The sequence below is a fragment of the Lemur catta genome, chromosome 2 (assembly GCF_020740605.2).
Source record: "Lemur catta isolate mLemCat1 chromosome 2, mLemCat1.pri, whole genome shotgun sequence".
NCBI lineage: Eukaryota > Metazoa > Chordata > Mammalia > Primates > Lemuridae > Lemur > Lemur catta.
In genome coordinates, this window is record NC_059129.1 from 134,202,126 (window position 1) to 134,328,142 (window position 126,017).

Here is a 126,017-nt window from a genome sequence, read left to right on the forward strand (position 1 = left end):
TCCCAGCACCTCATGCTTATGTGCCAACTAATCCACCTAACAATTTATTTCAAATATTTATTGAGTGCCTGCTATGTTCATATAATAAATACTACATTCAAGAGTACGAGAGGAAAGAATGCAAGCCACTAGGTTGCTATGGAAGTCTTCATCTTTTGAGAAATACTGATGGCGAACGCACCGCTCCATGCCACCATGTCTCATTCAGCGTCGCTGGGGAGAGGTGGCCTGGATGGGTGAGCCCCAGCAGCAGGCCCTCAGAGGAGGACAGGCACATTTCCGGTAACAGCCTCATTTCCTCCAGGTCCCCAGGGAAGGGGGGCGGCCAGCACTGCCGATGGCACTGGTGACATCACTTGTTCCGGAGCATGGGGAGCGCGGGGCCGCCTGGCCCACCTCATCCGTCGCCTGGCTGAATTAACCTCTCGGTTCCCTGCTCCTGCCACGTGAGGTGCCCAAATATGGTCACAGTCCGGAGGGGCCAAGAAGCGCTTGCCTTTCTCCCGCTGGAGGGGAGGAGGGAGGAACAGATGTTTAGAGTCAAACACAATCTGAAGGAAAGCAAGTGGGCATCGGGTTCGCTCCTGGGCGAGCTGGAAGTCAGCGATCGGAGAAGCCCCCGCCTTGGGTTATCCGTCATTTAATAGCCCCCAGCTAAGCCAGTGGCCCCGGGAGGCTTTTTGCTCCCCCTCTCTCTCGCGGTCCCCTCACCTTCTGCAGCCCCGGGTCATCCCCGTGGCTCTTGTGCCCTTTTGGGGACGGGAGGGCAGCCTGGGGGCCGGGTGGGCTGCTGCTGGACGCGGGCTGGCGAGGCGCGGCCGGGCCCCGGCAGCCCGGGGGGAGATGCTGCTGCAAGGCGTGTCTGGCTGCGCTCATGTGACGAGGCGAGGGAAAGCCGGGGGAGGGGGCGGAGGCTCAGAGGTGGCTTTTTTTTTTTCCTCTCCTTTTCTTTTAAGGAGTTTGCCGCGAGCGCGTCTCCTTCATTCGCAGGCTGGGCGCGTTCGCGGGAGGACGGCGACGGAGGCAGGCGCTCTTGGGACCTCGCGGGCGCGCGTCGTCTCGCTCTTGCCGGCGTCCCTGCGATTTGGGGAAGGCGCGAGGCGGCGGCCGGGCGCGGGAGGAGCGCGGAGGAGCCATGGGCGCCGGGAGCTCCACGGAGCAGCAGAGCCCGGAGCAGCCTCAGGCGGGGAGCGCCACGCCGGCCGAGCCCGAGCCCAGCGGCGGCGGCCCCTCGGCGGAGGCGGCGCCGGACACGCCCGGGGACCCCGCCGTCGCCGCCGCGGACCCCGCCAGCAAGGTACGGGCGCGCCGGGCCACCTGCGCCGGGGAGGCGGGGGCGCCGGGTCCCTCCAACATCCACCCGCGAGAACTTCCCCGTCGGTCCAGCCCATCTGCAAACTCAGAAGCGCGAACCCCTCTTTCGGGGTCTTTTGCGCCGGGCCGGGGCCGTGGCCGCGGTGAGCGCGGCGGGGGGCTTGCATCTTTGTCGCGGGTCTCCAGGGGAGGCGACTGCGCCATCCGCAGTAATAAAACCCGCCCCTGCCCACCGCTGCTGAGCCTTTCTCCACACTCTTCCGGTGGGAGCGATCCCGCCCCAGGCGGATGGGCTGGGGGGTGGGGACCGTGGAGAACTGACCACGGCTGGGCATCCGGAGCTCCGAAGCGGGCCCCCGCATCCGAGATGCGGAAAGTCAGCTGTGGGGCCGGCGGCCCGGCCGCCCCCGGGTTCCCCGCAGCGCGCTGCCCTTGACTCCCGCTGCGCCGGAGCGAGCGGGTCTGGTACCCAGTCCTGCTGCGGCTGTGGCTCCGGCAGACACCGCCTTCCCGATGCGGAGAAGGCTCGGGGTGTAGCTCGCTCGGAGCCAGGGAAAACCTGGGCAGGCGCTGCATTTCCAAAAGGAATGACAGGTTTCGCAAACAAGCCAGCGCCCTCCCTCTCCGCGCAGCTTTTGGCTGCGGACTCAGTTGGCTAAACACGCACTGGAGTAGCTAGAAGTTCTCGAAGGATGCGGTCCGAGCGTAAGCGAGCATTCCCTGTACGCTTTTCTAGGGAGGCAGTGCTGAAACTACCAGAATACTGCATTGTGTAGTCTCCAGTCTTCAAGGCTGGAATATTTTTTTCTGGACCACTGCAGCCACCAAGGTTGTGGTTTATTCCGATCGTTGTATTTTACATCTCTTTTCCAGCATGTGTATTCATTAGCAAGGCTTTGAGCTACGTATTTTGGAATATCCTTATAAAAAGATGTGGATAACCATACTTAAAAAAACACCGATGTGTCGAATTTGATGATACAGAATATGTGGGGACCGTTAAGAGCTATCTCAAGAGATGTCGATGTTTACAATGTGGGGGAAAAATGGGATCTAGAACTATGACCTCATTGCATTGACCTCCTTAGCTGTCCTAGTCTAGTTTGGGCTTAGAGACTGCTCTTGATAACATAGTTTTCACCTCCAGTCTAACTCATAACTGCTTGTAAAGTCCATGGCCCCTAGATACTAATGAGTGCCAACTGTGCCATTACCATATAGGTTTTCTAAGGGGTGCCTAATCTTCAGGCCCAAGGAATGTACTAACCTTTTGAGGTCCACGTCACATTTTAACGCTTATTGTACATTACGTTTTGTTGCCAACTGCTGTCAAAGTGCTCCATAACCACTGTTTAGAGTCTAGTGATGAAAGTAATTTTAAGGCATAATAGCTAAAAACTTGCAGTTAGGGGACTTCTTTCCCTTGGCTTTTATACTCCTTCAGGTCTTATTAACTGTTGACACTGAAATATGGGACTTACTCCCTTTCCAATAAACTGGAATTTGTTTATTTTAAAATAGTGCTTCCATTCTCTTCTCTTTTTCCATAACTGCATTCTTCTCTTTCCTAGTCACCACCACCTTAGAACAGCCCAACAACCTTTTAAAAAAAAATTACTTAAATGTCATCCATAATATCATTGAGCTTGTTGGCATACTGCCCAGTTATCAATTTGGAGACAAATCAATACACGTACATGTATCCTTGGAATATATGTAGTTTTCATATTAACTTGCAAAATTTATTACTCAGATTCTGAACCCCTGAGTCTTTTCTGAAGGACTCCCAAATTAAGAATGACTCAGCACACATAACTCTGGCCTCCCCTCCTCTTATTATGCTCCAATTCCTGACCTCCCTGTAATCTCATCTGCCACTCTAGGCTCCCGTGGTACCATGGACCCTTTGTGGGTTTAGTGGCTTGACTAATAGTGTTCCCCTGGCTGTTCTGAATGCTCCACAAGGGCAGGGGACACGCCTGGTGTTGCTTACAAACGGTGTTCCTCCAGTGTGGCATGCTGCTTGGCACATAAATCGCCTCTCAGTAAACACTTGTGGAGAGAAGGAAGGGATGATACTTGCTCTTTGGTTTTGATTGGAGACTCTCAGGTTGGGGAATGCCTTGGCCTGTCTACTTTTTCTACAGTTTAACCTTTGTCTCATTATTATGATCAGTCTCATGTATCAGATTATGACTAAGTCAAGTCAGTCTGTTTGGTTATTAATAGATTAAATGAATAGTTTGGCAAAATACTCAGATTTGGGGGCTTTGGTTTCTGTTTCTCTAGAAATAGAGTGGCTTGTTAGCATTACAATTTCAAATTGCCTTTAATCTCAAATAGACAAATTTAATAATGCAAGTGGCTCAAATGAGACCACTCTGAGTTACAAATGAGATATGTTGAGTTAGTTATAAATTATATCTTGAACTCTCTTGATGGGTCTGTGGACATTTAGGCTAATACATCATTTTTTCCTCCTTGGATAGAATGCTGACCATTAATTAAAGGTTATTAGATTTTTTCTAATATCATACGCATACTGTCTATTTAGCAATTCACCTTACTTTCCTTTTTTCTGCTACTTTTCACTATCCCTTAATTCACTGAGCAAGTGCCCATATCTCAAAAGACATTGTGCTAATTGAAGTATTGCCTCTGTTAGGTGAAATGGAGAGTTAAACAAGCTTTTGATTACTCAAGCTTGACGTTTAGATGCACTGAGGCACAAATCTTGGTTCTGTGACAGATGGAAGAAGTCTTCTAGTCAATTTTTTATAACCTTTGTATGTAAATTCTGGGAGGAAATGACTGGATCAGTTATTTGCCAGGTTTAACTTTGAGACATGGCCATTTTGGTCACTTTGGCCACTGCAGGGTACAAGAAGATTAGATCTGAAGGCAGGAGGTTAGTTAAGTAAAGGTCTCACATTATTTCTCAATTGTTTGTTGTTGTTTTTGTCTGTTTTTGTTTTTAAGACTAGTCAAATGCAGCAGTGAGAAGGGGGGAAGACCAGAACAAGGACTTCCATCTGTAACTTTGAGATAACTCACTACCTTCGGACCAGCCAACTGTCTGTCTTTGAAAATTTGTCTTTGAAAGAGTATTTTCATTCAGGTGGCAATAGAGGGTGGGATGACGAATGACCGTCCTACCGTCTCTGGCAAATCCTGATTTCAGGAGCCAAGCTCCAGGCTAAGTCTGGACAATCGTCATCCTCCTGAATTAGCCTTTCTATATTGTCTGCTTATTCAGTGATTTCCAGCTGGAAGTGGAACTGTGGTTAGCTGCAACGGGGTGAGGCCACTGCCCCTGGCAGGTGGGGAGATGCGGACTCTTGTCAGTCCCTCAAGCTGTGGTGTTCTGCTTTGTTACAAGAGCTGTGAATCACTAAAACATAAAGATGTACTTGAATAAAAGAATCCGTTGTCTGATTGGTAAATTTAAGCATGTGCTTGACTCTCGTGCATTAAAACAGACGATTGAGGTGGCCAGCTGCATTTCACGATTCCTCGACCTTAGCAACCTTAGCCAACCTAAGGTCATGCTTCCTCCTACGTGCTCCTGTTTGCAGAATGGGAGTAGAGATGAAGATGGCCTTAATATGGCTACGTCACCAGTTTTACACTACAGGGACCAGAATTTAAGGTGATTAGAAGAGAATAGTAGTTTGTCAATAGAGTGGTATTGCTGTGTGTGTGTGGCTACTTGGTGCTACTTTCTGATTAGAACACATGCCAAAAATTGGGATGTGGGTGTGAGGATGGTTCTTTAGGATAGATATCCTGTGGGGATTGCAGGGCCTTCTCTGGAGTCCATTACTAGCTTTTAGGCTAGTGGATGCGAGAGATCAGTGGAGATTTCCACTCAAAATACTTCCCTTTGTAAGGAGCAGGCTTCCAGTGTGTATCCTCTTTGGGCTGACTGATCTCTGTGCCTTTATAACTTAAAACTGATGCTATAAGATTGTTCTAGTTTGGTATTTTATAGGATAATTAACAAAATGGAAATAAAATGTTGTGTTTTAAAAGATCCTGTGATATTGGTTCTTTCTCAGCTTTAATACGTATTCAGTGCTTAGAGAACGCCAGCGCAAGAAAAATCAAGTTAAATGGTGCTTATCTTTGGCCTGTATAATTTTATATACAGTAGTCATTCATGAAGTGAGAAATTAGGATTTATAAGACTAAGCATTCTGAGAAAAATATAGTCAGTACCTTTTTCTCTTGAACAAACAAAACTAAATTTCCTTAAACTTAATTCTTAGTTCTGTTATAATCTAGCAAAAATTATAATTTAGAATACATTTTAGTTTAAAATAATACAGTGGGAAAACATGAAAAAAGCTGGGGGAAGGGAGAAGCATTATATTGTATAAATGTGTAGCTTATTGCCAATAAATTATTGAAAAATCTATAATTAAAATCATTTGACTTGTCTATTTAGATCTTGGTCCATTTTCCTGCAAATTAGAGGATGAAAGAATGGAATTTTGTATCTATAATCACCCTTTTGTTTCCTACTCATTAGTACATCTAATAGAAATGTTGGGGTGAAGATAATAATTTGTAATAGATTTCAATTGTGCATAACTTCATATTTCTCATTATGAATAATTAAGTTTACCCATTTGAAATTGATTGTACATCTGATATCATCAGTCTTGAATCATAAAGGCTTTATAAAGGCCAAAAGCATTTGTTTACTCTTACTAAAATGATTTTTATTAATATTAAAAGTCATTGCATAACAGCATTCATTTTATTGTTTATTTCAAAAAATTTTAATGATTGGGAATTTAAATTTGTAAGTAGCGTAATATTTTCTACAAATTTAAGTATTAAATAGTTTAAAACCAATGTTGATGGTTTCTTGCATATTCCTTCAAAAACTTTATGCACATGAAAGTAGAAATAAGAATAGCACCATTTTTCTTTTTCCTTTTAATGAATGAATAGAATCATATCACATGTATTGGGCAACTTTAGGTTTTGGACATCTTTTTATATCAAGACATAAATATCTACCTCCATTCTTATTAATTAGGCTGCATTTAGGGGTTGAAGCACCAGAATGAGCTAACCAATCCCTTGTGTTTATATTTAAATTTTCCTAGTGTTTTGCTATAATAAATCAATGCAGGGAACATCATAGTTCAGATATCTTTCTGTGTGTGCAGATATATTCCTAGGACAGATTTCTAGAAGTGTAATTGCTGAGTCAAAGGATTTATGTGCATTTAAAGTTTTGATAGCTCTTGCTAAATTGACTTTGCATTCCCCCTGTGTGGTGATGTGCACCTCTCTTGTCATGCCTTGCTTCTGTGGCTGTCAGAGTTTCTGACATCTGCCAGGTTGCTAGGTGAAGAATTGCACCTCAGTTTCCCTGACATGCTTTTAAGTATGAGCACCTTGTAGTGTTTGTTGGCCATATGTCTTCTATGTGCCTCCTGATCGCGAACTGGTCTGGCTTTCAGAGCATGAAAGGCTATGGTTTGTCTTACTATTAATTAATTTTTAAGGATTTTTAGCCCCCGGAAATTACTCAGATCAGGAAAAAGCAAGTTCAAGAGTAAAAATGCAGCTGAGGCAGAGCAGTTCTATTCTTCTTTGCTCCTTTTCCTTTCCAAATTAGTAAACTGTCTTTAATTTTATTTGCTTGGACAATGACCTATTTGTTTAGCTATCACTTTAAAAGCTTCTCTTCTGGGAACAATCTAAAATCATCTAATTGCCAGAAATTTCTTTACGCTTCTGATCCATGAAATGTTGGGATCAGGGATTGGGGACAGTAGAAATCCACCTCCTGGGAAAACAATAGGCTGAAGGCCCTTCCCAGGATCCTTTCACAGTTTTACAGCAGCCTGGCTGTATTAACCAGAATCTGTGGGTTTTCCGAGAAAAACGAAGGTGTTCAAAACTAGAACTGGAAACTAGAGTCTTTCCCAGACGCTGTTAGGCTTCTCTTAATACAAGTATTCATTCAAGTTCAAAGGGTTTTGTCTTCCCTGATTTTTCTGTGATGTTTTTTAAAAGGGGGGAAGCCCTGTGGTTTCATTTTCCCTAATCTTAATCCCAGTTTTACTAACATGTCAGTTTCATGTTTGATTTGAAAATGAGAAAATTTAAGAAGGGAAGAATACTATAGCGCATTGGCTGATTTTCTGTTTGTCGTATGCAGACATTGCAAATTGTGGGGGTATCAAGGGATTAAGGTTTTCTTGGTTCCCAAACCTGGTGGTGCAATTGAATCACCAACAGAGCTTTTTAAAGACACCCCTGGATCCCCTTCTAGATGTATTGAATCCCTAGGCAATCCTACAGTCTGGGATTTCATAGTCTTGAAATGCTTGTCAGGTGTTCTGATGTGCCTGGTGTGGGCACCATGGCCTTAAGGGAGGGCCAGGGAGAGGTAGCCCAGGCCTAGGTGACACTAGGTGACGGCGTGCACAGATTCACTGAGGTTGGATCTTGTGTGGGTGGGATGCAGGACACATTTGGAGGAGAAAATAAAGAAAAATAGTTCTTCTGCATGCTTTCATTCCTTTTTTCTACTGCCTTAAAAACAAGTGTGTTGCTAATGGAGGCTTTTTAAAATAGACTGTGCTCTCCAGGGTAAATAGGTGTTCAATCAAATGTGACTATCCTCATGGAGCTAGAAGGAGCTGCTTTCCGGCGTTCACTCTTTCCTTTCCGTCTGATTGCCTCTTAAAACCTCTTCCCTCATTTATTTGTCAATTTAAAACTTCCCTTGTGCTGGGTAAGTAAACAGTAGCTGAGAGCTTAGTGTATGGCATTTGGCTGGTCCAAAAATCTACAAAGAAATCTTAAAATCTAACCAAGACATTAAAGATCAAAATAGGGTTCTGGCTTTCTTGGCCACTTATTTGCTATTCGATCTTCATTCCATAAACATTTGTTTACTAGCTTCTGTAGTCTAGGAACTATAGTAGGAACTGGGGAAACAAATTTGGTCCTGAAAAAGCTAAAGTCTCCTTTTCATATATGTGGGTCTTTAATCCACTAGAAATTGATTATTTTATGCCGTGAAGAGATCTAAATTCTTTTTCCATCTCATAGTTATGTATTGCTCCAGTACCATTTTCTTAAAAGGTAAGCACAAAAATAAGGTTTATTGAGGAGAGAAAGATAGGATTATAGGGCAAGAGGATGATATAGCTTAACAGAGCATGATACATACGCCACAAGAAAGGGCACAAAAAGGCACCAGTACCATTGATTAAATAGTACTTGCTGTTAAAACTCAAGTTTGCAAGTATGCATAAATATGTTTGCTGATTTCTTTTTAAAAATATTTTTCATAAGACTCCATTGAAGTATTTTTAAAAATATTTAAAAAAAATTATTTATTTATTTATTTAGAGACAGGATCTCACTCTGTTGCCCAGGCTGGAGTACAATGGCAGGATCATAGTTCATTGTAACCTCGACCTACTGGGCTCAAGTGATCCTCCCACCTCAGCCTCCCAAGTAGCTGGGACTACAGGCACACAACACCACATATGGCTAATGAAAAAAAAATTTTTTTGTAGGGATGAGGCCTCCCTATGTTGCTCCGGCTAGTCTCAAACTCCTGGCCTCAAGTGATCCTCCTACCATGGCCTCCCAAAGTGCTGGGATTGTAGGCATAAGCCACCAAGCCTAGCCTATTGATTTCTTTGTACTTTAAAAAATATCCTGTGTTTATTTTTACAATAAATCAAAAGCATTAAGGGAGTGGCTAAAAATCTAGTGGCATAAAATCTGGTCAGTTATAATAGCATACCCATGTTTAAAATAGTTTTATATTCTCCATCTCAGGTGTTACTTTGGCCTCTCTCATAGTTATGGTGAATTCAGACATACATAAATATAAAAAAGTGGGAAGCAGCAATTGTCTTCTAAACTTAATTTGTTTTTTGGTGTGTAATAATATGCATTAAAAATAGATATTTCCTGGCTGTTTTATGATTGTCTCAAAAAAATTAAGAAAGGTATTTCCTAACCACTTACCATATGAAAGGCACTGGCCTAGATGCTTTGTGAGCTAAGAAATAAAACACATAGCCTTACCCTTGAGCACCTCGTATTCAAGGTGAGGTAAGTCCTCTCTGGATGAAATATTCAATAACCAAGATTCAAATAAGTTTGATAGATAATAGAAGAATTGCCATTAGCTATCTATTCAATGAATTGTCCAGATAACTGCTGTAAAAAGAAAAGAACATTTTGGGAAGTGTTCTAGGCAGATACAAGGCCATTAGTCAGGAGGCCAGAAAGTGCAAGGCATATTAAGGGCTGAAGGTTTTTAAGGGAACAATGGAAAGAGGATGATAAATGAAGTTGCAGCCTGACCGGCTGGTCAGCATAAGAGCTGCAGAGGCAGTAGAGAGCCACTGAAGGTTTCGATGAACAAAGCAAAGATGCCAAAGTGCCACGTGCGTGGATGACGAACTCCTAGAGGACCCTCCTGCTTAACGTACAGAGAACACCCACAGCAGGTGGTGGGAAGTGAGTCTGGAAAGGGTGACTTGGAGAGATTGTGTGGGCAAACATTTTCACAATATGATGACGTATCAGATATTAGCAGGGACAGTGAGATTTGGCACAGGGCACAGGCTTGGCATGTGGGGTTAATCAGAAGTAACGAGATTGCAGGATTTGGAAGATAGAGCACCTCGGTTTCTCTAGTAGTCAGACAAGAATGTCTGCCTTATGATGCTGGTTTCACTTGTCTACTGCGTGTGACAAACTATGCCAAACCCCGACAGTTTACACCAAGGGTATCTTTAGACAGAAAATATCACCTGATAGTAACAACTTGGTACTTTTAAAGAAAAGAGGAGTTTGCAGCAGATTCTCTAGGTCATGACACAGGACGTTCTGGAGCTCAATAACATTTTTTCTTTTCTTTTCTTTTTTTTCTTGAGATGAGTTCTCACTCTATTGCCCAGGCTAAAGTGCAGTGGCATCATCATAGCTCTCTGCAACCTCAGGCTCTGGGGCTCAAGCGATCCTCCTGGCTCACTCTTCAGAGTATCTGGGACTACAGGTGTGCATCACAACACCTGGCTAATTTTTTTTTTTTTTTTTGTAGAGACAGGGTCTCCCTATGTTGCCCAGGCTGGTCTTGAACTCCTGGCCTCAAGGGATCCTCCCACCATGGCCTCGCAAAGTGCTGGGATTACAGGTGTGAGCCACTGCACCCGGCCCATTTTTCTAATAGTGGTCTGCATCAGAACAGAGACCTTGGGCACTGGGGGCTTGAAGAGTGGTGGGCATGGGAGGCTCAGAGGAAGGTTAAATATCTTAGGATGAGAGATGATAACACTGAAGGTCCCAGTGGTGGCTATGGAGAAGGATGGATGGAACCAAGAGTGAGTATCATAGGAGAGAAGACTGGATAAAACAGACGCCACTGGTTTGAACAAGTGTCAGAACGTTGTGTCTTCATGCAACAGTGACCGTTCTACCCTAGCACATCTGAGTCCACCTAAAAACGAAAGACCCTGATAGTGGACTGCCTTTTCTTCCATTTGTAAGCAAAGAAACTAGGTTGCTTGGGGGATTGCTTATCTTTACTTCTTCTGAGGAAGACATTTCTTCTGTGTAATTTTTCCGTCTCCAGTGTCTGCCCTTTGGTGTGTCATTTATGGTTTGGTATTTTTCTTTGTATCTGAGCACATGATTTCTTATTGAATTAAGCCATTACTGGCTCTGGGTTTTGCCTGCCACGATGATGAATTTCTGTCTTCACTCCCTGATATTGACCACTGCAATTTAAGACATGCTTCATTGTGTTCTTGATAGTTTCCTTTACTCTATAAAGTATATTTTGTTATGATACATAAAACAAGATTGTTTATGTATTTTCTGATTCTTAACCTTTTTACATTTTCCGTTGTTGGTGATAATTTTTCACTAAGTTATAACAAACTGCTTGAAGAATACATCTTAAAAACTTTTGTTTGGCCGGGCGCGGTGGCTCATGCCTGTAATCCTAGCAATCTGCGAGGCTGAGGCAGGAGGATACCTTGAGGTCAGGAGTTCAAGACCAGCCTGAGCAAGAGTGAGACCCCGTCTCTACTAAATATAGAAAAATTAGCCGGGTGTGGTGGCACATGCCTGTAGTCCCAGCTACTCGGGAGACTGAGGCAGGAGGATTGCTTGAGCCCAGGAGTTTGAGGTTGCTGTGAGCTAGGCTGACACCACAGCACTCGCCGGGGTCAAAAGAATGAGACTCCGTCTCAAAAAAAAAAAAACAAAACAAGAAATTTTGGTTTGGAATTATCCTTCACTTGGGTACATATGCAAAACAGTCTTACTCAACACCAAGAACACTGAATTCTGTTCAATCTTAGATGTGGTTGAAAGGTTTTAGTCTGAAACCATCGGTTCTTGGTGCTCTCATGGCCGAAGAATGACCAGAACACGCCAAAGTTAGGCAAGCATGAAAATGGGGTTTATTGAGGAGAGAAAGATAGGATTATAGGGGAAGAACAAGATACAGGTTTACAGAGCGTGGTACATGCACCCCAGATGATGACCAGAACCAGTGTCGCAGCAAAAGGAGAGCCAAAGGAAGGGTGCAAAAAGGGGTTGGCTGTGGTCTGCGTCTTATTTTATAGTGCCGGGATAGGGACCTCCCTCATGGTTCAGAGATCACCATGGAACCACTTTGATTGGACAGTTGGGAGTCATAGGACCTGAGCCTTAACTACTGTGGGTTCTAGGTCACTTTCTGGACTTTATGGTACCCATGCTGCTTGGCCTGTGGGCTAGAGTCCTCTGCATTCTTTTGCAGCTGGCGCACCAAGTTCTGATTGGCAGATCTGTAGGGTATTCCCTCCTCCCCCAGGTATGGAGAATTAGCGTGGGGCAGGACCAAGATGGGGGCAATAGCACCCACTTTTGTCCCTAGGAGATCAGGAATCTCGTGCTATCTACCTAACATGGACTGTCTACTTTGAATTTACAATTGATACGCACTGTAGTTCAACCTAGGTGTGTAGGGAGGAATAGGATTATAATCTACAGGAGATTGCTAAGAATTAACCAGTCTTTCTATGATGATTTTTTTTCTTAATTATTTCAGAAATGACATGTGTAACCATTATTTAGACATGAGTTCCTGACTTCTATATTGTTAATCTAAATATTTAAATGGAAAATTTTACTCTTGTTCTGCTCTGTTTTATATGAAATAAATTATTGAAAAGCAGTGAAACATGTCAGCACTAAAGTTTACTAAATCATTCCTGACTACTACAATCTTTTCTCCAGTCCTGACAAAAGCTAGGGTATAAAATTTAAACAAAAATCAGTTGACTGTAATGGGGGCAAAAACCCAGTTGATTTTTTTTTTTGGTAAAACCTTTAGGAGTTAGTTTACTTTGAATTCAGTATGGTGGCAGTTTTAGATCAGTCCTTGTTTTGTTTATCATATAGAAAACTTGTTTTGCTTTGATTAAAACGAAGATCAGTTTATTCTTTTGATATTAATTAAAGACCCACGGAGGTCTTCTGAATTCTTAAGTTTTTTTTTGTCCTAAATGGAGAATCTGTGGTGATTGAAGAGACTTTACAATTTTATCTCAAATTGCAACAATGACAGAGATTTCAAGTCACTTCTGGAACTGTGCCTGATAAACAATCCTTCCATGACAAGGAGGAATGCAAAGAATGCTTAAGTATTCAGGGAAGTAGGTCATGGTTTAAAGTATTAACATTTGTCAGAGAAAGTTTCTCAAGCAGTCCCTGTGATCCTCAGAACCCAGCTTGTTCCTTACACAGAGCGCTTTAGTCGTAGGCAGGTTAGGGGGCTGAGTTTACTTCTCAGCCTCCCGGAGGGCTGGACTGCAAGTCACTGGTTCATCACCACCTGCACCCTCAACACCAAAAATGAAGTTAGGGCTATAGGCTAGTGACTAGAAATAGGGTAGATATGATTGATAAAATGCACTTTCTGTATTGTGTGGTCTTGGAATAAAAATTATTTAAAGAGTAAATATGCAAGTTATAATAGACAGTTGATGTGTAAACATAATTGGGAAGAGAAGGAAAATCAGAGAGTTCCTTTTACACGAACTTGGGATCTTTCTTTGCTGCCACTGTTAAACACTGCATGGGACCCAGCTCAGGCCTTGTATAACAACTTGTGTACCCTCAGTCATTAGTGGACTTAACAAGCCCATGTACTGTGCAGAGTAATTGTACCGTATTTTGTCCTGCATTTTAGCTAAGTGCCAGATAAGAAGCACAAACATGACAGAACTCAAAGGCTAAAGAGATTGCACATAGTGGGTACCGGAAAAGTGCATGGAGGAATTCATGGTGACTTTAAAGAATGGATATACATGAGAGAAGGAACCACTAAAATAATGAGGCAGGAAAGAACCTGAGCATTAAGCGAAACATTGAGTGAAAAATAGTCTAGGAAAAGTTGGGTTAAAGCTCAGTAGATTTTTTTTTTTTTAACCTGCAGGACTTTTCAGAACCCTTAATATGTTAATATTATTAATTATGCATCTCTAAAAGGGGAAATGAATATGCCTTTTTGCCCTAATACAGTTGGAAAGGCTGGCCTAGGGAAGAGAGCACAATTAAAATAGTAATTGAGAAGCCTAGAGAGGTATTTTATGGCTCTGCTGTGGAGAACTTAGAATACTAGAGTGCGACTTCTGCATTTATTGTGATTGGCAATGTGAAGCCAATAATTAATGGTTGGGATATAGGTGGAGACTCCAAGCCTGACTTTATATGCTAAATCTGGGACTGAGAATAATTCTAAACTATTAAAGAAAAATTTCTCTTTTTTGTGGGGGAGGAATGGTGGATTTTCATTTTGCTCATATTAAAATGATTGTATTTCATATATATCTAACTTTTAAATTAACCAAATATAGAGAGATTCTTATTCTTTGGTTAAAATGAAAAAAATGTGGGATATGTCACAAATTTTAAATGCACATTTTTGGGAAATGCCTCAGATTATCCTGAGATGAAACATGTTATATTTTTTATCTCCTAAACTTAGATCTAGACTTGCTGATATTTTAGGGGTGGGTGGGGAAAAAAAGAAGTAGAAAATTGAGGCAATAAGGATAATTAAAATTTTTTGGATTGAATACATTTTATAATAGATTAATTTCATTGTTTAAATAATCCTGATAATTTGCATCAGATTTAGTTTTTATTTTCAGTCTGCAGTAATAACTGTTTACAGACTCAATTTTTATGGCACTTAATGGCCTGTAGAGCCAACCGTCCTAGGGCAAGCCACATTATGCCTTCAAACGCTCCTTAACCGTATTTTCTGGGGCCAGAGACAATTGGACTACTGTGGAGTTAAAAGCTGTAAATTATTGTTTTTCTCAAACCCTCTCCAACTCCTGCAGTGAATACTGGAGGAATTGTAACTGTGTGTGAACTTGAACGAAGATGGGGGAAGGTCTAGCAGAGCCTTCTGAATGGAGTTGCAAATTCTTCCTCTGGCAAAGGGGAGTAAAGGGAAATGTCACCCGTTTGTGGCTTTTTATGGTCATGAAGAGGGAAAAATCCCCAAAGCTTTGATTCCTTTGCTCTGAGCTGACCAGCTGGCTTTTTTCAGCTTGGGATAAGAACTTGAGAAGGACACTGATTTATTTTTTCCTTGAGTCCAAGCACTGGCCGTCTCATAGTTGATCACTAGAAAAGCAAATAACTGGATTTTGGGATCGTAACTAAACCGAGCTTAAGTTGTTCCCTTGTAAAGCCTAAAAATCAATGTAGGGCTGTTCTTGTAAGATTACTTTTGGCCATAGGAGCAAGAACAACTCAATCTACTGATTATTGCTCCTTAATGAATATCTCCTAAACTGTGTTTATTTTTAAAAGTAATATATGTGTTTGATATGCCCACTTATTGATCCTTTTCTTCACTGTAACATCCTGTGCTGATTCTCACACAAAGCATTAATCAACTTGATGTGAGTGAAAAAGATGGGATGGGAGGGGATTGTTTTGTGTGTTCCACCCATGTCTGAGGGCTCCTAACATAGCTGTTTTACTGTGTATTTTTGTGTTGATGACAAGATTGAAACCTGTAGAAAATGAACTAATAAATGCATGAAACTTAAGGGTCAGGTGTGTATGGGAATAAAAAAATATAGTCTCTTCTCTCATTGACTTGTCAATTTACTAACTTTTGTTGGGTTTGAATATCTATTAGGTATCAGGCCGTTTTGAGGGCACTTATATGCTTTTCCCTGTCTTACCAACAGCTTATAACTTCCGTGAGATAACTGGTATCATCCCCATTTTATAAATGAGCCAATTAAGTGAAAAATTAACTAGGAAGTGGAACTTGTGATTCATGAGCTCTTGAATTCAATACTAGAGGTCTCACCCCTGTTTGGTCAACTCCCAGTCTTGAGTCTGGCGAGTATGAGACCACTGCAGTGTGAAACGGGCCCTCATTCCTGACTACCATGCTGAATAGAAGGTGTGACTCATGTTATTAATTTCTGGGATGTCAGGCAGCTCCTAAGGTCCCGATGCACTCTGCCTTTCTAGGTATTTCAGGATGTGTTACTAGATCTGCGGTCATGGAAATGGTGAGTGATAATTTTTATTCACCAGCCCCTTGTCTCAGACGCTGTCTTCACTCTTCCCATTTCATCATGGTCATGGCCTGGAAGTGGCTGATTCCAGGTTGTGAGAGCTCTTTGGGTTTTGAGACAGGTCACACGAATACCGCACATTTTTCTGTTTGATTGGGTATTGGTGAACAGCAGGCCCCTACAATCACCAGGCTCATACACAATCACCGTCTTCTCCCTTCTCATTTTGTTCCTCACTCCTGACCTCCCAGCTCAACATCCAGCCTGCTGTTCCCTGTTGAACCCCATTCCATTTTAAACACATTTCTTCCTTCAGGATCCTTCTCTAGCTGATTTATCAGCCTGGATCAAGGCATTGTCTTTGGGGAATATTGTACTCTCCCAGGGGTTTAACTCTCAATTAGTTTCAGTCCCACATACACATCTATGTATTGGACAAATTTACCCCAAGAATCACATTTCTTTCTGTCCCCTTTCCCCACCCTCTTCCCCCTATAAAAAAGAGCTCTCTTTTGTTGTTACCATCTTGCAGAATGGTATCACTCTCTCACTCTGGCCAAGTTAGAGACTTGGAGCTCACTCTTCCTTGCATTTGCCGTTATCCAGCCGATATATGACATCCTATTGGTTCTAGTTCTGCATCCTGACATCATTTCCTCTTTTCCCAAATTTAATCAGCCTGTGCAGTATACTGCAGCATTAGTCTTCAAACCATCTTCGTGTGGCGAGCCATTGTTCTCTGCGTGTGATTGCTTTATAGATGTGAATGGTTAGAAAGTGGAGGCACCCTGGAACCCTGTGACCTGAGAGACCCTCTGCTTGCAGTTGTGTATGTTCCTTGAGAGTTTTCCCTCTTGTCCTGCAGCCCTGCACCTAGACATTCCCTTTTCCCCGCCCCAGTATGCATCTGGAGGATTGACAGAGAACACAAAAAAACAATGGTTTTTTAAGATACATTCTTGCTGGTCTGCTACGGGTTTTTCTTCCGTTCAATCAGTGTGTATGATAATAAAGTAAAGCTCTTTTTTAATGCCTTTGTTTATTTTAAATACTCTTCTGTGTGGTGCAGCATCCTGGCCTCAGATAAATGTCCACATAACTGCAGTCAGTTTTCCAACACTTTGGGTATCCTAAGATAAATGCAGACTACAGAATCCTGATCACGTCTGTGTCAAAATATAATCTATTCCATTGTCAGGCCAACTTTTATTCTGGGAATTCTGTCTGACACAGAAACATGGCCAATTGGCTAAAAGTTTAAACATTCGATTTATTGGCATTTCATTTTCAGCAGGCAGGTACCTGGCATGAATTAGCTAAAGTTTAGAAGATCTTTGTTTTCCTTCTTCCCTCACCTCCAAGAAGAAGAAAATTCCTAAAGCCTTTTATACTTTTTATCACTACAGCAGACACAGTACAGGGAGGATCTTGCCAAAGCCCTTGTTTAGCCAAGACTATTTCACCAAAGAACACCGTCTCACAAGGCCTGCCTGGCCCCTCCAGCGGTTCTTTTTTTAAAGCTAACAGAGACATTTCAAGTCTCCAGTGTTAATAAGTTCTCTGGGTCTTAATTCCCTTATTTCTGAATTTAAGCCCATTCTCTTTGCTTGCATATAAGAAGTAGTTGATTAGCTGAAGTTAAGTCAGCCTTTAGATTTCTTTCTTGTATGTGAAAAAATGTGTTTCTGAGACTTTTCTAGAAGCCTTTCTTCTGTTAAATTTAAATTTTCTCTATGACTTGAACTATGATTCTCTGAGCATCCGGGTGACTTAATGGCAAGAGAATTACCACTTCCTGAAAGCTTCGGGCTTTTTCTAACATTGAATTCCTTCTGGTCATATTTCTTCAGTCGTTTTTACTTTCTGTGCTCTCTTTAGAGATCTTACCCACCTCCTTGGCTTCATCTACTTGCTGTTGATTTTTTTTTTTTTTTTTTGCAATCCTCCCACCTTGGCCTCCCTGAGTGCTAGGATTACAGGCGTGAGCCATCGTGCCTGGCCTGACTCGCTGGTGAATTTTGACCCTCTCTGTCTCTTCCCCTGGGATAACTATGCCATTGTCTTAGCATACCCACCTCAAATTTATGCCTTCTGTTCTCATCCCTGTCAGTGTAGTCTCCAGTTTGGGGCAGGTGAGGAGGAGACCGTTCTGGGAAAAGCTAGTGGTGTGCAGAAGGAAAGGAATGAAAGAGAGGAAGGGAATGGAGAACTTGAGCTTGGCCGGGGACCCAACAGTCCTTAGTGTGCTGAGATAAAGGCGGGAACAGCATGTGGCCCTGGTGAGGTATTTTGAATGAACTGCCGACATTCCTTGAGGCCAGCCAAAGCCTGCTAGCTCCAAAATGGGGCATGTTGAAAGCATATTACTAGTTTTGCTTGAAGTGCTACTAACATCATAAGAGAATAAGATAAGATCTACATTTAATGTAAATTCAGAGGTGGTTCTTCTTTTGCCTATAAATTCTGCATCAAAATAGTATGATCTACAAATTCATGTTAGAGATACATTTTTAGGTAACATAAATATATCTAATATTTTTGGCTAAAAAAGTAAATGAATTTAGCTTCAGAAAATCTCATTTGTTTGGAAGGGATGCTGTAGATGGAAGCTTAAAGCTGTGGGAAAATAGAATTTGTCTAAAAGCTTTAGAGACAAAGTTAAATTTATACATGTAAATCAAGGCATTCTTATTTGTTATAGCTTTACTGAGATCTGATTTACATACCATTTAGTTTACCCATTTTTAGTAAATAAAACATTCTTAATTGAAAAATGTTACTTAACAACTGGAAGCAGATGGTATTTGTTAACTGGTTTGACTAAGGTTCTTATTGCTGCTTAAAACTTTTCCTTCGTAGGAATCCAACTGGCCCCTTCTAAAAACGGTTCGAAAATCAAAATATAGGAAGGGAACTGCTGTTGTTATTTGAACTTTAAATAATCACTGTAGGGATTTTGTGACCCAGTAAATCAGTTAGCTAAACTAATTTCAGTCCAGCAGATATTAAAATATAGTAGAAGAAAATAAACTTGAAAAAATATAGTAGAATAAAATAAACTTGAAATACAGTATTAAACCTTTAGGGAGAAAGGACCACTTAGTTTAAATTCAAGATTTTAAAATTGAAGAATAGGACTGGGTGCAGTGGCTCATGGCTGTAACCCCAGCACTTTGGGATGCTGAAGCAGGGGATGGCTTGAGCCCAGGAATTCAAGGCTGCTGTGAGCTATGATCACACCATTGCACTTCAGACTGGGCGACAGAGTGAGACTCTATCACAAAAACAAACAAACAACAACAAAAAAACCTCCAGGGATAATGGCAGGAACTTACAGTGTGACAGGTTCCATGGAAGGTATAGGATGTGGACAGCTGAGACAGTTCAAAGGTCCAGTGTTCAGGTTACCAGATTTTTCCATTGCCAGTAGGGAGATATTCTTCAGGCACCTGAACCTTTCCCATCATATCTTGCTGATGGAGGGAGCTTAAGTGGTGACCCTTCAGCCCTCGCCAGTGCTCTGATTCCTACACATGCTCATTGAGCATCTCCTTCCTGCCTGACAGGTGCCAACGCCCCCCACCTCCCACCCCTGTTATATCTTTTCCTTTCCTTCTAAGCCAGATCCAGGGACTCTCACATGGAACAAAGCAAGTAGCCATTATTAAGACAGTGTGACTATATGCTCTCAAATTTATGTGTTTAAAGCAAATAATACTTTGGTAGTTGTATAAAACTAGGTTGAGCATGTAAATCTGTAAATATCTTTTTTTTTTTTTTTTTGCTTACAGGGGAAGATATGACACCTAACCAAATACCTGTATTTTACAGAAACTTGCAATTTGGTGCAACATTTCCATTTTGTAACAGACTTTTTTTTTTTAAATTGTTTTTCTTTTTTTTAAATTATTTATTAATTAATTCATTTAAAGGCTGGTCAAGTGAAGCAGTGGGAGTGGAGAAGTAAATCATATTTCAAACCATTGTTTTAATATTGCAGAAGGAAAGCTGAAATTTGGAACAGATCACAGTTGAGTGTCATATAGATACTGTGTTAAGAATGCTGGAAGGAAGCTGTCCTTTCACTTCCCAAACGTGAAAAACATTTAATGGCAAATGATTAAATTTCATGGTCAAGGTGAAAGTTGTTCAATCTGAGGTCACATCTTTTTCATAAAAGTTTTCTATAGACATTTGAATATAGACAGGACTAATGGCTCTTAAGTTTTGGGATAGATCTTTTTGAAGACAGCTGTAACCCATCAGTAACTTCCCATTTAAGGATGGACGATAATCCCAAAGTGTCAGCTGTGTTTTCAAGATTTTTTCATGTTTAAGTTTTATGTATCCTTCCTAAAATTTTTATTTAGTGAATAATTTCTCTCAATAACACTTTAGACTCATTTGTTGTCCTATTAATTTGGTCTTTTCTTCCAAATGTAGTGGCAAAGGAGCTTATTTCTATTATAAGAACTTGCCAAGACATCTGGGGAGGATTTCATAATTAAAGAATGTATTTTATTTCCTTCAGGAATCAATACCACTTGAATCTGATTTGTCATGACATTTTAGTCTTGCTCAAGAAGCGTGATTGTCCTTCTTTGTGATTAATAGGAAATGAATACACTGGAGCAGATTTATTTACCCCGGGATGATATCTCTGGATCACTTTCCCTCTGAGCACTTTTCCCTGAAATAGTTTCCTAGTCTTAGTTGCCAGAAAAGTATTAATTGTTCTGGTTTTTGAAAATAACAGCTTTATTAAAGATATGATTCACTCACAGCCCTCCATTTAAAGTGTACAATACAGTGGTTTTTCTAGTGTGCTTACAAAGTTGTGTAACTGTCATGACAACCAATTTTAGAACATTTTCACCTCCTAAAGAAATCCCATAACCATTAGCAGGCACTTTCCATCCCCCCTCCCCAGTAACCACTATATTCTCTGTCTCTATATATTTGCCTATTCTGGACATTTCACATACATGGAATCATACAACATGTGGCCTTTCGTGTCTGGCTTCTTTCTTTTAGTGTAGTGTTGGCAGGAGTCATCCTTGCTGTGGCATATATCAGTACTTTATTTCTTTTTAATCGCTGAATAATATTCCATTGTATGGATGTACCCCACATTTTTTTCATCCATGCATCAGTTGGTAGACATTTGAGTTGTTTCCACTTTGGGCTTATTATGAATAATACTACTATGAACATTAGTGTACAGGTTTTTGTGTGAACATGTTTTCATTTCTCTTGGGTACTTATCTACGAGTGGAATTGCTGGGTTATATGTTAACTCTTCGTTTAACTTCTTGAGGAACTGCCAGACTCTTCCAAAGTAGCTGCACCATTTTACATTCCAACCACAATGTATGAGAGTTCCAATTTTTCCATGTCCTTGATAACATTTGTTCTCTTCCTTTTGGTTATAGACAGTGGGTGTGAAGTGGTATCTCGTTGTGGTTTTGATTTGCAGTTCCCTGATGTTGATCCATTTTGGTTTTAGTGAACAAAATGTCTGGTATTCTTATACCCCGAAGTAAAGCTAAAAATTAAAAATGACTTCTGAAATGATTGTGTGTACACCAAGCACCGTGATGGATCCAAGCGAACATTCTGCACCCTTAGCAATTAAAGTACATACTTTTCTGGCTTCTGAATAATGGTTCTCACAGTCCTGACTTAATATTTAGATAAGAAGTACTGTTTCTAGATCGAGGAGTTGCTCAAATAATGAAATGTTTCCATGGTGGGGAGGAGTGACAGTGAGGTTTTCTGTTGACTGAATACATTTGTTACCAAATGTACAGAAGCAGTTTCTTGTGTTGAAGTCACTAGTCAGTAACGTTTTGCCATCTTGGCTTTTTTTCTCTTATGTACATCCTTTTTTGTTGTTGCTGAACTCTTTTAGAGTGAATTTTAGACATCAGACACTTCAATCCTAGATAGTTCAGGGTTGTCTCCCAAGAATAAATTCCTATATTCTTTTCTTTAACCACAGTACTGTTATCACAACTGAGAAATTTAACACTTGCGTTATAATATCAGCTAATATAGAGTCCATATTCAAACTTCCCCAGTTATCCTTAAATATATTTTATACCTACTTAAAAAATTGGATCCAGGATATAATCAAAGTTCCCACATTGCATCTGTTTATTTCTCTTTTAGTTTCTTAAACTAGAATACTTCCCTGGCCTTCTTGTTTTCCATGGGATTTATTTTTATGAAGAGCCCAGGCCAGTTTTCTTGCGTAGTGGATTTGTCAAACTTATGATTAGATTCAGGCTGCACGAATACCACCTAGGTGATATTGAGTACTTAGTAACAACGCCCTATTGTCCATTATTGGTGATGCTGAGTTTGATCATTTGATTAAGGGCTGCCACCAGGTTGCTTCATTATGAAGGCATGCTTTTCCCTGCGGGGTGAAGTGATAGCTTGATACTGATGATTCTGTTGCCAATGTTTTAGCATCCAGTGATGATCCTTGCCTGAATCATTGCAAAATGGGGACTTTCTCATTGTTATTCTTTCTACATGTCTACATCTGGCGTGCTTCTGAATAGATGAGCTTTTCCTTTTTGTCTCATTTCTTCCTTTGTTTTCCCCTTACAGCTAAAAAATTTTTTTTCCAACAATAAGGTTATAAGCATATTCCAACTTTGTTTTTTTTTTTTTTTTGAGACAGTCTTGCTTTTCTTGCCCAGGCTAGAGTGCAGTGGCATCATCATAGCTCACTGCAACCTTGAACTCCTGGGCTCACGCAATCGATCTTCCTGCTTCACTCAGCCTCCTAAGTAGCTGGGTCCCTGGCTAATTTTTCCATTTTTAGTAGAGATGGGATTCTCGCTGTTGCTCAGAGCTGGTCTCGAACTCCTGAGCTCAAGCCATCCTCCCACCTCAGCCTCCCAGAGTGCTAGGATTACAGGTGTGAGCCACCACGCCCGGCCGATTAAAAAGTTAAAAAAAGAAGTTCCTATTTAGCACAATGATGATTACTTTTGTGTGTTCTTAGGAAAAAGGAATGTTTGTGATGTGGTGCCATTTCACAATGTAACAGGCAGTTTCTAACTTCAAAGGCACTGTAAAGAAACACCTGGGGTCACAGAAACTATAAAAATGAAAGTAAGAATTCTAAGTCAGACACACACAGGGAAGAAGGCTTTGTGAAGATGGAGGCAGAAATTGCATTTATTGCCACAAGTCAAGGAATAGCAAGGCCACCACAAGCTAGAAGAGGCAGAGAAGAATTCTTCTCTAGAGCTGTCTGAGGGATCATGACCCTGTCGACGTCTTGATTTCGGACTATGACAGAATACATTTCTGCTGTTTTAAACCAACAGTATGTGGTACTTTGTTACAGCAGCGCTAGAGAACTAACACAGTGGGGCGCCAGCGTCTACTGCAGCAGGACCCCTGGGTATCCCTAACACCTTTTTTGGGGGTCTACAAGGTTAGAGCTGTTTTCATAGTAATATTAAGGCATTATTTGCCTGTTTTACTGGGTTGACATTTGCACTAATGATACAAAGGCAATCAATGGTGGAGAAACTGCCAGCATCTAGTATATATTAAGATGGTGGTACCAAAATATATTCTCTGCCACATACTCACAGTAAAGAAAATTCTGGTTTCACATGGGAATGTTTTTAAAAAAAAAAAAAAAAAGATTTCTAAGCCAGCTTTCACAAACCTGTTTCATTATACTGTGGTCAAGTGGTGATTCTGATTGTATGACCCTAACCACCGTTCGTGGGCCCAAGTAAGGGTACTGAAATGGGCTTTTCCGCAGCTCTTTGCTTGCTGTATCTGGAAAACACATTTGAAAGGCGAGAGGTTTTGCATTCGAGAGATGCTGTGGCTGGGAGGTGTCCCTTGTGTTTAAAGGTTGAAGATTCCAAAGTTATTTGCTTTCAGGGTGTTAGCCCTCAGAGTAACAGATGCTTTAAGAATGTACTCTTTATGGGTAGAAAAGAGAAAAACCCTGGTGAATGGGTTTTTGAAAAACAAATCCATCCTCCAAGAAAGTGACAAACAAAACAGCCTGTCTGAGACCTTCCCTTAATCAGAAACTCCATCATAGGAGACAGCTCATTTCTAACGTTCATATTTTTTTGTAGAAGACATTTGGGTGAATCACTAACAGTCTTTTTCTATCAGAATACTTTATATATTTTGTGTTGATTTAGGAATTTAAACGTTAAAAATGAAAAATCCTATGCGATGGCACTATCACTGGAAGGAGTAAGGCTTTATGGGATTATTTTCCTGCCATCTGTTGTCACCAGGACCACCTGCATATCGTTTTCTTTCCATCAGATGTGTGACTTACCTGCCAAGTTGTGCATTTATATTTTCCGCTCTAGTGTGGGATTGCAGAAGGGCTGTTTTTATTATTTTTGTTGAATGTCTTTATTCTGATTAAATCAGTAGAATACCTCCTAGTCCTGGAAAATTGTTCTTATCATCTAGACATCTAGACTGGCTCTGTTTAATTGTGTAGTGTTTACCTTTGCAGGAAGAAAATAGCTGGTAAATAAAAGTTAGACTGAATATAATTATTAATCGATGACACCACTAACCATTTGTTTGCCTTGATCTAATAATTGTTGGTTGACAAATTGGTCAGACTAAAATTTTATGTGTAAACCTAATTTTGGTGTAGTGTTGAACCTAAAGTGACCTCGAAATACAATTTTCAGTGTAGAACAATAAATCTTGCATTAAAAAAAAATCTTTCCATGTTGCTGAACACCTTTTTAAAAAATCTCGAATAAAAATTAAACACAGTAAATCTAAAACCATGCAGAAGTTCATTTTAATAGCATGAGGTCGTGGCGGTTATGGTCATGGTTGCAAATGCTTGTTAGCAGAGGCAAGAATGAGCCGAAAACGTAGATTTCTTTCTCCAAGAATTCGTTTCATGTTTGAAAGCCATTAAGACATTTTCATAGGTGCCAATACATTCAATTTCATGTTTGTATTTTTTACTTAGGGCTTTAGTGGAACTGAGGCAGGAGGCTGATTAAACTAACATCACTTAGTCAGCAGTCCGGGCAGTAGAGGGGATGTGGTTTGCTCCAGAGCCAGCTCTGAACATGTCTGGCAGTCAGTGCAGTGCAATCTCCTGTTGGACAGAGCCTCCTCCAGCCTCGGGCACAAAGAAGGCAAAGCAGCTGGGAGTGGCTCCCGGAGTACAGTATACCGGGAGATCCAAGATTCGAAGAAACTTATTTTATTTATTTATTGTATATTTACTTGCCTTTTTCTCCCTGGGAAGTCACTGATGGTATTTTATCACAATCATGCTTTTATGAAAGATTTAGCTAGCCCATCGATGCCATGTCTCTTAATTGATTTATCTGTTTAATAAGAATACAAGGGGACATGTCCTTTCAAAGACTGTCCTTGATGGAATGGTATGAAAGGATTGAATTTTTCTTGGCGGTTTGAGGTGGAATTCTTCATGCATACATTTCCACCTGCAGATGATCAGTTGAAGCATTTTTAAATCAGACCTTGCTCTTGGTCATTCAGTTAACAAGAAAACAAACAAACCTGAAAACAAATACAGCAACCTGGACAATCTGGAAGATACAGAAGAAAATGAATGCGTCTTTTCCTCGAGATAATTATTTCTGCAGCTGTTTAAAGGTGGGTCCTATTCACTGGGGCTCCAGATTTCCATAGCAGCAGATGAAGATGTTGAGCAAATGTCTGAAAATGGTTCCTAATTGATGGGATTGCAAGATGTTTGTGGGTTATCAATGTTGCATAGACCGGAATGTTTCAGTAAGCAATCTGTGTGTTCCGGATTTAAAAGAATGCCTGGATTTTATCTTTTTTGGGCAGTGGAGTACTCCTAGGATAGCCACCCTCGCACAGATAAAACTTGGTTTCTGGATCTCCTCCCCTTTGAGAAGAGCGTTTTAAATACAAAATAGATGGAAAGGGAACTCAATAGCATATTGTTTCTAAACATCTAGATATTTCCAATGGGGGAACTTTGTAGAACTGAAATAATTTGAAACTATACCTGTTAAGTTCTTTTACCTCAAAATTTGATGCTTGGTAAATGATAAGACCCTCACTAAATATTTATTGAATGAGTTAACTATAGGTCTTTGTTAAAAGTAAACAGTACCCTTCACAAAATAAGCAGGTTTAAACCTGCAAGTAGACTGTTGCCTCCTATTTAACCATTTCTTTGGTATATTATATTGTGTTTTAACAGGGCTATTACGTCCTATTTTTTAAATTTAGTTTTCTCCTCTGTTCTTCTTGAACAAATATAAAAGGCTTTTTAAGTGCTAATAAAGAATAAAAGCAGGAGTAAATTTTAAGAGTAACGTGTGGATTTTGTAAGGATTTATTCTTCAACTTATTGATTCATCTGGTGCTGTTTTTCCTAATATTAAATAAAGCATTAATCACTGAAATATATAAGCCATGTGACGCCTTCCCTTCCCAGATCTTTAGGAAATAGCTAATAGGTGTGTGTGTGTGTGTTTATTTTTTTCTAGCAAGGAAGAAGCATTTCTCTTACTGCTGTTGAAGGGACATAATAGAATTTGTTTTCTCTTTCATATTTTACTTAAAATTTGCAATGATTGACTTCTATGTGAAGATAATCTTTGGGTCTATAGTATGTTAATGTGGATGGACTTACAATAAAGGAAAATCCAAGTGTAGCTTATTGTTATCAAAGAAAAATCATAGTGTCATAAATCTGGTTGGAGTCTTTTTTTCTGGAAAGGCCCTTTCTTGGAACACAATCGAATTGGAGAGCACTTTCAGTTTGCAATAATGATGTGCTGCAGTTAATAAAAGATAGTGTCTAGTTCATAACAGCCTAGAACAATGAGTTTAAAAATGTTCTTCATCAACACTTACCTCATTTTTTAAAATTCCTTGAATACATTTTTCAATAAGCAATTATAGTGGATTTGAAATTGAGAACAAACCGTAAGCGTCACCTCTATGTAAGACATTCATTCTTGTTCTAGTATTTTAAAAGGTTTATTTCCTGGTCTTATCAAATTGTTACCTTTTTTTGTTTGTTGTTAGAAAGTAGAGCTATAAAAGGAATTTGCCCACTATGGTTTCTTGGTATGTTTTCTGTTCCTAATAAAGTCTATGACTTGGGCAAGTAACATTCTTTCAGGGCTTGGTCCTCATTAGTATAATGAAGGGACTGTTCTAGGTGAGCTTGAGGAAGAACTCTTTAAGCTCCTTGTGTGTGTGTGTGTGTGTGTGTGTGTGTGTGTGAGATTAACTTAAGAGTGGTTCCTAGCGCTGTGTGGGAGGCCAGGGTAGGAGGATACTTGAGACCAGAAGTTTGAGACTAGCCTGAGCAACATAGCAAGACCCCATCTCTCTCTAAAAAAATAAAGGAATGATGAATTCATTTCATACAACTCTGCTTGATCTGAGAAAAAATGCATGCAGTTTGCAATATATATGCAAGAAGAAAATAGAAATATATGATAAAGGGCTGGGCTCGGTGGCTCATGCCTGTAACCCTAGCTCTTTGGGAGGCAGGCAGAGGTGGAAGGATAGCTTGAGGCCAGATGTTCAAGACCAGCCTGGGCAAACTAGTGAGACGCTGTGTCTACAAAAAAATAGAAAAATTAGCCAGGCATGGTGGTGTGCACTTGTAGTCCCAGATACTTGGGAGGCTGAGGTAGGAGGATTGCTTGAGCCTGGAGTTCGAGGCTGCATGCAGTGAACTGTGATTGCACCACTGCACTCCAGCCTGGGCAACAGAGTGAAAGCCTGTCTTTAGAAAAAATATATATCTATATATTTATATATAAATGTAACTTTTATATATAAAATGCAAATACACATATTAACTTGTAGTTTTGAAAATATTTCTGCAGGCCTAATTCCTGGGTGAAAAGTAATACCCCACCTTCCCACTCTTTTCTTTGTTTTTTGGAGGTGGAGTCTCACTCTCTCACCTTGGCTGAAGCGCAGTGGCATCATCATAGCTCACTGCAACCTCAAATTTCTGGGCTCAAGCAATCCTCCTGCTTCAGCCTCCCTGAGTAGCTGGGACTACAGGCTCGCACCACCACAACCAGCTAATTTTTCTATTTTTAGTGGAGATAGGGTCTCACTCTTGCTCAGGCTGGTCTCGAACTCCTGACCTTAAGCGGTCATCTTGGTTGGCCTCCCAGAGTGCTAGGATTACAGGCATGAGCCACTGCACCCGGCTTCCCACTCTTTTCTATCTGATAAATTTCTGACAAATTTACTTGTTAACCAAGAAATGATTTAAGTTTCAAAATATGCTGTATGCATTCACCTTCCAAAAGCTCTCGGCACACACTGTATATAAAATATGAAATGCTTCATGATCTGAGTGTCATCGTTGCATAGGGGCCATGCTAATCATCTCTGTATCATTCCAATTTTAGTATATGTACTGCCAAACCCAACACTTTTTTAAGAAAATTATAATATTAGATACTTTATAAAATATTCAGAACCCTCCACCCCTGTTTTGCCAATCCTATTTCATAAACATGGATTTTTACTGAGTTGCAGTTAGTTTGAAACATTCTTATTTTGCTTTTGCTTATAGAATGAACATTCCTTGTGTTTCCCTGTAATTTAAAATATATATTATAGTTAATGAGGCCATTTTTTTTCAGAGATAGGATCTCTCTCTGTTGCCCAAGCTGGAGTGCACTGGGGCGATCATAGCTTACTACAGCTTCAAAACTCCTGGGCTTAAGGGATCATCCTGCTTCAGTCTTTCTGAGTACCTGGGACTACAGGCTTGCACAACCACATCTGGCTAGTTTAGAAACATTTTTTGTAGAGTGGGGTCTTCCTATGTTGCCCAGGCTGGTCTCAAACTCCAAAGTGCTGGGATTATAGGCGTGAGCCACGGCCCCAGGCACCATTCTTTTCATGTGTTAGTGAACACACTGGCAGCTTATTTCCATTCTGCAGGAAGCAGCTTTGTTTCTGTGCCTTCCTCCTGCTATTTCCTTATGGTAAACATCCAGGCTTCTGGCAGAGTAGAAAGAGTGTGGCTTAGGCAAGATGTGGATTTGAATCCTCAGCTCTGCCACTGCCTTAGATAAGGAGCTTAACCTGTGAGCCTCCCTCTGCAAACTGGATAGAAGTTTGTTTGTTAAAGGACATGCTCTTACAAGTTGTGATAATGTTGATGCTACTGGCAACAGATGAGTGTTCATGTCACCACAACATCACTGATACTGGTAGTGTTTCCTCCTCTGACAGGTAAAGGCTGTTTTACGTTTGCTTTGTTTTTTGTGTTTCTTTAGTTTATTGGAACAGATAAACATAGTTCCATGTGTTGATTCACTGATTTCATGTGATGGACAGTATTTATGGCCAGCTTTGTCTACTGGGGTCTTACTTTGTGCTTTAAAACTTTAAACCTTTGCAAGCAGTCCCTCTGGTAGCACTTTTTCCCCCAAAACTCTTCAGTGAGTTGGGTAGCTGAAAACATCCTCCCTTGTAAATTCCCTACACAAAGGGGTTAGATTTTTAGGCAAAGTCCCCCATCCTAACTCAATCCATTGTGGTCTCGGGTTTGGGGCATTCTCCTTCCCTGTGGCTCCCTTCTTTTCTGCACGCACATTGTTTCTTTAACCAACACATAGTGTTTACTGCGCTTTGCAGGGGTTGTTTCAGGCACTTTACAATTATTAACTCGTGTAATCCTCCCAACAACATTACAAAGTAAGTACGGGTATCCCCATTTTACAGATGAGGAAACTGAGGCACAACGTGACTAGTGAAGTGGCTTGTGAAAGGTTGTACGGCTCCGGTAACTGGAGCTTAGATTTGAAGCCTAGTGGTCTGACTGCAGAAACTACATCTCTGTAGTCTTACTCTGTAGTGGAGCCTTCTAAGTTTTTCCCTTTAGGCCTTGGGTTGCTTGTAACCCGGACTTATTAATGGTTCTCATGCCTCTGCCATTTTGGGGGACCCAGGGCAAGAATATAAATGAAAATCCACATCCATAGCGTTTTATGAAATATTTAAAAACTATCCATCAAGCTAGCACACTGTTACAGGAAATGTTCTCTCCTGTGTTGACAGTGAAACCTTCTTAATGACCCCGAAGGCCAGGTCTGGATTTAGGATTCTTAGACCTTTGGGCTTTCCATGCTAGAATGTGTGACACAGGAGTGGCCGTCCTCTCCTCCCTCCCGTTCCCACTCCCCGCTGCTCCTGCACCTTGAGGGACCTCCAGCTCATGCATGGGGTTTTCCAGCCCACATGTCCAGGCTCTGTCCCTACCCTCCAACCTCCACCAACAGGACACCCTTTGGCTGCCATGTGGTCTGGGGGTGCTCGGGGAAGGAGCCTGCATCAACGGGGAATTCCACAGTCTTGGGTTCCCGGGACGGGTGGGATGTTAACTTCAGTTCAGGTAGGTTTGTCCTTTGGGTTGCTGTAGGGGAAGGACATGTCTGGAGGAGAACCAAAACGGGGCTCTCCAGAGTGCGGGGCGCCTGCCTGGGTCCATGGCGTTCCCTTCCAGAGGGGTGAGGCAGTTGCTTCTCCCCCGATTCCCGGGCCTGACCTGTTGACTTGATGAGCCTTTCCCTGCTGTCCACCTTGGGTTATTAGCTCCTGATCACTCTCAAGGTTCAGGCTGGTCAAACTTGAATTCGGTAATTATTTAAAGTGCATTCTGTGTGAAGTGCTGGATATGGAAGGGAGATGCCACCCCCACCGTCATGGAGTTTAGAGTTCCTGTCTTGGCTTAGGGCCTGCAAGCTTCCCACAGCATAGCCTGCACTCGTGTTAGAGAATTCCGAGATGACTGTAGAAGAACATTGAGGATTGTTTTCTGACTCATCAGCCCGAGATTGAGCCTTTTTGAAAGCGGGCAGTGGGCGAGCACAGGAAAGTGGAGGAGGCTGGGTTCCGTGTGACGACGGTGAGGAGTTATGCTCTGGGAACTAAAGGAGGCGGCATGACGGACTGAGATTTAAGGCAGAACCGAGCAGAGGCGCTCGGAGGCAGGGAGGCCAGCTCTTAGGATATTGCATTGACTCAGACATGCGATGTTGAAGCCTGAGCCGGGCAGAGATCAAGGACAGCACTGAAAACAGAAGAAATGATAGGACTTGATGGATCTTAGCGTGGGGATGACCACGATGCGGAAAAGCCCCAGATAATCCCCAGATTTCGAGGCTCTTGCAACTAGAATGTTACTCCTTGCTTGGAAAGATAGTCCTATCAAGAAAAGACACAGAAAATGGAAGAAAAGGCTAACAAAAGCAGTGCCTTGTTCTTTGTGATACCAATGGCTGACATGACATTGAGTGCTTACTGTGTGTGCGGCGCTGTCCTGTGACTTTGTACATGCAAACTTGCGAATCCCTGTCGTACCAAGGAGGGAGCAAGCGCATGCAGATAAAGGAACCATGCAAATAGGGCCTCTTTGCAACAGGCATTGTGGCTCAGAGAATGCCTGCGACTGGGAGAGACAGACAGAATTCATTATGAAGACAGAAAGGCCAGGGTTAAAAGCGAAGAACAGAGAGAAGGTTTTTTTCCTCGGAACTTAGAAGCTGTCACTGACATAACCAAGCCTCAGATCTGGGAGTCATTCTTTTTCCATTGGCAAGTCCTGCTGGCCTTATCTCCAAAATATATTTCAGGCTGACCCTTCCTGTCCCCAGGGGCCTCCTCCCTGGTTGTCTCTGTGCTGCGTTGATGCATTAGCAGTCGCTTCGCTCTGCAGCCAGAGTGGTGGTTTGGGGGGTTTTAGGGCTGTTTGTTTGATGACCAGTTTACATACAGCACAGCGGACTAGTCTTAAGCATGTAGCTCAGTGAATTCTTGCAAAGTGAACACATGCCTGCAGCCTCTCCCAGGGCGGTGGTGGAACCTGACCTGTGCCCCAGAAGCCTTCCTGTGCCTCCTTTCAGTTCCTGCTCCCCAGGAGGTCACTGCTGTTCTGATTTTTGTCAGCACAGATCAGCTTTGGACATCGTTCAACACCATTATTTGTGTGTCAGTCGCACCCTTACCGGCTCTCCCCGGCATCACCCCCGTATCTCACTCTCTGCCATTGCCTGACCTGGGATATAAAAAAAAAAAGAACACAGTCAACATCTTCCTTCTCTCTTTCCTGCCCTTGGTATTTTTTGCCTGTCAAGATCTAGCTTAGAACCCACTTCTTCGTGTACACCTTCTCTTACCCACATAGCTGACCGGATCCCTCGCGGTTAGTACTGCACACTACCACTTTCGACTTGATGTGTCCGGTTGGTGCTGACATTGGAACCCATCACAGAGATTAATCAAGTGTCCGATCACGCTTGGGGACCTAGGGTCAGAGTGGGAGCTTGTGAAAAATGATGAACGTTCAGAGGCTTTGGAGGGGGAACTTAGGAGGTCAGTAAAGAGAATGAAACACAGGACGCAGTGTGAGTGTGTACTGGTTTGGGCTGCAAGAGTTGGGAAGTGTATCTTTTAAGCCTAGCTAACGTGAAGAACATAATTGATAAAGCAACAGAGTGGGGAGTGTATTGGGACCAAGTAAGAGTAATGCTCTATCATAAAACTTACATATTAGAGCAAATATGTTGTCCCCTCACTCCCCAGAGGCAATAACTAGAAACAGTTTTATAGGATATCCTCTAACCTAATTGATATGGAAACTTTTCAATCTCAAAACTATTTGCTCATTATCATATAAATGGATACCAAATAATAATTTTCTGTCTTGGCAATGATTCACAGTATTGAGTTAGCCATTGGACTGCTTTTTCCTTGCCAGGAAGTACACATCGGAGAACTGCAGTTCATTTTTTGTGTGTGTCTTTCTTTCAAACCAGAGAGCTTATAATACTCAATGGAGAGTTTATGGAAAAGATGGAAAGATGATTTTTTTTTAGAAGAATAATGGGAAAGATTGAGACAAATGTGTCTTAAAACAAAGTTGTTTTTTGCAGAAACCTCCAGTTGTAATCTCTTGGGTTAGGAACAAAATCAATTTCATGCAAAAAGAAAAAAAGAGAGGGATTATATAAAGCAAACAAAAAATATTCAAAGTATTACAGTCTGTCATTTGGGTGAGTTGTGGAGAGAAAGGGAAATCATTTGTACAGGAGAAAGCCAAATATATTTTCCAGTTTCTAAGATAATTTCTGTACTTATGCTGTGAATTTAAAGCAAATCATTTCCTATAAGTCAGCATTTGGTCCCAAAAGAGCAAAGGCTTTCTGATCATCTATATCTATAATATGATCTTCTTCGGAGGTGATAATTTTTAAAAAGATTAGGGCAACAACAGTTTGGGGAGTGAGTCATTGATGGGATACTTGTTTAGGGCAGCCTTTTTCTCTGTAGAAGCCTTTTTCTCTACACTTGCTTTAGTAGTAGTATCAGGCTGATGGGGCTTTGTTCCTATTTCAAATGAAGTTGGCAGGAAGGCTGGCACCCATCTGCCCCGTCTCCTTACTGTACAAGTATTTTCTCCATTGCCTGCTTTCAAGGTTCAAAATCAATAGCAGCGTGGGGGAGGCATTTCCCAGAAGCTCACACTACTTCATGAGGAACTGCCACTCCCAGTGAGATGGGGCGTTGGCTTGCATTCCTAGAAAACAAAAAACAGAACAGAGAAGCTCTCCATTTCTAGACACTCAGATGTGAGTATTGGAGACGGTTACACTAGCGGTTAAAGCGTGTGCTTCTTGAAATCCCATAGTTTGCTTGTTGAACCAAGTAGTTAAGGAAGGAGCCATCTCCACTGAGGTGTCCGTTATTATTTATTTAAGCTCATGTGGACTAAACAAGCCACTTTCTACTCTTTGTCTATCCAGGTGTCAAAGCAAAGTAACGTGCCCCTCTTGACTGACTGAGAGTCCTGAATAGGATCTGAGACAGGAGAGTTCAGGTCTTGTGTTTTATAGAACAAAGCAATCAACCAAGAGCCAAAGAGACTGCTGTTGACTTGACCAAGGTCCCATAGTTGCTGGCAGAGACGGGGGTAAATATATTCTATTAGGTTAGAGAATCACAAGCACATTGTTTAAACCGACTTTTCAGGTGCTAAAGTAAATGAAGTGCTATTCTAAAGTGGATAGCATTATAATTTAGGATGGTAGAGAGCTTTTAAATATTTAATTCAGGTTTTCGCTGGGTTTGGGACGCATCTGACTTGCCCCTCACGCCTTCCACCCCTACCCCCCTTCCACCCCTACCACCCACTCCTTTTAGAAGTAAGAAATTACACTTTTGGAAGACAGTGAATTTCTCCCAAATTAATGTCTTCTGTCTCCTAAATCAGGAGAAGAGTCTTTGAGTGTGTTCCGCAGTATTACTGATGAGGCTAAAAATTAAAGTATTAATGGCATCACTAGACATTCTCTGTAATAGCTGGCAACTCTAAAAGCTATTTTGACAGCTATAACTTATGATTTATAAATTAGGTTAATGGATTCTTTTATAATGGAAAATGCACTTGTAAGAGGTCACTTATATTCAGGTCACAATTAAGTACCTCCCACCTTCTCTTAGGTTTGTGTTTTTCTGGGGGATTTTTGTTTTCACTAGACATTACAGGACATAGGTTTTTCTCTTCTTTTCTTTTTTAAATTTGCAACAAATCCCAAATAACCAGAATCTCTTACAATGTGCCATGAGACACAAACGGCAAGTCCACAGTCACTACCCCTCCCCAAACAGAACTCAAGCCACCCCTTGAGTGATTAAGAGATTAAGAGATTCAAGCTGATATTCTCCACCTTAATGCTGAGAGAAATGGTTATGCAGCTTCAAGGTTCTCTGTAAATTCATCATACTTGGCCAGACTGTGAATGCATTTTTAATTAGGTGCTGCTTTTTAGAGCATTTGCTTATGTATTAGTGAATATTCTGATCAGCCAGTATGTCTCAGAAGCAGAAATGTGAGGAAATAGATTTGGTAGCAAAAACCAATCAACTAACCAAAAAAGCAAAAAGCCAAAAACCCATCTTGTATTTGATGTAGTTTCCATAGTGCTTTGCCTCTTGTACGTTGTCTACTTCTTTAGCAACACTTTCTCTTTTTTCTCATGTAAAGTTAGGTCCTGATAAGGTTTGTGTATGTGCATTATAACTGCTTTATTGAGTAGCTTTAACAACCAGGCAAATAAGAAAGAAAAATGCCGGGCATGGTGGTTCACTCCAGTAATCCCAGTGCTTTGGGAGGTGGAAAGAGGAGGATTGCTTAAGGCCAGGAGTTTGAGACCAGCCTGGGCAACATAGCGAGACCCCATCTCTACAAATTTTTTTTTTTTTTAAATTAGCTGCACGTAGTGGTGTGCGCTTGCAGTCCCAGCTACGCAGGAGGCTGAGGTGGGAGGACCACTTGAGCCCAGGAGTTTGAGGCTGCAGTGAGCTATGAGATCACACCACTGCACTCCAGCCTGGGTGACAGAGTAAGTCCCTGTCTCTGAGAAATAAGAAGGAAAGAAAGGAAACCAGAGCTGCCATTTTTCTATCTAGGCATTGTCTCTCTTAGAATGGCTTGATTAATACAATCTAGGTCGGCCCGTTGGAGAAAGGAAGCACAGGGTGGTTAAATATACTGTGGCCAGGTTAATTCTGTAAGGGGAGGATAGTGAACCTTCTAAGATGTCACTTTCTCTCCCGAGGTTTTAGTAATAGGCTTGACTCTTAGCTCGCTCAAAGCAAAGGCTGAGAGATCCTTCACTTGCACATATTTCTGTTGTGGAACCTGGGTTGTGATTCTTTCCTTCTTGAGTAACACGATGGCTGGCATGGCTATGGCTGGTGTCAGTTTTGCTTTTTTTTGTTTTAATGCACCTTCATTTGTTCAGAAGGTAAGGCATTGGATGAGAAGAGGCATCTGAACAAGATGGTTTAAAAGCTTCCCATAGAGACTGAAGAAATGTACTGACCAGTACAAATCTGTTCTTAGAGTAGTCACCACTTCTTTATGGGAAACATTATTTTAGCACCAATAGGAGCACTGGGCAGTGTCTGGGCAGGCAACATACCATCTCTGCTGTGCACTCGATAGGAGGGCTGCCTGGAGCATTCCTCAGCCACTGTACTGGGGCATCAGTTGGACCCAGGACGAGCCACGTCCCAGGCTGGACTTGGCCAGACAGAGTGGAGAAGAAGGGCTTGCTCTTGTTGCATTTCTTCCTTCACATCCCTTACCCAACTCTGTGATCCCTTCTGCACTTGGGCATCCATGCTGTTCAGTGCTCCCAGAGGAGAATCTCAAGCAACAGTAACCCTGCAAAAGTAATATTACTCCCCATTTTACAGCTGATGAAAGTGAGGCTCAGAGGGTAAGAAATTTGCCAAATGCGTCACAGCTAATCAGTGTTAAAGCCAGGATTCCCTCCCTTTGGTCTACTTGCCGATCGTGCTCTTTCTACTTGCCGTACTAGGCTGTGCTGGACCCAGAGGAGCACGGTGGCATTATTGCCGGCTAATGGGTGCCAGCTAATGGGAGGGTTCTGCCGTTGCCTGCCTCTTATGGATCAGTGGACCTAGGCAAAGTCCTGCTTTCCTCCAGCCAGACCGACTGATAAACATTGGCTGTGCTCAAGCCACGGCAGGGCTGGCTTCACGTCACTTGTATTTTGGTATGCAGCAGGCCGTTTGAATTCCGTGCAGCACAAAGCTAAGCACACACGTCAGAGAAACCCATTTCAATTTATCATTTTAATTTTGCTATTAAAATTACCACCCACAAGCCCTAAATGGATTCTCTAAAATGGCATTTTCGAGCCCATTATGAGAGCTAAATGTTTAATGACTTTATTAAATAACCAACGCCACCATGTATAGGAAACTTTCTTTAGTTTTTTCACATATAAGGAGGCATTTCTCAGAGTCCCCTGGGATGACTTAACATAGCTCTCCCGAGCTGGCTGCCTCTTCCGCTTCCTTCTGTCCTGAACGCTGCAGCCAGGGGCCGTTCTGACAGTGGACCCTCTGCCTTGCAGGCTTCAGAAAGGAGCCCGTGAGGCAGACATTTCATCAGTTGAAAAGCAGTTTAGAATTTCAGCCTAGGAAGCAGTAGATGCTCTTTAGCAAACACAGCACGGCTCCTTGTGCATTAGCAATTTGCTGCTTTTTTACTCTGTATCTTGAATTTCTCAGTGATTGTGCTAGAAATATTTGGAGTCGAACATTATAGGATAGTAATTGTTGATTCCCGGCTAAATCACATTATGTTACACGGGCCGTCTTTGCAAATCAGGTGCATTGTATTGAAAATAAGACAAGCAATTTTGCTTGTTCATTTTCTTTTTTGTCAAATGGAGCATAGACTTAGAAATGAGGTTGCAAGGGGGTGATCAATAAATTTTCGCTAACTAGGTTTAAAAAAAAGTCAACAATCATTTTAAGTGATGTGGTTCAAAGGCAATAGAGCCACTAAATTTGCATAGACACGCGTGGTATGGTCCTCCCTCAGCCTCTGCTGGGAATTGGTTCCAGCCCACCCCTCCCCCCAAAATCCAAGGATGCCCAAGTCCTGCAGTTGGCCTTCTGTGTTCGAGGGTTCTGCATCCGATGATTCAGCCAATTGCAGATTGCAGTGATCTGAGGACTTGGAACCCGAGGATATGGAGGGCCAACTGTATTTAATTTTGACAATGGTCTCAATTATCCTCTTAATTAAATAGTAATATGTTGCCTATTTTGGGCAAGTTTGAAGTAAACTTCTGTTCCCATCTCCCTATATTGTAATATCAACATGGTGAAAAACCCACAAGAGGTGATGATCCATGCTGCCTTGGGCAGCTTAAAACAAGCAAACAAACAAAACAAAGAATCAATCCCTTCCCAGGATGGGAGAAGAACTTTTTATAAGAGATCCTCTGTGTCTTCCCCTTGCCCATTTCTGCCTTCTCTCCTATAAACAGGTGATGGTTGTCCAAAGTTTAGAAACTGTATTTTTCATATCCAAATTCCTCCATGATGAAGTTGCTGATACTCATGTCTTAAGGACACATCTTTGGTTAGAAGACATAATATTAACATCTAAAATTTTTTGAACTTTAAAATCTAAAGTTTTCTTGAGATGATGCTGGTTTTCTCCCTTGTCGAAATTATTTATCTCTCAGGCTAAGAAATGATTTGGTCTTTCTATGACACGCAGTGACTTTGGAAACATTTTGTATTACCGAATTTATAACAAGAAATGTGATGTAATTACTTTGCTACCAAACGAGGATCCCTTTGAGAGGAGCAGCCACTTGACGTGAGAGCAATTACTTGAATACTATGTGGTGTGTAGGAATTAAGTGGGAATTGGGATCTTGACTTCCACATCTGCTACAAATAAAACCTAGTGTGCGTTTGCTGGTGCAGGGCCTCAAAAGGAACCAGGCATGTGTATTGCCAGAACTGGCAGAAATGTTTCAGAACACCAAGTTGTGCTTTGAGGCTACTCATTTTCATTATTCTAACTCTTCACACTAACGTTTTGCTTATTTTGTACTAGGAATCTGTGGAGATGAAAATAGCAGTGCATTTGCCCTGGACAGCTTGTAGGTGCAACAGCTCAGGTCAGGGTGGGGAACTTGTCTTAGACATTCATGATGAAGGTCATGACACTAGCATATACAGCTCTGGGGGGTCTGTGTTCTGTGCTAACTTAACAAGATCTGGGACCCAAAGTCAAATAACTAATCATGAGAAGTTAGATACTTTTCTGTTAAACATGGAACTTCAACATTGCTTTGAAGTTTAAGGAGAGAGGGGAGTGGGCTTGTTCCCTGTCCTTAACGCAAGAATCTTTTGACTTGCTGGATTGTTTAGTCTCTTCCCCTGAGTGGACACCCCAGTACAACTGCGGTTCTCTCGAATAAGAAGAGCTACGGTAGATGGATTGCATCATGCATCCAGCACAAGGCAGTAGCGATGCACCTTTTTCTTGGTTTAAGGTAAGTTGGAGGAAGAAAGAATGCAATTCTTCAAGTTCAGCCCTTTGAGTTCTTTTCTGGTCCTAGGAGGCTGTGAGTAGTGGTTCTCAAGCAGGAATGTTATGACCACCACCTCAGGAGAGGTGACACATTTTGGTGGGGGCGAGGGACATGACCAGGGATGCCCCATGTCCTGTAACTACTGTGCCCAGTGTTCACACAGGGGAGGAGGCTGGTGGCGTCAGAGCTTTGGCCTGGGATTCACAGGTTTTCTTTCAGTTGGATTTATTGAGTCTCTCTGTCCTAAGTACGGATACTGACCTAAATGTTGTGGGGGCTGCAGACATTACGAGGTAGGCCTTTCACATAATGGATTTCTGGTGAACCGTTTCACGCAGCGAATTGCTGTTATTGGTAGGTGATGCTTTTTATTTCCCTCATCTCCAGCAGAGATCTTATAAATTCCCTTGGCCTGAAATCAGCATGGTTGATCTCCCACCTAACCAGATTTAGAGTGCTTTGTTTTCTTTTACATACTTTCCCAGAGAACTCCGGAGTTTTAATACTTTTAAAAACAACCATAACTTTTTAAAGTAGGGGGATATTTGACTGAGCTGTTGTGTGTTAAAACATACTGTATGTATCCCTGGTGTCTCTAGTTACAGAGGATGGTGATAGAGAGACTCACAAAGGGTTCTACGGGCAAATTATTTTAGAAAATGCTACAGTCTTTTCCTTCTTAGGGATTCAGAGTGCGCATTAGACTTTAAATTCGAAGTAAATCTGCTTAACTCTGTCCAGATCCGAGTTTCCCAAGCTGATTGTAGCACAGAACACTTCTGAGATGATGCCTGGTTTGCTGGCATTAATAAACCTGGTATACTGGTATTCTCAGATGCCAGTTTGAAAAATGCTGATCTTTGAGATTTAGAGGCCTAATTTGTAGATAACATTCCTAATACGATGAGTTCACCTGTTGTGGTCAAGTCTTTTGTAGTTCACATAAGCAACATGAGATACATTATTTTCCAAGACACTCAACAATCTGAATATTTGAATATTAATGTTCAATTGAATTGAAAGTTAATTTTGCATGCTAAAAGCAAACTGGCGATTTTAGCAGATCTCTCTTAGCATTCATTCTTATGTCCCACAATGAGTTTGAGTTCTTTTTCTTGAAACTATGTTAAGTAATATTCATGAATTTTGCTGAAAATGATAAGAAACAGAAGAATCTGGGATTTGTAGACTGTAGCCAAAGACTCTCTCTCTATCTGGTGTTTTTGCCCATCACCAGGTGGCACTTGTGGGACCACAAGTTCATGCACTGGACAGACACCGTTCTAGAAACCTTCCTTAAATAGTAAGCACTGCCATTTCAAAATTGACATAGAATTAATCTTTGCATTCTGAAAATTAGAATTTTTGCACTAGGGTTGAATTAAATTAATTGAACTAATGACAGCATAACACAGCTGCTCTAAGCCAATGAAGTATTTGAAATTGGATACATGGTGCTGTCTGGATAGTTTTCACTTGTGGCAGTGGGTGGGGTGGTGGTGTTGAAGCCCGGTGGCCTCTACGTCAAATCTCAGGAGGAAGGACCTGTGAGGTAAAACGGGAAAGCACACACCAGGTCCAGACAGCTGGACTGCGTGGTTTTCAGTGCGTGGAGGTGGAGAAGGAGCCACGGGGACTCTGGACAATGGTGACAAGATACCCACCTTTGAATTTCTCAGATTAACTCAGTCATGTCTAAAGTAATGTCACCGAGCTGTAAGGGGATTGTTTGGTTTGTTGGACTTGTTTTGCTGAATATATGAGTGGAAAGAAATATGAAATTAAAAACCACCAGTGGTTTTATTGAAAAATCAGACAGAGGCGTCGGGGCATCTGCATTTTAAAAGAGGTGGGACTTGCTGCCACCCTCAAGAGGGTCTGCCACCTCTTCCCCGACAAGAATTGGGATTGAGAGAACTCTAAAGGTCAGTTTCTCAGAGATAAATGCTTCTCTTTAGAGGTCACTAGAGTCACCCTGGCCTGGGATGCACGCTCTTCTCAGTTTCATGTGGTTAGAGAGAGCTTTTCACTCAGGGTTTTGATAATACCTCTGAAACTCGATCAGCAGTTCATTTTTTCTCTTGAAAAAATTTGCTTGTTAAAAGGCCTTCTCATATTTTTCTTTTGCAATTGCCTTAAATCTTTTTTAAATTCACGGAATATATACATTTGTGATTGCCTCAGCACTGCTTACTGAACGTCTTGAGCTAATTACAAATGACAGCATTACCAAGGGATGAAATTATTGAAAACATAGAAATTTTGAAATTTTATTGACCGTATTGAAGTTTAATTGATTTTATAGATTTTTTTGTTTGTTTGTTTGAGACAGAGTCTCGCTTTGTTGCCCGGGCTAGAGTGAGTGCCGTGGCGTCAGCCTAGTTCACAGCAACCTCAAACTCCTGGGCTTAAGCGATCCTCCTGCCTCAGCCTCCCGAGTAGCTGGGACTACAGGCATGCGCCACCATGCCCGGCTAATTTTTTTCTTTATATATAATTTTAGCTGTCCAGATCATTTCTTTCTATTTTTAGTAGAGAAAGGTCTCTCTCTTGCTCAGGCTGGTCTCGAACTCCTGACCTCGAGCGATCCACCCGAGTCAGCCTCCCAGAGTGTTAGGATTACAGGCATGAGCCACCGCGCCCAGCCAATTTCTAGAACTTTAAAAACACATTGGAAAAATCTGTGTGCCTGTGTTTAAATAAAAGGGGGCACGAAATTTTTTTTTTAACCATTGTATGGATTACTGTTTGGGCTATTTGCTTTGAATATACTGATTGGAGCTATAGTGATTGACTAGTATGAAATAAATCATCAGCTATAAAGATGGTCAATTTTTTAAGCTATGTTGGCGAATGGGCTCATTGATGCATACTACACAGCACTGGGTATGTGTGTGTGTGTATGTGTGTGTGGGTCATTCACAGATCCATTCCCACAGTAGGATGATTTGTCTTTGCAACCTGAGGATCTGAACCAACCAGGAACTCCAGGAGAAAAGGCTATTTTCTCTTCCTGTGACCAAGTCTGTTAATTCAAGGCCATAGCCATTTTACCCGTAGTGGTGCCCTGGGTCTAGAGCAGCAACCTCAGATGAATGTATGTGATCTAATATTAGTGAGATGTGTTCCATGTACAGAGCTGTGTCTAATTTTGTTGGATTCTGTTATCATCTCAAATCTAGGACTCAGATCTAATGCTGCCTTCTTTGAAACCCTCTTTAACACAAATATGAGGACAATTTTTTAAAGGTGACCTTAGTGTGATATTAGGGCTGGAACATACTGGTCTTGAACATATACCTTGATTTCATCCAGTGGACTCATAAAATGGCTGCTGAGTGCTTTTCAATTTGAAGACAGAACTTCTCCATATACTGTTTCATTTGGATCTCCAATAATCTGAAACCAGAGGTAATATTAGTCTCAATTTATAATTGGGGAAACGAGCTCAGCATGCTTTCTATGGTTAAAACAGGACAAAAGAAAAGTGGACTGTCAGGCAGCTCTCCTCCATTTAGACCTTTATATAAGCTACCTTGCCCCTTTTCTCCTACCCAGATCTAGAAAATTAGAAGGATTAGAAGTCTTGGCCATTTGCGGGTGTTCTTTTGAGTGCAGAGCATGAACAACACAGGCAAAAACTTCAGGAGCTTTCATGGTAGAGAGGAAAATGGACATGGAACAAATAATTCCCACTAGATCACAATTGTTGAGAACAAATGAATGGTATAACAAAAATAGCTAAAACTTATGTTAATAGTTGACTTATTAAGAACTGAATGTGTGCTGTGTGATGTCCCAAATATTCTTTGAGGTAGATAAAAATGAATGCCTAACTGCATTATACAGATAACAGGGAGAGTATGAGAGTCAAAAAATGTGCCCAGAGTCATGAAAGTAACTTCCTTAAGGTGGAAGCAAACGTATATAAAACAAACGTTTGTGAAATGGGTATATAATGCATAATACATGTGTTAAGATATCAGGAGACTCTAGTGGCCTGCTGTAGAACTGTGATATTCTTGGCTCTGTCTTGGTCAATATTTTTGATGAATGGCTTAGCTGAGGACATTAATATGCTAATCACATTTGGAGATGATAAGAACAGAGAAGTTAAAGCTCCAACAGTTTGGTTTGTTGGCTTAGATGATCTTAACAGATTTATGAACCCTGGAAAGCCAGGTTATTAACATGCTTGTAGCCTGAGAAGCTATGGGTTTTAGGGTTCAGTGTATTTTTGCTTTTATAATTATAAAGTGAGTAAAAACAAAACCATATCTCTTCTCCCAACCCCCTTCAACAATTCAACAACAATTCTTCAGAGGTAGCCAGTATTAAAGATTTGGTATATATTATGCCAGACTTTAAAAAGAAAATGCTTATACAAACCAACATTGACTCTCTTTCCCTCTCCTTCCCTTTTTGTCAGTAGGTTATTTTGGTTTGGTTTGGTTTTAAACACATAAAGGAATCAAACATTCTCAGCAACTTGCTTTTTTCTACTTAAACTGGGGACATCTTCCCACATGAGTGAGTCTAGATTTACCTTGTTGCTTTTGATGTTGTCTGTTGTATGGATGTCTCATCATTTAACTATTCCCCTCTACTGATAGACTCTTAGGATGTTTTGCTGTTATAAATTGTGTGTTGCACATCATTTCCTCTAACTACTTAAGTATGTGATGCCATATGCATGAGAACGGTGGTGTAGCCAAAGGGTGTGCACATTTAACATTTTTACACCTGTTTCCAAATTACTCTCCAAGGGAAATTGTTTACTGATTTATACTCTGATTTTTATTTTCTTCTGTTTGACATTTTTAAAGGTTTACTTTCAAAACACTTTCTATTAGAATGAAGGAAAAAAAAAACACATTGAAGAGTTTTCTTTACAAGTTTTGTCATGGGATTTAAAATTCCTTCCAGATAATCTTTTTTATTTTGATCATTTGTGCATGTGTCCTTGTTATACTGATTTTATAATTTAATTTCTGGTTCCTTCCTATTTATGACCACTTAACAGTTCTGCTTCTTGAGTTTTCCTGCTGTAGGTGGGATGAATTGTGTTGGTTGGAGCCTTGTCTACCCTGTGCACTACAGCAAAACTGGGCCACTTCCACCTGAGAGTATAGGTCTGGGAGTCTCACTTTGAACTGAAATTGGTTACTTTAGTAGGTTCTCCTCCTGTACCCCCAGCATCCTGACAGCTGTCAAGGGCTCATCTGTTTTGTTCACTATTTCACAAATTCACCAAAAAACTTGATACTCCTACTGGTTACTCGGAAAATGGGGTTCAAAGCAAGTCCTGAGCAGTCCTGGGGAGAAGAAAAGGGAACAGAGAAGTCTCGTAGTTTTTCTGCAATGCCTTGGCTATCACTTTGGCTATAATTAGTTGCTGTTCTTACAGAAATGAGAAAAAACACTGTTGTTGGAAGCATTTGAGATTTTTTTTTTTAAACTTGTTTAGTTGTAATGTGGTAATAACTTTACGGGAATAAACTCTGGCTGACCCATTCAAAGGATATAAGCTTGAAAACATTTAGGGTTTTGATTTGTTCAAAGAGGTGTTTATGTTTTCTGAACTACAAATTTAGTGGGGAAATAGGTTTTCCGGTGCTTACTATGTGTAAGTGTAAGGAGCATGTCTTTCAAGTCTAGTTCTCATCTCAAAAGAAATAACTGTCTTTGTGAGACCAAGAGGGATAGATAAAGCTATGGAAGCTTCACAGTGAAAACGTGGAATACAAATTTTCCTTCTCCTTTCTTGTTTGGAAACCTTAAATCCCAAAACTACTTTCTTCCATGAACTAGCTGGCCCTCAAATCCCACCTTTCTCCACCGTTTTCCATCCTGTGTGCCACTATATTGTGTCCTTCAGGGTCTGTCCTGGCAGAGCTTATCTGGATCAGTCCTGTCTTCTGTGGCCATTTGAGCTGCAGGGAAAAGAGAGACCTATTGAAGATGAGCAAGATGCATGTTTATCGATAAGGAAACACATCCCAAATATGTGAAACTATCAGGTTGTAACAGCACGCATTCCCTACTTTTGTTTTTTAAGAAGGTGAATGCTTATGTTCCTACATATATATATATATATATATATATATATATATATATACACACACACACACATATATATATATATACACACATAGATAGAAAGGACTTAAATGAATGTGGGTTAGATTTCTTACAACTTGAGGTGACTTTAACCTATTGATAACTCTTAGAAGTCCCTGAATTTTTTTTTTTTTTTTTGAGACAAGATCTTACTCTGTCACCTGGGCTAGAGTGCAGTGGCGCCATCATAGCTCACTGTGGCCTTGCACTCCCGGGCTCATGTGATCCTCCTGCCTCAGCCCCCTGAGTAGCTGGGTCTATAGGCATGTGCCACCACACCCAGCTAATTATTTAGATAGTTAGGGATGGGAGAAAAAGAAATAAAAACACTTGATTTAGGAAGAAAAAAGGTGTATTGTCTATCTACAGGAACACATTAGATTTGCAAAAGCATCTGTAAATGAAAGGACAATAGTGGAAATGTCTGCATATAACAATCTGACTGGGAATGAAGTCCCGTTTTTCTCTGGAGTGTTGGTCTGTCATGGGCTCTGAATGCTCACCCGAGACATCACCTGTGGGGTCAAAGCTTGGGTAAAATAGACTCAAAACTCAGCTTCAGTAATTTCACTGTCATAAATTGTCTACTACCAAAGTTAATTATGCATCAAATGCTTTTCTAAAGTAGTGACAGTTAGCCTGTGGCCACGGAAGCTGACTACCTCGTAATACTTACTATCACACTTAGGATAAAAGGAGGTCCAGCAGTTGACCTCAGTTTTTAATACTCCTTTTCTATCATCTCTTTATTCTGTGTCTGACGTTTCTAAAACAGTAGACGGAAGTTTGTGCCTGTGTCCTATAGAGCCTTCAGGTTTAGAGAGGCTCAGTTTGGCTCCAGCTAAAGATATCTTGGATTAGACAATTGACAAAGAATTATTTAAGAATTTTTTCAAGAATTATAGAAACTCTATAGAACTTGAAACTCTATCGAACTTCAGAGTTCTGGTTCTCAAACAAAGAGTACAATTGATCAAAGTTTATTGCATTGAAATTGAGATATGAGGATGGCATTTTCGTGTTCCCCATTTAGTTTGCCATATCATGGTATGTACGTCCACATTTTTTAGACTCATTGGGTTGCCCTGTAGCCCACTGTAATATATGATTCCTGCTTTCCTACTTGGCTCTTCTCCACATTGTTAATCAAATCTTAGTCTAACCTGTGCATGTAACCAGTGATATTTATTTAAAATCCTCTAACATTTTTGCTGATGGTCTTTTTGGAGACACTCTCCTCACCCCCTGCTTTTGTCTTTAGGTTTCATTTAAAATTCCTATCTTTCATATTTTGGTAAGAGAAGACTTTAAGTGGAAATGTAATCTGAGTATTCTGTTTAATAAATGGACTCAGCATGGGCATTTTGCAGCCAGCTCTTCCATCTGTAGTGTAAGTGAAGCACAGTGGTATTATTGCAGGAGGAAACTCATGCAGTTGAAGGACAGCCTTGCTGGGAGCAGAGGACAGCCAGGTGCAATCAATTTAGCACAACTCAAAGCTTCTGGATTGACTGTCTTGACCCACTGTCCCTTCAGGACTCTGATCTAAGTCATTGGTTTGGCCAGAGTCTTTGGTTGGCCCGTAGCAGGACGGACTGCTGTCAAATGGAGCGTGTCCCTTGAGATTCCTCTGTCGCAGGCAGGCCTGGTACTGTGGCATACTCTTTAAGTCATTTTATACTTGTGTGAAGTAACAGGTCCTTCAAAACATGGTGCTGAGGCTGGATGAGGCTGGGGAGGGGGGGAACCCAACACCTGGTACCTGTCTTTATACTGGGGGTCTTCAACAGTTCACAGCATTGTGGAAAAGCCCTGGAAGTAGCTGGTGGTAAGACCTGTCCTTGGGCCCTGGGGACCCCCATTGCTGAGCTGTGGGACGTGTGGCAAGACACTGGCCTGCCCCGCTGCAATCAGTGTCCTTACCTATAACATGGGAATAACAGCAGCTGCCTAAGTGGGTTTTGATATAAATGGGCAATGTGTGCAAACTACAAAACATTGTCAAAATCTTTAGGTTCCTAATAGTTGCGGCGCCATTTTTATTTGGTTTAAAACATTGAACTTATAGTCTCAGGATTAAAAAAATGACTAAGGGCATGACTACATGCCTGCTGTTTTTTGAAATTGATGACATTAATTGTGTAGGCCATCCTAGGGGGAGGATTGCAAATGACCACTTTAGTAATATTTTTAAGGAAAAAACAATAACTCCAATGTCTATGTTACATATCGCTGGGCTCTCGGCACCCTGGCCTTGCACCCCAGGCCCTCTGACTCGCACCCCTTTCCTCACACAGCCCCTGCCCGTGGAACTCAAGTCTCAGCTTTACCTTCACTTCCTCAGAGACCCCAGACACTCCAGCCCAGGTTTGGGGCTCTGTTCATTGTCATTTGCTCACTGTGTTCCTCCTTCATGACAGTTTCCACAGCGGTAGTTTAGTGATGGTTTGTTTAAATGTCTTCCTTCTAACCTGAGGAGAACGCATTGTCACTTGTGCGTGGCAGTCAAATAGCATAGTCTGTATCTAATCACAAGGAAACATTCTTCATTATTTTAAAGTAAAAAATGTTTCTTTAAAGTCTGCCTTCCATAGTAGTTTGTAAGCTCAAAGTGGTAGGGACTGCACCTGACTTATTCATTATTATACCTGAAATAGGCCTGGAAAGGTGAGTGTGTATATCCTACATGGTGTTTGGATATATGAATGAATGAGTGAATCACTGACTTGTGCGCACACGTACCCAGATACAAGGCCTTTTGTAAGGTAGTTGGATAATGCAGACGAATCCGAGACTTAGTATCCTGGCTGGGTGCTGTGTCGCGCACCTGTAATCCTAGCACTCTAGAAGGTCAAGATGGGAGGATCACTTGAGGTCAGGAATTCGAGACCAGCAAGAGCAAGATCCCACCTCTACTAAAAATAGAAAAATTAGCCAGCGCAGTGGTGCATGCTTGTAGTCCCAGCTACTTGGGAGGCTGAAGCAGGAGGAACCTTTGAGCCCAACACTTGGAGGTTGTAGTGAGCTATGATGACACCACTGCACTCTGGCTGGGACAATAGAGCAAGACTCTGTCTCAAAAAAAAAAATCTTAATATCTTTATTGTTATTGAACCTCTGTTTCTCTGTATTTTTCCTTTCAATGGTTTATATTGTGGAAGTTGTGGAAGTTGATGTATTATATCTAACTTGGTCGTGAGAACTGAAATTAAGTTTCCATGCTTTATTTTCCCTGTAGCTCCTCCAGAAGAACGGTCAGCTGTCCGCCGTCAATGGCTTACCTGAGCCAGGAGAGGTCAGCCTCCAGGAGGAAGCCCTGAATGGCCAGGAGGAAGAAGTCGTTGTCCTAGATGGTAAGCCACCCTTCTAGCCTCTGGGAAGGATACCAGGTGCTGGACGGCAAGTAGCTCTTGCAACAAATCTCACCAGAGAACTCACCAGAAAATATCCTGTCATATACTGCCTGGTAGTGGGTGATGTTAACAGCAAAACCAATCAGTTGGGTACAGAAGGAAGTATTTATCTGACCATTTGGGTAGACCCTTTACTTAGGTCTTGAAGTTATGTTTCTTCTTTCTTAGACATCCTTATCTAGAACTTAATAATAATTTTAAAATTATTATTGCTTTGTCTTAACTACTTGTCTGGTGTTGAATGTGAATTCTGTTTGGAAATACTGAAGTCATAGTTGCTTTAAAAGAGTATCTCTCTTCTGGTGTTGACTCTCTGATTAAAAAAAAAAAAATATCTCTCACTCTGGAGAAAAGCCTGCTAGACTTGAACAAATTTTTCTGATAGGTGCGTTGCAAGGTGCACACCTCCCTCTGTCTAACTACAATCGTTGCATTTTTACAGCTCTTGAGCCCAGAGCTCCTGGAGGGGTGGTTACTGGAGAGTGACTCTCACCACAGTATCAGCATTTGATTTTAGCCTCTCTGCGGTGGGGAACCATACTTTGGGGTCAGAATCGAGCATGGTGACCAGAAAATCTCTTGTGAAAAGTCAAAGGCTACATGTTGAAGAAGAATCTTTTGCTCTGAGTTCTTGTTTTACTGTTCCATGTAATCATAAATGAATGGATAATTAATACCACTTTCAAAGATGTATAAAATATAATGTGGCATACAGTAATTGGACTATCAGGTATGGTATGAATAAGAGAGACAAATGAAGGGGAAAGTTCTGTGACAGGAGATTGGACTGCCTGGGTTAGATGAGATTCTTTGAACATGTGGAACCTGTTTCTCTTCTTGTTCGATGCCCCCACAGAGCTACTTCAAGCAGGGAGCTGCTTTTGAAGTTGGTGGGGATACTGGTCTGTATATAGCACCACAGGCACAATAAAAGTTAGAAATATACACAGTCTCACAGAGTATTTGCATGACCTAATGTGAGAGTTTCAAATAATTTCCACCAAAATAATTGGCATGGACCCAACGCAAATTCCCAAGTCCAGTGCTTTGTCCTTCCCATGTTAACTTTTGAATTAAATCAAGCAACAGCAGTTTGTGAGCTTACTATGGCTGTCAGTAAAGTTAAGACAAGGCAACTTGGCAATTACCTAATGAATTTTGCAAGAGATGAGAGCTGTTCAGAGTTCAGGTGAAGTAATGGCTTGAGGTCAGAGGGGTGGGTGGAGTAAAATAGTGGGGTTGGGGGAGGTTGGATTCAGATATGACTAAATCCAACCAGCAAAAATGAGGAGAATTGTAACAGCCAACATTTCAAGTGCTTTTGCTATGGGGCCTGGAACTGTGCCTTTTGTGCCTTGTCACCTTGCATAGTTACAGTAACCCGTGAGATAGGTAATATTGTTCCCAAGATTCAAATCTAGATCAGCAGATTCCAAAGCATGACTTCCTAACTACTGTGCTGTCACTGCAGAGGGCGTGTCTAGAGGCTGGTTTGTTGGAACAGCGTAGTCCCAGCAAGGAGTTTTTATTGAAGGGTGTAGAATGACAGCCCAGAAAGGCAAACTGGGGCTGGATAATAGGGCTCTGAAAGCAGAGTGTAGTCTAGAAAGTATTTAGTGGACAATGTAAGATCAATGAAATATGCCCGCAAGGAAGTGCTAGGGCTGTGGTGGATCTTCTTATCTGACTTAGCTGATATGTAGGATGAATAAGAAGAGGGAGGGATGGGGCAGGGACACACATTAACAGATGCCTAAATTTCCATATAATCCCAAGTATCATGGAAATCCCTTTTAATCTAGTGGCATGTTTACTGGAGGTCTGTCTTCCTTTAGTCCAGATATGATTTCTTTTACATCTCAGCCATTGTGGGTAAGTAGGGTAAGTAAGCCCTGATTTTCATAGAAAGCAATCCTGTCCCCACCCTGTGTCTATTCCATTGTCTCCCAGGCTTCTGACCCTGGCCTTGGGGGTCTGAGCAAATACCAGATGCGTCATGCAGGGAGAGTGGTAATTAATATACTTTGTCCTTCAAAAGATCCTGAAAAGGCATTTTCCCCTAGAAAAGGGGGAGCTGGATTTTCTTCTGCATGGCCTTTGGCTTATTAGGGTCTCTAAGGCAACTTGGTAAAACTCGTTTTGTTTTTTTCTTTCTCTGTCTGCCAGGAAGACAATAATTAATAGCCTGGCAATGTAAATACAGATGGAATCTTCATGTTAAATTATTAAACAGTATTTTTTCATGCTTTGCTTTTGACATCAATGATAGCTTATGGTTGGATTTTATGGTTATTTCCAGAAATCAGAATTCTATGTGAAAATTTACTGTAATATAAATACAGACATAATTTAGTATGTAAACACGTAATTGTAGGATTTGGAGGATCTTGGTTTATTTATTTATTTATTTTATTTTTATTTATTTAAAGGGGCCTGGGGGGCTGGCTGCCTGGCAGGCTGGGCCGAGCGCCTGGGGCCAATTTCAGATTTAAAGCTTTTGAAAATTAGAACAACTTTGAAATATAAAAATGAAATTCAATCTTAGTATCTGATTTTTTTTCCCCAAGCAGTTGAGGAAAACTAATTACTAGATCAAAAAACTTAACACCTTATTTAGTTTGATAATAGCACATTTGGCTGTGAAATAAAGAGGCTACAGAACTCATTGCTATATACAGGTAATGAAGTGATTGTCTCAGGTCAGGCCTTAAATACATTTGAATTTATCATTTACAGGGCAGTTATTTCTGTTTACTTTTGAGATTTGCCTTTCTGCAGAATATATACAGCAAACGTGTGTATATTTGAAAGCATATGAAAACCATGTTTTTAGTTTTTGTTCACATACACTTTATACTATTTGCACACCCAGAGCTGAGGACATTTGCGCCTGCAGCAGTGGAGCAGCAAGTGGTTGGGAGTTCTGCCTTTGGCGTTGGCCACGGTGGGGCAACTGCTTTAAAAGTGTCAGCCAGTTGACCAGATGAACCAGGCTTTGTTACTCTCATCGGGGCAGGTTAGAGACACTGCTCCTGGTAAAAACACTACTGTTATACCTGCCTCAATCCTGGAGAACACTCCCTCGCCCTCAAGGAAAATAAAAATTCCAAACCCCCAAAATATTGTTGCTTAAAACAGAAATCTTTTGTCTTTCAGAGTAGTGGTCCCCAACCTTTTGGGTACCAGGGACCTGTTTCATGGAAGACAATTTTTCCGTGGACCTGGGGGTGGAGGTAGGGGGTGGTTTCAGGATGATTCAAGCGCATTAACATTTATTGTGCACTTTTTCTATTATTATTACATTGTCACTTGCCACTCACTGATAGGGTTTTGATATGAGTCTGCAAGCAACTGATTTATTATGGTCTCTGTGCAGTCAAACCTCTCTGCTAATGATAACCTGTATTTGCAGCCGCTGCCCAGCGCTAGCATCACTGCCTTAGCTCCACCTCAGATCATCAGGCGTTGGATTCTTATGGGGAGTTCATAACCTAGATCCCTCGCATGCGCCGTTTACAGTAGGGTTCGTGCTCCTATGAGAATCTGGCTGCCCTGGCTGATCTGACAGGAGGCAGAGCTCAGGTGGTGATGTGAGCGATGGGGAGTGGCTGTAAATACAGATGAAGCTTCCTTCTCTCATCCTCTGCTCATGCTCACCTCCTTCTGTGTGGCCCGCTTCCCAACAGGCCACGGAACAGTATCAGTCCTTGGCCTGGAGGTTGGGGACTGCAGTTTTATAGGGTGTATTTTTTATATTTCACAGGATTCCCCTTTCTACATCTGGATATTTTCCCCCAGATACAGTAACAAATGTGACACTATGGAGAATTTCCTATGGAGACTTTTCTCATGGTGCTTAATGTCACTGTCTTTGCTTTTATTAAATTTGCCGTTTGACCCCGCCAGCTCCTGGTGTATGGTTCCTTTGGGATGTGGAAGGGTCAGAGGTTACTGCCAAATAATCACAGCCCTCCCTGTGGGTCTCATTACCTTACGGAAAATCCATTCTGGAGTTAGAAGTGGTTCTTCCTCACTTTGAGCATTTAATAACTTTATCTGGAAAGTGGGTGCCCCAAAACTTGCTCCGGGTGTGTATAAAAGGTGCCCCACCCCAATACTTGTTTTTCACCAAGAAGCTGATTTCTCTACACAGAAGAAATGTTTTTATGATTTGATTCGTTTTCTATTTCAATTTGTGATGTAATTGGGATCTCGTTAGTATTTTCCTGAAGACATGCCTGTCGCCCACATCGCTACCCTCCATTTCTCCTTCATTTTTCTCCACATCAGCTGTTAATATCTGGCACTTGATGTCTGTCTCTTACCCACCTTTGCCGAAAGAGAGGAGTCATGAGGCAGAGATTTCGTGGGGGGCGTGGTGGGGGTGGAGGATGGCACGTGGGGAGGGGGGTTCTGTTGCGTTCATTGCCGAATCCTCTGAGTCCGGACCAGTAGCTGGAAGATGGTAAGTGTTCAACAAATATTTTAATAAATGAATACACAGTTTTAAGTGAGAATTCACAATATTACATTTTAATCATAGGGGTGTGGAGGATCTGTTAGTTTTTGACTTTATATCAACTCATTTCCTGCATGGTTAAATACCGCAGCTTTATAGATTTTTATCCAAGGCTCCCTTTCCTTTGCTGCACCAGCACTAACAAAGCCAGATCCTTTTCAGGACTGCACCATGCTGGGTTCTCACAGGTGCTTACTATTGGCTATCCAGGTGTTGCCTGGAAACGTGAAATCAGACCCCGACCCGCCTGTGATGAAGTGAGGGTTCCTAGGAATGCCATCAAATACGAGCGCTCAGCAGACAAAGAGAGGGGTCCCTTCACACGCACTTTGGTATTTCAGATACAATATTATTGCATGACATTTTCTCAAGCTGTATCCTGTTTTGTCATGTTTTGAAAACTGGAGGGAACACACACAAAACAGGCCTTGAACTTAGGTGAAAGTACTATGGTATGCAATTTCTGGGAACTGGTTTTAATTCATTCCCCTGCTCCGCAGCAATATGTTTAGTGTGGCTGCTCTGAAATTACTTATGTCATTGACAAATTTCTGGTGAACATATTCTACTGCTTTCATCCTTAAGCACAGATTTATTTTTTACTAATCAGCAGCCAAAGATGCTTTCCTCTGAACTATGTTCAAGTCTGACAGTGTAGTGAACTTTTATTTTTCCTTCTAACTTAAAAAAAAAAAATGGGGTGGGCGGAGGGTGAGAAAACAGGAGAGAAAGATTCCTATTCATCCTCCCTCTCCTTTGCAAATCACTAACACACAGCTAAGATTGTTTTAATCACTATTTTTCTGTGTGACTTTGATTTGAATGCATCTCTTTATCTCAGTGCAAGTCAATTTTCATCTGTAAAATGAGCATCCCACCTACGGCTGAAATTCTATGACTAATATCGACATTACTAGTTATATAGGTGCTCAAAACCAAGTAGTGGATTAGCTGTTGAAGGCATCCAAGCAACCTTGGGCAGGCAGGAATCTACTTGGTAGTTTTATTATGCCTTTTTGTAAAAATACTTTTATAGTTTTTCTTGTAATCTGATCTTAACAGCCATTTTCTAGATTTGAAGTTCTACTTTAATTGAACAAAAAGTTCAGGGGAGGAATTTTATTCAAGAATATCTCAAGACATAAATTAGCTATGAAAGAATAAGGCAAATACCTCCATAAATGTGGCCACCAGGTATCTTACCTCTCTCCTGTATATGTTCTGCTGAGTTACTGGAAGGTCAGGACTATGTAATACAGGTTGGCTGTAGCCCAGGATGGGTGAAAGATATTGGTAAATGCTGTAGCTACTTGCCCTATAGACTGTCAGTCACTGTTAGAGATCTTGTCTCCACGTCTCTGCATTTGAGGGTTTTCAAGTCCATCCTCAAATAGGGTGGATGTTCTGGTCCACTGAGGAGGAGCACAGACAAGTCGGCCTGTAGGTTTATCCACATAACACCCCAAGATTTAGGCCTTTCCCCTTGAAGGGACTGAGGTGGTCCTTGAGGAATGATTGTCTAATTGTGACTAAGCTACTAATGGACCATGCAATTATTTTAACCACTTTCTTAGTCCATTTGGGCTGCTGTAACAAAGTACTGTAGACCGGGTAATTTATAAACAACAGAAATTTATTTCTTACAGTTCTGGAGGCTGGGAAGACCAAGATCAAGGTGTTGGCAAGTGTGGTCTGAGACCTCTGTCCTTGGCTGGTGGATGGCTTTCTCTGTGTGTCCTCATATGGTCTTTCCTCTGTGTGTGCATCTCTGTGTCTGGGTGTGCAAATTTCCTCTTCTCGTTAGGGCCTTCTTTAATGGCCTCATTTTAATGTAAACACCTCTTCAAAGGCCCTGTTTCCTAAGTACCTCCATTCTGAGGTACTGGGGTTTAGGCCTTCAACATAGGAATTTGGGGGGACACAATTGCACCCGTAACACCACCTCCATGATTGACCAACTGGAAAGTCCAGATCTGGGACCGAGAAGCCTTAGAAGGGAACCGTGAGGCTGTCTGAACCAGGCGCCTGCCCCTGTGCAAGAGGTGCTTCTGCTGAAACACTTGAAGGTTTGGGGAGTTTTCTCCATAAAAGGAAGCCATTTATTCCAGTGGAGCTAAAATATGCCTCCCTCCAACTACTCTCCTGTGTTCTCGGTGCTGCCTTCTGGAACTACACAGAATAAACTCACCTCCTTTTCCCACAGGGCAGCCCTCTAAGTATTTGAAAACATTTATCATGTCTTTCCTTTAATCTTTTCTTCTCTAGGCAAAACATCTCCAGAGAAAATAACCTGTCTCACATTAAAAGAAAAACTCCAGGGCTTATATATATTTCAGATAGGAATGTGCTCGCTGGAACCTAGCCAAACATAACTGGGTTTGAATTTCAATATTCTCAATTTTTAAGTTTATTTCTCAAACTCTTTAAAACATGAGAACAACTTAGTTTGTTTTAAGCCAAGTATTATGTATTGAAAGAATTGATTGGAGGAGATGAATAATTTTTTTAATCTCTTGTGTTTTTTTTTTTTAGCGATAGTGTCTTGCTCTGTTGCCCAGGCTGGAGTGCAGTGGTGTGATCATAGCTCACTGTAGCTTCAAACTCCTGGGCTCAAGGGATCCTCCTGCCTCCTGAGTAGCTGGGTCTATAGGCACTTGCCACCATGCCCCACTAATATTTTAAAAATTTTCTTAGAAATGAGGCCTTGTTATGTTACCCAGGCTAGTCTTGAACTCCTGGCCATGATCAGTCCTTGCTCTTTGGTCCCCCAAAGTGCTGGGATTGTAGGCGAGAGCGACCCCACAAGGCCAAGAAGAATAACTGATACTGAAGTATGTGACTGATTGTGTAAATGAGTCCCCTTTATAAACTGAAGATGTTACTAATGAGCTAAAGCCAAATAGAGTGAAGAAAATATCAATATATGTTGATATAGATTTCTGACCCTGAAATTACCAGTCACCCTTTTGGTACTTCACTCAACACAATCATTAGCACACAGCTTTACACATGCAGTATATAGAGATTAAAGAGAATTCCCACTTTCCAAATAATTGTTAGTTGTAAATAAAGTGAAAGATTTATAATCTCCATCTGAATAGCCTCGTAGCAGAGCCAGGGTTTGTAGACCCTCGGCAATTAATGTCAAGCTCTGTGGCCTCACGTGTAACCTCAGTGTTACAGACTGAATGTCTGTGTCCCCAATATATTCATATGTGGAAATTCTCACCCCTAAGATGATGGTATTTGGAGGTAGAGCCTTTGGGAAGTAATTAGGTCATGGGGAGGAGGACTCCCTCCAGAACCCAAGCATACTGGCCTCCTGATCTCAGACTCCCAGCCTCCAGAACTGTGAGAAATAAATGTTAGTTGCTTATAAGCCACCCAGTCTATGGTATTTTATAGCAGCCTGAATGGAGTAAGACAATGAGCTTTTTATAAAAGTGCAATATTTTCCTCGTGCTTGTCAAAATCTTGGCCCTAAATATTCTCCTAGTGGAGTTAATTTCAGTTCAATATGTTCAAACACATTAGGATTCCACCAGTGTCATTTTGATAGATGTATTGCCCGTGGAATCTGATGCTCTTCTGATTTTTACTCTCTTGTGAATCTCACAAGGGAACAGTCCTTTTGGTTTTCAGTCTCATAAAGATTTTAGTAGGAAGAATATCTATGTGGAATCCATTTCCATTCAACGTACTGGGTTCTCATGAGCTCTTTCTAGAAACTCGTGTACTTCATTGCTGGGAAATTATTTTTTTTCCATTTCCCTTTTTCTTTGTTCTCTTTTTGAGATTACAGTCAACCCTCCGTATCTGTAGGTTCTGTATCTGTGGATTCAACCAACTTGGATTGAAAATACAGGCTAAATATCCCTAATCAAAAAAATCCAAAATCTAAAATGCCCCCAAATCTGAAACTTTTTGAGCGTTGACAGGATGCTTAAAGGAAGTACTTGTTGGATGCTCAACCGGTAAGCATAATGCGAATATTTCAAAATCTGAAAAAATTTGAAATCTGAAACACTTCTGGTCATTTAGGATGGGGAATACTCAACCTGTAATTGGGAAAAAAAATTTCACAAAATTCCAAAAGGCAAAACTTGGCATGGCATTTGCCTCACACCAAGTACTATGTTGAATCCATTCAAATGATGTGATGTGTAGGCATTGGATTAAGTTGATTACTTCCAGCATAACAAGATATTTCTCTTGTTTAGGGTGCATTCCTGAGAAACTGATGATAAAGAGACATTCTTGCCTTTACAGAATAAGATTTTTTTGCCCCCCCACTCCATGAGCCAATTTTTACCCTGTTGAGGGCAATATCACCCTCATTGAGAATGCATGACTTAAGGTAAGCATAATAGCTAATATTCTCCTTCTCGAATATACTCAGTGCTGCTAGTGTTAACCTTTATTTGCACCTCAGAATAACACTAGTACTGGTGGTTTTATTCTCCCATCAGTTGAAATCCTGAGGCTTATGTGCTTTGCCTTGGTCAAACAGCTAAGAGAAGAGCCAAATCTAGAAGCTAGTTTTTCAGACCTTGGAATCCTTTTTTAACTATACCAGAAACAAGAGGCGCATAGAATCTTAAGATGAATAGTGGATTTGAACCACATGGCACTCAGAAAAGAATTTGATTCCTCTTCCTATGAACCTGAATACATTTGTTAGTAGGGAAAGTTTTTTCTCATTTCATTATTTTTAAAGGATCACACTTTAATCTGTTTTCAGTTTGCTAATGGAGAATTCCAGTGATTGGAGAGTTTAAGATCATGATTTTTTTAAGACCATCTCACATTTTTGCTAGAAAATCAAAGGTATTGCTCTAAGCTTCGCCCCTTGAGTTCAGGACTTCCTAGGCAGTGCTGGAATGTTGTGGACAACCCATGGCTGTGTGGCCAATGTGCTTGACTTTCAGTCATAAAAGTAACTGAGGTTTGTTGTACATTTGCACAATGTAGAAAAATATTGAGACAGAAATTGCCTATAATTCCTCCACAGTTGATCTTTGTTATTTTTCTTTTCTGGGCTCTTTACATGTTGTATTTGCCACATATTCTACTGAAAAAGTGGATATACTATTTCCATACTATTTGGACACTTAGGTTCCTTAAATGTTATACATTTCAAGCAGTAAACATGTATCTTGTACATGAATCTATACTTCTCATTTGTTATGTTTCATAGAAATAGAATTGCCAAGTCAAAGAAATAAATGTATGTGCATTCAATAAGGGGAGAAATAATATTTATTTTATATCACTTTTATTGTTTGAATTCAGTTTTTAATGTTTATTTTCTCCTTGCTTTTTAAGTGGTTTTTAAATCCCCTCTTGGCATTTCTATTGTATCACAACAGTTCCTTTGAGGAACTATTCTTCGGATTATTTGTCTTGGATTTTGAATGGAAATAACCATATCTATACAAACATGTCCAATTCAACTGGACCATGAAATTCAATTAGCTGGTATTTGTCTGTGTTCATAGCATGGGGCAGAGACCTGAAAGTAAGCTGAGCCCAGGACAGCCTGCCCGTCCTGTATCTCACTTGCTGATGTCATTTAGATTCAGGGTCTCTTCTTGTTTTACAGTTACCCAGTATGATGCAGTTTTTTTTTTTTAAACTTTAAACTCTTTTATTTGATTTCATTTGTTATTTTTTCTTTCTTAGCTCCAGTGTGCAAAGAGCTTCAAGAGGGGCAGTTTTTAATTCAACTTTAAATTGTCTTGGAGCATTTTAAAGGAATAATAACGGCATAGATTCTCCCTTAGATCTGTCCTCTTTCAGGACGAAGAAGAGAGACCCTACTGGTTTTTGGTTTATTTTCCTCCAAGTGTAACGCCAGGTTGAAGAGAAAATGAGAGGGGAAGAGACCAGGGTTGGAGTTGATGTGTAAGTCTATTTTTCCAGTTCCCCGATTCTCATAATTGGGTTAAATACTTAAGGGTCCTTGGAGGAAGTTAATGAACCTAATATTGATGCTAATTCTGGTGTATTGGTCCCTGGCCCCTCCCTTTCAGGAAAGAGAAAAGAAAACAGTCATCTTCATTGCAGTCACTTGTCCTCTGGTTCTGGCCTCTAAGCTGCCAGCACGCAAGGCCCCTCCGGTTCTCTTCTAGGTCCCGCTTTGGGACACGTCACACTGTGGCTGCTGCTTCCATTTTTTAAGCCTCTCCACATTTGGCTTCTGATGCTGCCTTTTCCTCAACTGCCTCTAACCTGTGCCCAGTCTCAAGGTTCTTTTCCAGATGCCTCTTCCGTAGGGCTCTAGCCCTTTCTTATTTGATGGACATCGTTCCATTCAGTGACCTCACAGATTTGCATTGCATCTTCCAGCCATCGGGCGCTGGATCTTCTGACTCCTTCCTCACCTTGGTCACTTCTGCCTCCATCTGTCCCATTCCCTGAGAGTCTTCCTCCCTGTCATCACTGCCCAGGTGCGTTTTCTAAATCACAGTTCAAATTCGGTGCCACGACCTCCTGCCTCCCAACCTCCAGTGGCTCTGTGTAGTCTTCAGAACCAAAACTAAGTTCTTTTTTTTTTTTTGAGACAGAGTCTCGCTGTGTTGCCCGGCCTAGAGTGCCGTGGCATCAGCCTAGCTCACAGCAACCTCAAACTCCTGGGCTCAAGTGATCCTCCTGCCTCAGCCTCCGAGTAGCTGGGACTATAGGCATGCGCCACCACGCCCGGCTAATTTTTTCTAGTTGTCCAGCTAATTTCTACTTTTTTTTAGTAGAGATGGGGTCTCACTCTTGCTCAGGCTGGTCTCAAACTCCTGAGCTCAAACGATCCGCTCGCCTCGGCCTCCCAGAGTGCTAGGATTACAGGCGTGAGCCACCGCGCCAGCCCCTAAGTTCTTTTTTAAACAAACAAACCAACCAGCTTTATTGAGATATAATTCACATACCGTGCAGGTGAGCCATTTAAGTATGCAATTCAGAGGTTTTTAGTATATTTACAGAGTGGTCCAACCATCACCACAGTCAATCAGGAAACATTTTTTTTCTTTGCTAATCTTCTCTGTATTGTTCCAATTTTAGTATATGTGCTGCCGAAGCGAGCACTCAGGAAACATTTTTATCACCTCAGAAAGAAACCCTGTCTCTGTTAGCTGCCACTCCCTGTCTTCCCACCTGCCCAACCTAGATAACCATTCATCTACGTCATGTCTATAGATCTGCCTGTTCTGGACACTTCCTATAAATGGAATTAAAGTGTGTACCCTTTTGTGACTAGCTTCTTTCACTTAAACTTTTTTTCAGTATTCATTCATGTTATAGCATAATTTCAATTGTATAGCTAGGTATACCAAATTATATTTATCTCTGCATGAGGTGATAGACATTTGGGTGGCTTCCACTTTTGGTGAATATGAATAATGCTGCTATGAACATTCATGGACAAGTTTTTGTGGGCATGTATGTTTTCATTTCTCTTGGGTAGATATCTAAGAAAGTTGCTGAGTCATAAATGGGAAATCTTATGTTTAACATTTTGAGGCACTACCAGCCTGTTTCCAAAGCAGCTGTAACATTTTACATTCCAGTCAGCAATTTCTCCACTCCTGTTACTGTCTTTTTTTCCTTATTGTTTTTCTAACCAGACACATCAGCTTTATATTGTTATTTTTTTGATTATAGTCATCCTAGTGGGTGTGAGGTGGTTTTGATTTGCATTTCCCTAATGGCTAATGATGTTGGACATCTTTTCATGTGCTCATTGGCCATTTGTGTATTTTCTTTAGAGAAATGTTTACTCAGATTCTTTGCCAATTTTTTAAATTGGGTTATTTGTTACAACGTTATAAACATGTCATTTGAAACTCTTCATAGTATAATATTTCCAGTCTCATTTCCAGTTATGTCTCTGGCTTTCTCCCCCCTGGCCTCCCCAAGTAGGCTCTGCTCTATAAGGAACTCGCTTTTTAAAAAAAAATTTTTTTTATTTTTAATTATTATGGGTACTACATAATAGTTGTATATCTTTATAGCGTATGTGTGATGTTTGGGAACTCATTCTTGATTCCATAAATGTCCTGCTGTTCATGTCTTTGCTCATGCTGTTCCCTGCATGTGGAATGCCTTTCTATGTACCCCAGGTAGGGCTGTCCCCCCAGCTTTTCGGAGGATAGTTCAAGTGCTATCTCAGAAGTGAGCCAAACCAGGCCGGGCGCGGTGGCTCACGCCTGTAATCCTAGCCCCCTGGGAGGCCGAGGCGGGTGGATTGCTCGAGGTCAGGAGTTCGAGACCAGCCTGAGCAAGACCCCATCTCTACTGAAGATAGAAATAAATTATCTGGACAACTAAAAATATATATAGAAAAAATTAGCCGGGCATGGTGGCGCATGCCTGTAGTCCCAGCTACTCGGGAGGCTGAGGCAGTTGGATCGCTTAAGCCCAGGAGTTTGAGGTTGCTGTGAGCTAGGCTGATGCCACGGCACTCACTCTAGCCTGGGCAACAAAGTGAGACTCTGTCTCAAAAAAAAAAAAAAAAAAAAGAAGTGAGCCAAACCAGAGCATGCCCACCCCAGCTCTGGGCCTCCCCACCACCCATGACTGAGCTCCCTCGAGCCAGGGACAATCTCTCATTGTATCTTTGGGTATTTAGCATAATATTAATAAATATGAAGCAAGAATTTGGTAAATATTTGTTGAATGAACCATGCAGATTTGGGAAAACACTTTTTCTATTATCCACCTATTTATGATATGGTAAACATTTTCCTATAATTTTTGTTTTGGGGGTGGCGTCTTCCTCTAAAAATTCTGATTTCACAAAAACTAACAGAGAATGGAAGTGATCACAGAAGAAAGCTGCCTGCATTGTCCACTGACCTTATGTCTGAGCTTCACTCCTGCTTTATCCTGACTGATGACTTTTCTTTGTAAATTCAGACACACAGAGCTTACTGAGCAGCTGTGCCATGCACCCTGTCCTTGATCACTCTTAGAGGTAGAGATCAAAGGAGAACTGTCGGCCAAGAGAGTCCACAACTTGCCACATGATCTATTGCTCTGCCTGGTGATTTTAACTGCCTCCTTAAGAACATCAGATAGTATCTTCACCAATGCCATAGAAAGAAAAACAAGTTTTAAGTGCCAAAATTGAACAGCAAAACCAGTTACTTTTCTACATGTTGTTGTGGGTATTATTGCGTTTGTAAGTAGTGAAATTTTCTCCATGTCCTTTTGTTAGAATTTGGACTCACAGAAAGCAAAGGAGCTGGTTATAACAGTGGTGCAAGGTCAGCTTCAATGGGCTACTCATAAGCTGAGCATGGGGTTTCAAAGGTGGCACAAGATGATAGCCCTGTGCTGTCCCCAGCCTTTGGTGCTGAGAAATGATGCAGAACTGAGACCTCAGATCCCTGAGGACAGCTCTGGGGAAGGAGCTCCTTTGATGTAGCCGACTAGTGTAGCCTCCGGAGTGCTCTTTACCGTGAGCTGCACAGCCAGGACACTCCGGGGCTGGGATTGGGGGTATAGGTGTTGGGAGGACAGGAATGGCCAAGCTGCCCTGCCCCTTTAGCTCTGTAGACTGCAGAGGGACCATTAGTACCAGCAGCACTTCACACGCACCAGACTCTCCTTGTAATTGCAGCAATTGTGAACTAAAGTTGAGACTTTTCTCGGGAAGATGAAAGGTTAAGGAAGCTGCTAAGTGGCTTGGACTGGGAATCAGCTCCCAGGCAGTATCTCACCAAATCAGGACAAGGCCCCTCACTCCCTATGACTGCCAGCCTGGGTGTTTCCCGGAATACTAGACGGAAACTGGGTCTTTGGAGAGGCTGAGGATGAGTTTTGTAACAAGGTCTGGTTGCCAGCAAGGAAGCGGCCTTCACTTTCGCTCGCTGTGGGCCTGAGTGTGGTGCACAGCGCTCCCTGGTGGCCAGGAGGAGCAGCGCCGTGGGCCCTCCGCGCCCCCAAGCAGGAACGAAGGGGACCTTCAGGTCTGAAGGGAAGAGCGATAGCAAACGTTTCTTTTTGTTTGCTTAGGGGAAGAGCCGGTGCTAATGGGGTCAGACAGACAAGGCATGAAGTGATAAATAGAAAAAGGATGAAAAGATGGGAACATACCCAGGGGACCTAATGGACCTGCTCGGACAGAAAATTGGCATACTAAAAGTGTATTAAAATTGCAAGAACACACCGACGCATGTGTCACTCGTGTCTACATAAAGGACAAATCTGAAGGTACCATGAGAAAGAATTGAGGAATTCTAGGGCTGCCTGAAATTTCCCAAATTTTTAACGTAGGTTCTGATTTCCGCGTTGTGTGCCTGCATGTTAGCGATGGGATAGTGTCTATGTATTGGGATACGGCATAGTTGGATCTGAAAGGTTAGCTAACTTCTACCATTATTAAAAAAGGAAAGGACGTACTGGTCAAGTATTTCTGCTTTTTAAAGTTGTCTCGATCAAGTGCTGAAGACACAAAGTTCGCCTCGGAACAGCCCTTCTCAGGGAGTTCAGGAAACATCCTTGGGTCGGTGCAGCGTGTGCGTGTGTGTGTGCGTGTGTGTGTGTATGTGTGAGAAACAGGTGGCGAAAACATTAAATACCGGAGGTGCCAACAAGAGAACCGTGTTTTGCACCTCGCCAGCCTTTAAACCAGCGCGGGGATGCACAAGGCAGTGTTAAAGCCTGAAGGGAGTTTCGTATCTGCGCGGTGACGTCGTTTCAGTAAGTTTCAAAGCTGAGCTGCGGGAGTCGGTTGGAGCCGGAGCGCAGCGAGCGTCCACACCGGACGCTGACGACCGGTTTGCGCGGAGCCAGCTGACCGCTCGGAGACCCGCCGGGCGGGGGAGGTTCTCGCCGTCCGGAGGGGACACGTGACTCCCGGGGGCGCGCCAAGCCGGGAAGAGGTGCTCGCTGGGCTCCCGGCCCCCGGGCGCGGGAGGGCGGGGCCGGCTCGGGCTGGGGGGGGGGGGTCCCTCCTATAATTAGCCGGGGAGATGCGTCGCCGCGCGGCAGCGCCGAGGGCACCTCCAGTCTCTCCCCGACCCTGCGGGGGTGGCCTGGCGCTTAGTTCTTTCTGATCCCACCGAGACCGCGGGCTTGGCAGGAAGGGCGCCGGGGCTGCAGCCAGTTGCCAGAGGAGGGCGAGGACCGGCTGCGCCGGTTCTCTGCAGCTGTGTGGTTTGAAATATGCTGGGGACCATTACGATCACAGGTAAGGCACACGCCAGCTCGGTGGATGGCAGGCGCTGGGCGAGAAAAGCGCTTGCTTGCGCCTAATGTGCGTTTTGTGGGGAGCCTCCCAGGTCAGTGGCTGGGCATTTATTGGCATGGGTTCTTCCTCTGTGCTGACTTTTTGGTCAGAAGAGCATTAGTCTCTCTGTGGCCCAGCAGAAATTCAACAAACCCAGCGGTGCCTATGGAGACTTTAGATATACATAAATAATATATATATTTTTAAATATTTATATAGGTATATAAATTTTTTTTTTTTTTTTGAGACAGAGTCTCACTCTGTTGCCCGGGCTAGAGTGAGTGCTGTGGCGTCAGCCTAGCTCACAGCAACCTCAGACTCCTGGGCTTAAGCGATCCTCCTGCCTCAGCCTCCCGAGTAGCTGGGACTACAGGCATACGCCACCATGCCCGGCTAATTTTTTCTATATATATTTTTAGCTGTCCGTATAATTTCTTTCTAAGAGACGGGGTCTCGCTCTTGCTCAGGCTGGTCTCGAACTCCTGAGCTCCAACGATCCTCCTGCCTCGACGTCCCAGAGTGCTAGGATTACAGGCATGAGCCACCACGCCCGGCTTACGTATGTATATAAATATTTTTATGGGTTGTGGAACAACAGCAGCCGACTGCATAGAAACATGTCAGATTGGTGTGAATTTGAACACAGGTTGTGAACGTTTAATCTCTTGTAGTCATAAACAAAATAAATACCTCTTTTTGAAAAAGTACAAGTGTTTAGCATTTTGACTTGCTCATTAGGAACTTTCAATAAAGGTGCATGTGGTGGTTTAGGGAACTAAAATTTTAGCTCTGGCTTAAGTGGTAGTTTTAATAAAGCCATAGTTACTATAAAATTGTGGCTAGCAGGCAACACCATTTAGGCAATGAATAGTAAAAAATGTATGTTTCTTAAGCTTGCTTTCTAGGAATCTGGCCATGAGTATGAATTATAATATTTAATACCTACTTTTTGCAAATAAATGACACGCGTCAGACTTTTAGAATGCGCTTAACGGCTCCAGTAACTTGACATTTGATAATGTTATGCAATGGTACTGTGCCCTGACTGCTTAAAGCCCCTGGGTATTTTCTCTTCCTCTCTCCCTTTATCCCCTATCAAGAAAAGTAAACTCTGTTAATTTAGATTTATAAGAACAGCTCTTCTTTAAATATTTGAGATCACTGCTGCAAAGTCTACGTGTACTTTTTAAAAATTGCAACATAGAATTTCTAGGACTTAAAAATTTTCTCAGTGTAACTGCTTCTGCAAAGCCTTGTCCTCCTATGGAATTTTAAATGAATGTGAAAGTTTAGCAAAACTAAAAATATCTCTCACTTCCTATAGATTAGCTTGTTTACTTTCAGAGATTTCCTTAAAATTCCCTCCCCAAGTTGACTTGGCTAGCCTTTCTACTAATACCTAGCATGAAAATTTACATGATATATAAAAATTGTTAGTAAATAGACTGTAAAAATGAAAAAATTAAAAACATAAAATCCACCATTCCCCCCCCAGATCATTAATTTTTTTATGAATGAAATATGCAGATGCCCAACTATGACAAAGTCTGCCTGGGAGTGTGATTTTTGGGGAATTAAAGCTGGGGCGTGGTGCTTCCAAAATCATGACCTTTTCTGGGTAACTTTTGTGCAGTATGATTTTTATTACAGTCACTTATGATTAGTTTATCACATGCTGAGATTCTTATGGGAAAAGAAGGCAGTCCTTTAGTCCTTAGTAATTAAGGGTTAATAAACTTGGAGCACTTGAGAGGGGCTTTTAATGGTTCTTTCTGATAATCCCAATGGAATGATAAATGAATAAAAACACTTGGGAGGACTAATTTTTAAGGCAAACTCAAGTAATTGGCTCTATTGCTTCTGAATTTACTTTTCCTACAGTGTAGGTATGAGGATGTGGCAAAATTTTGCTCAAAAATTTTCCTGGTAATAAGAAAATGCACAAAAAATGTTGACTCCAAAAATATAACAGTAAATAAGCATTTTATAGTGGAAGAAGTAAAAAAATCAAAGGAAGTTTCAGCTGCCATGTTTTTCCTCTGCAAGTTATCCTGGTAAGAAAGGTTTATAATTATTGTCCTTTTAAAAGTTGGTCAGAATCTTGAAAAACAAGGACTTTTAGAATTGCTAGTAAGGATTAAATATTAAAAGTCTCTTGCTTTGGCGTTACTCATTTAAATAATTGTAGTCTTCTTTAGTACTATGTTATTCAAGGTGATGTGTGTTTAAATTTCACAATTAATTAACAGGACTGATGGCATTTTTTTTGGAACTACTTAGGAACAAGTTTTCATTTCTGAAAGTAGGGAAAAGCTGTCACTTAAACACTGAAATGAAGACAGCAGAACTTGAATTATGAAATGATTGGTTATTCACATTACATACTATGCCTATGCCATACTATTGCCATGTTACATACTATGGCCATTCTTTCCCCCTCATATCCTATTTGCAATAACTTAGCTTGGAAATTAGAAAATAAGTGATTTGACATGATGATGATGTCCCCCTTTCCCACCCATGAGTAGTGGCATGCAGCAAAAAAAAAAAACCAAACACAACTTTTTGAATTAGGCAAATATCTTTCCTATTTTCCCTAACGCATACACATTATTGAGATTGATAATATCTATACTTTGCAAACTGTAGAGTATCATTAGGGCATTTTTATCTCCAAACTGGGAAAGAAATAATCCTTTAACATTCATGTTAGTTCTGGATTTCTTATAGTGTGCTTCCCTATGCAAGTCATTTTTACAAGACTGAAAAAAAAAAAAAAAGTGGCCTGCACATAGCTGTTTCTAATCTGCTATAGAGGCAGATTCCTTGTCAAGAAACTTGCGAGACATGAAATTGATACCTTCACAACTGCTAGATTAATAAGTACCGCTTACTGAGTGCCGACGCTGTCAGGTGCTGCTCAGCACTTTGTGGATGTTATCATTTATTCCTCACAATAATCCTGGAGAAAGTGGTTGCTTAACACCCTTTTTAAGATGAAAGTAAGTTTCTTATGGTTTGGTAAATTACCGAAGGTTTCACAGCTAGTGAGAGCATAACTGTAGAGTACCTTGTAAAAGACCTCTTTCTGGTCGTGTAGAAGATGTTAATGTTTGTTTAGTGATGCTCACATTTTTACATGCCTGCCCAAATGTTTAAGTGATCATGAAACATCACTATGAAGACCAGGGGCAATGATGATGTTACCTGTTTGCTCCTGTTCAGGGTTTTGCTTCTCTGAGTTTGAATCCCAGCTAACTATCTCTGCTTGGAGGTTTTGTGGTTATTGAGCTTTAGAACAGGGGGAGTTGGGTGTGTAGGATATAAGGGATGGATTTAGAATGCAGAGAATTCCTGGAAAAGTTCCAGGACAATGCTACAAATCTTGGGGAAAAGTTAACTAGTTCCAGATGTCACCATAAGCCGTCCTGTTGTGCCTGGGGATGGAGAGCACTGGTTATACTAAACCTAAAAAAAGAATGTGTAATTTTTGCAATATTGCACTTCTTTTTCTCAGCCAAAAATGATGGTTGTGTTGCCGAAACACGATGGCGAAGTTTTGGATAAAAAGCATTACAACTTTGTAATATGTTATACAACATATTCCTTTAAAGTTATTTTTTTTTCCTTTTACGCCAGTAAAATAAAAGAAAACAAGTTAGACTTTCTTCTCTTAATCTCTAAGTATTTGGAAGAGTGAGAAGAGAAAGGTGATCTTGCAGCTTTGGGACACACTGATTGCTGTCACAGTGTGACAGCCTGGGGGCGGGGCGTTGGGTGGGGGGCAGAGTCTACCACCATAGCATTGCCCTCTTTGGAAACTTTGCAGGCAGGAATTATGGGTAGTTTTGCAAGGAAAACATATTTACATATACACATTATAGATTTCTTGTGATTGGTTTTATACATTGAGATTAACAGAATATTTATCAGGAGTGAAACATAGGTTAGTAGAAGATAACACTTCAGCAATTCTCAGCCAAAGTGGGATTTCTGTACACGAAATGATTTCACGTAATGGTTTCTTAATATCACTAAAGGTACAACTTTTCATATACTTTCAAATTTATTTGACTTTGTTAATATTCCATAGGGCTTTTTTTTTTTTTTTGAGACAGAGTCTCCCTTTGTTGCCCGGGCTAGATGAGTGCCGTGGCGTCAGCCTAGCTCACAGCAACCTCAAACTCCTGGGCTCAAGTGATCCTACTGCCTCAGCCTCCCGAGTAGCTGGGACTACAGGCATGTGCCACCATGCCCGGCTCATTTTTTTAATATATATATTTTAGTTGGCCAGATAATTTTTCTATTTTTTTTTTTTTTAGTAGAGACGGGGTCTCGCTCTTGCTCAGGCTGGTCTCGAACTCCTGAGCTCCAGCAATCCACCCACCTCGGCCTCCCAGAGTGCTAGGATTACAGGCGTGAGCCACCACGCCCAGCCTTTTTTTTTTTTTTTTTTTACCTTGCAAGGTCTTGTTATGACAGAGCTGTTTAAAACATTAAAAAACACACAGATTGTTATTAAGGATGTGTTATAATTTTTTTAAATAATGTAGTAACTGAGGATAGTTTATACTCTTAAAAATATGGTAAGAGGTGTTCATTCCAGGAAGTATGTTTTTTCATTTCACTTTCCACACTTACTATTCAAGGCTACCTTTCATTCGTCTTAGAAAAACATAAAACAAAAAGCTTACACAGTCTTTATCATTCCTTCCTGAATGTTACAGCACCAGTGGCTTCATCCGTGTCCAGCCTTTGTCCTTATTGCATCTTGTATACTATGTGTCCATGCTAAAGATCCCTCCTTCTGGGGTGTATGCAGAGAATTAAGTGAGTGCGAGCTCTTCCTATAGCATTTTTAAAACTATCTTTTCTTTTCCAATTAATGTTTTCAACATATTGGCACGCTCTCACACAAGCATGTGATTAATGTTTCCATCCAGAAAAAAAGGGAGTAGAAGAAATACTTGGTTTCTGTAGTAATGTTCTTTTGAGAAGCAAGACACACATGATGTTGTTTTCACTAATGGTTCATGTGGAAAACCTGTCGACACAAGACGTGCGCTGCCAAGACTGTGTTTAGGGTGGTGTAGATGGGGGTGTGGGCTGCAGGGAGGATTATACTCTTTTCCTGCCCTTGTGTCTCTAGAGTGGGAGGAGCCCAGTGACTGGCAGGACAGTATGAAGATGGAAGTGCCTGCCAGTTTGGCCTCCAGAGGCCTCTCCAGTGGACACACCGACCATCCCCTTTCTAATACTTTGGTCGTCTTTGATAACAGTGAAATCATGGAGTTGTTTCGAGCTGAACCTCACTTGGTATCAATGAATGCATAAATGAGTAAGTGAGCACTGTGTTTGGACTTTGTGGATGTTTGAGAGATACGTTGGGTTTGTAGCAATATTTTTTTAAAAATGGTTTGTAATTCAGGTGCACATGAGCAATAATTATACATTTTGTGAGAAAGGCCCACTCTGAAACCAGTTGTTTCTGTGGAAGGAGTTTTTGGGTATCAAGAAAGTACACTCCCATACCAGTGATGCTTCCAGGATTGATTTTTGATTTTCCTTTTCCTAGCCAATCGGACAAATCTAAGGCAGATAAAAATTATCATTCATGTGTTAAAAATGATAGCAGAGGAGGTTTTGAAGTTGTAAATTAAAAGTAAGCTTACTACTGGAAGGCCACGATGAAGCGTAGTGGTGAATGGATTCTACTCTGCCAGGTCTGATCAGGTGAGGACTCTGCTGTCTTTCCTGGAAGCCCTCTCTGTTATTTTTGGAGGCCTCTTGTCAATCACCTGCTCCCTGCTGGTTTGATCCTCTCCTCCCTGGCACCCCCACATCTTTCAGGCTGCTTTTTTTTTTTTTAATGCATTTAACAGCCTCTTTGCTCAGTAAACTATGATCTGTAACTCATTCAGAACCAGCATGCAGGGAGCAAGTAAAAAATCTCCTTTAAAGGTTTCTGCTAATCACAAACTAGGTAGGAATGGTGATGGTCTCCTCTGGGGATTGCCACTTCCAGCCAGAGCCTGGGACGTGAGTGATTTTGGTGGACTGTGTACAGTGGGCTGGGTGAAGCAAACAAGGTGAGGAAGAGAAGGTGAGGAAGGGGAGGTCAACACAGGGAGAAGGGCGTGGCCACGTTTGACCCAAACTTAGTCCAAAATTAGGTTAGAGGACCTGTATCTTTACATGGTGCAAATGAAGAAAAAGAAAAGATGGGGAACTAACTTGAGATGCTTGTGTCCCTTTCCTCCCCCTGAAATGTTGATGTTGGAAGCCAAAGAGGTCAAAATAGGTGAAATGGGACATTTAACTCTAGAATTTGAAAGTGCACCTCAGCTTTCTGTACTGGTGGATTCCCGCAGTGTCTTCTGGCGCTGAAGATCAGATCAGGAGCCTTCAAGTTTAGCGGAAACTAGAAAGCTGTTCAATACTGCCCTCTTCTGTTCAAACGCTCGTCCAGACATTTGGACAATGATTTTATCCCTGGGAATGTGACCAAGCGTGATTGATAGTGAAGGACTGGACCGACACATATTGTCTAATAGGGAGATATAAAAATAAAATATATGGCCATTGTGTCATAGTTCTGAAGACTATTCAGAAAAAAACCCACACATGTTAATAGTGATTATCTCTGGACATGGTTTTTATTCCGTTGTTGTTTTTTGGTGTGACAGTCTTATCTGTCACCCAGTCTGGAGTACAGTGGCATGATCACAACTCACTGTAATCTCCGACTCCCAGGCTGAAGCGATCCTCCTGCCTCAGCTTCCTGAGTAGCTGTGACTACAAGGCGTGTGCCATCACACCTGGCTAATTTTTAAATGTTTTTGTAGAGACGAGGTTTCGCTATGTTGCCGAGGCTGGTGTGGAACTCTTGAGCTCAAGTGAACCTCCCATCTTGGCTTCCCAAAGTGCTGGGATTACAGGCATGAGCCACCACACCCAGCCTGCACAACACATTGTCTTTATGGAAATTTCCCCCAGTTTTCTGTATTTTAAAGTCTTCTACAATTTATATAAATTGCTTTTAGAATTGGCAAAAAGGAATTAAAAATGAGTTACTCTATTCTGAAGAAAACAATGGAGCAAAAAAAAGTTATTAGAGTTTTTTTATTATTATATCTATAATCTACTATGATACTTCTGGTGTACTGGTGGTGACTTATGTCATAGGTGAGGACACGCAGAGATTTTAGGAAACTTGCCCCAAAGCCCAGTGCAAGTAAGTGATATAGCTGCTTTAACACCAATTAAATTTAAACACATGTGTCCAAAACTTCTGCTTTTTAATCTCCTTCCCCTTTAACTGAATTCTCTCTTTTGGGGGGGGGGAAAGGTGAGTAATTTTTCTATTATTTAATACATAGATAAAATTTATATTATGGTATATAATGTGAGACAAAGATCTAATGTCCTCCTCTAAAATCAGGTATCATCACTTTCCATTTTGTTGTTCTCTGTATTTTTATTAGTTATCTGCATCTTTAAGTGCATTTTCCTGAGTAATTTTTTAAAAAACAATAAACCTACAGAAAATTGCAAAAATAAAAATATTATGGGGAACACCCATATACCCTTTATCCAGATTCACCTGTTATTAACATTGCACCTCATTTGCTTTATTATTTACTCTTTCTATGTTGGAAAACAAACACTGACGCACAGGTTTCTATTGTCTTATGTAGGCTAGGCATGGGATGTAAATTTTTCTGAAGCATTTGAGGGTAAGTTATATACATCATGGTCCTTTATCCCTAAATATGTCAGTGTGTATTTCCTAAGAATGAAGATATTCCGTTTCATAACCATAGTACAGTTATTGACAGTTATCAACATCTCATATTTACATTATTACAATACTTTTATATAATCTGTTTTCATATTCCACTTTTGTCAGTTAATCTAATAATTTCCTTCTTAGCGTTCCCCCTGCCTTACATAATCCACCCAGGGGCAGGGATTATGTGGTATCATGTCCCTTTAGCTTCTTTTAATCTGGAATATTAAAAGAATATTAATCTGTAGCCTTTGTCTTTGAGACACTGGTATTTTCAAAGCATATAGCTCTCCTCTCCCCATGTCCACCCCGTTCCTTATTTTGTGTTCCTCAATTTAGGTTACTCATTCTTAGCCAGAGTACTGCAGAGGTGACACTGTGTCTTTCTTGGGGTATTGCGCATGATGCCAATCTGTCTCTTGTCGGTTGATGTTAAGGTGGTTGTCCGATTTATCCATTGGAGAATTAGGTTCCCCCTTCTCTTTCTTTTTTTTTTTTTTTTTTTTTTTTTTGAGACAGAGTCTCACTCTGTTGCCCGGGCTAGAGTGAGTGCCGTGGCGTCAGCCTAGCTCACAGCAACCTCAAATTCCTGGGCTCAAGCGATCCTCCTGCCTCAGCCTCCCGAGTAGCTGGCACTACTGGTATGTGCCACCATGCCCTGCTAATTTTTCTATATATTTTTTTAGCTGTCCATATAATTTCTTTCTATTTTTAGTAGAGACGGGGTCTCGCTCTTGCTCAGGCTGGTCTCGAACTCCTGAGCTCAAACAATCCGCTCGCCTCGGCCTCCCAGAGTTCTAGGATTACAGGCGTGAGCCACTGCGCTCGGCCCCCCCTTCTCTTTCAACTAATAAACATGTAAATATCGTATCCTCCACCCCCATTTAGCACCTGTTGATTCTTGCTTTGTCCAGTCTTTACCTTGATAATTGCAAAATTATGATTAGGTGATAGTTTCAACCACTGACTGTGAGTCAATCCTAGACTTCGAGTGGGTGGGTAGGATGTATGTATGCTTAACTTTTTTTTTTAAAGCATGACTATAACCGTGAATAAACTCTGCTTTTCACATTGAAATAGAATTTAAATTGCTGTCCACATTAGACATGCATCCATTTTTCCATCTAAGTGTGGGAGATGACATGTTGAAATACTTGTTCTTGTCATAAGTGGTACTCAATGAATTATAAAAAGTTGTAGTGATTTATGGAAAATAAGAATGTTTATGTTTTGCAAGTGTGTGGAATTGACTTTTCTTTCAGAAAGACAAACTTTGTATTTTGTTCCTTTTTAGTACATTGACTCTTTAAGTGCTTCCCAGTGAGCCTTTGGCCCTCCAGAGATGCCACACACCTGCTGAATGACACTGGCCAAGTCATATGACCAGTTTTAGAGCAGTTTTAGGTTCACACCAAAATTGAGCAGAAGGTACTGAGATTTCTCATATATCCTTGCACTCGCATATGCAAAGCCTCCCTCATTATCTACATCAGCTACCACCAGGGGTACGTTTGTTACAGTTGATGAACCTACACTGACACATCACTATCATACCAAATCCATAGTTCACATTGGGACTCACTCTTGGTGTTGTACATTCTGTGGGTTTGGACAAGTACATAATGACATATGTCTACCGTTACGGTATCATACAAAGTAATTTCATTGCCCTAAAAATCCTCTGTGTACCTCCTACTCATCCCTACCTCTGCCCAACCCCTGGTGACCACTGACCTTTTTACTGTCTCCTTAGTTTTGCCTTTTTTCAGAATATCATATAGCTGGAATCATACAGTATGTAGCCTTTTCGGGTTGGCTTTTTTCACTTAGTGATACTCATTTAAGTTCCCTCCATGTCTTTTCATGGCTTGATAGCTCATTTCTTTTCAGCTCTGAATAATATTCCATTGTCTGCATGTACCCCAGTTTATCCACTCACCTACTGAAGGATATCTTGGTTGCTTCCAGGTTTTAGCAATTAGGAGTAAAGCCGAGATAAACATCCGTGTGCAGTTTTTTTGTGTGTGTGGATGTAAGTTTTCAGTTCATTTCGGTGAATACCAAGGAGCAAGATTGCCGGATCCTATGGTAAGACTATGTTTAGTATTGAAAGAAACCGCCAGACTGACCTCCGAAGTGGCTGTACCATTTTGCATCCTCACCTATGACCATTTTTGAAATTAGTATATATTCCCTTGTAAACCAGGGAGGGACCACGTGAGCTCTTCCTTGAAGCTGTAAGGCTCTGTTGCTGTGATAGATAGTTTTCTTTTTTTTTTTTTTTTTTTGAGACGGAGTCTCACTCTCTTGCCTGGGCTAGAGTGCCGTGGCGTCAGCCTAGCTCACAGCAACCTCAAACTCCCGGGCTTAAGCGATCCTCCTGCCTCAGCCTCCCCAGTAGCTGGGACTACAGGCATGCGCCACCATGCCCGGCTAATTTCTTTCTATTTTTAGTAGAGATGGGGTCTCGCTCTTGCTCAGGCTGGTCCGGAACTCCTGAGCTCAAGCGATCCTCCCGCCTCGGCCTCCCAGAGTGCTGGCATTGCAGGCGCCAGCCAACAGATAGCATTTGACGGCTCACGTCCCCAGTTCTTGACTTAGTACTCAAGAACTTAAAGCTTTTACGGCTGCGCCCAGCGCGGGTTTCAGAGCCTGCTGCTTGCGGGGAGGGTAGTAGCGGCGGCTCCTGCGCCAGCAGCAATTTGGTGGTCGTGTGGCCAGGGTGGTCTTCGGCCTCGAGTGTGTCTGGGCTTGAGCCTGGGTGGGCTGATGCGCGGCCCCCGCGGCGGCTTCCCTGGGGCGCGAGGCGGCCCGGTCCTCTGTGACGCGCGCGGCGGCCCCCAGGGGGCGCCCTCGTCAGCGGCAGCCCCGGCGTCCGGCCGCCGTCTGCGTCCCGCGATGGGGCAGCGGCGAGGGGCGGGCCGGGCCTCGCGGGCCTCTGTCGGGCTGCCCCTGCCGGCCGGCGGCGCGCGCCATGCCCTGGTGGAGCAACCTGTGCTGTGAGTAGGGCGCCCCCCAGCGGCCGTCCGCCCCGGGGCCCTGGCAGGCGCGGGAGCCCGAGACCAACCGAGTGCCCTTTAGTGCCGGCCGGAGGTGGGCGTGTGGGTTTCCCAGCCTTCTTCCTCCCCGTCCCTTTCTTGGAGAAGTCTTCCTGCCGGCGGCAGCGCGCCGGGAGCGGTCAGGAAGCCCGGCGCCCATTGCATGCCGGCCAGGGCTGCAGAACTGCCCGCGGCACCTGCTCTTGTCCTATGCTACGTGGGCCCAAACCCTCCACTCTCACAGCCTATTCTAACCGGGGATGAGATGGAAACAGATTTTAACACATCTGCAGCCCCAGGGATGCCCCAGGGCGGGCTTCACTTCTGCCAGGCAGAGGACACGGCCCAAAGGTGGGTGGGGTGGGGTAGAACAGAGATGGCCGTGGGCTGCAGTCACCTGGCCAGGTGGGCGGGAGGGAAGGCTTCAATAAATCACTAGGACTTAGCAAAGGCTGGAAACTTGTCCTGGGCGGGGGTACTGGAGGTTAGCAAAGAGTGGGATGCGGAACCGGATGGAACAGTTTCCATCCGGATGGAACAGCTGCTTGGGCTGTGACATGCAGAATGTGTCCCCAAGTAGCAGGGGAGGATCTAGGCTTCTGCGCAGGCTCCAAGCCCGGTGGGTGGCCACGGGATGATGGCACGAGGCTTGGGGGCTGGATACAATCTCCAACGTGCAGGTGCGCGAGATTAAACGGTCTGGCTGGCCAGGGCAGGTAGTTCAGAAAACCATCCTCTAGGCCCGGGAGCCATTACGATGTCTGACCGCTTGGTGATGTGAAAGAAGCCTGCGTTTTAGGAAGCGGGGCCTCCCTGTGAGGTCTGTGCAGGTCGCCCTCGGCGCAGAAGGCAAGTGGAGGCGGCAATCAGGGCTTAGCTTGGTGTGTCCAGGCCAGAAAATTGTTCTGACAAGAGTAGCTCTGAGGATTAATAAGGTGAAACGAGACTACAGAGCAGTTGGCTAGTTGCAATTTTAAAATTTCTTATGTACTTTTTTATGCGTTCAGCTTATGTATCACTTACTCTATATAAAAAGAACATCTGAATATTGGTAAGCTATACCAAACTATCAATAGCTGTGTTGTTCTGCCTGTTGGCAGCTGTTCATCATCTTTATCTCCCTAGTTTTGACTGTAAACATTCTAATCCTCCCAGAATTAACAGAAAAAAGTGTTTCAAATTGAAACATAGATTTAGGAGCATGGAGGGAAAACAGAGAGGGAAAATGGTGTGTGTGACACCTGCGTCCTCCCATGTTAGCAAAGTGTCTCTGCATTTTCTGATTCCAGAGAGGCTGATGAGTGTTTTTATCACATGCTTGCAGGCAGGATATTTCATTTATATTTGTATTCAGTATTAGTGAAACCATACCAGGATAGAGTTTGTTACAGGAGTTTGACTTTTTTCTCTACTATATTTCCAATGGTGGTATTCAACTTTTTTAAAAAAGAAGGTTACATCTCTTGTGTTGCATTAGAAATGTTTGCGGAAAGTTCTCTTGAGCGTGCCTTTATAATTGGGAAAAATTTTAAGAAATAGTTCATGGAAATGCACTTAAAGAAATCTTTAGGTTTAAGAAGTAACTTCATCATAGTGTTGGTTTATAATAGGAACAAATGGAAACCTAAAGCATTTTCTTCTTATTTCAGAAGATTGTACATGGTTTTTACAAATAATGAGTATAGGCCTGGTGTGGTGGCTCACACCTGTAATCCTAGCACTCTGGGAGGCCGAGGTGGATGGATCATTTGAGCTCAGGGGTTCTAGACAAGCCTGAGCAAGAGCGAGACCCTGCCTCTACTAAAAAAAGAGAAAGAAATTAGCTGGACAACTTAAAATATATGGAAAAAATTAGCCAAGCATGGTGGTGCATGCCTGTAGTCCCAGCTACTTGGGAGGCTGAGGCAGGAGGATTGCCTGAGCCTAGGATTTGAGGTTGCTGTGAGCTAGGCTGACGCCACCGCACTCTAGCCCAGGCAACAGAGTGAGACTCTGTCTCAAAAAAGAAAAAAAAAAGGTAAAAAAATATATAATGAATATATATAAGATCTAAAAATGTAGAAAAGGGTTAAAGATACTCTGGGTGGCCTAATCATATAGATGTCAGAATTTTTTTTCTCTTTGACTATTTGCCTCAATGTTTAATGTGGGTAGTAATTTTTCTTTATTATTTACAAAGTCTAACATTGGTCACAAATGTGTATTTTATAATTTTTTTTTAAAAGAAAGGAAAATCCTCTAGGAGATGTGCTTTAGATCAAAATAATGAGATTCTTGGTTTTCCTGTAAACCTTCTTCTCTATCTGAAATACTCAATTCTCAGGGTTTTTTGTTTCTTTTTGTTTTTAATGCTACCCTAGATGCTGATGTCAGAATAAATGAACATTGACTCATTACCAAAGCTGTTACAGAAAAAGGCAGAGTCTATGACATTGTCACCAAAGCAAAGGCCCTTCCTGACTCTCTGAGGAATGAGAGACCTAGATCATCTACAGATTTCATCCATGAATATCCAAAAATCTAGTAATATTTGAATAGAAAAAGTAAGAGGAAAAAAAAAAAAAAAGAACTTCAGGTTAATGTCCAGCATAACAGAGTATAAGGCACATTGAGATAGGACTTTGCATGCCACGCTCAGGTCCTGCCTTGGTGTGGTACCTTAGACATGTTTTCACTTAACTTTCTGGGCTTCTGCTTTAAAATAAAACCTCATAAATAGTACACTGGAAGTTTGTATACATAGATTTATAACATTTCACATGGATTTGTAATATTTCATCAATATGAAAATAAAATTTTTTTCATGGAGTAATAAGATTACAACTGAAGGAATTTATGGATTTGGGGAAGCATATGTTTTCGGTATTTCCAAATATTTTTAAATTTCAAATATTTATTACTGTGTTCTAAGTATTGGGGTAGGTACTAGTTACAATTATTAACCTTGAATTTCTGCTGAGAACATTAAGTATATTTTTACAGTTTTCATTAAGACCTTTTTGGTGTCAATTTTAATTGAACTTTTTGTTTATTACAGAAAGCAGTATATGTCTTATATAGAAAATTAGAAAATTCAGACAAGCAAAACTAAAATATATGACATTTTCATCATATATGAAGGGAGTGTATGTGTTTTTGTGTGTGTGTGTGTGTGTGTGTGTGTGAGAGAGAGAGAGAGAGAGAGAGAGAAAGAATGGTTTTAAGCCAAAAGGTCATTGTATATATTATTTGGTAATTGGCTTTCTTTAGGTAAAATCTCTATCCTTTTATTTCAGTAAAAATCCATCTCATCTAATCCTAAACCATACTCAGATTTTCCCAAGAAGACCCAGAAACATCCTTTAGCCGGTTTGGCCTAACGAATATCCAATTCAGGACCATGCCGGGTATCTCTCCCCTTCCCCCTATTAAATTGTGCTTTTTACCTTCAATGATTTTTAAAATTTAAAACCTACAGAAAAATATAATGAACACCCATGTACACTAGACCTAATTCACCAATTATGGATATTTTACCACATTCTCCTTCTCCTTCCTCTCCTTAAACTATTTGAAAGTTACTTGCAGACAGTCCTTTTGTATTTTTGTTTGATTTTTGTCCTTCGTGACATTGACATTTGAGGCCAGGCTAGTTGTTTTGCAGAACGTCCTTCGTTGTGGATTTGTCTGATTGTTCCCCTCATGATTAAATTCTGTTAAACATTTTTGTCAGGAATACTATGGAGGTGATGTATTGTCCTTCTCAGGGTCTCATGTCAGGAAGCACGATGACATTTGTCCCATTACTGAGGATGTTAATTAACTTTGATCACTTGGCTTAGGTGGTACTTGCCAGATTTCTTCATTGTCAAGGTACTTTTTTTTTTGAAATTAAGTAATTTGTGTGTTGACACTCTAACAGTGTATGTTTCCTGACAACTGTTCATCCAGTGGTTTTAGTGTTTCATGATCCTTGACTGAATGAGCTATTACAATGGTGTTTGTAAATTGTGATTTTCTAAATCTAAAATTCTAAAGAGAATGACTTTAAGGATCAAAGTGGAAATTATATGTATGTTTATTGACATTTTTTCATAAAGAAGTGCTCCCTGATTACTTTTTTTTAGTATCACTCTCAATTCATGGATTCTTTTTTTATTCAATGTGTTGTAAACCATCAATGTCATTATTTCTTATGCTTCAAAGTTTGGCCAGTAGGAGCCCTTCAAGCTGGCTCTTGTGCCCTTTTGACATAGCTCTATCAGCTATTGAGCACCTCCTTTCTGTCAAAACAAAATGTTCCTCATGCTTTCTGAGACTCAGCCTGGAATTTCTCCAAGGAGCTCTAGTCCCTTTTTGGGGCCTGTTGAGATCAGTCTAGTTATCACATAGAATGTCCCCTCCTTTAGATGTGTATGGATACTTGTTTGTGTTGTTATTTAGTTTATTCCCCTAACCCTATATTTCTCATAAAGTGGAAGTTTGTTTAAAACTAGATTCTAGTTTAAAATTGTGAGTGTGATGTGTTGATGGCATTTTACATTGCACCAGAAGATACACTGTCTGGTTGACTCTCCCTTAGGGATGCTATAGCTACTTATGTGTAATTTTCTTTTTTTTGGTAACTAATTTTTTGATAGTTGAGTTTGTTAACTTTTCCTTTAACAGGGAACAGAAAGAACAGAGTAGTACCTTTGAGCCTAAATTTTTATTTATTTTATTAATTTATTTTTGTGTGTGTGACAGGGTCTCACTCTGCCGCCTGGGCAGGAGTGCGGTAGTGTCATCATAGCTCACTGCAGCCTGGAACTCCTGGGCTCAAGTGATCCTCCTGTCTCAGCCTCCCAAGTAGCTGGGACTACAGGCATGTGCCATCATGCCTGGCTAATTTTGAAAATTTTTTGTAGAGTCAGGGTCAGGGTCTCACAGTGTTGCTCAGGCTAGTCTCAAACTCCTGGCCTCAAGCAATCCTCCCACTTTGGCCTCCCAAAGTGCAGGGATTATAGGTGTGAGCCACTGCCACTGAATTTTTAAAAGTCATTTGAAAGAAGTAGACATTGCCTAATCTATTAAGATTTACAAATACCTGTAAGACCTGGAATGGCCTGACATTAAAGAAAGTATTAAGGCCGGGCGCGGTGGCTCACGCCTGTAATCCTAGCACTCTGGGAGGCCGAGACAGGTGGATTGCTCAAGGTCAGGAGTTCGAGACCAGCCTCAGCAAGAGCGAGGCCCCATCTCTACTAAAAATAGAAAGAAATTATCTGGCCAACTAAAATATATATATAGAAAAAATTAGCCGGGCATGGTGGCACATGCCTGTAGTCCCAGCTACTCGGGAGGCTGAGGCAGGAGGATCGCTTAAGCCCAGGAGTCTGAGGTTGCTGTGAGCTAGGCTGATGCCACGGCACTCACTCTAGCCCGGGCAACACAGTTAGACTATGTCTCAAACAAAAAAAAAAAAAAAAGAAAGTATTAATTATTAATTGGTCATGTTTTGTAAATATTTAATTTTCTTGAATTGTAATCATTTTTTCCCCTTCTCCTCTCCCCGCTTTTGTTAATAGTTGGACAGAGGGACACTGAAGATGTGAGTGAGAGAGACTCCAATAAAGAGATGGCGGCTAACTCGGCGGTGGTTCCTGACATCACAAGTGATGGGCAGGAGATGTCTGAAATAATTGAGCAGGTTCCTTCTTCAGAAAGCAATTTAGAAGAGTTAACACAACCCACTGAGTCCCAGGCTAATGATGTCGGATTTAAGAAGGTGTTTAAGTTTGTGGGCCTTAAATTCACTGTGAAAAAGGATAAGAGCGAGAAGTCCGACACTGTGCAACTACTCACTGTCAAGAAGGAGGAAGGCGAGGGAGCGGCAGGGGCAGGCGACCACCCGGAGCCCAGCCGGGAGGCGGGGGAGGCCACCGCCAAAGACAGTGAACTCCAGCAGTCCACAGAGAAACCCGAAGAGGCCCTCAAGCATGAGCAGAGCCACCCAGAAATTCCTCTTCAAGCTGACTCTGCCCAAGCAGCAGAGGAGGGCAAAGACGAGGGAGAAGACAAACAGGAAAAAGAGCCCAGCAAGTCTCCGGAATCCCCGACCAGTCCGGTGACCAGCGAAACAGCATCGTCCTTCAAGAAATTCTTCACTCAAGGTTGGGCCGGCTGGCGAAAGAAGACCAGTTTCAGGAAGCCAAAGGAGGATGAGCTGGAAGCTTCAGAGAAGAAGGAACCAGAGCCAGAAAAAGCAGACACAGAGGACAAAGAAAAGGCAGAAGATAGCTCTGGGCAGCCCACCGCGTGTGACCAGCCGCCCCCACAGGAGCCCACGGGGGGTGTCCAGGAGGCCAGGTTATCGGCCGAGTATGAGAAAGTAGAGCTGCCCTCGGAAGACCAAGTCGGTGGCTTGCAGGCCTCTCCTGAAGAGAAACTCGCTCCATTAGCAACAGAAGTCTTTGATGACAAAGTAGAAGTCCATCAAGAAGTTGTTGCAGACGTCCACGTCAGCACTGCGGAGGAGGCAGAGGAGCAGAAAGCTGAGGTAGAAGAAATGGTGGAATCTTTGCCGCCTGAAAAATTAGTTGAAACAGATGTCGAACCTCAGGAAGCGGAACCTGCCAAGGACCTGGTAAAGACCAAAGAAGCCTATGCCCCCGGAGGGGACCACATCCAGGGACCTGAACTAAGTCCAGATGACAAAGTGTTGCCCAAACACCCTGAAGGTGTCGTGAGTGAGGTGGAAATGCTGTCCTCACAAGAGAGAATGAAGGTGCAGGGAAGTCCACTAAAGAAGCTGTTTACCAGCACTGGCTTAAAAAAGCTTTCTGGAAAGAAGCAGAAAGGGAAAAGAGGAGGAGGAGGAGATGAAGAGTCGGGGGAACACGGTCAACTTCCAATAGATTCTCCAGATAGCAATGATGAGCAGAAGGGCGAGAGCTCCGCTTCCTCCCCCGAGGAACCCGAGGAGATCACGTGCCTGGAGAAGGGCATGGCGGATGCGCACCAGGATGGGGAAGTCGAAGAAGGAACCACTTCTGACGGTGAAAAAAAGAGAGAGGGTGTTACTCCCTGGGCGTCTTTCAAAAAGATGGTGACGCCCAAGAAACGTGTCAGAAGGCCTTCCGAAAGTGACAAAGAAGATGAACTGGACAAGGTGAAGAGTGCCACCTTGTCTTCCACGGAGAGTGCAGCCTCTGAAATGCAAGAAGAAGTAAAAGGAAGCGCAGAAGAGCCAAAGCCGGAAGAACCAAAGCGCAAGGTGGACACGTCAGTATCTTGGGAAGCTTTAATTTGTGTGGGGTCATCCAAGAAAAGGGCAAGAAAAGGATCATCTTCTGATGAGGAAGGAGGACCAAAGACGGTGGGAGGAGACAGCCAGAAAGCAGAGGAGGCTGGAAAAGACAAAGAAACAGGAGCAGACGCTGTGCTTGCTAGTTCCCAAGAACACGATCCAGCGCGCGGAAGTTCCTCCCCTGAGCAAGCTGGAAGCCCTTCGGAAGGGGAGGGCGTTTCCACCTGGGAGTCGTTCAAAAGATTAGTCACCGCAAGAAAAAGATCAAAGTCAAAACTGGAAGAGAAAAACGAAGACTCTGCAACTGGGACTGGTGTAGAACATTCAGCTTCAGACGCTGAACCTGGGAAAGAAGAATCTTGGGTTTCAATTAAGAAGTTCATTCCTGGACGAAGGAAGAAAAGGCCAGATGGGAAACAAGAACAAGCTGTGATTGAAGACACGGGACCACCGGAGGTCAATGAAGATGATGCCGACGTCCCAGCCGTGGTACCCCTGTCTGAGTACGATGCTGTAGAAAGGGAGAAAATGGAAGCGCAGCAAGCCCAAAAAAGTGCCGAGAAGCCTGAGCAGATGGCAGCTGTTTGTGTGTGCGAGGAGCTCAGTCAGACTCCGGTTCACGCAGTGGCCGTGGCTGTGGTTGACGGGACGAGGGCAGTTACCAATGTTGAAGAGAGGTCTCCTTCTTGGATATCTGCTTCAGTGACAGAACCTCTTGAACAAGCAGAAGAAGATGAAGCCACATCATCAGCTAGGGAGGTATCTGAAAGAGAAGTGATTGCAGAAGAAACCCCCACGGTTACCAAACCTGTGCCGGAGAACAGGGATGCCCGTGACAACACGATCGTCAGTGAGGTGCAATTAACTTCTGAAGATGTGCCAGCTGCAGAAACGACAGAGGCGTTTTGTGCTGAAGAAGCAACTGAAGCATCTGGTGCTGAAGAGACCACAGAAATGGTGTCAGCAGTTTCCCAGTTAACCGACTCCCCAGACACCACAGAGGAAGCCACACCGGTGCAGGAGGTGGAAGGTGGCGTGCTAGACGTGGAAGAGCAGGAGAGGCGGACTCAAGAGATCCTACAGGCGGTTGCAGAAAAAGTGAAAGAGGAATCCCAGCTGCATGGCACCAGTGGGCCAGAAGGCACAGTTCAGACCATGCAGAGAGTAGAATCAGAGCCGCCAGAGAAGCTGGAAGAAGCGGAAGAGGGTCCAAAGAGAGATACGGATGTTGTGTTGCAAGTACATGGACAACAGACTAAAACTGAGCATTTTACACAGGGGAAGGTCATGGTACAAGCCACCCCAGAAAGCTCTGAAGAAGCTCCTCAAGTCACAGAGAGTGTAGAGTCCAGTGAGCTTATAACCACTTGTCAAGCTGAAACCTTAGCTGGGGTCAAGTCACAGGAGATCACAGTGGAACAGGCTATCCCCCCTGACTCGGTTGAAACCCATACAGACAGTGAGACCAATGGAAGCACCCCCGTAGCAGACATTGAAGCTCTAGATACAACACAGCAAGACAAGATTGTGGAAATCCATACAGATAATGAGGTCGCATCTGGTCCCCAGTCAGCAGTCACAGAGGCAGAGTCAGTTCCTGCTCAGAAAGAGAAGCTTCCAGCACCTTCTAGTTTTCAATCCCAGGAAGAAAATGAAGAGCAATCAAAAGTGAAAGATGTCCCAGAACATCCAGATAAAGCGCCCTCAGTGGAAACCGTACCCATTCTGTCGAAGACTGAGGTGATTCAAGAGGCCGGCCGGTGTGCCGATGAAGAAACCAAAGACATACCATCTGTCGAAGGACTTGAAGTGTCTGTAGACACAGATGCACCAGTCAGTCAGGACAAGGTCACTGAAGTTGCCCCTAAAAGCGAAGTCACGACAGAAGCTGAATGTCAAAAGAATGGTAATATTGAAATCCAGAGTCCTACTAAGTCTCCTCCATCCCCAGTGGAGAGAGAGGTGGTAGTTCAAGTAGAAAGGGAAAAAATCAAAGAAGAGCCAGCCCAAGTGAGTGAAGAGAAACTTGAGCAAGAAACAGGTGTTACTGTATCTGACAAGCTCAGCAGGCAACTGGTTCAGACAGTTAACGTGACCATCATAGACAGGGAGAAGGAAGTTAGCAGTTTGGAAGGCAGCCCTCCTCCTTGCCCAGGTCAAGAGGAGGCAGTGTGCACAGAAGTTCAAGTTCAGAGCTCCGAGGCATCATTATTAGCTCTAACAGCTGCAGTAGTGGAGGAGAAGGTCTTAGGAGAAGCTGTCAAAATTTTAGAGACAGGTGAAACTTTGGAGTCTGCAGGTGCACATTTATTACTGGAAGAGAAACCTTCTGAAAAAGATGAAGACTTTACAGCTCAGCCGGGAGAAGAGGCCGAGCCCACAGGGCCCGAGTCTCAGGCAGAATCAGTACCAGTACCAGCATCCGCCACTTGCGAAAAAGCCTTCTGTTCTGTCCTGGAAGGAGAGAAGACCCCATCACAGAAATGGAAGTCAGATGAAGTCAGTGAGCAGGTTGTTCATCAGGAAGTGAAAGTGAGTGTAGCAAGAGAGGAAGACGTAAAGGCTGACAGTGAGATTTTGGAATTTGAGACTGAGAGCAGTAAACTCGTCCAAAGCATAATTCAGACCGCTGTTGACCAGTTCGTACGTACAGAAGAAACAACCACCGAAGTGTTTACATCCGATTTACAAACACAGGCCCACGCGGTAAAAGCGGACAGTCAGGCGGCTGGACAGAAAACGGAGACAGAAGACAGTGAAGGTGAGGTCTCCGCACCTGAAATACCAATGGTCGCAGCCAAAGAGGAGCCAGAGCTAACCGCCGCGGGACAGGTCCATTCTGAGATATCCAAAGATGTGAGTGAAGCTTCAGAAAAGATCATTGAGGTAGAAAGTTCCAGTGTAAATGACCAACAGCTTGAAGAGATCATTCTGCCACCCGAGGAAGAGGGAGATGGAACTGGAAGACAGTCTGTGCCAGAAGGCGATGGTGGTGCCATGTTAGGAGAAAGAATAGAAAAGTCACAATCTGAATCCAAAGAAGATGAAGAAGGTGATGCTGTCGATTACCCTGAGAGCCAGGACTCAGCCCTGGCCGATGCTCATGCCTCAGGAGGCTTAACCAAAGAGTCCCCGGATACAAATGGACCAAAACGAAAAGAGAAGGAAGATGCCCAGGAAGTAGAAGTTCCGGAAGGAAGAGTGCACAGTGAGTCAGATAAAGAGATCAGAACCCAAACACAGGAGGAGATACGGAAAGAAGAGAGGGAACGAGCAAAGTCAGAACTTACGGAATCCTAAAACATCATGTAAGTAACATGTTTTTCCTCTTTGATGCCATTAGATGACAAGTTTATTATAAAGGAATCAGGAGTTCAAATAATTATGATTTTATGCAGAACCTTCAGTTGGGGAAATAACTATCAACTAGACTAAAAGACCTAGGACAGTTTCTATTTTGTCATTGAAATGCTATTTAATCTTATTGATGTTACAAAAATAATGGCTTTGTTTTACCTCTACTAGGACAGCGTTAGAAGAAAATAAAGGGGCATATGTGTGTGCATGTGTGTATGTTTGGCTCAAATACATAAGAGACACATTGTGCTCACTCAGCATCATACCCATACACATAGTTTGTTGGGGTTTTTTTTTTTTTTAAATATCAGACTGCTTAAAATATAGTTTATAGCTTTTTAGGAAAAATAGATTTTTTTCCCCAGCAGTAGTAACAAACATTTTTTGGAATTTTCCAATGCGTATGATGACTGGGTTAGAGAACCACAGCCCTAGTTTTGTGGCAGCATAGCATAGTTCAGTGTGGACCCTCACCGTCTTTTTTTTTTTTTTCTTTGAGAGGGGGTCACTCTGTCACCCAGGGCTAGCGTGCAGAGGTGTCGTCGTAGCTCACTGCAGCCTCCAACTCCTGGGCTCAAGCAATCTTCCTGCCTCACCTTCCAAGTAGTTGGGACTACAGGTGTGAGCCATTGTGCCCAGCTAATTTTTCTATTATTTGTAGAGATGTGCTCTTGCTCAGGCTGATCTCTAACTCCTAGCCTCAATCAGTCTTCCTGCCTCAGCCTCCAAAAGTGCTAGGATTACAGGTGTGAGCCACTGTGCCTGGCCAACATCTTTTTTTTTTTTTTTAATGGAGTTAAAGTATGGTATTATTGGGGTTCCCAGTAAATGCAGTTCATTTTCCCAACTATTCTGTTGTTAATAAATGAGGGAAGAAAAGGAAATTTTATTTATTCTGATTCTTACTCCTTCTACAGTTAAACTCATTGTCTGTTTGCAAGACCAGAATGTGAAGACAAGTAGTAGAAGAAAACGAATGCTGCTGCTGAGACCCAAGACCAGTATTTCAGAACTTGGAGCACTGGAGGGCAGGCACGTGAACTGAGCTTGTTTCTAGAGAGCCCCTGACAATCCTGAGGCTTCTTCAGGAGCTATAGCCGTATAACATTGCCTCTTTTCAAGACCACCCTACTATTCTATTCTCCCTCGATACCATATAATGTTTCTGATTTAAGGTTCTAAATTCCTAACCTGGAACTGGAGATGGAAATACCTAGTTCTGCTTCTCAAACTGGAGTATCATTCTTTATGTATTTATATGTATGTTTTACGTAATCCTCCTTGTGTATCTATTGTATATTTTTTTCTTAATATGGATATTAATGTTTATGGAAATGTGCAGGATAGTACATGTCATTTGTATCCTACAATATATGACGGGGCACGCAGCCATGGTGAAGCCTTGGGGAGCTTCAGAGCCTCAGTCATAACCTGTGAAACACAGAGCTTCCTAGAAATAACATTCCTGATCAGGAGGTACAGTTCTCATTGTAAAATTCAATAATGATTAGGTCCGTGTTTAGAAGCACTCTGAAATTGGTCACTTTCCTATTAGGCACAGTGTGCTAAAAATAGAAAGCATTTTTAAACATACAGAATGTTCCATTGTTACTGTGAAATTTTTCTTTCCAGCCCAGTGAAGGTTGGAAAGAAGTTTTTTCCAGTAGCAGACAGATTAACTTTTAAGTCTTTTCTCCTACTTGTTGGACGGTTGTTTAGACAGATGAGTGTGCTTAACCCTGAGGCAAAGTAGTGAAATGTTTTTCATGTTACAAAGAAAAGAATTGACTGTTGTTAAGTTTTTACTTGTACTCTTCTATGCTGGACCACATTCACATGCAGCATGATATAAGTCAGGTTCTTAACAAATGGTATTTTGATAGATACTGGATTGTGTCTGTGCCATATTTGTGCCCTTTCTTCTAAGAACAGTGTTGCGTATTATGTTCATTTGGATAAAGTGTGATTTGACGATGGATTTAAATAAAATATTTGCTTCACTTAGATTTGCTGTTTTTTTAGATACTAGGAATCCTGAGAACTATGTTTACTGCATTAGAATAAGATAATGACGGATAACCTGGAACTTTCCAATGTAGTCACTACAAGGAAACATCTCTCTACACTGGTTTGAGTTGGACGTTCAGAGGGAGTCAAAGCTGAGATGCTTTTGCTGAAATAAACCAGTAGCTTTTCAGGTTGATATTACTGGTACAATTTTACTGTCTGGTAATTCCTGAAAAAGTCAGTGTTCTGTGTTAGTATTTTTGGTTTCAAACAATGACAAATGTCTCTAGAGAGAAATTTTAAGGTAGCTTACTAGTAAAAAGGCCTTGCCTAAAATAAAAGGTGATCTTGGAAAATTTTTTAAATGTCGGAACGGTGAGTCATCCTAATACATGAAGAATTTGTCAGGCAGTTGCCACACACAGAACAGTCTGTCACTTGGCTACCGTAGAGTTCTACTTTTTTCGCATATAGAATTGGCCTGCCGTGTAGCTGCTTAAATTGTACTGAAACTCACCACTCCCATTTGAGAATTTAAATTTCAACTGCCAATTATGATTTTTAAAGCATAACATTCTAGAAAGCCTACTTCTGGCAGAGAGAAAATTTGCTGTTAAAATGTAAAGTGTTTTCTCTTATGTTAACAAACCTGACTGCATAAATAATTGGCCATGTTAGTAAGACACCTCATGATAACAGTGTATACAGGCTTGTAGTTGGAAAACATTTAATACCCTTTTAGGAGTTATTCTCCAATATATATAATAGCCACCTGTGCTTCATTATTAAACTTTAAAATTCCCAAGTTCGACAAACTTCTATTCTAAATCTTTTTTTTTTTCTTCTTTTGGCCCACTGAAACTTAAATCCAAGTGCTGCATTTAAGTTGAAGATCAGCTGAAAAGTATTGAGATGACAGCAATTTGTAAGGTGTTCATACCAACTGACTTCCTATGGCCGGAAGAAACTTTTTGCTGTTTTGAACAGATTGAAGATTTGTGTAGTTTGTAGAAAACGGATTTTTTTTTGTTGTTGTTAAATTCCATCCTGCCACTTCATTCTGTGTGTCTTTTCTTACCACCTGTGACTGGGTGATTCTGGCCATCACAAGGGGGGTTTTCAGTGGTAGCTGTTTCATGACGGTGCTTTGCATGCTAACCTCTGGATGTGCCCCCGGATTACTTCTGCACAAGCTCTGTGTCTATGTTCGCTGAGCAACCTTGTTTTATTAACAAGAGGAACACCGGCAGTAGCATGAAATGCAATTGTTTTCATAATTCTAAAGCAGCTGTTAACTTATGAAGTACATAATTACCAAATGTAAACTGCAAGAGTTGGAGCAAGTGCCTAAATTTTGCTATTTTTGGCATTACTGTGGAGCCATGTACAGTAGAAAGCAATGCAAGACTTATAAACTCATGCCACTTCTTGTAATTGAGGAATATAAAATGTTCCCCCTCAGGTTATTTTGCTTCTGGTACCCATGAGTTGCCTCTCTCTGTACATAGATATGTTGTTCCAGTACTTTCCTCCAATGTTTGGATCTACAGATAGTCAAGGGCTGGAAATTTTAGCTTGGAGTTTAGCAGTTACCTCTGATCCGAAACAATATTTGGATTCCCTAGTTCTGTTTGGGGGCAAATTTTCATATATCTAAATAAAATGCAATGTAATTAAATGCCATGGATTTTCTTTCTATAGTTTCATCTTGATTCAGTTTTGATTACTTTTCCCTTTACTGTTGTGATAGTCATCACACATACAAGCTGTACTCTTAACTACTTAGCTGTCCTTTGTGACTCAGTCCACGGAGTATCGTGAGAGTTTGGAATGCGTGTGTCTGGGATAGGTGTGAATGCATAACAATCTCTATCTGTGATTCTCAACATTTTTGGGTTGGGATTCTCTCTCTTTAATCAGAACCTCATTAATCCTCTGGCTGGCCTCTAACTCCCCAAAATAAACACAGTTTTATGTATGGTTTTTGGATAGTCATACAAACCTCCAATAACCAGAACCAGATTTAGAACCTCTTTCTCCAAGGAAATGGACACGGATTCCAGATAGAGTTCAGAATCTGAACACAAAACCAGTATCATGTAAGTCCAAATCTACATGACTATGCATTCTGACGGGTTTCTGGAAATGGATCTGCTGGACACAGCAGACCTGGTACAATTTTTGTATAAACGCAAGTTTCCCCTTACTAACAAATTCCTTACTGTCTCCAGCCTATATCTTTGGAATGAGGAAAATAATCTGGGCCCTTTTATATGTGAGAAAGCTGAGACTTTTAAGTGATAACACAGATTTTGACTAAGGTGACCACAACTTAGGGATAGAATGGTGGTGAAAATAATCACTTTTTTTTTTTTTTAGTGCAGCCACAGCTTAGAACTCATCCCCCTTTTTTGATATCTAAACATAACAGGCATTTTGCAAGGCGCAGTGGCACCTGCCTGCAGTCCCAGCTCCTGGGGGAGGCTGAGGCTTGAGCCCAGTGAACTATGACCAGGCCACTGCACTCCAGCCTAGGGGTCAAAGCGAGACCCCCATCTATAAATAAATACATAAAAATAAACAAGTAAAAGCTATAAAGGAATTGCTTATTAGCAGAATAAAGAAGTTAAGGAGTAAAAGAGTTTTTCCTTCCTTCTCTCTTCCCCCGAATTGCTTCTAATCTCATAGAAATGCTTGCATATTTGGGAAAATATTTTTTCTTTGTGATATAATTTGGACAAACCTAGGTCTAAAGCCAAACACAAAAAGTAGGCCAGAGGAGCAAGAAAAGCCATGCCTTACATTTTTTGCCCTTGTGCTTGCCTTTTTGCTGAATTGAAGGCTTGTCAATTGCACGAGACTTGTCAGTTACCAAGTCTTAGTCAAACCTTGTGTGTTGGGTGTTAATAAAATCAGGAGTAGCTAGAAAAAGCATTGCTTTTTGAATGAGCCACATAGGGGTTTGAATCCTGGCTGTGTTTATATTAGGCTGGGTCACCTCAGAAAAGTTACTTAACCTCTCTGGGTCTCAGTTTTCTCATATAAAAAAACTGAAGACATGTCTGACAGGATTGTCAGGAGTAGTTAATGAAAGTATGTAGTAGGCAGACACCCAGTTTAGGATCTGCCTTCACTCCCACTCCTTTCAGTAGACGGTGCGTTCTTCACAGGGATCCATGTCCCCCCAAATCAGGAATTGCAGCAGGGTAGGTGTTGTGCATTTTCCAGAGAATAGCAGAAGTTTGATTTGTGAACTTAGTAACAGTTCTTTATGTTCGAAAATATTTTGATCTGCCCGAGGAGACTGAAACCAAAGAATATTATTTCATTCTGGTCCATTTTTTCCACACTAAAAACTGCCACAGTCTAACTTTTTATCTTATTTAGAGATCTGCTAACAGTTTAGTTGATATTCTTACAGTTGTGTTTAAGGAGCTAGTTCTAGAGAGGCAGGCTAATTGATCTGTATCTTAAGATAATTAACTTTTTACTTGCTTAGAGATTTCTAAGCCTAAATCCTATTTACCTGCAAATGATGTATAGCAATCCTTCGTTCTAGACCTAAATGGGGGACTAAAAGCAAAATGCCATTTAAATATTTGGAGAGTTCTGCAATTGTCATGAAAATGCAAATGTCAACTTAGTTACATTCCGTTACAATAAACTACACTCCACCTACAAATAATTTTGCCGTAGAATTCACTTATGGTGAACAGTGAGGAGGGCTTTCCCTTCCCCATATCTCCAGCCAGGTTGCTGGAGGTAACACGTGTGTACCACCCTCCCCAAGAATCCCTCTAAGTGCCTGTATCTTCTTAAATGTAGCAATGTAGTGTTTTACCTGAAATGCGTGACTGCAGCCTGAAATTTTGAACTGAAGGGTTCGGTTTTGGATGCCTCAGCTCTTTCCTTCTCTTGCAAGGCGAAATTTCAAAGGCAACAATGGCTACCACCTGTAACAAAGAGAAGGTTGGGGTCTACATCATTATCCAAAGCTATCTTTTAAAGGCAAAGCTTTCTTTCCATTAAAGCCGAATTTCCTATGAGGAAATTAGACAGCACTTTAGAAAATCTATTTTTTAGCAACATCTGTTGAATGAGTGAGTCACTTTTATTTATTTATTTTTAATTTTTTTCAGAGATGAGGTCTTGCTCTGGCACCCAGGCAGGAGTGCAGTGGTGTGGTCATAGGTAACTGTAACCTTGAACTCCTGGGCTCAAGTGATAGATCCTCCTGCCTCAGCCTAGTAGCTAGGACTACAGGCTTTCACTACCACAATCAGCAAATTTTTCTTATTTTTTTTTGTATATGTTGCCCTGACTGGTCTTGCTATGTTGCCCAGACTGGTCTCCAACTCCTGGGCTCAAGTGATCCTCCCACCTTGGCCTCCCAAAGTGTTGGGATTACAGGCATGAGCCACTTTTTATTGTTTTCCCAATGAAAGGAAAACACCAGTGGTGTTAACAAGGGCTAGAACCAGAAGGACAACTCAAATTAATTCTGAAGCTTACATGTTTGGATTGCTTATACCATCAACTGAAATTTCCAAAGCTTATTTAAACTGGTACCATCAAAAACTCAGAACAAATTGTTAAATTTATAACCTTTCTGGTTAATAGGCACCGAGCATTCCAAGGTGGGGTGGCTGGGCTTCAGTATCTACACTCAGCTCTTCTCTGTTTTGGGAGGGAGCTGGAGTTCAGCACGTCTCCCCCGGTGGTGGAGGTGGCCACAAGCTGACAGCAGAAGCCCCTACGCCCATACATAACTAGGAGATGAACACAACGTCTGCCCTTCCCCCTCCACCAACTTGCGGGAGCAGAAGTGGGGCTGGCTGGCATGCTGCCCTCACTGACCATCGTCTTGTGATTCCCATGACTTTCTGATCCCCAAGACCCTGCCCTTTGGCTACATCTCCTGTCCCTTCAAGGCTGTGTGGTGTGGCATGGAGTGCTGCAGAGGCACACCCTGACTTACCCTTTCAGAGACATTCAGAGGAGTCAACTTGGCACGCACAAGGCTCTCATTTAAGTTGGGAGATGTGAATCTAGTTTTTTAAAAAAGATGACACCAGTGGAAACCACTCAATATTTAATAATCAAGGTTTATATCGCACTTTGAATTTGTGTCATTTTTAGGCAAACATCTCTTGGCCTCCCATTTGTTCCTGGTAAAAGAAATTTGGGTAAGATGATCTCTAGAGGCATTCCTGGTCAAACTTTGTTCACAGTATCTTCACAGAGCGTTCACTCATTTGATTCTCACAATCTGATGACCCAATGTGGTTATAAACATCTTCATTTTACAAATGTGGAAAATGCCACTCACATTAGGGAAAGTGCCTAAAGTTCTGCAGCCAGGAAGACGGGGTATAGCAAGAAAATGAATCCCCCATACTTCCCCTTCCTGTATTTCTTTGGGTGGACAAATACACAGAGATAAAATCATGTACTCATTTAATTAAACATTTATTCAATGAAAGGATGTATAAAAACTTACAAATCCGAGAACTCAACTATACATGAAATAGGATGACAGGATATTCAGTTTTTAACGTGTACATAGAGTATAGCTATTAACTATTCTCCCCTTCCCTTTCTCCTCAGTCCTTATTTCTGGCTCCTATTTTGTACCACCCTTTTATTGGCCTAAGGGAGGATTAATGGACAATTTTTACAATTTTACATTCAGGCCAATGGAGAAAATTTCAGGCAAAAAAAAAAAAAAAAAAAAAACCAACCAAAAAAAAAAAACCTAGAAAATAAACGCCAAAGTCAAGTTTTTTTCCCAAATAGCAATTAGATTTTTTGCCCTGATTTCTCTTTGCCATTTTTGATGCTTCAATTAATGTTGCCAGTAAACTGTTAGCATTGACTTTTTAAGTTATTAAAGTTACTACATCTTCTGTTCACAACTTCCCCCGTAAGATGCATATTCCCATATCCTTTTCCCTGTGGTGTACACACTGATTTAAAAGAAGCCGGATGGTGCGAAAACCAATTATTACTGGCAACTGCTAGAGAATGGCATGTCATTGTCTATCCAGAAAGACAATTTATAGAATAGTACCTTCAAATCTGATTTTTAAAACAAACAACACATTTGTCAGAAACTAAAATACAGCATTTTGTTGTTGTTCAACTTGGAAATAAGCCAGCAATTAGATAAGGCATGTGCATTAATGCGCCTGTTTATAGCAAGTACCCACAAAGTTTTCTCTTACAAACAAACTCATAGCTTGTTTTATCCAAAAATTAAGATTGCCATCACATTATTACTTTTTTTCTTTTGTGTTTTGTTGAAGTAGATTTCTTAACTAATGATTTTTCTTAATTGGACATAATCTCAAAGGATGCATTCTGAAACAAGACACCTGCAGGATAAATACTAATAACTTTTTTTTGGGTTTAAAGTTTCCCCACACCTTCTGGATTTTTGCATAGTACAGAGCCCAGCACTATCTCTAAGAAGCATGCTGTATTTTCTGACAATATTTTTCTGAGAAGGAAGACTTATTACCCAGGGAAAGTCATAATTTTAGCTCACCAAATTGCATTCTAGTTGTTTTGTTATATACCCTTCATTAGTTCCAAGTATGCTTTGAAATAATCTAAAACTTCTCAAACTCTATTTGAGTTTATAAGTACTACTGACCATTACCTTTCCAATATCCCCTGAATTAAAGTAGATACATTCCAGGTTTATAATGCACAAAGCCTTTATAGAGGTGGGGCTGGGGTGGGGAGGAGGGGAAGAGGAGAAGGGAACAGGGACCTGTTTGTATCATGCCACGGAGAACTACAGTTCTGAATTGGGAGACGGGAAGGACAATAGTCTTTGTAAAAATGACAGTTTTTTAAAAAGATAAGTAACATTCAGTCTAATAATACAGTTTCCTGTTCCTTTTTGATGGAAGCTAACACTGGGTGGTCAGGTTCCGTTACTTCTGAGTCCCCACTGCCCAGGAGAATGGATCGCCCTTCGTCTAGGGCAAAAACGTCTGAGTTCTGGTTTTGGCATGAATGTTTAACAACCTCATTGGGCGTTGAGAATGTTTTGTCACACAAGTTGCATTTGTAGGGTTTGTTGGTTTGTACCAGCATGTTGTCCATCTGACTACCTTCCTCGAACGTGCAGAGTTCCAGAGTCTGTTTGTCCACCATGGTGTATGTGTCGATGCTCTGGTTGAGGCACACGTGGCGGGCAGCCTGGTTGGCCCTGCAAAAGCTCTTGTCACAAGTGCTGCATTTGAAAGGCTTGCCAGTGTGTATGTACATGTGCTCCCTCCAGTGGCTTTTCTGGATAAATTTGCGTCCACATATTGTGCACTCGTACTTCCGCCTCTTCACCTCCCTCTCCTGGTCGGCCTGCTCCAAGTTGTCAATGTCAGCGATGTCTGAGGGGGGTGGGGTTTCCGACTGCTGCTGTCCATCGATGATTGGAGAATCTGAGATGTGCTGCAGCTCACTGTCACTTATCATCCCAGCTTCAGGCACTTCCATGGCATCTTTCCCAAGGTCAGCGGCATTGCTACAGAGAGACAGGGGCACCCGGCTTTCTCCCTGTTGGCTGGATGTGAAAGGGACCCCTGTGTGAATCTGGAGGTGTTCACGCAAGCTACTCCGGAGGGTGAAGCGCCGTCCACACAGGTGGCAAGCATAGTACTTTGGAAAGCTTCCGTTCCTCTTCATGATGCTCGGCTTGACGTGGGCTATCGTGAGGGATGCAGGCTGTTCGTCAGAGGAAGAGGCTTCCAGGTTGGTCTCCTCCCCGGGAGGAGGGGGAGGAACAGGAGTGGAAACGAGTTCTGGAGACAGTGAGGTCTGCAGGGGGTCTGAGGGAGTCATATTTGTCCGATTCACCTGGGCCAGATTCGAAGTCAGCTGGGAGAGCTGAGAGGCCTCTGGCACTGGTTCCTGGCTCATTCTGGAGGGCTGTGGCCTTGGCTCCCGCCCCAGTTTTTCAGGTGCTGAAGCAACCTTGGTGGCTTGTCTCAATTGATGATCTGCAATCTGAATGCCATACAGTGAAGAAGCCAGAGGGAAGACTTGGTCGGGATGAGCAAAGGCTCCTTGGCTGGCGAGGCTGGCCTCCTGGATCAGCGGGTATGCGTGCAGAAACTTGATCCCCTGTTCTAATCGAACAGGGTCGATCAGCTGAGGCGCCATCTTCCCAGTGTACATCAAATGTAAGAGATAGCTGAAAATATCGGGCTGTATATCAGATGGTTTCAAACGGACACACTCACTGAAAGAAACAAGTAAAAAAATCTGTAAATAGATGCCAATCTAGGTCTCAAATGATAACACAAAGCCTTAAGGAAAAAAATACACACTTAAAAATAAATGAAACAAGTATTTCCCATTTCTGACTGTTATTAAGTTTCATGAAGTGGGATGGAATAGTCAAAAGTTCATATTAAGCCAATGTGATATAACCTGTAGACTCTTAACGCAGTTCTTCTCCTAGCTATCTAATGTCAAATTAAATATTACGTATTATATTATATTTTATATAGAACTCCAGGAGTTTCTTATCAAATGTAATCATCAGCATCAGCACTGCTGCTGGGCTTTGCAGGGATTCTTTCTCACTTGATTGCCATTAATTCTCCTTTTACAGAAAAGGGTTGAAGCTTAGAGGAGTTAATACCTTGTTCAATATATCACGCAGTTGGTAAGTGGTAGAATTGAGATTTGAACCTAGATCTGCCTAACTCCAAAGCTACCACACCAAAATCCTTCAGAGCATTGAAACAATCCTGTGTGGTAGGTAAGGTAGGTTTGATTATTGCCATTTGACAGATAAACAGAGGTTCCCCAAAATTAAAGTGATTTAAATGAGACAACTAAGCAGTTGATGGTACTGTTGATTTCCTCACTTTTAGACTCTACTGTTTGCATCATTTCAGAAACATCATCCTGATCAAGCAGTAATAATGAAGAGGTCCCCAAGAACTCTTCCCAAACTGTCAATAATGACTGAAATTCTATTGCATCATTAGAAATTAATCAGATATGTATCTATATATCATGAGATATAGTTATCAACAACTGAATGAATATATCCTACAATGAATTTTCAGCTTCAAAGACAGCTTCCTTGAATGCCTTTAGAATTTATAATCATTTTTTTTCCTATTTTTAATTTTTTTTAAAACAAGGTCTCTCTATGTTGCCTAAGCTGATCTCAACTCCTGGCCTCAAGGGACCCTCCTGCTGGGATTACAGGCATGAGCTACTGCACCCAGTCCATTTTTTATATACCATTTCTTGGGACTGTAATTTTCTTTGGCTCTTTTAGCAATGATGTTTGTTTTATTTTTATTTTTATTTATTTTTTTTGAGACAGAGTCTTGCTCTGTTGCCCAGGCTAGAGTGCCACGGCATCAGCCTAGCTCACAGCAACCTCAGACTCCTGGGCTCAAGTGATCCTCCTGCCTCAGCCTCCCAAGTAGCTGGTACTACAGGCATGCGCCACCATGCCTGGCTAGTTTTTTCTATTTTTAGTTGTTTGGCTGATTTCTTTCTATTTTTAGTAGAGATGGGGTCTTGCTCTTGCTCAGGCTGGTCTGGAACTCCTGAGCTCAAGCTCAATCCTCCCGCCTCGACCTCCCAGAGTGCTAGAATTACAGGCGTGAGCCACCGCGCCTGGCTGATGTTTGCTTTATTAACAAATGTTTTCAATATGCTAAAATTATTAACAGCATACCGTGCTATTCTAAATCTAACATTTTATTCTATTTAAAACAAATTAAAAAGTGACTTTAACAGCAATTTGTGACAACAGATTTCTATAATTACTGTATTGCTATCAATGTGTGCATATTTCAAGAAGACTGTGTACAAATAACTCAATTGTTTTGACTACAAAGTATGGAGTCAAAAAATAAAAATCAAGCATAAAAACTAGCATCTCTTTGACAGTATAAAGGGAAGAGTATATGTGACTATTTTCTTTAAAAACAGACACACAGATCATTCATATTTTTATTTGGAGTCCTTTTATATCCCTTTAAACAGGAATGCAAATACAGGTGATCTTCTCTTTAAGCACAAGATAAGTCCCAACAATACTGAATGCATACTATACCATATTTAGATGCTCTGGGGAAATTCAATACTTAAAGCTTCAGGGTTTAAGTGTGGTGAAGACTTTACCAATGTAAACAATCAGCTCCCAAGTGAATACAAGACTAAGGGGAACTTTTCCAGGATCAGGCCTAGCCTAGAGGCAGGGAAGCCACAGGCCTTCAGAGATGCAAATGACCTGCAGACTATCAGGCACCTTTTGTTCAGCAGGATGGAACATTCCTGCAGGGTGAGGGATGGGATAAAGTTAGGGGGTCCCCTTGCCTGACTCCCCTTCCCCCAAAAAAGGGCAAGGGCAGAAATCCAAAGAGGGGCTTTGCTGGTTGGCATTCAAGGAAGATACCACCCAGCAGAGTCCCTTTCCAGAAAAACTTTGGTGTAAGTGTTGTAATTTTTTCTCATTGGTTGTTAGATAGGCAGCTCGACTGTACACCTCTCAAATTTGCACAGTCTCTGATGGCAAAGGACGGACGGAACCCTGGGCCCACACTGCAGCTCTGCCCACAGGGAGAGGAACTCCAAGGGCACGCTGGGGAGCTGCCAGGGAACGGAAAGCGGCACACCCCTGGGTTTTACAGCCAGGGGTTCCAAGGCCCAGGGAGGGCTCCAGACACAGATTTATTTCGATTTGTTTACTTACAAATTCTTTTCTTAAAGCAGAAGCACATGTGCACACATATACACACACACTTTAAAAATGGTGGAATGTTTAAAGTTCCTTCTGCTGCAATTCAGCCATCTCCACCCTGGACTGTTTTACTCACAGCAACTTGACCTCTCAGTCACTCAGCTCGCTATGGGCCGGACTTTGGTCATTTCCCAGTCCTCTGGGAAGGACAAAGTTGCCTACAATAAAATCACATCTAAGTGGTTTGATTTGCAGATAATCTGTTTGACGTAACTCTTTTATATAGGAGAAAGATGACTATAGTTTTAGTACAGCTATAAGCCCTTCTGTATAAACTTTCATAGTAATTTCCATTTTCAATTTTTCCTTCACTAGAAATTTCAAATAAAAGATAGGCTTAAAGAACTTTAAAAATAAGGACTTTTAGATAATGTTATCATCATCAGAAGGCTGTACTTAGAAAGGCCTGTCCCTCAGTAGTTTTATTATTGAGAGCTCAAAGTCTGCAGTCCTCTGCAATTTAAACTGAAACATAAGATACAGTCATCTAGTGCTATCCAAAGACATAGACATTCTCTGAGCTCAACTTGAAAAAATTCTGATTGTATTCTCAGTTCTCAGTCTCTGAGAAGCCAGGTGGCAGGTGACAGTGCCTCACACACGAGGTGCTGGTTTAAAAGCATGTCCCTGATCCGTGCCCTGTGTTTGCCCTGCCTTGATGAGCTAGAATTCTGCAATCTGCATGTGGAAGCAAGGCCGGCCACCAGGCATGTGTCACCTCTGGTGTAGTAACACATTATTGCTTACACTTGGGACCTTCTACTACTTAAATATTACATTCCCTTGTTAGAAAGGCAATTATTTACTGCCCCATACTTAAGTTTCTTGCATCTAATTAAAACCCAGTACATTGTATTATTTGACTCCTCCAAATTAAAACTGTCTCCTTTTCAAGATAATCCAGTTCACTGTGTTGAAAACATCAAGTACAAAGCCCCCACTAGGCAGCAAGTCTCTAGCACAATGAAGTTAAGGGGGCATCCTTGGGGTTACAAGGGGAGCCCCCTCCTCCATTAGTCTGTTGTGGTCCCTTCTGCTCCCCCAGACATTAGTCAAGTGGCTATTCTATTACGTGCAAATACTTCAGCTATATTTTGGTGTTCACAGAGATTTCTAAAGCCCAGTCCCTGCCCTCAAGAAACTTACGAATGAGGTGGGGAGGTAATTACACAAATAAAAATAACATAGGGAGAATGTGTAGCTCTTATAAAGGGGCATATTTACCCTGCTGTGACCCTGAGAGATCACTTGTGATCATTTTGGTTCACTTGACTGGGGAGGGGTCATGGGAGAGGTGACATATGAGCTGGGACTTAGGGAGTGGGCAGAACACCAGCAAAATGTAGTTCGGGTGAGCCCAAACCATGAAAGCAGGTCATGTCAAGTGCAGATGAGGGGTGGGGTGTCCCAGAGGGGCCCAGCCTGAGATTAGGCTGGAAGGTGGTTAGGCTCAGGCCTGTGGGGCCTTGGACGACAGAATAAGGAGCCTGTGCATTATTTTGACATGTAATGGGCATCCTCTAGGTTTCTGATCAAAGGAATAACCCAATCTAGTAGGTTCCTCATCAAAGACACGCCACAATCAAAGCACTCTTTAGAAATACTAATCTGACAGTAATGTGGGAAATGAATGATTGCATAATGGAAATGAGAAAGGGAAGGAAAGGACAAATGTGATTTGAAGAAAACATGATTTGGGAACTGATAAGATGTGATTTGAAAGAGATTTTTAAGCTTAGGTTACTTGAAGATAAGAAAATAGGCATGTCAGGAAGGACTTTAGGAAGAGACTTAATTCAGTTTTAGACATCTTCAGTGAGATAAAAGGAGATATTCAACTCCAAATGCCCAGCAGGCAGCCCAGGGCCTTGGGACTAGAGTTCTGGAGACAGAAAGATCAAGGCCAGGGCTATAAACTGGAGTTTCCAGTAGAGGCAAGATCTAGGAAAAGGACAAGCAACTGTGGCAGAGTGCACAAGACAAAACTCACAGAAATCCCAGGTTTAGAGGGCAGAAAAACAAGGGGTATTCAGCTATAAAAACGCAGATGACAACCACTTAAGAAGGAAGAAATCAGCAGCAAATGCTGAAGACAGGATGCTAGAGACTGAAACAAGTGCAGTGGTTTTGGGGAGGGGTGACCTTTGAGAAAGGATTTCAGTAGAGTGATGGGGTGGAAACCACAGTGCAGACGGATAGGAAGAGTGTGGGATGAGGCTAGCGCAGGCGAAGACCTCGAGTATCCTTTTAAGGACTTTCATAAAAGAATGAAGGAGAAACAGCACCATAACTCAAGTCAATAGCAATGTCGAGGATGTCCTGATCCCTCATAGCCTCGGGAGGTGGGGAGCATGAAAAGTATAAAACAAAAAGTACAGAATAAAAATTGAGGGGTAAGATCTGGGAGCATGGTGGAGGGACGAAGATCGTCTTCCTGAGAGCCCCTTTTCAATAAGATAGGAGAGATGGGAAGGAAAAAACTGAGCAAAGATATGATAGGGACATTTTAAGACAGAAAAGAGGCAAACTAGAGGAATTCATGCCTCAAGCTTCTCATTAGAGTAGGAGACAAGAATAAATGTTGAAAGTCAGGGGATACTTAGAAGACTGGGGCCGGAGGAGAGAAAACGCTTTGATAAGGAGTTCAGAAAAGATTACTGAAGGAAGGGTCCACTGAGGTCATGTGGCTGGCTTTGTAATTAACCCAATTCTACTGATCCTGATTGTGCAGGTGACACCCAGCAAGGATATTTGGGGGTGGGGGGGCTGTGTGGAGCTAGCAGGTCTGGATTCTCAAGTGCTACTGAAAGCATAAGTAACCAAGAAGGGTAGGGGTCAAGTGCGGTGACAAGGGAACTCGGTACCTAGGAACCTAGGGACAGGTAGAGACCTGTGGTCTTGATGAGGGCAAGGGACACGAAGTCTATAGTCATTAGGTTATTAGCAACCACATTAGTTACCTGGTCTGATGGACAAACAACATCTTAAAGTAATTGGAGAATGAAGCAAGAACTGATTTGTGTGCCTTGAAGTACACATCGCCGATTGCAACCGTGCAGTCACACAGGAAACCAAACTCTCGCTGAGCGTTTAACTGTTGCAGTAGAATAAGTCCATGGTTGGCCAAATCCATTTTTTTAAAAATCTGCAAAGCAAACAATTTTATTTTTAAGAAAGGTGAATCACAAATAAGTATGTGTCCTTTATAGTCACTAACAGTAATGATCATAGCTAACATGTCATCACAGCTAATGTGTCAGGCATTGCTAAAAATGTTACATAAATTAACATTTAGTCTTCATAACAATCCTCTGAAGTAGTTCTGTCATTGCTCTCTCTTTTTTTTTTTAAACAGATGACATCATTTAGGGTAAATTAGGGAGTTCTGTGATTTGCCCAAGCTCACACAGATGGCAAGTGCAAAGACCAGGAAATGAACTCAGGTAGTCTGCCCTCAAGCAGGCATAGTATGTCCTGGAGACAGCAAATATTCCTGGGTCATTTAGTCCTTTAGTTTAAGATCTCAAATGCAGATTTTCTAATGATGCATCAGAATTTGTCAAAACTTCTATAGAAAGAGATAATTAAGGTGCTAGGGGTGGGGTCACAGCAGAGCAGGGTGAAAATCTTGCTCAGTTTAGGGGAATCTGCCAGCTCCCACAGGGTGCACTGGCCAGTGATGTAATAGCTGATGCACCCATTATCCCCTTCAACGCTCAACACTAGCAGAGTGAGGAAGTGGGACTGGTGCTCTGCCTCCTGTTTTGTGGAGGAGGAAATGGGCTTTGGGAGGCGAAAATAACTTGCCCCAGGCCTTCTAGCTGGAAGGTGAGGGAATCAAAATTTAAATCTAAATGATCTGATTTCAAATTCTATGATTTTTATTACTCACACTTGACTCAGCAAAGCACTCCAGCCTGAATCTATTTATAGTAGAGAAGCTGCCTGGTATTGCCTGGTTTTTCAAATCACTAGACTGCTCCTTTCCCACAAACAGCATTTGTAAAAGCCCATTACACATAAATCAACATTATATTTAACATTATACTTAATGCTGAGAAACGGTGAATGCTTTCTCCCTAAGATTGGCAACAAGGCAAAGATGTTTGCTCTCACTATTTAACATAGTACTAGAAGTACTAGCTAGTGAAATAAAGCAAGAAAGGAAATAAAAGGCATACAGTCGAAAAAGGAAAAAATAAAATTTTCCCTATTTGCAGATGACATGATTATAACACAGAAAGTCCCAAAAAAGCTATAAAAACTCCTAGAACTAACAAAGAACTTTGGCAAGTTCATAAACATACAAAAAAAAAAAAAAAATTCAACCATAATTCTATATACCAGCAAGGAACACATGGACACTGACATTACAAGTATAATACCATTTATAATCACTCAAAAAATGAAATACATAGGAGTAAATCTATAAAACATATGCAAGACTCGTATGTTAAAAACTCAATGAAATAAAATAAAAGATCTCAATAAATGGACAGATATACTATGTTTATGAACAGGAAGACTCAACAAGGGAAAGATATCAATTTTCCCCAAATTGATACACATATGTTTGACACGTTTCCTATTAAGATCCCAGGAAGATTTTTTTTTTTGTAGGTACAGACAAAATTATTCTAAAAATGTATATGTAAAGGCAAAAGAACAAGAATAGCCAAAACAATTTAAAAAAAAAAAGAATAATAAGGTGCACGGAATCAGTCTACCCAACTTCAAGATGTATTATATTGCAACAGCATTCAAGACTGGATGGTATTGGCAGAGGGACAGACGTGCAAATCAATGGAACAAAATGGAGAACCCAGAAGTAGACCCACATAGATGTGCACAATTGATTACTGACATAAGCACAAAAGCAATTCAGTGGAGGAAGAATGATCTTTTCAACAAATGGTGCTTGATCAACTGGACTTCTGTAGAAAAAAAAACCTTGACCTATGTCTCATAGCTTATATAAAAATTAACTAACTCAAAATGGATAATGGACATTAAACTATCTAACAGAAAGTAAGGAATATAAACTCACAGCACATAATTGCCCCTTAAAAAAGAAAACTCAGGCACAACTACCCACTTTGTTTTGTTTAATTAAAACACCTGTGGCCTAACTCGTTATCTCTAAGTTTCGTTTTCTCAGCCTTGCAGAGCCCTAAGCAGACAGCAGGGATATGAACTCCCCACTCCAGCTCTCTGTCTCAGTTTCTGCTAGAAAAACATTTTCAAGGACTCAGATAAGCCAGCCTCACAGAGAAAGGAAAAAATAAACAGCACCTGCAACAGCTTCACAGCCGCTTCTGTTATCAGTCTGCTGAAGCAGAGGGGGAAAAAAGCCATTTTTTACCCTTTAAAAATTCCAAGCAAATTTTCCTTGGGGCCCAACACTTCCCCTCCTTCCTCCATGTGCCATGGTCACTCCCTCCTTTTCTGTTTTTTTTTCTCTCTCTCTCTCTTTCTTGGAAACAATTAACTTTTTGCTACTTTATATCCTAATATCTGCGTGCAAAATCTTTCTCCACCAGTGGTGTGAGCACCTAGTGAGCTTTCCATCCTTTCACTAGTCAAAGAGTTTTTACACTTGACATCAAATACAAAACCTATAAAAGAAGAAATGGATAAACTGGACTTCATCAAAATTAAAAACTTTTGCTCTGTGAAAGACCTTGTTAAGAGGATGGAAACACATGGTAAAGACTAGGACAAAACATTTGAAAACCTTTTCAATGAGTCCTTCAACAAAGGACTAGTATCTGGAATATATAAAGAATTCTCAAAACTCAACAGTGAAAAAACAATCAAATTAGAAAATGTACAATAGACTTGAAGAGACATTTTACCAAAGAGGATATACAGATGGTAAATAAACACACGAAAAGATGTTCAACATAATTAGCCAGTAGGGAAAAGCAAATTACAACCACAACATCACTACACACCTAATCAGGATGGCTAAAATAAAAAACAATCACAACACTAAATGCTGGTAAGAATGTGGAGAAACTGAATCACTCATACACTGCTGGTGGGAATGGGAATGTAAAATGATACAGCCATTCTGGAAAACGGCAGATTCTTAAAAAACTAAACATGCAACTACCATATGATCCAGCAATTGCATTCCTGGAAGTTTATCCCAGAGAAATGAAAACTTATGTTCACACAAAACCTGTGTGTCCACAGCAAAATGTCCACAGCAGATTAATTACTAACGGTAAAAAACTAGATACAGCCAGGTATCCTTCAGTGTTTAAATAGTTAAAAAAACACACCGTGGAAAATCCATACCATGGAAAACTACTCAGCCATAAGAAGAAACAACCTACTGATACAACTTAGGTGAATTATGCTCAGTGAAAAAGCCAATCCCAAAAGGTTACAGACTGTATGACTACCTTGATATAATACTTTTGAAAATTATAGAAATGGAGACTAGATTAGTAGTTGTGGGGTGTGGGCACTGGGGTGTGTCCATAGAAGGACAACATGCAGGATCCTCGTGGTGACAGACACGTTCTTTCTGCAGCTGACTGGATCAATGCCAATATCCTGGTTGTGAAACTATAGTCCTGCAAGGTATTTCCATTGGGGGAACTGGGAAAGGGCATACGGGATCTCTCTGTATTATTTCTCACAACTGCATGTGAATCTATAATGATCTCAAACCTACTACACATTAATTAATTGACTAAATTAAAAAAAAGGGATAACTATGCTTAACTTCAGAGTTAGAGAAGCTACTGTGGAGAATGTATTATCAATAAGCTAAAAGACAAAACAAAAACAAAAACAAACCCAAAGCAGTCCCACAGTAATTCTTAATCAGCAGGTGCTGGACCAAGTGTGCCTTCAAATAAATGAATGGACTGGAATAATACTTCAAGAAACTGGTCAGGTCACAAAGTAAGAATCCAGGATGTCAAATTTCATGTTTTCCACCAAGAGCCATACTTAAGTATGAGACACAGGAGAGTCATCCAATTTTGCAAGTAATGTGGCTATAAAGACCTATATTGAGGGCTGGGCATGGTGGCTCATGCCTGTAATCCTAGCACTCTGGGAGGACAAGGCAGGAAGATCACTTGAGGTCAGGACTTTGAGACCAGCCTGACCAAGAGTGAGACCCCAGCTCTACAAAAAACAGAAAAAAATTAGCCAGGCATGGTGGTGCACACCTGCAGTCCTAGCTACTCAGGAGGCTGAGGCAGGAGGATCACTTGAACCCAGCAGTTTGAGGTTGCAGTGAGCTGTGATGACACCACTGCATTCTGGCAGGGGTGACAGAGTGAGACTCAGTCTCAAAATAATAAATAAATAAATAAATGAATAAATAAAAGACCCAGATTGATGTCTTATGTGAAAGTGAAAACTGCTAGTATGGATCAGTGACTCAGTTCCCCCATGCTTTCTGTGTATGTTAGGAAGGGGAGGCACAGATAAGGCTTAGGGTTCATAATGAAAGCCAGAGATGCTGCCAGGTTGCAAAGTAACCAGGATTACAGAGGAACATCACTCTAATCTGACCTCCTCGTAACCTCCTCTAACCAGACATAACTTAGAAGCTTGTCTTCAAGGCTGTTCTCTGTAAAGTGCCAGAATACTTCCTTTTCCATCTTGCTAAGCTGCCTTTCTCTGTCTGCGTCCTCTGAGACCCAACTGCGATGTGCTGCCCTGGCATATCCTCTGACTCGATTGTGCGCACCTATTTGTTTAGGAAGCTTGAGGTCCCACAGCTTTAGGTATCATCCACAGTAGCTTCAAGTGCAATAACACAATACTGTTTATCCCTTGATGAGAAGGACGAGAATGATTGTTATTTATGGAGTGCTACTATTAACCATTCATTTCCATATGCTATCCATTTAATGTCCCACTAACTTATTTGAGATGTTTGAGGTATTGCTACCCACATTTTATTAATCAGGAAACAGGCTTAGAGAGGGTAGGTAGCTTGCCCAAGATTATAAAAACAGTGGATTCAACACGTGGGATTTAAATTGGGGTTCATTTGATTTGTCAGAACATACTACATGGAAGTGTGTATCTGTTTTGAATAAATAAGAAATATTATTTTTACAGCTACTTTTAAGTACATATACTTGTTATAAAAGATTCAAATATGAACACACAAAACGTGAAAATTTTCCAACCATCCCACCCCAACCCATCTCCCCACACTCTGGTCAATACTGGGTATTACCACTTTTTAAAAAAATCTTTGCCAATATCACTTTTTCACTTTCTATGAATTTCACGACAAAGTGAAACACATTTTTACATTTATTGACCCACATATTTCCTCTAGTATCTCTTCCTGAGTTTTGCCCAGTTTTCTACTAGATTTAGTTTGCCTTTTTCTTATCCATCAATACAACCCTTTGAATTGAAGGAGAATATATAAGGAGAATATAAGGAGAATGAGCCCTGCGTCACATATTTTGCTAGTCATTTTCTTGCTTTCTTTTGATTTTGTTTACAGCGATTTTGGCATATATAATTTTGTTTTAATATCATTAAATTTATCAATATTTTATAGGAGGATTTTGGGGTTTTTGGTTTTTATATGAATGGATATATTAATATACTATCTCCTTTGATATAGCAAAACATACGGCTCCTTCTCTCCATAAACAGACTACCATAAGTATTCTATTCAGACCATAAGCATGAAGCCATGATAAAAATGCTGACTGTTTCTTTTATAAGGGGGTCTACTAGTTATTTTAGGATCTCAATTTAGGATCATCTCCTAGACTAGGAACCACACTGAACATAAGTCATCAAATATAGAGGGAAGAACACATGTGCATGACTCTCAGTGAAGTAAAGAAACCAAATGGAAAAGAGGAAAAATAAAGAGAATGATTCGCATGTTCAAAATTCACATGGGGGAAAAATTCACACAGATCAACTTGAAAAAAAATCTTATTTGGAAACCGAAAAAAAAAAAAAAAAACCTTTCTCAGAGAGAAAAACAAAAACAACCCCCCTAGACTTTTCCATATGTGAATTATCCTGATGAAACAGGTGAGAGGGTGGAGGAGGTACCCTGGCGGATTCCAGCACAAGAGGATCTCAGGCAGCCCTACCCAGCCCGGCCCAGCAACAGCACTGCCCCTTCCTAAATCTTTCCTCTCCTCTCATCACAGTCCCTATCATGGTCATTTCCATGAGGCTTAACTTGCCCAACTGCTGTGCGGGCTGAGCTGCCCCTTCTCTGTGGAAGGGTCTGGTGCTCTTCCCACCTCCAGGCGGGCTCCTGCCCCTCACGCCCGGGAATGGCTCGCCAAGGTCAAGAAGACCTCTGCTCCCTGGCTGTAGGGACTCAGCAGCTTACTACTCAACTTCTCTCCGGCATTGTGTGCTCTTCATCCTGCTTTGATAAATTTTCTGGCTTCCGGGCCACTGCTCTCTGGTTTTCAGCTCACCAGGGGCTATTCTATTTTAATCTCCATCAAGGAGTTCTCTCGCTGGTTCTCCTCTGCTCTCCTCTGCGTCTGGTTCACAGCCCACTTCTCATTCTGCAGCCTCTTTTGGTGATCTCCACTTCTATTTGGCTGTCCCACAGGAACCCCAAACTCGATCTAGGTAAAAGTGAACTCAAATCCTCCCTATTGCTGCCATTTCCCCAAAAGGACAATAAAAACCAGGATGCAAACCTGTTCCTTTTATACTCCCGGCTCAGTGGCAGCACCATCACCCACCCTTTGACCAAGCCAGAAATTTCAATTCATTTTCAGGCCTCCATTTCTCTTACTCCTCTCATCAATCAGCCACCCCCATGCCATCAATCCGTCTCCAGTTCTGGCCTCCTCAACCCACCCCCCAAGCAACAGTCAGAATGATCTTTCCAAAGGGCAAATCTGATATTCTCATTCTGCTTACCATCTGCAGCACTGTCTAACCACTGCTGACTCTGCACGACATACTCTGGTGCTAACCTAAAGCTAATGCTTTTCCAACTTCTTGATTTCACAGACTTACTAAAAACAAACAACTCTCTAAATTGGGGAGTCCAACAGAGTGTTGCCCCCTCTTTATTTTGCAAGGAAAGACATAAAAAATTCACAAACCCAGTAGGGATTTTTTTTTAAAACACATAAATGGGTAGAAAGGACACAATGTCAGTATATCCTCCCAGAGGAAGGACTGGTGGCACTATATTCAGTATAGTCATGCGTTGCTTAACGACAGGGATACATTCTGAGAAATGTCTCATTAGGTGATTTGGTGTTGTGTGAACATCATAGAATGCACTTCTGCAAATCTACGTGGTGAGCCTACTACACGTCTAAGCTACAGGGGATGGTCTATTGCTCAGAGGCTACAAACCTGAACAGCACGTTACTGGAGGCAACTGTAACACAACGGGAAGTATCTGTGTATCTAAACAAATTGAAATATAGAAAAGGTGTTGTAAAAATACAATAATCTTAAGGGACCTCTGTTGTATATGCAGTCTTCCACTGCATATGACTGCATATGGAAAAATAATTTTTTTCTAATGCAAAAGAGTTACAACATAAAATTTTACTTTATGACATTAAATTGTGTCTAATTATTCTCTTGATATATGATTGTCAGTTTGGTGACCTTCAGGGAGGGATCATCAAGTGTTCGTCCAGCTTGTTCTGAAATCCAAGCATTATCAAAAATCCAGTTTCATCTGAGTATGCTGACAATGAGACAAAATGATGTTATTTTACTCACTTTGGAACTTCTGGATGAACCAAGATAAGCCGAGGAGCAGCAGTTTCTCTTTCCAGAAGGTCCTGAACACCCAGGGCATCACTTGACTCCGCACAGTCTGCCCAGTCACTGCTCAGAGACTGCACTCTGAAGGCTGAGCCTCTAACAACCTGATCTCCACTCATAGCAGTCAGGAGAGGGCACGCTGGAACAGGGCGCAGAACCTCTGCTTTGGACCTTTGACTGTGCTTCTTGCAGAGGGAGGGACCATTGACACACACTTGTCCCTGACCCTCAGGATCAAGAGGCTTTCTTGGCCTCCGAGCATCTGTGAACGAGCCAGTTCACGTGTGTCGGCCTGATGCTTTCTGGAAGGGATACTGAGTCTTCTTTATCATTTACTGCTTTATGCCATGTGCCTAGCATATTGCCTAGTGTTTCATATTTGTTAAGTAAATTAATAACTAGATTTGGAGAGAAGACTGGCTGGGTGATGGGAGTAGAAGCTCAGATTCTTGTTCTCCTAGATTGATCTAAAAACGTCTCATCAATTTAATGCCTGCTATATTTTGGAAGAATGTTTCAATTTAAAAATGTCACCTTGTGTTTGTTCATGTTAACAATTAAGTTCTGAATAGTGATTTATAGTTTACAATAACCCTGAAGGGTAAAGACCTTGAGAAGAATGAGGCAAGAGACTCAGGCTGCAGACTGAGGTCATGTTAAGGATTTTGGTCCATATTTAAAAGCAACAGGAAGCCACCCAAGGGGATTTTAAGCAGGATGACTCAATCAGATGATCTAATCAGTCCAGATAGGAGATCTGCTAGTGGTCTACAAGAGAGATGATGGGCTAGGCAGTGGTGATGAAGACAGAAAGAAATGGGCAGGATTTTAAAGATATTTAGAAGATAAAAATCAACAGACCTGGTTGGTGGGTCGGATCAAAGTGTCTGAGATGCCCCTTAGACTTCTTACTTATATAACTGGATAGACTGTGGTGCTCTCCACCAGGAGGGAACACAACCAGGGCAAAAACCCCATTTGGTGGGGAAGGGCAAGATATTCGGTTCAGACACGTTGGGTTTGAGACACTTTTGAGACACCCAAGCAGAGATGAAGAGTATATGCTGGTTATGTCAGTCTAGAGCTCCTAAGTCCGGACTGTGATTTACATCTGAGAGCCTCCACAGAAGCCAGGTGTATCTAATTCCAGAAGCCCTGTTCCTAATCTTAAATCACTACAGTGTCCTTCAGAGAGGTTAAAACTGTCAACAAAATAAGAGTCAGGATTGAAACTTTTGTCTTCTGGGCATATAGTTCATGCTGTCTCCTCTCCACTACCTTGCTCTATAGAGCATTCCTGAAAGTTCTTATTGATCCTAGATGATATCAGACATGGAACTGGAGACCTATATAAAATCCTCAACCATTTAAAGGCTGCAAATGGAACTTAAAATAAAAAAAAATTGTTTGTCTTTCCTAAATTAGAATAGTGAGCAGAGAGGAACTGAAAAAAAAAAGTAGTAATGGAGCGAGAAAGCAGTTCTTTTATTACAAGCAGGTTTTTAAGAATGCCTCCTTTATGTATATATGTGTACAAGGTTTTTTCCTTAAGTAAATTCAGAGACTGCAAGACATATTCACGTTGATATAAAAAACACTTTCCGAAACCAAGTATAAATGACCTTTTAGATTATTTAATGCTTTGGTTTTTATCCTCACCACCATTTCCCACATTGATAAGGGGACAGTGACTACCTAGCTGGCAAGTGCTTTCAGTTTCCACCATGGAGCACAAACCGGCTGATCCTTAAGCAGGTTACTCATCTTTTGGAGGTGCAGCTGAATGGGACACATAACCATGTTCTATTTTGACAACCTAAGTTCTCCCTTCACTTTCAGTATAAGAACAGGAGACCAAAACAGCTTTTGGGAATTGATGATACCCTTTTTAAAGATAATAGCTCTTCTAAGACACTAAACAGCACTTAGACTACCCATTTCAAGAGCACTAAAAGGGTCCTCTGAAGTTCTCGATTTTATTTAAGTGAAGCATAAATGAATACTGTAATGCACGGGACATTACAGTAATAGAAGCAGCATTACCCACAAGTAAGATTGATTCTTTCCAGTAGTTTATACCACTTACCAGGATGAAAAACTGCTTTTTCAATTAATATTATTAATAATTAATATGGGAGGGTCCATGAAGTAAACCTGAATCAGGCTGGTCATTTGAATTTTAATATATTTTAAAACTGTATTTCGAAGGTAGGAAATGCATCTTATTTAGTTGTGATGACAGATCAGTACTTAACATTTCTTTAGTCAACCCTCTCCCATAGTAATTAAAAAAAGGAGGGGCATAAACTAACTAATAGCACTTATGTTCACATTGGAAAGCATTGTATTTATAAAAGATTTGTCTTTTCAATTTCATTTTCCCTATGTTAACATTTAAATTAGTTTTTAGTTTCCAAATGTAAGTTAGGGGCCATAAGGAGGCAATTCAGGGACTTTTTAGGTGCCAGGTACAAGTAAGACAGAGATTTATGGCTAATAAACAGTTGATATTAAAGTGATAATTCTAAAGGCATCATACTACAATAAACTTTAAGAAAACCTACATATGATCACGCACAGCAAAATTAAAAACTTTATCTGCTTCTAATAACCCACCAAGTAGCAAGTGTTTTCCTTTTTTATATGCCATATGATGATTTGTAAAATCAATCTGAGGAAAATGTAATCACCTACAGGTCTAGCTCAAGGCACGCCATACTTGTGTTCCAAATGTGTTTAACTCAGTCTCAACTGAATAATATATTTCAATATTTTAGAGCAAAAATTCTCAAGATTTTTGGTGTTAGTACTTCTTTACACTCTTTAAAATGACTGTGGTTACCAGTTATATGTTTGTATGGATTTTAACTATTGATATTTACCATATTAGAATTAAAACTGAGAAATTAAAAAACATTTATTAATTCAATTGAAAACAATAAACCCATTACATGTTAACATAAATAGCACATTTTTATGAAAAACTATTTTCAGAAACAACAAAACAATGAAGTGGCCCCTTTTTATATTTTTGCAATTCTCTTTCATAGAAGACAACTGCGTTCTGCATTTACTCTGCTTCTCAATTTACTCTGTTGTGGTATTTGTTTTGCTGGAGTATTTAATAAAATCCAGCCTCACCTACATAGTTGGAAAAAGGAGAAGTACAAATTTAATAGCCTTTTCAGGCAACTGTGGTTATTTTTCTTTGATATTATGCCAAAACTTGACAAGTGGTAGTTTCTTAAAGGTTAGTTGTGTGATCTAACACTACATCAATGGATAGACCTGCCTACTCAATTACAGCAAAGTTCACTGGTCTATGCACTTCAATGGCTTTTACCCATGCATGATATTAACATCATCCACTGGTCATTTGGAAAATATCAGCTCACTGTGTTAAGTAGATCTTCCTAATGTCAACACATTTTGCCAACAGTGAAAAACGCCAATAATATCTTAGTATTACTATGACAATAGTTTTGATCTTATGTAATTCTGAAAGGATCCTGGGGATTCACAGCGGTCTGTAGAGTACACCACATCTTAACCAACCACTGTTCAGAATCACTTTGGGGACTCAGACAATCTAAATGACTAGCCTGGTGCAGGAGAACATGCACACTTTGAAATCATTTTTTCAGATGATTCTGATGCTCAGCCTTACTTGGTGCAGAATTTAGGAGGCAACTATTAAACAAACAGTATACTAAAACCTCTCGCAAAGAAAAAATAGTTTTTCTAAGTACTTAGGCAGATACATAAAAGTGCTATACAAATTTCCATCTTTGCACACTGAGCTTTCTCGAAGTGACAATCAGAATCATATGATGCATACCTCCTGCATGTGAACTGGGGATTATGTGTTTGAGCATAAATACCGGCCGCTAACTTGACCTCTATACCATAAAAAATGGTCCTAAATGTCTTGAACTTCCAATTCTTGATAAATGTACCGTGGCTACTGATTCCACATCTTCACAACTGCATCCCCAGTGTGAAAATGCCGAATCTTATTTACTATCCATTCAAAATAACATTTTTTAACAGTTTAATTTGCTAATAAAAATTATAACCTATTTGAGCACAAAAAAGGTTTTAAAAATGTTCTCAGTCTAATGCTTAGAATGTTTACAATTTTTTTTATTCAAGAAAATTAAAATTTTCAATTCCCTTTTAGGTTTTCAGGGTCATGTTTGGAGACCCAAAGAGCATAAGAGAATAGGAAAAGTGATAAATGACCTTTTGCCAGGTACATTTGGAAATTTATGGTAAATATCTCCAGCAAATCAGTTCTTCCAATCTTCCTTCCCCATGACATTCTGGCACCACACAACTTGCCCAACTTTTCAAAGTTACTACAGGGAAAGGTGATTCGGTCTAGGGAGGAAGCACCAAGAAACTAGTAGAGCCCCCACCTCTACCGAAGCTGATCCCATGCCAATCCCGTATTGATTGGCCTTAGGTGGGTCCTTCACTCTTTACTTCTCTGTCTGTAATTCTCAAACGGGAAAGCACATATCCCCTTACTCAGGGATGTGCAGTGGGTACTGGAAATCACAGGATTACAAGTTGTATCTCCTTAGGGGTTTGGGGTGGACAAATTTTTATATTACATTACTTTATAAAAGTACAGACTTAAAAATGGCAAGCAGCTGGACTGTCTACAAAGTTTTAGGGGTGCTTTATATACCATGCTCATTAATGGGTTCATCCACTGCTGACCACTGGCACATCACTTCCTGTACTTTTAGATACTATAATGCTTTGGCTAGCAAATAAACTTATATAAACCACAAGTTTACCAAATGAGAAATGCCCAGTTAAAAAGAATGTAGTATTAGCGGTAATTTACTATCTTCTTAAAAATTACCTTTTAACAGTTTGAAGACATCCTGTACACACACCAAGAAGGTCATTCAGAATGCAAAATGAAATTTACTTTGCCAGTTAATTTGGTTTGTGATGAATCAGAGAAACGAAAATTTAAATGGCTTAGTTCTGATTTTGTATTAAAATTCCAGGCCTCCCACACTAAAACGCCAGTGATACGTACGCCCAGCCCCTGTGCTCCGTCAGGGTCAATACAGATGGTCTACAGAGCAGACTCTACACTGGAGGACAAGGGCAACCGGTTTAAGTAAACCCAGCACCCTGGAGTTCTGTGTGAGCCCGTAATTCCGACTTCTGTATGCTTTATTTTACTAAAACAATACCCTATAAAAGTGAATAGAATCGAGACACACACTAAGTAGGCCCACTGTATGATGAAAGAGCAAATGAACAATGCAGACGGGTGGGGAGGGGCAGCTAAGAGCCTGGGTTGGATCCCTAAGGCATAATTAGGAGTTCAAGTAGTTGGAAGTTCTCGCAGTAAATGGCGTAGCAATAACTGTGTTTTCATTCTGCCCGATCACTTTGCCTGCGCTTTACCCTTGCTTTCTTTATTGCTTCTCTAATTCACTACCAGCTAAAAGCGACAAAAACCTTGCTTCCCGTGCAGTTTCTGGCTTAGCGCTCTTTGCAGCCTTGTTTAAAAATTAATGGTTTGGGGGTTTCGCTACGCCGAGAAAACGACTGCGGCCCCGGGAAGCAGCCTCCGCGCCCCCAACCTTCCCCTCCCGGAGCCCGGGCCGCGCGGGTCGAGGCAAAGCAGCGGAAACCGCAGCGCAGCTCCGGGCTGGCCCCGGCCTTATCGCAGGCGCAGATCGCCGCCGGCTCAGCGCGCTCCACACCCGCGGCCAGAGCCGCAGCGAGGAGCGAGCAGGGCGGCGCCCAGCAAGGCCCGCGCATCCCCCGCCCGCCCAACGGCCGCCCCGCCCCACCCCGGCTAAGGGGGCGGGGGCCTGGCCGGAGGCGGGGCCGGGATGCGCGGCGCCCCGGCCCGCGGGGCCCCTCCGGTCTCGCCGGCCCCGCCCCCGTCTCCGAAGGGCTGGGGAAAGGGGAGGGCGACGCACTCTGGCCGCGCCGCACGCTCGCCGCTTCCCTCAGTTCCGCGTGCGCGCGCGCGCTCGCCCCAAGTCCCGCGGAGTTTAACACAATGCCGACGCCTACGCCGTGCGCAACGCCCCGGCCGGCGCAACAGCCCGGCGCCGGGGGCGGGGGGTGGCCCAGACAAGGAAAGGGGATGAGCGCGCGCGAGAGCCGGAGACAGCGCGAGACCCGAGGAGGCCGGAAGCGCGCGTGCGCGCCCCCGCCCGCGAGCGGGGAGGCGGAGCCGCAGCAGTAGCGGCAGCAGCTGTAGGAGCCGCTGCAGCTGGGAGAAGCGCCAGAGAGGCCGGGCCTGCTCCGGTCGGACCGGATCCCTCCCCTCCCCCTCTCCCTCCCTCCCCTCCCCCAAACCCACTTCCGCAGCTCGCGGCCTTGCCGCCGAAGCAGCAGCGGCGGCAGCAGCAGGAGGCGGCGACGAGGCGTCGGAAGGATTACGCACCTGACGAGCCCGCCTCTCGGGGCTCCAGCGCTGGACGCTCACCGGCCGCCGCCGCTCGGGACGCTCTTTGCGGTGGCAGCGGGAAGGGAGGGACCGGCCACGGGGAACGGAACGCGAATCGCCCCCCTCCCCTTCCTCCCTCCCTCCTCCGATCCGCCGCCCGCCCTCTCGGCTTCCGTCCCCTCCCCCTCCCGCAAAACCCCGGATGGAGCCGCCGCCGACTCGCCGCCGCCTGGCTCCGGGGGATGGTTTTGTCAGGCGGCCAGAGCCCGGCGCCAGGCGCAGCCGCCACCGCCCCCGCGGGGCGCCCCTGCCCTCGCTTCCCAGAACCTGCTCCCCGTGTGGCCCGGGCCCTCCGCCTGCCTTAACCCGGAGCCCTGGGACGGGGGTCATTCGTCTTCTTTGTTGCCACCGCCGCTGCCGGAACCGTTTGCGAGCTCCGGTGGCCCCCGCCCCCCCCTCCGCCTTCCCGGAGCCCGGGCCGGGGGTGGCACGTGGGCACCGGCCCCGGGAGGCGGAGGCGGTGCGCGCTTACCTGTCGCCGGTGCTGCTGCGGCGGGGGGTGTGGAGGAGGCGCCGCTGGGCAGCCCTGGCTGTGCTGTCCTCCCCGCCGCCGCCTCTGCTTCTCGCTGCTGCTGCTGCTGCTGCCGCCGCGGTCGGTGTCTCCGGCGCGGCGGCGGCGGCGGCGGGGCTTTTCCTGTCCGGTTACGTTAAGGTCACATGACCGAGAGAGCGGAGCGACTAGTGCAAAGAGGCTGAGAGCGGCTCCCGCCGGGGGGGAGAGGCGGCGAGGGAGCAGTGGCGGCAAGAGCCCCCTCCGCCCCCCCAGCCGCTCCCCTCCCCCCTCCCGCCTCCGCCTCCTGCTGCTCTGCCGCCGCCGCCACCGCCGCCGCCTGCAGCACTACACGGCCGCTCCCACCCAGGCTCAGCTCTCAGCTCCAGCCAAACTTCTGCAGACCATGTGCAGCCGAGACGAGGAAACTTCTCTCCACCTATTGGGGCTGGAGGCTGAGTCACAAGCCCCTTGTTTACATAGAGTGTTTAGGTAGGACAAATCCTTGAGATGCTCGGGGTAAGGTTGGAGAACTACTGCTCGGATCCTTCTGCTAGCTTCTGCTTGACATCTCTAGGCCTGTATCATTGCCCCTTGACTTCCCGTATTAGTTTAAGTTACAATCTTGGGACTTAAAATGAAGTGGACTTTAGAACCTGGGAGATACTGTAAACCACCAAATACCTTTTTATCACCAACGGTAATTGAAAGTCATACTGAGGTAGAGATGCCTGTATGTGCTATTTATGGAGGAAGAGGTGCTTCCTTACAGCCTACTTGAATGGATGTGAGATGTGCTTGTTAGGACTGAATTTCATGGTTATTTCAGTAATTGGGTTATAGTTTTTGAAGCTTTGGTCCCCTCAAAATCAGTCTGTAAAGCATGTTTGTTACTTAACAGTTTACTCTCCTGTTAAGTTTTGGTCTTTGAGGTAGATTCCAGAGTTGGCTATTCTGTTAGATTTAGAGGTCCAGAAAATTTTTTATCAGGGAGACCCTGAAACGTGACAATGGCAGGGGAGTTAGAATTTCCTGATGGTTATTCTTAACATTTTAAGGTTTACTTTTTTGTTGTTGCCATTTTGCTAGCATTTATTTATTTTCTTTGGAAGTACAGTTTAGTCCTTTGAGGACTGGAATTTAATGATTTCTTTATTTTACATATTTAGGATTTTGAAGACTTAAGAAAGGATGTGGCTTGATTCATAAGGAAATGGAGGCAGCAGTTTCCAAGTTACTCTTTGGTTTTAAAGCATGCTAACCTGGCTGTCAGTTCCTTGATTGTCCGATGTGTACACTGCCAGACCCTAGCAAAATGTTTACCACATAGTTTACAAGTCATTTAAGGCAAGCATACTATCTTAAGACAGTTTAATATACAGAGTGTCCCTCCTAAAAATCTGAGTTTGATTTAGCAATCTAGTTATACCTGCAGCTACTGATGACTAATTCTTTCTGTAAAGACAAAATAGGCAGCTGTGTAACTTTAGTGGCTCAAAAGTGAATAATAGATTAAGTATACACCTGCCTTGAACTTTCTTATTCTTTGATCAGCTAGATAAATGACTTGTTGAGTGGTTAAATGTCTGCCTCCAAAACCAAATTCTGACCCTGATCTCAGTATTCCAATGCACTGTCCCTAAAAGATCAAAGTTGGCCTTCAGACTTGCATGCCAGCTTCCTTGGATTGGCTCTAGAGTTTCATCTTATTAGGAAGCTTAGATGGTTTTGAATGTTTTGTAGAGAGTCATAGTTAGAGATCTGTAGATTCTTAATTCTTTTGGACTTTGAAAACTTTCAAGGTTATGGCGCTGATGGAGTGCTCGTGCAGAGTGAAGTGATTAAGAAAAACCAAAAGAAAGAGTGGGCAAGACTAATGCTAGACCTGAAGCCTTTGGGCAGAAACTTGCCTGTGTGTCTAGAGTAATTGGCCTCGAGTCAAAATAACTATGCTTATTCTTAAGATGAGTAAATAGTTTCACAGCACTATACTCTAGGTTTGTAGAAATAAACCAAGGGGTAAGCCCTGAAACCATCATTCCTAAAAGGAAGTGATGTCAAGAGCATCCTTTTCTCTTGGAGAGCTCTTAAATTTAGAACTGGGCTACTTTGCTGCTAGTTTGCTCAAGGCATAGGCAGGCACACTTGAATTTTGCCAAGTATGCAGATTATTTTGATTTTTAGTCACCATCGTCAAGCGATAGTATTATGAGGGGAGCTATACGGACTATATCTGCTCTCTACAACTTGCTGAAGTAGAAACATTTAGATGGATACGTACATCTGCAAAGGTTGAGGAGAAAACAGCCCCAGCAGAGAAGGGCTGGTTAGTGTATCTTCCCTTGGACAAGGCCAAGGGAAGCTATCAGTTCTCTAGAAAAGTCTGGTTGTGAGAGAGCCACAAATGCCCCAAGTTAAATAATAAGATAAATGAAAGGTTAAATCTTTCTTTAGTGTTTATGTGCCAATTTATTTTGGTATTTTGAAAATAAATCTGGCAAATTAGGAGTTCAAAAATTTTCACACATTTTACTTCAGAGACAATCAGTGCAAACAAATAATCTGGATTCATCAAAAATTAAGTTATGCATAAATACTCACAAAGTCTTTATTGTTGAAAGTTTTGATTTGTGTTCTGCTGGGGCACAACTATAAAAATATGCAGTTGCTTGTGTCCTGAAGAGGATAGTTCAGGAAGACTTGGACAGTGGGCAGAAAATGATTTAATAGTAGTAAACCTTTTTCTTGTATGTACGCTCAGGTTGAAGATGGAATTTATTAATACTTTAACATTGATAAGAAAAAATAGGAGGAGGAAGTAATACATGTGGTTAAAGCCGAAAGCAGCTTTTTTGTTAAATTTATGAAGAATGTTCTTTTGACTTTTTTTTTTTTTGACTTCTTAAATTAAGAAAATGACATGCTTTTACATGGCAGATTTAACGTCTAGGTCAGATACCATGCCCTCTGTTTTATATCAGGCTAACACACAAATCAGAAAACATGTATTTTGTGAGTGCCTTGCATTTCATTGGTTTGGTCATGGAGTTTATAGAAAACGCTTTTTTTTATATTTGGTTGTTATTGAGACCATAATCCCTCAAGGAGAATTCCCTATGCTTTAGGGAGCTTTTTGTTTTAAGGCTACTGATGTAGACCTGTGGGTTTAAATGTTTTCAACTGTGATTTTAAGAAACATTTTAAATTTCTACGCAGTATGTACATATATGTAAAACTGAAACAAGATTTTTAGGAAATAGTACTCAGTGAGTGATGTACTCTTTTTCTGTTTCATTTTTTTTTAAAGTTGCTAGTGCTGTCTTAAATTGATTTCATTAACCATAAATGGGTCAGGTCCCGTAGTTTGGAAAACATTGGTGTATTAGTTCCTTTGCTGTTATAAATTAAGTCAAAATTTAGTGGCTTAAAATAAACAAACATGTTTATCTCATACATTTTTTGTGGGTCAGGAACCTGGGAGTTGCTTAGCTAGGTGGTCCTGGGTCGAGATCTTTCATGAGGTTACAGTTAAGATGTTGACTGGGGCTAAATGGTCCCCTTCCAAGGTGGCTCACACTCTGGGGCAAGTCAGTGCTAGCTGATGGCAGAAGGTCTCAGTTCTCCATTGAACTGCTTGAATGTCCTCACAACATGGTGCTGCTGGTTAACTATCCCCAGAGCAAGTGATTCAAGCCACACACCATCACTCCCTTCCGTACTGGTAAGTCCAGCCAGAACTCAAGGGGAGAGAAATTAAGCTCCACTTCTTCAATGGGGGAGTATCAAAGAATTTGTAGACATATTTTAATAACTGCCACAGTTCTTTATTTTTCAGTTTACGAATGAATTAGGATTGAACCAAAAGCCTTACTGAAGTCAGTCTGTAGTTATTTTAGTTAATTAAGTCAATTTTTTCTCTGAGGGCATGTATTCAAACTCCCTTTTCAATCTTAAATTTGAGGAAGCAAGCTCAGAGAAGTTAAGTAATTAACAGGTCCAAGGTCATTCAGTCTTGGGGAGACTTAACAAATGTTCTCTGACCTTTGTCATGAATAATATGGGTTGATAAAGATGAGAAAATTGGCTGGTAAATTTTACTTTTTCTAAGAAGTTATAGTGTAGAAGTGTTGTTCTATGGTCTTCGAGTTTGTAGGCTCCTACATACTTTAGACTACAGATGATGCTTGGTGTCCGGATTTGTAGATTCCTCATACCAGCACCCCTTCTACTCACTTGCTTTTTAGAGGAAACAGAAAAGGTACTTATACACTTATTAAATGAATTCAAACTACTTTGAGTAGAGTTAGCTCCCAGATGATGCCAATTGCAAGATACTGACTTGAAATTGTGCAAACTAATTCCATTTAGCACATTGTGAGGACCTAAAAGAGGATGTTATGACTTAAAGATAATCAGGATTTAAGTGTAAAGAAAACTGTACCACTTCTTTTTGCTGTTAAATTTTCATAGAAATTCTGGATCTGGAAGGATTTGTTCTAAGACTAGTTTTAGTTTAGTGGATAACAAGGAATTGAATGAGACCCTGACATTGGTAGTGTGAGTGAAGAAGCCAGGATAAATTTCTAAGGCCTTCCTTAAATTTTTTCTTTTTTTACTCCATTAAGTTTTTCTGGGATAATGGCTACTTTTTCTTAAACCACTTTTTCAGTTTCTTAGGATTCCTGACAGTTCTTTCTCTGACCTATATCTTACATCCCCCACCCTTACTGTAAGCTGCTTGAAGGCAGGAACTTCTTATTATGTATACTCCTGGTACTCAAGTGCTTGCAAAATTGAGTTGATTTGCAGTTGAAGGACCTAAGATGACCCTTTTCCCCACTAGAACTGAATGAAAAAAGGTTTATTGTTGTAGAAAGCCTCTTGGTATAGGTGTTAGGTGCTGGTGTTGTATATGTGAAGGAGAGCTATCCCTGCTCTTCAGGTGCTCTCTGTCCCCACTGCTCACTGTGGGGGAGAAAAACAGAATCAGATACTTACTATACAATTTGTTCTATACTACAGTTGTGTAGGCGAGGTTAATGTTTAAGCTGAACCTTGGAGTACCGGTAAGGTGACCAACAGGTGTTCCAAAGGTAGACTTAGTTTTGTGATGTGCTTGGAGGTTGTGCATGTCTTAGCTTTTTACTCCATCATCATACATTTATCTTGAATTGATTTCCTTTTATTGTTAGTGAGTTACCCATAATTTAATAAGTTCGCTTCTTTCTGTGGCATGTACGTTCTTGTTATTTCGCTAAAACTGTGCTGTCCAGTAGCTGCTAGCCACATGTGGCTTGTGTCTACATGTGCTCCAGTAGCCACATGTGGTTAGAGGCTACCATATTGGACAAATGTTTATTACCAAACATTTCTATTGTTGCAGAAAGTTCTGTTGGACAGCACTGCTCTGGAATCATGTTTTGCTTATCTGCATTTCTTCGCATTATATATATGTGTTGAGTTAGGAATAGAATAAGGAAACTTAATAGCCTTCTGATACTGTCATTGGGAGAGACAGAGTGGTTGGTATTTATGCACAGATGGGATGGAATATAGTATATTGTAGGTACCTGGGTTGGAATCAGGCTTCATCCTTTATAAGCCGTATACTTTGGGCATGTTACTTAACCTCTGAGCCTCAGGTCTTTTCCTCAAAGAGGGATAATAATATTGATCGCCTAATGGTTGTGTGAGTATAAGATAGTGTATGTAGGGGGGCTTAGCACAATACCTCCATAAATGCTAGGATCATTAGTGCATTTTTGAAATAATCACTGATTTAAAAGAATTTAAAATTATACGGTAAAATGACTTATTTTTTTCAATGTACAGATCTGTGAATTTTAACAGTGTTCATTTGTGTAACCATTACTACCAGAATACAGGGCGGGTCTGTCACTTCAAAAAATTCTCTCATGCTTTCTTTTTATAGCACTCTTCCTACCCCTCACCCCTGGCAACCACTGATCTGTTCTCCATCGCTATAGGTTTGTCCTTTCTACCACATTAAATAACAAGAATTATACAGTATGTAGCCTTTGCAGACTGGCTTCTTTCACTCAGCCAAGTTGAGTGAGAGGTTCATCCAAGTAGACACGTACCAGTTGTTCACAACTGATTTTTAAAGACATTTTAATTTTGAATCATTATTTCTTGAAAGAATTGTGAATCTGAATTATTATAGTTCAAGTTGTGTTTGACTCAGGATTTTTATGTTTAAAAGTGAAATAACTGATGAAATTTATAGGGAAAAATTACTACTTCTCTTGATTGATAGCAACTGTGTGTCTATGTATGATATCAACATGTTTTTCTTTATGAAAATGATTGGTCGTTGGTAGGGAAGGTTCTTGTTTTTAATAGTTGATCCATATTAAAGACCTGTAGAATTGCAGCAAGGACCTGAGTTGGAAAGGTGGCTGTTTAAATATTAGTTTCTAAAATGTGGTCTGAACCTAGGGTGACCAGTCCTGGCTGCCTAGGACTTTCTCAGTTTTAGCACTGAAAGTCTGGCTGCTCCCAGGAAACCCCTTGGTCTCAGGCAAACCCAGGAGTTTTGGTCATCCTGTCTGAAAAGAGATACATAAAACTGGAAGATTCCAGTTCTTCAGGTTTTAATAGTGAACCATTGGACACATACATCAACTAATCTTGATTGCTGTCAGGGTGCTCAGAGTCAAAATCTCCAAGGTAACCAGAATCCAAATCACATGAGACTTTTTAGATTGAGATCAACACCTTGAATTTAAGATTTTGTGGCTTAGTGGTTTAGATTTGACTGGAATTACATTGTTAATTTTTGTTAATTTGCTGCCCTCTGTAAATCTTCATTTGATGAGTTCAAGAGGCTCTCCAGTTCATCTTTGTATATTAGCAGTATTTTTAAAAATTATTAATGGTAAGCAAATTCCCAAGTCTTATGTACAGAAGCAAAGTTAAAAGTCGAGTTTATACTAAAGTAGAATGTCTCCTCGTTTGACTTTTTAAATTCAAATAGTGATTCTAAACCTCAAGTAAATGTAAGTTCTTTAGTTTTAACAAGAACTGACTTTTTATACCACCGTTGTACGTCTTCTATAGATTTTTTTTCATAGAGCAGATTACTTTGTCAGTTGTTTTACTTGTTTTCTTGCTGTCACCATTAGAATGTGAGCTTCACGAAAGCAGGGGCCCAGCTGTCATCTTTACTACTACTGTATCTTGGAGTCTAGAGCAGTGCTGGATGAAAAAATGAATATCCATGAGAGGTTTTACAATGATGCATGCTTTCCAGATTATTTCATTAATAACAGTCTGGGAGATGTGGAAATGTTTTTAAAGAAATGTTTAAATTCATGTTTTGTTTCAAATTGTGCAGAGAAAGTGGAAATGTGGCCTTTAAAAATTTTTGTTTCATTAACCCCCTTTGAGGAAAGGGAATTCAGAGTAGTGAACTTATTACATCTTCCTTAAAAATGGCAATTCAGAACCAATGGAGAGAGCCGAAAATGAAAAGATTTGGATTGGAGGTATTTGAAAAATTCCCCTTACTTCTTATCCTCATCACCTTCTCCCAACACACACAGTTTATAAAGGTGGAGAGAGCAGGGTATGAGGAGATTGAGTTGGGGAAAGAAAGGAGAACTGAGTCACTTGAGGAGATACAGTACTTAGTAAGCAAAAGAGTGCTAATGAATTATTTAAAGTGTGCATAACCTGAGTACAAACTAATAAAAAGACTGTAAGTTAGTGGTTCTCAGAGTTTAGTGAACATAAAAATCTGGAGAGTTGTAAGGAACAGATTTCTTAGCTGCAGCTCCAGAGGTTCTGATTTAGTAAGTGTGGTGTTGAATTCAGGAATCAGTAATATTAATGGACAGTCTGGGTGTTTGCCCATGCAGTTGGTCTGAGGACAGTATTTTGGAAAAACTGCTGTAGAAAGACAGGAGGATAATTTAAAATAAGTGGATATGGTTTGTTTAGGTAAAAAATAAAACTAGAACTATACTGATTTTATATATATTAAAAAATCTCTACTGCTGACAAGAAGGCACCCTAGAATACCTGGTGGCAGCTGCCTGGTGTATGCAAAATGTATAGCGTTTAAAAAGCCTTTAGGGGCTTATACTGAAGAGCCAACCCATTTTAAACAGTGGAAATATTGCTTTATGTCAAAATGAACCATTCCATTCCTATGCAGGATTCAGTAACATCTATCTTCTAAGTCTCAGTCATGATGTTTCTTAAAGATTCAAAGGGGGATCCTGGGAATTTGATTCAGGCTCCATTTAATCTCAGAATCATGTATGGATTTTTACCCAGAAGGATTGTAGTAATAGTTAACACTTACAGCTTCACATATATTCTGTTAATCCTCATAGCAACCCTGTGAGACAGTAGTAGTAGTAAACCCATTCTACAGATGAGGAAACCAAGGCTGAGAGTTTCAGTGATTGCCCAAAGTGATAGAGCTAAGTGAGTGGTGGTGAAGCAAGAATTCAAATCCAGGTTGGTCTTAACCGCTGAACTCTCTTGGGTGATAAATATTCGATACTACTTTGAGGAGGGCTTTGGGAGCCAATGGTGAATGTATTTAATTTAGACTCTTAATATTCTGGTGTAATTTCTTGGTCATTTTGTTCTTAGAAGAGGTAGTGATCTTGAAAATCAAAGCTATCTTATCACCTTTTTAAAAAGCCTTTGTGTCTAGTAGAATGTAATGCCATCATAATGAATTTTGATGTCTACCATGATCCATTTAAACAAACTACTTAAATTTAACATTGTTTTTTTCTTCTTAAAACTGTATTTTTGTTACATTTCTCCCTCTAAACTTTATCCTAATAAATATTTATGAAAGTCTTATTGATCATCTTTTCATTTTTTGTAACATTTGTGTATATAAATTGAAGGTAAAATTTTAATTTGCCATAGCCATAAGGCACCAAATGTTCATTTTTTTCTGGTTTATTAAAATTGTTACTATTGATGAAGTAACAGCACATTTTACACATTGATATGTGGAGTAAAATTTTATTGGAATTGCATCTCTTGTAATAGAAAGGGAAGTATGTCAATTAAAGGAGGTTGCATTGACCAATCTTTGAAATTGTCCACTGGTATAACTTACCAACAGTTTAAAAATAAAAATAGGTTAAATGTATTTAAAGGTTATTGAATAAAGTGTACCAAACCATTCAGGATAGGTGAGAGCTGCCTCCCTTCTATAAAGTGTGATAAGGGAAGATGGCAAAAGAGAAGAGGCACCTTTGTAGGTGTATACACAGGCATGCTGATTTAAAAAAAAAATCTGGTGGAATTAGATACAGAAAGCAATTTTTTTCTTTTTCTGAGGTACAGTCTTGTTCTGCTGCCTGGGGTAGAGTGCAGTGGCATCATAGCTCACTGCAACTTCAAACTCCTGGGCTCAGGCAATCCTTGTGCCTCAGTCTCCCAAGTAGCTGGGACTATAGGCGCATGCCACCTCACCAGGATAATTTTCCTGGTTTTTGTAGAGACGGGCTCACTCCTGGTCAGGCTGGTCTTGAACTCCTGACCTCAAGCGATCCTTCTTCCTCTTTGGCCTTCCAGAGTGCTAGGATTATAGGCCTTGAGCCACCATGCCTGGCCTAGAAAGCAATTCTTTAACTGTCAATGCCCACATGCTCCTTGGAGTTTGGGGTACACTTGGGGTACAGGTACCACAGATGGAAAACAGCTACTCAGGAACTTCCAGTGTGCTGAAAAGGACACCATACATTCCACCTAAGCACTATTAATTCATATTAGCAAATAAATGTCCATCAGTAAGGGTATAGATGAACGTGTATTCTCTTGGTGGAATATTGTGTAGCAGTAAAGCAAGTTGTAAGATGGCATTGCAGCAAAGTATAATT

At 41.7% G+C, this 126,017-nt stretch overlaps 2 protein-coding genes, 1 non-coding gene and 1 pseudogene across 5 annotated transcripts; 1 reads left to right on the forward strand and 3 right to left on the reverse strand.

Annotated features, from left to right (window-relative positions):
- The first annotated feature begins 971 nt into the window (after positions 1-971).
- AKAP12 (A-kinase anchoring protein 12) lies at positions 972-89,287 on the forward strand. 2 transcript variants are annotated; one of them, XM_045544571.1, is made up of 4 exons: positions 972-1,297; positions 48,234-48,348; positions 80,525-85,553; positions 86,520-89,287. In XM_045544571.1, exons 1-3 carry the CDS (start codon positions 1,136-1,138, stop codon positions 85,543-85,545), a joined length of 5,298 nt encoding a protein of 1,765 aa, XP_045400527.1. In that variant the 5' UTR covers positions 972-1,135; the 3' UTR covers positions 85,546-85,553; positions 86,520-89,287. The 2 variants fall into 2 exon arrangements, with proteins under 2 accessions (XP_045400527.1, XP_045400528.1); XM_045544572.1 differs by lacking the exons at positions 972-1,297; positions 48,234-48,348 and adding an exon at positions 63,895-64,112.
- Positions 28,258-28,363, reverse strand: LOC123633672. The gene has a single exon (XR_006733698.1). It is a non-coding gene; the product is annotated as a U6 spliceosomal RNA (small nuclear RNA).
- On the reverse strand, positions 59,949-60,004 carry LOC123633713 (annotated as a pseudogene).
- A 3,772-nt stretch (positions 89,288-93,059) lies between the features above and the next one.
- ZBTB2 (zinc finger and BTB domain containing 2) lies at positions 93,060-116,393 on the reverse strand. Of its 2 annotated transcripts, none has more exons than XM_045544574.1 (3): positions 116,125-116,393; positions 101,350-101,534; positions 93,060-95,857 (listed from the first exon to the last, which is right to left on the reverse strand). In XM_045544574.1, the coding sequence occupies exons 2-3, from the start codon at positions 101,520-101,522 to the stop codon at positions 94,486-94,488; spliced, it is 1,545 nt and encodes a 514-aa protein (XP_045400530.1). In that variant the 5' UTR covers positions 101,523-101,534; positions 116,125-116,393; the 3' UTR covers positions 93,060-94,485. The 2 variants fall into 2 exon arrangements, with proteins under 2 accessions (XP_045400530.1, XP_045400529.1); XM_045544573.1 differs by lacking the exon at positions 116,125-116,393 and adding an exon at positions 115,590-115,699.
- Between the last annotated feature and the right edge of the window lie 9,624 nt (positions 116,394-126,017).

Coding starts and splice junctions, on each gene's coding strand:
- AKAP12 (XM_045544571.1), top strand. CDS start 1,136: ATGGGCGCCGGGAGCTCCACGGAGCAGCAGAGCCCGGAGCAGCCTCAG. Junction 1,298..48,233: donor CCGCGGACCCCGCCAGCAAG/GTACGGGCGCGC, acceptor TTTTCCCTGTAG/CTCCTCCAGAAGAACGGTCA. Junction 48,349..80,524: donor AGAAGTCGTTGTCCTAGATG/GTAAGCCACCCT, acceptor TTTTGTTAATAG/TTGGACAGAGGGACACTGAA.
- ZBTB2 (XM_045544574.1), bottom strand. CDS start 101,522: ATGGATTTGGCCAACCATGGACTTATTCTACTGCAACAGTTAAACGCT. Junction 95,858..101,349: donor TTGTTTGTCCATCAGACCAG/GTAACTAATGTG, acceptor TGTTTCTTTCAG/TGAGTGTGTCCGTTTGAAAC.